This window comes from Hyperolius riggenbachi, chromosome 5 (assembly GCF_040937935.1).
Source record: "Hyperolius riggenbachi isolate aHypRig1 chromosome 5, aHypRig1.pri, whole genome shotgun sequence".
In the NCBI taxonomy this organism is placed as follows: Eukaryota; Metazoa; Chordata; class Amphibia; order Anura; family Hyperoliidae; genus Hyperolius; species Hyperolius riggenbachi.
The window spans coordinates 121,551,722-121,685,016 of NC_090650.1; the positions used below are offsets into that span (position 1 = coordinate 121,551,722).

At 45.1% G+C, this 133,295-nt stretch overlaps 1 long non-coding RNA gene across 2 annotated transcripts; it reads right to left on the minus strand.

The window, feature by feature from the left end:
- Window positions 1–45,684: 45,684 nt before the first annotated feature.
- Window positions 45,685–100,438, minus strand: LOC137518393 (uncharacterized). Of its 2 annotated transcripts, XR_011020805.1 has the most exons (4): window positions 100,379–100,438; window positions 94,296–94,342; window positions 78,285–78,380; window positions 45,685–45,842 (listed from the first exon to the last, which is right to left on the minus strand). It is a non-coding gene; the product is annotated as an uncharacterized lncRNA (long non-coding RNA). The 2 variants fall into 2 exon arrangements; XR_011020804.1 differs by lacking the exon at window positions 78,285–78,380.
- Between the last annotated feature and the right edge of the window lie 32,857 nt (window positions 100,439–133,295).

Consider the following 133,295-nt stretch of genomic DNA (forward strand, 5'->3'; position numbering starts at 1 on the left):
GGAGTAAGAAAATCTATGCATGTTCCTGATCCCAACCCGTATGAGTGTTACCTTGATACAGGGTTGTTTGAGCCTCCATTTTCCGTGGGAGATTGGGGCTTTGATTGAGGAGTTCGAGATTGATTGGAAGGCGTTTTGCGATTTTTACATCGCAAAAAGCGAAGTGATTCTTAATGCTTGTGTTAATTCTGTGTACACTTTGATTGACTCTGATGAGTGTGACGAATGTTTTGTGGATCCGGTGATTTGTGTGTGGCAGACGATTTTAGATGAATTGCACACACACCAACCAATTGACTCCAATAAAGTGACACCATTATCAGATGATTGTTCCTGCCTTTTTGGGGTAAAGCAAGTGAGTTTAGACACTGTGCGATCTGATGCCTGTTTCTCAGATGTGCCTGCAGATTGTGAACGGCGTGAGTGTGTCATTTTTGTCAAAGATATGTGGGATCCCTTGTCGTTTAAAAACAGATCTTTTTTCTCCCAGTGATTCTTTAAGATCTTCCATCTATGATCCTACTATGGGAAAAATTCCTAAACCATGCAGCCTCAAGAGTAATGTTAATATGATTAATAAAGCTCCTCATGTTGTTGTCACAACCTCTTCTGCAAATAAATCTATGTGTCGCTCTGTTCACATTTGTAAAGGCACATTGCCAGATGACAGTTGTTCCAGTGTTTCTGTCTTGAACACTTTGCAGTCTGCTCCGCATATTGCGGAGGCTTGAGCTCTGGAAGCGTCGGTTTCACAACCTAAAGCGATCTTGGATTCGCATATTTTGCATTCTGACTCCTCGGATTCGACATTGTTAGCCGAGTCTAAGGGTGAGACAGCACTTTGGTTTTGTGAATCTGATAATGAGGGATTTTTACTCTGCACCATGAATGAAACTGTGATGTCCACTCGCATTGACATTTGTGAGTCCCTTTTTTGCTCTGAGGAAAGTAATGACTTTCCACCCTGTACGCTGGATGAGTCAATTTTGCCTTGCAATAAATCCTCCTGCAGGGAGCCCAGAGGCTCCTCTAGGTATTGCAGCTAATTTCATCTGTTGTTCTGCCATTTCAGAATTGCAGTCTGGTTTGACTGCTATGAAGGATTCTGCATGCAGTGAAACTAGACCTAGGGAGTCAGGGTTGGTTTCACTAGATATTCCTGTGCATCCTGTTCTTGAAGATGAAATTCAGTCCCAGCGTATGGTAAAACCATCCCTGGGACATCTGCCCTGTTCGCAGAAGATATTTGATGTTCGGCCCTGTAACATGGATAGTTTAGAATCTTTGTCAGAAAACTTGGGAAATTATGCTCCTGAAGTTCTGGAGGTCTCTGAGTTCCTCCCAAAGGGTGCAGAACTTTTAGGAGATGCCTCCTGCCCCGCAGGGTCGTCTGAGGTATTGCACATTTCAGTGGGCATTGCTGTTATTCTGACTACTTTTGCATCTCTTGTGGAGCTTCCGTCATGCAGGGTCAATGATGAGTTCTGCTTGGATACAATTACAGTCACAGAGACTTCTAAGTCTGAGTCCAAGTCTTCTTTTAAAAGTCCAGTACTTGTGACCACTACTCGTGATGATTCTCTGCCCGGTCCTGGTTTTGGTCTTGTTGTGACGGACTCTGAGGTTGGCAGTTCCTTGACAAGTCCTGAGGTTTCTCTTGTGCTAGTGTACCCCAATGCGCTCTGTGAGCCAGAATGCCCAAGTGTGTCTAGGTTGCCAGCATGCTCAGATGCTTCCTCGATGGAGACATGTTCTGATATTGCCAGCCTGCCTGCATGCCCAGAAGTGGTCCCAGAAAGCCCTGATCTTGATGATTGTCCTGGTAATCCTGAATCCAGAATTGTCATAGGTTCCATAGGGGTTCTTGATAGTTCTCCATGCGAGCCTGGTGAGCATTCTGGCCTCTTGGGATCTCTGCAGAGCTTCAAAGTTTTCTGGGAGATTCTGGGAGAATTTTTTCTTGGTACCCTGGATGGGATCAACAGTGGCTTCTCTGTTGTAAGGGACACTTCGAACAGGTATTGTGGCAGGTTTGGTATTTTTGGACGGTCCCTGGAAGGTGGTGGTATTGCTCGGAGGGTGTCGTTGGGTTCTTCTCTGGCATTCACAATTCTGATGGGTGTTACGTTGAGACTTGTAGTACTGATGGGCATGTTTCGGTGGCTTCTGCTTCCGACGAGGTCGGTTTCGGGAGGATTGACTCTGGAATTGGGCCTTGTCGGGCTGTCCCAACCTTCATGAGTTTTCAGTCAGATTTTTTTTGGAAATGTCAGTTTTGAGGGACGTCTGGAAGCCGTCCCTGGAGGGGGGGTACTGTAATGATCCGCGCGGCTGTCTGCATAGCCAGACAGCTGTTTGACCATTGTTTAGGTCTGAGTGCTGCAGGTCTCTGGAAAAGAGACCTGTCTTCACTCTGTAAGTTTCAGAGTTGCTCTGCTGGTGAGGAATTTGCATACACTTGTCAAGCAAATTGCTTAGCTGCTTCCTTTGATGGCTTGCATTATAAATACCTTTTGCTCCCAGAATTCCCTGCTGGTCATTATTATTTTATTATTATTATTTAGTATTTATATAGCGCCAACATATTACGCAGCGCTGTACAGTGTATATATATATATATATATCTTGTCACTAACTGTCCCTCAAAGGAGCTCACAATCTAATCCCTACCATTGCCATATGTCTATATTATGTAGTGAACGTACTGTAGTCTAGGACCAATTTTAGGGGGAGCCAATTAACTTATCCGTATGTTTTTGGAATGTAGGAGGAAACCGGAGTGTCCGGAGGAAACCCACGCAGACACGGAGAGAACATACAAACTCTTTGCAGATAGTGCCCTGGCTGGATTTCGAACCAGGGACCCAGCGCTGCAAGGCGAGAGAGCTAACCACTATGCCACCGTGCTGCCCGTGGTCATGATGGTTTGTTCCTGCTACTTGCCTGGAGTCTCAGCCCTCTGCTCATTGTTGGCTATTATTGCTAGCTTAGAGTAGATACCCTTTGGGAGTGCTCCTTGCATTCCTGTTTAGTGCAGTCAGGATTGTGTATATTTGTACTGCCTATTCTGTCGTGTCTTGTTCTTGCGATTGCGCTGTCGCCAGCAGTTGGAGGTAGGGAATCGTTCTGTCTTTCCTTTGCGATTGTCTTGTCACCAGCGGCAGTTGACAGGAAATCGATCTGTCTGTTGGGATCACATTTGCCCTAGCGGTAGTGGCGGTGGTTCCTTCTGTACTCTATCTGGAAGTGTAGGCCAGAGCTGCGGTTGCTACTGGATACTCCTTCTGTTTGTCTTGTCTGGAACGAACGCTTGCTGTAGGCTCGGTGAGGTAACCGTTCGCGTTCTCTATTCATTTTCGTGTTACAGTGGTTAGTTAGGGTTGGCGCGTTATGTCTCTGTTGCGCTTTTCGTGCAGAGACCGCGCCATTAGCGTGTTTTGTCGCTGTTGCGCTTTTCGTGCGGCGACCACGCTTAGCGAGTGTGTTTGTTATTTTCCTTGGCGTCCTGATCATTGTTTTTGCTGTGTCTTTCTCGCTACACTTGTGATCTGTCTCTACTCAGTCTTGTGTCACTGTTGGCAATCGCCACTCTTGCGATTGCGTTCCCACTTGGTTTCCGCTGTTGTGTGTTCACCGTCGCCGGGTGGTGACTAGATTGGTGGACACACATACATTCTGTCTCTGTGCTCATTCTCTTTCACTGGGGGCTATATTGCCCTGTATTGCTTCCCTTCGTACAATTCCTATCTGGCATCTGTGGCAGTGCAGAGTCTTTGTTCCTCTGCACTCCACAGCTCCGTCTGCCGGTAGGAATTCCCCTCTACAGGTGCATTGCACCAAATCTGGGTTCTGTCGTTTTATACGCTTGTGGAGGATCTCCGCATTGTCAGCGCACATCTTGTGCGGCGCTGACCACGGAGATAATTCCACAATCGTTACATTATCCTAGAAAAAAACTGAATTGAACAAGGGCCACTGAATTCTTATGAAAACAATCAAATTATGGAATGTTTAACCACTTAAAGAGAATCTGTATTGTTAAAATCGCACAAAAGTAAACATACCAGTGCGTTAGGGGACATCTCCTATTACCCTCTGTCACAATTTCGCCGCTCCTCGCCGCATTAAAAGTGGTTAAAAACAGTTTTAAAAAGTTTGTTTATAAACAAACAAAATGGCCACCAAAACAGGAAGTAGGTTGATGTACAGTATGTCCACACATAGAAAATACATCCATACACAAGCAGGCTGTATACAGCCTTCCTTTTGAATCTCAAGAGATCATTTGTGTGTTTCTTTCCCCCTGTTCTCATGCACTGAAGTTTCAGGCTGCTCGTTTCTTCCTGCAAACAGCTTTGCCCTTGTGTGTAATTCTTCAGTATGTGAAAGCCCAGCCAGCTCAGAGGACGATTTATCCAGCTTGTAAAAGATAAGAGAGAAGAGAGAAGCTGCTCTAATCTAAATAACACACAGGCAGTGTGCATAGAGGGGCCTGGAAGGGGGAGTTCATAGCAGAACCACAACACTGAAGAACTTGGCAACCTTCCAGACACAGGCTGACAAGTCTGACAGGGGAAAGATACATTGATTTATTACAGAGACTGTGATAGTACAAAGTGCTGCAGTAAGCCAGAACACATTAGAATAGCTTTTGGAGCTTGTAGGATGATAAAAAACAGGATGCAATTTTTGTTACGGAGTCTCTTTAAGGACCATGGGCTTAAATCCCCCTAAAGACCAGTCCATTTTTTACAATTTGGGCCACTGCAGCTTTAAGGCCTCGATGCAGGGCTGCACCACTCAGCACACAAGTAATCCCCCCCCCTTTTCTGTCCACCAACAGAGCTTTCTGTTGGTGGGCTATGATCGCTCCCAGGATGTTTATTTTTTTTTTTTTTTTTACAAATATTTACGTTTAAAAAAAAAAAATCTTGCATTTTTTTATTTATTTTGTCTTCCCCCCTCCCTCCCCCACCAGCCAATCACTGTGGTCGGCTGTCATAGGCTTCAGCCTATGACAGCGGATCACCCCTGAGCCTGCCATGGGGACAGACATGTGACACAGCGCTGCCTTAGATTGCAGCGTTGTACAGAGTAAATAGACCGCGGTTTCGACGCCTAACAGTCTCCTAGTGGCGATTGCGCACAATCTCCTGCAAATCCCCACCCCAGGACCTTACGCCGATCGGCTTTAGGCGGTCCTGGAGCTGCCGCCGCGGCCACACCCATCGGTGTGACGCGGACGGCAACAAGTTAAAGTGCATTTTATTATGCATTATTGACTATTGTGCCCTTTTGCAATATGCAACTGATGACATAAACAATTATATTCATTCTCCTGCTCCAAAAAATGACTTTTTTAATTATCCCATCATTTTCTTTTATACTTAAATAATTATGTAAAAATGAAGTAGGTTGAATGTTTTACTGTCTCAGTGACAGCCTATTAAGTGTCCCAGACCTAAAATACAACTATTGACCTTTTTATCTCTCTCCTCTGAGCTCAGAAGTTGTATTCTGTCAGAAAAACACTTTTATGACTGTAATTTGATTATCAGTGATGTTTACTATATTGCCTACAAAATACTGACAAGACAGATACAGTCACTTCTTTGCCTTGAAATTAACTCTTTCAGGCAGCAAAATAAAATATTAATATCTTTTGTACTGTACATACATATGTTTATCTCATCATGTTACATGTCGCCTTGGGTGCACTTTAAGTCAATTGAAAATGGTCTGCAATTTGTAAGGATGCAGTTGAAAAGTGTTTTGGGGTCAATCGAATTCCATCAAGGGGCTAAACTCTGGACAATGCCTGCAAACCAATAACAATATGTCATTAATAAGATAGAGAGAATGGTAACTTTTCCTGCTTTGCAATAGGTCAATGAACATTACATGTCTGCAGCAGGTAGTGTCCCATATACACTGGACAGTGTATACATAGAAGACTCCTGTATATACAGGGGGTGCATTTCCTGTATGTACAGTGTGTGGGCTGAGGTGATATCAAAATGGTGGTGGTGGTGCCGCTCTCTGGAAGCCACTTGATAGTGGTGCAAGTATCTGTATAGGCAAGGGGTGAGAAATATGGGAAAAGAGAGAGGCGAGCGCACTCAGAAAGGTAGCAGTTGTCCCTGGCAAGCCTGCCGGGGAATGATCTCACCTTTAGGACAGGGGGACGCAGGCAGCGGTGGTCCTCTCAAGCAGCATCAGTCGCATGATGATGATGATGCGATCAATCCTGCTTGAGAGCACCACAGCTGCCTGCGTTCCCGGCATAGAGAGGGACAACGCTAGATTGCTAAAAGACCCATATGGTCAGTCAGTCCTAAATGAGATCATTCCTCGGCAGGCTTGCCAGGGACAACTGCTACCTTTCTGAGTGTGCTTTTCTCTCTCTCCTCCCATACCCATCACCCCTTGTCTATACAGATAATGAACATTACATGATGTTTACAAACACCACATGATGTAAATTGACTAATAACAGTTGTTCTGATTTATGAAAAGGAACAGTTATACTCCCTGTTGGGAAGCTCAATAACAACATGCAGTGAGGAGGACAGGTGATGCATAAAGAGGTGTTTACTGTTTAGCACTTATTTTATAAACTGGTCCCAAAGCTTTATCAATAGGTTCTAAATTTGTCAATAATAGAATGTTATGAGTTCAGTCCGTCTTTGATCAGAGAACCTGATTTCATGTTGGGTCACTGACTCAAAATATTAACCAACAGAATCAGCAGGCAAGCAAGCCAATGTGCATTTTGTAAACGGAAATATGGTAGTTGCCATATCCCTCGGCTCTTACTACAGTCACTTTAAGAAAGATGATTGAGTTGCATAGAGCAACAGTTTCCATGTTTCATTAGATTTTTCATTTATACTAGTGAAATTGCAGCTTTGTTTAGCAAAATAGATGCATTTGCTTTCTCCTATAATTGCATATATAAATATATATGTTTTACATATTTGCAGAATTTCAAGGAATCCTTAGATGTAGACAATATTGCATGGTATAAAAACCTTAGATATGACAGTCCATTTAGTAGTGCAGTGGTTTTCTAATACTGCTTTCATCACTATAGTTTCCACTGTCCGGCAAATAAGGTTGTGAAATGATTTATCCGCTGCTTATTATGACGCACAAGCCTTTCTACCAGCTTTGATAAATGACCTTTGAAGTATGTGGAGTAGGAAATGAACAGATCAACTCAGTCTCATGATTTGCCAAGAGCCCGAGAATGTCTGCAAAGTGAAGTCACCCAGACGGTATTAACAAAATTACTTTCTTATTAAAGTTTTCTTTCGGCACATACTTTCAGCAACTACAGCTGTAGATGTTGTGTTCTTTGCTTTATTTCCTGGAAAGCACAGCTTATTAATAAGTTAACATCTCTGCGTAGCTTCATTTGTGTGATATTAAACAGTATTTCAGATGGTACACATAATTTTACCACAAGACAGCAAAAAAACAGCATGATACATGAAGAAAACCTGTAGCACCGGGATTATGAAGTTGCCACCTTAAAATGCTCTTTGCCTAGCTGGCATTCTAATCTCTTGGTCTTATTAGTTTAAAATCTGCAACCGAACCAGAAGGTGGAGTCAGAACATCTGATCTACATACTTGTTTTAGGTCAATGAAAAGAAATTAATGTAGGAGAGTCTTCAAAGGAACTTTGGAGGTTTTATGGCAACAAGTGTACCCTGCTGGGAGAATGTATCTCATTTCCTGTACTAAAAGGAAATAGAAAGAATATCTCATATCTTAATTAGGCAACAGCTGAGGATCCAAACAGGTGTCGGAAGGGCAACCAGCCTGCAGGGAGTCACATATTAAAGAAAGGCTGTTTCTTTACCTCTAGCTCTGTTAGTAACACAGGCAGCATCATCTCACAGTCATAATTGTATTATTCCACACAGATAGGTCTCTTGACCATGGGGGTCAAAGTGGCCCCTTTGAAGTTTTCTGGGGGACACATAACTTGCTGTAATATCTCCGAGGCTCCTGTGAGGACAGACTTCATTTATGCATGATTTTCTTGACAGTTTGAAAAGTTAATATAAATATAACCGACAGGGGGGGGGGGGGGGGGGTCATGGCTGCCCAGTGCCCCAAAACCCCATTTGCAAAGTAGCTGCTAATGCTAAGGATGATGTGGGCTAGTATTGTTGAGAAGGTTGAGGTCTTGTTCTTGTGGGCTCTGAAATTCCTTTTGAATACCAGTCTGCAAGAAATGAATGAGTCTTGGGGGTAGCACACATTTCTTAAGAATAAAAACAAAACATTTTTTTCCCATAAATACACATGTGCCTTATGCGGTCAAACAGATCACTGACCATTGTACTGTACAGCTACAATTACTAGGCAAATGTGGGTAGGCCAACATAGAGCCATTTTGATGGTTATCAATTAATAGGCAAACATGGAATCCCATTTAAGGGGCCCATACACCTAATGATTTTCCCGCCGATATACAGCAGATTCGATCACTGTGATCAAATCTGCTGTGAAATCGTTGCACAAACGCAAACGATTGTTTTCTGTCCGAAATCAATCGTTCCCATTGATTCCCATTGATTCGTCCGTGTGAAATATTTTTCTCGATCGCCGGCGGGTCAGGAGTGCGTCGACAGTGGCGTTCGAATGCCCGACGACCGACGCAATACAGCGGCAATACATTACCTGCTCCGGCCGGCGCGTGTCACCGCTGTCACCAATGTCTTCTTCTACACTGGGTTCTGCGTTCCGGTCCAGCGAGCTTCACTTCCTGTCCGGGCAGGAAGTTTAAACAGTAGAGCGCCCTCTACTGTTTAAACTTCCCCGGACAGAAAAAAGGGAAGCCAGCCGGACCGGAATGCGGAACCCAGAGGAGAAGAAGACATCGGTGACAGCGGGGACAGGCACCGGCGGAGCAGGTAATGTATAGCCGGCGTGGGGGCGGCGGCAGCAGCAGCACCACCACAGATTGTGATCGGTTTCATGCTGAAATCGATTCACAATCTGTTTGCAGTAAAGGCAGCCATACGATCCCTCTCTGATCAGATTCGATCTGTTGGTCGAATCTGATGGCAAATCGACCAGTGTATGGCTACCTTTAGCGCACCAGGTAAGTAAAAGCACACTGTTTAATTATGACTTGGGTATCATTTAAGCCCTATATCAAACCTCGCACATTTTAAGCGCATGTGATAGTACATATGAATTAACTGGCAGTGCATACATTTTTTCAATTGCATATATATACTTTTTCAATACATATACTTAAAATACCTGGTGGCTGACTCCTGCAATTTTTTTCTTGCCAGAAGAATGCCAATTGTTAAAGAAGGCATTAGGCTTTTATAGAACTTACTATTCTTTAAAACCCTATTCTTCTACAGTCATGCACTTATAGATGGAAGAGCTAGATACAGTCCTAAATAGCTTTTGTAGATGGAATAGAGATATTTGTTTAGTTTACATTAATATGTTTGACAGGGTGCCTGGAAACATAGAACTGCCTAGTGCACACGTACCACATTCTTACAGAGTGGCTCCTACTGTTTTCAGAAACAGTCATAACATTGTATAATATATTTATTGCACTATATAATGTAATGTATTTTTGTATGTGATTGTGAATGGGTACGTGTACAATGCACATGTATCAGGTAGCACACGGAAATCCTACAGAGCATTAAAAAACTTAAACAACCCAATCAGAAAATGTTCAGCAGGGAACAGGTACAGAGGCACCAAAAAACATCAGATTAAAAACTGTTTAAAATTGTTCAGTATTCATCAAAGTAGAACAATCGTTATCTTGTGTTTTGTACTGTATTAAAGTTAAATATTTTGCTTCACAAATATCTAAAATAGCTGCATAGATTGAAAGGTGCTGAACTCAGGGCTGTGTGGTGGTGTAGTGGTTAGTCAGGGCAGTATCTGCACAGTTTGTATGCTTTCCTTGTGTCTGTGTGGGTTTCTTCTGGGCCCCCCAGTTTCCTCCCACATCCCAAAAACAGATAGGTGAATTGGCTTCCCCCTAAATTGGCCCTAGACTACTATACGTACACTACACTACTCATACATAGACATAAGACTATGGAAGAGATTAGATTGTGAGCCCCTCTGAGGGACAGTTAAGTGGAAAGCCAATATATATTCTCTATACAGTGCTGCGGAAGATGTCGGCGTTATATAAATACTAAATAATAATAATAATCCTTGTTTCAGTCCAGAACCTGGCTCCCTTAAATAAAGAAGTGGGCATGAGCCACTTGCCCTAACATTGAACAAGGTTTTTTTTCAGTGGGTACTCTTTCCAACCCATTTTCCCAATGCAGACTCATCTTCCTCAGGGAATTTGGTTATTGTGAGCTTTGAGCTTTGCTCCCTTAGCAATACCAGCTCACATCGGGGTTGATACACAAAGCTGTGGTAATATTGCTGTGCACGGCAATAAAACCATTAAAACCGCCAGCAGGTTACTGCGAGTTACACTATTAGCATGACCCACGGTACTTGAGTACTGAGAGCATTGCTATGGTAACATGAGTTAGTAGACGTTGTTACCCTAGCAATGCCTGTGTTTCTCGAATGTCAATATCATAACCTGCTGTTGGTAGTAATGGCAATGTTGCCGTGCGCTGTGTGTGCACAGCAATATTACCACAGTTTTGTGCATTAACCCAATGGTTCTTAACCTTTAGGGCGTTTCTTACTAAAGGGGACAGAAAATACTTCCTTCCACACCATTGTATACAACACCCTTTCCAAATACTATGAACAAGGGGCTCCTTCTCAACTCCATGTGGAACTCCATGTTCTTCCCCACATGTGGATGTAGGCCATGGGTGGTTAGTTTTGATTAAACCTGACAGCATACTTTAATAAAATGGCCAGAAGATACCAACCCACCTCCTCCCCAGGGGGATTGTGTATCACGGATATTAATACCTCTTGCCCATTCCGCCAAAAGGTTGCTGACAGCATAAAATATATATATTTATTTTCTAAAAAATATTTTTAGCTCATGTTTATTAACAATCCCACAGCTTGGACTTCCGGTTCCGGCGCCCTGGAAGGAAGACGCTAGGCTAGGAGCTCCAGCGCAGATCCCCTCTCCACCCGATCTATACGCCAGAGAAAGTGCCCCACGCTACATCACCTGGCCAGCAGCGAAACACTGCACCTCCCGCAGACACACAAGGTCGCCGTATGGACCGCTACCTCACTCGCGCCGAGAGAAGAACGCCACTCCCGCCCCAAAGATGGCGCCGAAGGCCAAAGACAAGGAGGCGCGCGGGCGACCCAACTCCACCAGACGCAACCAGGACTGGTCTGAGGACACAAACGAAAGAGAATGGGACTCTGACTCGGAGGGCACAGCGGATGGAGGTGAGCAACCTATTAAATATGCCAAACTAGCAAAAGCGGTGGTGGACCAGCTAAGGCCCGATTTGGAGGCCATGATCCAAGCGGCCCTCACGCAGTCTCTAAAAAAAATACATAAAGATCTGCAGGCACACGCTTCCAGATTAAATCAAGCAGAAAAGCGAATATCAACAGTTGAGGATGATAATGCGTCACATGACAAATCGATACAAACACTGCAGAAAGAGAACAAAGAGATGCATGACAAATTACAGGACCTAGAAAATAGATCCAGACGCAGCAACCTGCGCATAGTGGGATTGCCGGAGTCATATGCACCAACAACATTATCCAAAATCTGCGCTGAATCAATCCCAAACCTTTTGGGCCTTGAAGGCACACACAAAGTAGAAAGAGCTCACAGAGTGGGTCCACCACAAGCAGCCACTAACAAAAAAGGTCCAAGGGTGATTATGGCAAAATATTTAGATTACGCAGAAAAAGCTGAGACACTCCGTACATACCGATTAAAAGGTCAAGATCTGGAGTTTGAAGGCCATAGACTTAGACTTTTCAATGATTTCTCGCTGGAGATCTCAAAACTACGACAAAAATTCAACGCAGTCTGCGCTGAATGCGTCCACCGACAGTGGAAGTTCACCCTGCTATATCCCGCTATATTAAAGTGCACTGACAATGATGAAGTGACAAGAGTCTTCAAGACCCCTCTAGAGGCGGAATCCTTCTTCTTTAAAAAAAAAGGGCACGGCAGACTCCCAAACGTCACCTGATCACAACGATGATGACTCCTGAGGGAACCTCTTCAAAGCTTTTAGTGTGGCATGGGGCGCTGCATAAGCTGTTTCTTTACTTTAATCAGGTTCTAACTGACTTAATATATCTCTGAACTATTTCGCTGAGAAATTCCTAGAAAACAAATACATGTTAAGATGAAGATAGGATTTTAGTGGCTGGAGGGGGGATCGTGTTATTAGCTGGAACTGCCTACCACGCTAATCCCCCAGGGGAAGAAGTGAAGTCATCTTAGTTTTTATACTTCATCCCTTAGTTTACTTTAAGGTGCCTGTTAATTCAGGCGTAGAGGATGAAAGTCCATAGATTAACATTCTGTTTAACAGTTGTTATTTGGGGATGGGGTTGGGGTATTTTATTTAAGCGGTTAGCTAACAACAGGGAGGGGTGTCACCATCTCATAGGGAAATGCCGTAGTAGCTGCTTGTTTTCCAATATTGTCTATGCTGCATTCGGGCTCTGGCACATCTTCTTAATTGACAAATGACTATAGTTATCTGCAGTTGGAACGTCAAAGGGCTACGCTCTCCTCGCAAGCGCTCAATGGTCTTGCGACACCTAAAAAAATTGCGAGTGGAAATAGCGTTACTCCAAGAAACCCATTTATCTTCAGAGCACTTTTACTATATGAAAAAACAATGGGTGGGAAAAGTAATAGGCTCACCCTCAACTGAGAGGAAAGCCGGGGTGCTTATACTGCTACATAAAAATTTCAAGGGCAAAACAATCGACTACCAGTCAGATGAAGGGGGAAGATGGGTGAGAGTTTGCATGCAGCTGGGCAATGAAATACTAAATCTTTTGAATGTTTATGGGCCAAATGGAGATAATTCAATGTTTATGGAGAAAATCAGTAGCTTAGTTCTTCAAGACAACTCAACCAACTGGATAGTTGGCGGAGATTTTAACACGGTAATGAATCCTGTCGAGGATAGATCCACAAAAACCCCAGTACCTGCAGCCTACCAGAAAAAAGCTGATCATCTTAGGGCGTTTGCACAGGACGCACGGCTGTGTGACATTTGGAGAGTGCTGCACCCGTGGTACAGATCATATACGTTCTACTCGGCTCCACATAATTTATGGACCAGGATAGATTCTTTTCTATTATCAGACAGAGTTGTTGCACGGGTGTTGCACTCAGACATATTAGATATGGTCATTTCTGATCATTCCCCAATAGTTCTTTCAATAAAAGAATACACCCTGAGGGGCACAGATATTTTGTGGAAGTTCCCAGTACAATTATATCACGACGAACAGTTTGCGGAACTCCTTAAACAATGGTGGCATGAATATAAACAAGATAACGAACAGCATATAACAGATGCCAGGTTATTCTGGGAAGCAGCTAAACCTGTCCTTCGAGGGAGGATTATAGCCTTTTTGACAGGAAAAAGAAAAGAAGCACAAAATAACTACCTAAAAGCAATAAGGGAAGCCAGGGAAGCGTTAGCCAAATTTCAGACCCATCCCAACCCAGTAACTAAGCTAGAATGGACAAAAAAGAAATTGGAGACAGATTCCTGGATTAAAGGGACTCCGAGCAGTGCGGAAACTATGGAAAGATGCATGTCATTTTAAAGCTCTCTTTCTCCTCTTTCCAATGATATATAAACCACCGCCCTACGCCTTTTAGTTTTCACGATTTTTGCAATTGAAATTGCCGCGACCACGATTTCAATCGCGAAAATAGAGAAAACTAAAAGGCGTATGGCGACGATTTAGGGGTCGTCAGAAAGAGGAGAAAGAGAGCTTTAAAATGATATCCATCTTTCCATAGTTACATTGTATTACACAGAGCGACTTTTTCCTAAAGTCAGCAGCTCCATTCTGCTGAATGGAGCTGCTGACACTGGGGAAAGTGTCGTCCTGTGTAATACAAGTAACTATGGAAAGATGGATATCATTTTAAAGCTCTCTTTCTCCTCTTTCTGGCGACCCCTAAATCGCCGCCCTACGCCTTTTAGTTCTCTCTATTTTCGCGATTAAAATCGCGGCCGCAGCAATTTCAGTCGCGAAAATCGTGAAAACTAAAAGGCGTAGGGCGGTAGTTTATATATTATTGGAAAGAGGAGAAAGAGAGCTTTAAAATTATATGCATCTCTCCATAGTTTCCGCACTGCTCGGAGTCCCTTTAAAGCGAAAGAAAACATTTGTGGAACATACAAAGAAATTAGATTTAGGAGATATGGCAACAAAATGAGTAAAATACTCAGCAATATTTTTAAAGGCCCCTACCCCCCCTGTAATATCTCTACAATTAGGAGTAACTCGGGTCAACTTCTCTCAGATCCTAAACAAATAAATAATCAGTTCCAGCAATACTATGCCAAACTTTATAGTGAAACATCCTCAAATGACCATTCGTCCCAAATAAACGAAATGCTCCAACACATCTCATTGCCCTCACTGTCTCCTGAGGACATACTCGCGCTTAACGCAGATATCTCTCAAGAAGAGATACTACTAACAATTAAAAACCTACCCAATCATAAATCACCAGGCCCAGATGGCCTGTCCCCAGAGTTCTTTAAACTCCTTAAAACAGAGATTGCACCACCTCTCCAAACATGTTTAATACTATTCTCAAAGATGGCCAGATGCCTACTTCGGCCAAGTCTGCGCACATCAAACTGCTCCCTAAGCCAGGAAAAGACAAGTCAGACCCGGCAGCGTATCGGCCCATATCTCTAATAAATCAGGATATCAAAATCCTAACAAAGATTATGGCCGATAGGCTGGCGGGTCTTATACATAAACTCATAAGTCCTGCCCAAGCGGGGTTCATCAGAAATAGATCAGCGGTCATGAATATCAGAAAAGTCTTAACGGTCCTAGATCATACAAAAGCGTACCCAATCACGAGTAAATACTATGCGTTATTACTATTAGATGCCGAAAAGGCTTTCGACAATGTTAAATGGAGCTGGTTAAAAGCAGTCCTAAGCAAAATGAACTTCCAAGGCTCCTTTTGCAATTTATTAAAGGCACTACAAGACAATCCTAATGCTCAAATTTATACATCTGGTTTTCTTTCATCTCGTTTCAATTTAGAGAAAGGCACACGTCAAGGGTGTCCCTTATCACCTTTATTATTTAATCTAGCCCTGGAACCTCTACTTCGTATACTACATGACCAAATCTCAGGTATACCAATTGGAAGGGAAACTGTCACCCATGCTGCCTTTGCTGATGACCTTCTCCTATTCATGTCCAAACCACACACTGAGCTTCACAAAATATTAAATATTATCGAGAAAGTGGGTACCCTGAGCGGGTTTAAAATTAATCTGAGTAAAAGTGAACTCCTATGTCTGTCATGTCGATCAGAATTACACAAAATTATGAGAGATCCACCAATTCCCATCAAAAACCAGGTTAAATACCTAGGCATTAACTTCGCAAGAGATCCTGATTCACTATATAGCCTAAACTATACCCCTCTTTTCACTCATATAAAGCATAAATTAGAACACTGGCAGAACCTACCAATTAACCTGATGGGCAGGGCCACAATTCTAAAATCAATGTGCTTCGGCAAACTACTATACCCTCTCCAAACAATTCCTTTATTAATAAGACACAAGGATATCCAGCTAGTAGAGAAAGCTTTCAATAAATTTTTATGGAGAGGCCGTAAAGTTACTATAGCGTATGAGAAACTAAAACTACCTAAAGACTGGGGAGGGCTGGGCTTACCCAATATAAGGTCATATAATCTGGCTTGCTTATTTCGACATGTTAGAGACTGGAAAAGACAGTCCAGTATATATTCCAACTATGCCCTGGAGGGGGCGTTCATAGAGCCTTGGCTTCCTATGGCGGTCCTTCACACTCCATATAAAAATCTTCCCTTTCGACTCAAACACAGTAGGATGGTCAGGGATACCTGGGCTTCATGGAAAGAAATCCGGAAAATATTTTCACAGCCGGCCACAGTGTCAAAATATATGCCCATGTAGGGTCATCCAGGGTCCCCCCCCAGCATATCTCATAGTGGGTTCCTATCATGGGAAACAATGGGTATCAAGAAATTAGGGAACCTATGGTATTTCAAAAAGAATAGATGGTCCAACTTTTTAGAACTAAGAGCTCTATATGGCATACCCAAATCGAACTTTCTCTTTTTTGCTCAACTGAAATCTTTCCTGTCAGGTCTAGGAGACAATATGGCGGATAAAATGAATGTTAATTCCTTTGACAATTTTTTCAACCCACAGAGATCAAAAATGTCTTTATCTGAGATCCAAGAACGGATTACAAGGCCATTCATAGAAAAAAAAGCTCTCCACAACTTTTCCTCCTGGATTAAAGACACTCAGAATAAAAACATTAGTTCTCAAATTATAGAAGGAAATAACACAGTCCGCACTTTGATCTTAGATGAGTCTTGGAGAGAATCTCATTTCAAAATGATCCACCACGCTAAATATGCATTCAATATAAAATATAAATCACCACCTTCAAATTATCGGCCATATTGTCCCAAATGCTCACTCCCAAATGCGAATATGTTTCACTGTTTATGGTCCTGTGAAGTAGTGAGTCTATTTTGGAAAAAGATCCAAAAATATATAACAGAAATGTGTAAATGTAAGATTGATCTGACTCCCCAACTGTGTCTTTTTAACTACTATGATTCCTCAATCACCCCATCAAACGATGCCAGGTCAAGGAAAAAGGGTTTACCCCCATTGACACATGTGATTATCATTGCTGCGCGTAAAGTGCTTTATAATAAATGGATATATGCAAGTCCACCAACCACATGGGATGTTAAACAAGAACTTCTCCACATGTTCCACCTGGACAACATAGAAACACAAATGCATAAAGAAAAAATGACAACGCGTTTTTTTCGGACTTGGAAACTCTTTATTACATACTCCTTCACCACAAAGGAAATAAGAGATATTATGACTCCATTCAAGTATACAGCTTGGTATGCTAAAAGAGACTTGTCCGGAGAACTGGGCAAATTAAAAATATAGGAGAGAGGCTCCAGGTATGTTGTGTGCCTGAAGGGCACGGGAAGCTACCTTAAAGAGAAATGCTGCATAGAGTTTAAAATGAGATGGTGACAAGGGGGGGAGGTGGAGAGGGTGGGCTAGGGAGGTCTGGGAGGAAAACAGAAAAAAGAATTGTGAAATGTCGACATCTTATAGCTCCAAAAGGCAAGGATAATCAATATTATATGTGATTGTAATGTGACCATTATACCATAAGATATGTAACCTGAGTCTTGCCTCCTGCGCGAGGACAACTGTGCCTTTTTCACAATTTATAATAAAATTTGTTAAAAAAAACAACAATCCCACAGCTTATCATAGGAATAAGGATCCTCTTAGACTATTTGCACGTCTGCCTCCATCACTTATCCCCTGCTACGCTGTCCTAGCCAGCTGCCATCCTGGATTTGGGTAACTAAGCCATGGTGAAAAAGATAGCAAAATGAGTGGTTCTTTCTTTATGTAAAGGAGGGCCCTTCTGCCAACTGCGGGAGACGGAAGCATTCATGTTAATTATTATTTTGTATTTATTTATATATATATATATTGTTAAATGTTGTGCTGTGCCCTATTTTCCCAAATTTAAGATAGCAGTTTGATGTTTGTTGTCCAGTAGGTAATGGTTACAAACTCCCGCTATGTCTTAACTACTTATCCACTGACTGTTTTGATGCTAAAGCAAATCTGAAGTTAAAAAAAAAGTATGATATAATGAATTGTATGTGTAGTATGGATAACTAATAGAACATTAGTAGCAAAGAAAAGAGTTTTACATTTTTATTTTCGGTTATACAGCTTTTTTTTATAACATTGTATCACTCCTGGATATCTTCCTACCTGTCTGGAAGGTCTTTCACTGTTTCTTATTCAGATCAGGCCTCCTCTTCACATCCTCTGTCTGTAGGGGTACCTCAAGGCTCTGTCCTCGGTCCCCTCCTCTTCTCCATCTACATGCACGGTCTTGGTAACTTAATCAGCTCATTCGGTTTCCAATACCACCTATATGCAGACGATACACAACTGTACCTCCCGGCCCCAGACCTTAACTCCCTCCTCACACGGGTTCCCGACTGCCTGTCCGCTATCTCCTCTTTCATGTCCTCTCGCTTCTTAAAACTCAATATGAATAAAACTGAACTAATAGTCTTTCCACCATCCCTGTCCACCCCTTTGCCTGATATTACAATAAATGTTAACAACACGTCTATAACATCAGTTCCCAAAGCACGGTGCCTGGGGGTAATATATGATTCTTCTCTCTCATTTACTCCTCACATTAACTCCCTAACCAGCTCCTGCCATTTCCAACTGAAAAACATAGCACGTATCTGACCTTTTCTCTCCCATGACATAACCAAAATGTTAGTACATGCTCTTATTATATCTCGATTGGACTATTACAATATATTGCTTGGTGGACTTCCAACTAACCGACTAACACCGCTCAATTCTGTACTGAACTCTGCTGCTCGACTCATTCATCTCTCCTCTCGCTCTTCCTCTGCTGACCCTCTCTGTCAAGCTCTTCACTGGCTACCAATTAATGAGAGGATTCAGTTCAAACTCTTAACCATAACCTACAAAGCTCTCCACAATCTCTCTCCCCTGTACATCTCCTCACTAGTCTCCAGATACCAACCCAACCGCAATCTCAGATCTGCACACGAGCTTCTTCTATCCTCTTCTACAATTACCTCCTCACATTCACGTGTACAAGACTTCTCACGTGCCTCACCCCTCCTCTGGAATGCCCTTCCACAACACATCCGCCACTCTCCCACCTTTGAAATCTTTAAACGCTCCCTCAAAACCCACCTTTTCCGACAAGCATATTCTCTAGCTTAGGCCATGCACCCACTAAATAACCTAATTACGCACTGCCTGTACATATACTGTATACTTCCCCCACCTCTTGTTTCCACCCCATTCCTTTAGATTGTAAGCTCGCAAGGGCAGGGCTCTCACCCTTTTGTGTCATGGAATGTTATTAATTCAATTGCTTGCACACTGTTAGAAATTTATACATTTTAGTCATCCTGTTAAATCAAATTGTAATCAGCAGTGCTGTATCTTGTATCAGTGTTCATATTTTCATGTATATCATTGTCTGTATCATTATGTATCCCTTGTTTGTTTTCTTACATTGTACAGCGCCACGGAATATGTTGGCGCTTTATAAATAAATAAAAATAATAAAATCATACTGTCACCGTTGCAGTTTTAAAACCACACCCTTACTTAAGCTATAAAACAAAGCAGAAATATTGACCTTTGAACTTCCCTGCAGTAAAACCTTATATGAAGCTGTCTCTCACTGTTTCTTGGTTGCTTAAGTGTTTCAGAACACAGGACTGTATTCAACCCAGTGGACACTCTTTTGCATAGAAAACAACCGAAGTTTTTTTAACACTTTCTGTGCTGGAAAACAATAAGAGACTATTTTATTTGCTACTAATGTTCTATTTCTTAGTTGTACTACACATACAATTCATTATATCATACGTTTATTTTTGCTTCAGGTTTGCCTTAATAGAAATTCCATCTAGGTATGGACTGCATTGTTTTAACACTAACCTAGTTATGTTTACACTATGAATATAAAAATATAAATACTGTATGCATGAAGAAATAAGATATAAAAAAACTAAAATATTTCTCTTGGATTCTGTTCACAATAGACCCTGGAATGTAGAACAGTGTTTTAATCACATTCTTTCTCTCATCTCTCAGGTCCAATTACAATTAGCCATAAAGCTTGTTTTAAAGCAGTAAGCACTTCTGGTTCTGCAGCGTCAACAGTACTGGAAACTTGGCAGATATTCTGTTTAAACAACTCCGTCCCAAGTTCCCTTTTGGCACATGTTTGCATTATACTATAAGCAGGCATCTATGAACAGGACTGGTGCCAATGTACATAGCAACCAGAGATTTTTTTCCATAAAATATTTTGTACATTGTTTTGCTTGAGGTGGTTTATCCCTCCCCTAGGTTTAATAATAAAAGAGACTCTGCCACATTGATTTGAAATTGCTTTGCTCCAACTTTTGCTTAGAGGGAAAGAAAATAATAAGTATTTCATATTTATTTTAGAAAAGCTACATTCACAACGGATTTCGGGAAGTTGGGTAAAGCTGCATAGGATTCGATTTTTGTCAAAACCTCATTGGCTGGCACCTTGGTAACTTATCTTAACCCCTACCATGGATTTGATAGCAGAGTTTAGCTTGCCACTGTCATCCACCTAAGGCCCGGTTCACATTAGCGTTCGCCTACTCGGATTTTCCGGATCTGATCCGGACCGCATACTGTACAAACGGAACGTACGTTCCGCATAGCAATGTAAAGCCTATGCGGACGTTCACACGTGTCTGTTCCGTACAGTACGGAGCCGGATCGGATCCGGACTCCGGACTCTTTTCCAACATGCGCTATGTTTTGGGTCCGGATCTCCGGCCCACGCACCCGGACCGGAGCCGGACCTGAACCTGACAGCACCATCAGGAACACAGAAACCAATGGGGAACGGAAGGCACAGAACACACTGCCTACAAAAACCTGACGTTCTACCCCACTTCCTATGCGTATGCAAGCGGCCATTTCGGATGGGGACACATGGGCCAAGCATGTCTGGAGTGGAGCAGCAGTGACAGACGTGCTGGAGCTGTTTGGCAGAATGTCGGAGGTGGAGGTGAGGCCTACAGCAGAGGAACCTGATTCTACACGTGCACCAGGTGCACCTTCTGCTGACCCCAACATTTTTTTTTTAAATTTCGCTATTTTTTGCTCACGGATCCGGATGGCAGCCTGATGCATGCCTGATACAAACGGACCGGATCCGGATCGGAACCGTACGGTTCTGATCAGGATCAGGTCAGGATCCGATCAGGATCCGGTCCGTTTATTTGCCAAAACGCAAGTGTGAACGGGGCCTAAGTTCTCTAAATGTACATATTTATGAAAAATTCTAATTATAAGGAGTGCAAGGCCCTAAAATGTTGTCCTGATGATCAGTAAACACTAAGCTGGGGATAGACAGATCTCTTGTGAAAATAACTATGACCATATTGGGAGAGGCTGGTTTTTAAAACAGCTAAATATCTCTATCTCTTTTTTTCCCCAGACAACTAACTCAACAACTAATGATACCCAAAATGAGTGTAAAGACAGGAAAAAAAATGCATATACTTATCTATGGACAGAGAAGGCTCTGAATCCTATAGAGCATTCCCTGTCTTCTCTTGCTCCCCTCGTCCCAGCGTTGTCACCCTGTTATGTGAGTACGATCAATTGGTCGAATGCATGTCTGTGAACCCTCGGGAGGCTTTGCAAGCACTTGTGCCCCCAAGTACTTCCAAAGATGGGATACTCCGTACTGCACACATGCGTGAGCGTGCTTATGTGCGGACTCGCGCATGCGCAGTACAGAGCCGCCTGTCTTTGGAAGCACTCAGGGACATGAGTGCTTCCGAAGCCGCCCAAGATGGCAAATCAAAATGGGGTGACAGCGGTGGAACAAGTGGTACAAAAGAGGACAGGGAAGGCTCTTTAGGATCCAGAGCCTTCCTTGTCCATATGTATCAAACTTTTTTAGTTTTTGGTTTTACACTCACTTTTAGCTGTGAGGCTTCTTGCACACCAAGACGTTGTGTTAGGTGGCACGTTAAGGTCGCATAACGTGCACCTAACACAACGTATGGTGCTGCAAAAGCCGACGGTAGAGTGAGCCGCGTTAGGCTGCTCGATGCCCATAATATCTCCCAGAGTGGCGCTGATTGGCCAGCGGGACCACGTGATGCGGAGCGAGACACTCCGCATCACGTGGTCCCGCCGGCCAATCAGCGCCCGCCAGTGCAGTGAATATTAAGTAGCCATGTGCGCGGCTACTGTAGCTGGCTCTCCCCGCCTCCTCCGCCCCCCACTGCGCATGTGCAAACAGTCTAACGCGGCTATAGCCGCTCCAACGCCGTAGCATGCTGCACTTTGCACAGAACGTGCAGCGTTACATGTAACGCAACGTGGGCTGTGTGAACAGCCCACTTGTGTTACATTGCTGTGCGTTGGGGGAGCGTTACAGGCGCACTAACGTGCGCCTGTAACGTCTTGGTGTGCAAGCAGCCTGATACTTAAAAAAAAAAATGTTAATTACATTTTTAGCTTGTTAACCCTTACTGTATAGCCAGAGCTGCTACAGTTTTTCATAATAAGTTGTGCCTAGTTTTCTAGATTTTAATCATTTCCTTATGTCTGTTTCCTGGTTAGAATGATTTGGTGTCTGATAGGCAACAATCAGCTCATGTTCTTTTTATTTGTATCCGCGCTTTATGGCCTTTAGAAGGAACCTGAAGTAAGAGGAATAGGGAGGCTGCCATCCTTCTTGAATACACAATGTCAGTTGCCTGACTTCTGTGCTGATGCTCTACCGCTAAAGGTGGCCACACACATCATACAATGGTTTTTTTATATTTTTTTCCAACTCAAATATTACAATCAATTTTTCTGATTGATTGTAACATTTGAAAAATCTGACCGATGTAGCACGCATTTGTTCACTTTTTCCCCAATTATGAAAAAAAAGATTAAAAACTCAGAAAAAAATTGCTTGGGTCTATACATTAAGAAATTGACAATCTAAACCAGCGATAGGGAACCTATGGCTCGGGAGCCAGATGTGGCTCTTTTGATGGCTGCATCTGGCTCAGAGACAAATCAGAAGGGGTTGATTCATTAAGCTACACTGCGCAAGCAGCACAGCTTAGTGAGGCAGCGCAAGTAAAGTTTACAAAGTAGGCACGCTACTGCTGTAGCATGCACTACCAACTTTCGCTCCCCCCAAAACGAACGGCCGCTTTACTTGTCACACTCTGGACCCTGTCAGGTCCAGTGACTTTGTAGGATGAGATCCATGCACTTTAAATGGCCCAATACGCTGTCTGTCACTTGGCAGGCAACCTATTGGGCCAAAGTGCGGGGATCTTGTCCTATAAAGTGAATCAACCCGTATTTCTCCTGTCTGGCTCTCAGGGAAATTGCAGATGTTGCTGAAACCCAAGAAAAGCTGAAGACGTGTCTGACACTTCCATTGCCCAGAGGATCAACTGTGTACACATCACCATGGCAACAGGGATGTGAGCCCTCTACTGCGCATGCGCGCTGTCCCAGTTTGAAACATATTGTATGGCTCTCACGGAATTACATTTTAAAATATGTGGCGTTTATGGCTCTCTCAGCCAAAAAGGCTAGTTAATGTTTAACTAGTTAAAGACCACGCTGATTGAAATCTACATTTTGATGGCTATCTGGCTGCCAGGGCGTAGATTTCAATACACCGACGCTGCACGTTCTCGTCACTTTTGACGCTACCAACTATCTCGCCGCTGTCCCCCCGCCGCAGCTCACTAGCTCTGCCATCTCTATAACAGCAGAGTTCTGTGAGTGGGTGAGGAGCCAATTTTATTGGCTCTTGACCCTGTCTATCAACGTAAGCAGCTCCCATTGATAGGCAGGGTCAGGAGCCACTGAAAGCAATTCCTGCCTGGCTCACATTAACTTTGCCATCATAGAGACGGCAGAGTGCGTGGCTGAGGTTCCCGGCATGGGGCGTGAACGGCGATTGTGGCAGTTATGTGCGGCGATTCATCGTTATTCGTCGTTATTCTGCCATTTCTTGTACCAGCGGTCTCTGGTCCTTAAGGGGGGCAGAGACCGCTGGTACTTAAGTGGTTAACAAGGAACTTATCCTGTAACAGTTGCTTTTGCCTACTTTTGAAGATTTCATGGAAATGTGACATTGTACAGTCCCTACACTCAGATTAAGTACAACCCTGCACCGTGAAAGGGAGAAGAACCATTGGCTCAGTTGTAATGATGTGACGCGCATATACATTTTTGCTTGTATATCGAGACGTTGCTTGTATATCAAGTCAAAATTTCACAAAAATGTTTGCTTGTTTTGCAAAGCCCTCTCAAACCAAGTTACTCTCAATCCAAGGTTTTACTGTATTCCCTAATGTTGAAATCAATATGGTCTGGTTAGTAGTTGAGGGTGTTTTTTCCAGGTGTTGAGAGTACTTGAGGCACTGTCTGCACTGCTGCTCCCTACTTGGAATATAGTTGCAGGTGATGTTCCAAGTAGTTAGAGCGCTTGGGTGCTGCCTATAATGCACCCCCTTTGGAGGCCTAGGGCACCATCCAAATAACATCCCAAGTCACATAGCAAACATGTTCCCCAAATTTGGGTAATACTTGAGAGAGGTGGCCTACACGTGGTGCCCCTTCCAATACATAATTGCATTATTATATGGAACCAAAGTATTTTTGTAGGAAGAAGAGATAGTGCGGTTGATTTTAGCCCTTGCTATTTATGGTACTGCAGATGCAAAAGCATATCCTGTGCCTTTAAATTTGCTGAGAGGTTTTCCCTTTAGCCATTTAAAAGCCGAGTGCTGCTTGATAATGAGCACTAACCATCTTATTCTTTTGTAATGATGCCATAAAATACTTTACTGGGAAGACTGTGTTTGCATAATCACAAGTTTTGAACCTGTCTTGGCCCTTCCTCATCTGAGTACAATTACTGCATTACTGCTTAATTAAAGTATTCATCCTAGTTTGAGATGCACAAAAAGGGCAACCTAGGGGTAAACTGGGTCCCTACCTGGTCCTGTGTCCCATAGCAGCCACTGTGATGGCTAATGCTACTCTCCTTGTAAGTGATCAGTATTGTAAACCCTGACAGAAAACATTCATCTCTGAAGGGCTTATTTAGAAAGTAAACTAAAGCAAAATAGTTACTTTATAGCAACCAATCACAATCCTTGGTTCCTGTTCCAACTGAAACCTGGTAGTTTATTTTGAGCACCAACATTACTTTTGCTACAGCTTTCTACATACTACTCTTCAGGGCTGGATTTACAACTGAGAGGCCTGTAGGCTCAGGTATTCTGGCATCCTAAGCTTCGCCCCTGAACACAGGCCACACCCCCAAGTAAGAAATATTCCAAACTCTAATTCCTGCCTTATGTCAGTAACTCCTTAGAATCTTACACTCTAATCACTGGCTCATATTATCCTTAGTGACATGAGACAAGGATTACGGTGTAAGCTCCTGAGGGCAGTGATCTGAGTAGGGAGCCGCCTCTCCCACATAAGGCGCCTGTCGGCAAGTGCCTACAATGCCTTATAGAAAATCCAGCCCTGCTCCTCTTCATAAACTATCCGCTCTGTGACAGTGGCGTAACTACAATTTATGAGTCCGCCCACTGAAACTTTGATGGGGCCCACTCAATGTTCCCTTGACTTTCCTTGGTACCCCTAACGGCCTTGGGAGCCCATCTCACAAGGGTCATAAAACAAGTGTGGCCATCATGAGCTTCACACCTACATATATCAAGTGTAGCCACAAAAACACCTGATCTGAAGTATGGTACCCTATACCATGAAGGAAAGATTAGTAGCTGTGGCCCCCAACAGCTCTGCCCCCCCCCCCCCCCCCCTGCAATCACAGGGACTGCACCCCTCTAGTTAAGCCACTGCTCTGAGGTTTGCTTGCAGTCACTATTAATGTAAGCACCTGGTAAGAGACCACATGATATTTTGGCTAGGCAGTAGGCTTGTTAACTCATTTCAAGCCTTATATTATTGACTGCAAGTCAGCTTTGTTTAACCAGAAATAGCAATGCATCTTGTATAACGCTGATAAGTAAAGTATGAATTTCAAAGACAGATCTGCTTTAAAACTGAAATACTTTTCAAACATCTACTGCAATGGTTAAAGTGGAAATAAAGCACTGAAACTAAACAATGTGATCAGACATTCAAAAATTCCACGTTGAAACACAAAGAGCTTTGAAATAGGAAGGAATCTTTTTCACAATAGGCTTTTTTTCTGGCTTCCTTTGTAAGTTATCCTGTCAAGTCTGGGAAGTCTGCAAATTTTGGCACCCGATTCTTTTAGACTGTACAAAATAAAGCTTGCTGAATTTTAAAAAGCAGGGGTACATTGTTTGGCATGCTCACAGCTAGAAGCAGATAATGTTATCAGTTTTGCAGCATTGGAAAAAGAAAGAGATGCAGTAGCTCTGAGTATCTATACAATACAGATAAGACACCGATTCCCCAGGCATGTCTTCCTGAAACATAAGTGATCCAAGATAAAATAAAGATTTTCTCCTGTAGGTAAAAGCTGTGATTCAAAATAAAAGGGAAATACATAACTCATCATTCTAAACAGCTATTTGCAGTGCAGAGGTTTAACATTTTTTTCTCTAGTGCTTTGGTGGTGGAAGGTCAGCTGACTTCGCACTATGACATTATTATAGATGACCACAAGATTTGGCCATTAAAGCGAACCTGAACTCAGAACTTCCTCTCTGCTAGAAAAGAAACGCAACAGCATAATAACGTTTAAAGAAAAACATTCATTTGTTACAGCTGCTACAAATCCTGCAATAAATCTGCAGTGTGCCTACTTCCTGCTTTCATGTAAGCAGGCATATTGTTAAAGTGAACCTCCGGAATAAAAATCTACTCAGCCGAACTGTAAAGGTTTGGTGTTTCTTTAACAGTTTCACAGCATCAGAACTTTGTTTTTCTTACCAAAGCATCATTTTTTGCTGTATTTTTATCTAAGCTCCACCCTTCAAAGAAAAAAAGCCTGGGCTTTTTTCCCTGATGCTGTGCAGAGCATGATGGGATTTCCTATGTTGCTATTCATGTTGCTTAGCAACTGGGAGGGGTGATCAGGACACAGGACAGTTGAAACTGTGTATCATACTCCCTGTCACCTCATTACAACCAAAAAGATGGCTGCCATCATGAAATCAAACATTTGCCTGTTCTTTTAAAACAGTGTGGGCAAGAGATTATATCACCTATCTATTTTAATTAACATAAGTAATGTAACTTAATGAAAGTATGTTTGTTTAGGCTGAAGTTCCTCTTTAACCTCCTTTGTTTACAAAATTATCTGCTCTGCCATGGCACAAGAGATTCTTGAGCTGACACAGCTGAGAGATCAAATCATTGTGGTGATCACTGATCAACCACAGATGAGGGGGAATTAGACAGGCTAATCCAAGGGTCCCCAAACTTTTTCAGTCAAGAGCCGAGTCAACATACTAAGATTCCTGAGGGGCCGGAACATACATAAAATTATGTTAAAAAACATTACATTGAATCTACATATTGATTTCCCCCAATAATGCTCGGAGGAGACCTCCCAGCAACAGCCATTCAGCCATGTGGCGCCCGAAGAACGTCTTTGTGCACCAGGCAGTGAAGAATCCCCAGGTGACAACATGCCGTCCAGTTGGACACAAGAGTCACCTGATGCAGAATTGGATGTCACTACTCACTGGCTTCTACAGTATGTGGATGGGTGGTGCCAGCACTACTATTCTATATGTGGGCCGCCGATATTTAAAGGTGCAGTGGGCTGCATCTATAAGTTATAAATTTTAGTTTTTGTTTGGGGGCCAGTGAAAAAGCCTTGAGGGGCCGCATTCGGCCCATGGGCCGTAGTTTGAGGACCAATGGGAAACTCTCTAAATACATACAGGGTGCATTTCTCTACAATTTCCTTCTGTCCTGTGCAGGAGTTCAGGTGCACTTTAATGTGCCCATGCCCGGTATAATCAAATACTTTGAGTTTTCCATTTATTCAACCAAAACATTTGAATACAGAAGAAATTGAAAATCTTTTTTTCAATAGATAAAAAACAATCAATTATTCATTTTTTTAAATAAAAATGTGATTGGATGTGTTGGAAAAATCAGGTTGATTGCTTTGAAAATGCAATGGTGTATGGTAGGTTTGATAAAATAATATAATAGAACAAAATTTTATATGAAGAAAATAAAAAAATTGAATCGTGAATCATGCTAGGTACACAAGATGAGATTTTCTGGCAGATTTACTGTCAGATGAATTATTTCCAACATGCCCGATCTGATTTCCGATCGAATTTCGATCTTTTCTGATCTATTTTCCATTCACTCCTATGGAAAATCGATCAGAAGTCAATCGGAAATCAGATCAATCGGCCAGAAACTTTCATTGTGTTTACCTAGCATAAGATAGATCCCTCTCAGATCAAATCCTTATACACACTAATCATAATTTATTTAAATGATTTCAGCATAAAGTCAATAAAATAATCTATCAATCTGTAGCACTACACTGCTCAATGCAGTGCAATGCTATGGACTGTTGATCTGCCCCACTCCCGATCCATCGTCAATCGATTAATATCTCCCATGCGTTCGATTAAATTGTTGGATTTTGGTCTGAAATTGATCAGTTTATTGAGCCGGTAGGTCCGAGCATCGATTTCTAGCGGGTTCAAAAAGAGTGATCAACTCTGCTTGGAATCAATGGTAAAGTGTACGGCCACCTTTAAAAGCTAAACTTAACCTGTCAAGCATAAGTAGTTCTATGTATGTGTTATGTCTAATGATTGTTTCATATTAGATACAGATTGGTCATGTTCATTTGTGAGCATGTGCTCGATTTTATGGTTTGTTTCCAAGTACACCACTTTGATGTTTCAGAATAACATGCTGTTATGTTGTGACTTTTGCAACTTTGATCCTCGGCCTACCCGACTGCTATTTATACATTGTCTACTACAATCCATAGAGCTTTTGGATGGACATGTGATCATCGTTAAGGATTCGTCCCTTTTTTAAAATGTGTGTGTAACGATTGTGGAACTTTCTCCGTGATCAGCGCACAGCGCGTGCGCTGACACGGCGGAAATCCTCCACAAGCGTGTAATTGCAGGCACCCAGCAAAAGGTGCTACGCACCTGTAGAGGGAAATTCCTGTCGGCAGATGGCGCTGGGGAGTGCAGAGGAACCAATCCTCTGTACCTCCACAAATGCCAGACAGGAATTGTACGAAGCGCAGAACGCAATCGCAAGAGAGGCGATTGCGAATGAGACGAGCAAAGGGACAGGTTGTATGTGTGTGTGCCAACCTAGTCGCCACCCCGCAACAGTGCACACACAACAGCAGATATGAAACAGGAACGCGATCGCGAGAGGTGCGATCGCCAGACGTGACACAAGGCAGATCAGGACAGAATACGAGGTTAGCAAAGGCACAGCAAATAATACAATGAGGAGATACGGAAAATAACAAACGCTAGCTAACCGCGAACACCGCACTCATTCGCAACAGTGCACGCGGTTATGCGTGGTCTCCACGTTATAAGCACAATAGAGACAAGCACGCCTAACTAACTATTAACAGACAAACATGAAACAGAGGACGCGAGCGCTTGCTTAACGGTTACCTCACCGAGCCTCCAGCAAGCGTAGCAGACAAGACAGACACACGAAAACAGGGACAAGCAAGAGATAGGATCCACAGCACTAGCGAAAAGTGGCCAGCGCGATCCAAGGAGACAGAACAGAAGGGTCCACAGCGCTAGCGAAAAGTGGCTAGCGCGATCCAAAGAGACAGATCAGAAGAGATTGCTGGTAGCAACCGCTGCACCAGCTATACTCCAAGAACAGAGATCAGAATGATTTTCTTGTCGACCACCGCTGGGACAGGACAATCGCAACAGACAAACAAAACAGATAAACAATCCTAACTGCACTAGGGAAAACCTGCCTAGCACAGTTTCCAGGAATTACTCTAAGCTGATCTTTAAACAAAGAGCATGGCTGACACTCTCCAAAGTGTTTCACAGGAAGATTCCTTATGAACAGCAAAGCATTGTGGGACACACATAGTACTTATAGTACACACCTCCAATGAATGTGGCCAGGCAATTTGCATGACAACGTATGCAAATTCCTCAGCAAGCACAAGCTGCAAAACTGACAGAAGCTCTTCTTTCCAGAGTCCTGCAGCATGCAAACCTACACAATGGTCAAAAAGCTGCCTGCCTGCACAGGCAGCTGAGCAAATCATCACAGTACCCCCCCCCCCCCTCGAGGGTCGAATTCCAGATGACCCTCAAAGGTGCTGTTAGCAACAGACTCAAACTGAAGACTCATGAAGGTCGGGACAGCCCGACAAAGTCCAATTCCAGAGTCAGTCCACCCGAAACCGACCTCATCGGAAACAGAAGCCACCAAAACATGCCCATCAGCACTACAAGTCTCAGCGTAACACCCATCAGGACTGTGGATACCAGAGAAGAAGCCACCGAAACCCTCCAGACAATACCCACCACCTTCCAAGGAGCGTCCGAAAATACCAAATCTGCCACAAAACCTGTTCGAAGTGTCCCTTACAACACAAAAGCCACCGTTGATCTTATCCAGGGTACCAAGCAAAATTTCTCCCGGAATCTCCCAGAACCTTTTGAAGCTCCACAGAGATCCAAAGAGGGCAGAACAATCACCAGGCTCACATGGAGAACTATCAAGAACCCCTATGGAACCAATGACAATTCCAGACTCAGAATTACGAGAACACCCATCAAGATCAAGACTTTCAGGGACCACTTCTGGGCATGCAAGCAGGCAGGCTAAATCAGAACATGTCTCCACCGAGGAAGCATCTGAGTATGCTGGTAACCGAGGCACACTTGGGCTTTCTGGGTCACAGAGCACATTGGGGTACACCAGCACAGGAGAAACCTCAGGACATGTTGGGGAACTGCCAACCTCAGAGTCCGACACGAGGAAACCAAAACCAGGACCGGGCAGAAAATCATCACGAGCAATGGTCTCAAGCACTGGACTTTCAAAAGAAGACTCGGATTCAAATTCGGAAATTTCTGTGACTGCAATATCATCATTGACTACACATGACTGAAGCTCCACCAGAGCTGAAAAGGTAGCCAGCAAGGCAGCAATGCCTACGGAAGAGGGCAACACCTCAGAAGGACTTGGGGGGCAGGAGACATCTCCTACAAGTTCTGCACCCTTTGGGAGGAACTCGGAGACCTCCAGAACATCAAACAAGACCTCAGGAACATCATTTTTCAAGTTTTCTAAGAAAGATTCTGTACTATCCATGTTACAGGGCAAAACTGGAACTTTATTTTGTGAACAGGGCAGATGTCCCAGGGAAGGTTCCACCATAAACTGAGACTGAATTTCATCACCATGAGCGGAATGTACAGGAATATTCACTGAACCACACACTGACTCCCCAACTTGAATCCCGCTGCACCCAGAATTCTGCGTAGCAGTCAAACTAGCTTGCAACTCCAAAACTGCAGAAAAACAGGTGAGTATAGTGGCAATACCCAGACGAGCCTCTAGGGACACTGCATGGGATTCTAAGCAAGGCCACATTGACTCATCCAGAGTACAGGGTGCAGAATCAGCACTTCCCTCAGAGCAAGAAAGGGACTCACAAACGTCAGTGTGATTGGACATCATATTGTTATTCATGGTACAGGGCAGGCTCAGAGAAACTCTCTCTGGACCCAGCAACAATGTTTCAGAGTCAGATTCGCAAAACTGAAGTGCTGTCTCACTCTTAGATTCAGCCAACAATGTCAAATCAGAGGAGCCAGGATGCAAAACCTGCGAATCAAAAATCACTTTAGGTTGTGAAACTGACGCTTCCATAGCGCAAACCTCCGCGATCTGCGGAGCAGACTGCAAGGCATCTAGGACCGAAACGCTGGAGCAACTGTCCCCAGACAACGGGCCCTTACAGGTGAGAACAAGGTGAGACAGAGACTCATTTGCAGAAGAAATAGCGACATCAACAGGATAAACTTTATTAGGCACATTAATTTTACTTTTGACGCTGCACAGTCGAGAAACTTTCCCCATAGCAGGGTCACAGATGGAAGATCTCCAAGATCTGTTTTTAAATGACAAAGGATCCCACACATCCTTGAGGAAACAGGCAGACTCATGCCGATCACAATCTGCAGGAACATCCGAGAAACAGGCATCAGATCGCACGGATTCAAACTGCACACTGTCAGGAGAGAATCCTTCAGGATTCGCACAGGAATCAACCACAGCAGCGTACTCATTCATTTCAGATTGCACAAAGTCAAGACTCTCATGTTTTACCCCAGAAAGACAGGAACAATCATCCGACAATGATGTCTCTCCATTGGAATCAATTGGTTGGTGTGTGTGCAACTCATCCAAAATCGTTTGCCATACATAGATCACCAGATCCACATCCTCCGTGTCACATTCATCGGAATCAATCAGAAGGTACATAGAATCGAGACAAGCATTCAAGACATCTTCGCTTTTTGCGATGTAGAAATCACAAAAGGCTTTCCAATCAAAATCGAATTCCTCCAGCAAGGCCCCAACATCCCAGGAAGCAAATGGGGGTTCAAACAGGCCAGTATCCAGATAATCTCCATAGGGGTGGAGTTCAGGAACAAGAACAGATTTTTTAACTGCTTTAATGTAGTGTGCGATCCTACCTATAGCAGGATCCATATAAGCTTTGGATTGGGGCAAAAAAACTGGAAACTGATCAGCAGATGCATTATAAACATCATTATCATATTGCATGGTTTTGCCCATTTCAGACTTGACAGAAATAACCTCTTTATTTGTGGTTGCTATGGGCAACGGATCTTTCCGCTGGGAAGCCTTCCTAGATCTTTTACGTTTAGACTTAGAGGCTTTGGATGGCTGCTTTATGAATGAAAGAGTAGATGGAACAGCTGATTGAGCTGCTGACAACAACTCATTAAGGGGGTATGGTAATTGAATTAATCTCAGCCAATTGTGAGTTAAAAAGGCCAAGAATTCCAGGGGTCTTTGACTCAGGGTGGTATGATCTAACACATCATAAGCCCACATTGACATTTCGCCCCCCAACAGAATGTAGACCATTTGGGGGGCCCAGGTAGACATGCATTGGAATTCAGGGTTCGCTAATAGTTTCGTACACTCAGACAAAAATTCGTCTGCTGATTCAGGTTCAAGTTTTTTAAATCTCTTAAAGGTACAAGAGCCATATTCAACAAAATCGTACAAATCGGAAATTCCGTCTACACTGGGGTTTTGGGTTGTGCTGTTCATACTGTAACGATTGTGGAACTTTCTCCGTGATCAGCGCACAACGCGTGCGCTGACACGGCGGAAATCCTCCACAAGCGTGTAATTGCAGGCACCCAGCAAAAGGTGCTACGCACCTGTAGAGGGAAATTCCTGTCGGCAGATGGCGCTGGGGAGTGCAGAGGAACCAATCCTCTGTACCTCCACAAATGCCAGACAGGAATTGTACGAAGCGCAGAACGCAATCGCAAGAGAGGCGATTGCGAATGAGACGAGCAAAGGGACAGGTTGTATGTGTGTGCGCCAACCTAGTCGCCACCCCGCAACAGTGCACACACAACAGCAGATATGAAACAGGAACGCGATCACGAGAGGTGCGATCGCCAGACGTGACACAAGGCAGATCAGGACAGAATACGAGGTTAGCAAAGGCACAGCAAATAATACAATGAGGAGATACGGAAAATAACAAACGCTAGCTAACCGCGAACACCGCACTCATTCGCAACAGTGCACGCGGTTATGCGCGGTCTCCACGTTATAAGCACAATAGAGACAAGTACGCCTAACTAACCATTAACAGACAAACATGAAACAGAGGACGCGAGCGCTTGCTTAACGGTTACCTCACCGAGCCTCCAGCAAGCGTAGCAGACAAGACAGACACACGAAAACAGGGACAAGCAAGAGATAGGGTCCACAGCACTAGCGAAAAGTGGCCAGCGCGATCCAAGGAGACAGAACAGAAGGATCCACAGCGCTAGCGAAAAGTGGCTAGCGCGATCCAAAGAGACAGATCAGAAGAGATTGCTGGTAGCAACCGCTGCACCAGCTATACTCCAAGAACAGAGATCAGAATGATTTTATTGTCGACCACCGCTGGGACAGGACAATTGCAACAGACAAATAAAACAGATAAACAATCCTAACTGCACTAGGGAAAACCTGCCTAGCACAGTTTCCAGGAATTACTCTAAGCTGATCTTTAAACAAAGAGCATGGCTGACACTCTCCAAAGTGTTTCACAGGAAGACTCCTTATGACTCCTTATGAACAGCAAAGCATTGTGGGACACACATAGTACTTATAGTACACACCTCCAATGAATGTGGCCAGGCAATTTGCATGACAACGTATGCAAATTCCTCAGCAAGCACAAGCTGCAAAACTGACAGAAGCTCTTCTTTCTAGAGTCCGGCAGCATGCAAACCTACACAATGGTCAAAAAGCTGCCTGCCTGCACAGGCAGCTGAGCAAATCATCACAGTGTGTTTATTTCTGAGGACATTTTCTAATAAATGGATTTTTGTAAGTTCTGAAGATATTTAAAGAGTGCTAGTCCTTGTGGAAGCTAGTAAGTGTGTCCAGCCTGGTGCTCTGGTGGACTGACATTGCACCTCATTCAAGCTGTTAGGGGGTGCGGCCTGGAAACCACTTTGCAACATTGTAACACCAGGTAAGTAATATGGCAATCGCTGTCAGCAATGGTCGTCTTTCTCCCTATGATACAGTCCTACTCTCAGTTCCATTACAGTTGCACATCCTTCTAATATCTATTACAAGAAGAAGAATAGCGACTGGTTGATGTGGCCAACTGTATATGATATCAGCCACCTATTAATTTATGTTTATCAGAAATTAACTATTTTAAGCGGTTTTTTTTTCTAATTTTACAAAATCGTACAAAGTGAGGAGAGATAGAGGTGAGAATGAGATGGAAGAGTGGTAGTGGAGTGTACAGATTGATCTTGCTGCAATCCCATGGTGTACCAGCTGCCTTGTCTGCCTATAGCAGGAAATGTTCACAGAACAAAAGGCTTTTCAGTATAATATGAACAAAGTTAGATTTGAAATGAAGTGTTGATTTTTGCAGAAATACTGTATTGTGAAAAGGTTATGGATGAAGATTTTGTATTTTTTCTTCAGATCTTTAAAATAACAGATATTAGTTGCAAGTAAGCATCATCTGTTATGTGGAATATACTAACACAGTCAGCAAGAGACATCCTGATCTGTTCATAGTCTTTAGAAACTGCTGTGCCTGCACTGTCTGTCTGCAAGCATTAATAACCATTGCAGAAATTAAAACCTGCATGTTTGCAGTCCTGCTCCTAGTGATTGAGCCTAAAATACCATAAATATGAAGCATAAAATAGCTCTGCACTACTTATAATGTAAAGCATTTTTTGTTGTCCAAAATTAGACCATAAAAATATGCACGTTCATTTTATATTTCATTTTTATATTTCATTTGAAGAATGTTATAGCAAAAGAAAACACTGTAACAGAAAAGTGCAATGCTATGCCTAACATAAACATGATGTAAACATATTTCTAAAGACAATTTATTTTGAGTCAGTTTGCAGGTGCCGTTAAAATGGACATGAACTTTGTTCAACAAAATTTAAAAAAATTAAAGTCCTACCCAGTTCTTACTTTCATTTTTATTTTAAAGGGAACCTGAAGTGAGTGGGATATGAAGGTTGCCAAATGTATTTCCTTTTAGAAAGTACCAGTTGCCTGGCAGCACTGCTGATCTTCTGGCGTCAGTAGTGTTTGAATCACAACCCTGCTAACTGTTAACACGCTTGTGAAAAGCCCTCTATCATGCCTAAACTCATTTAGGTCATGATAAATTCAACTTGTGCGCAAAGTCCCGCGCACAAAACTTTGCATGCGTGCAGTGCGGTGCGCGCGAAACATCACATCGCAGTGCGACGATAACGGCGCACCTAATGCGCCTATAAGGTTGCATGGAGTACGACCTTAACGTCGCATAGTGCTGAATTTCAAAATGGTGCTAACCTTTTTAGCACCCTACTTAACACGCCCAAAGTCTTTAGGCGTGCTAACTAGGTTATGTAATGGATAGCGGAGATACGGCCGCAACAGCAAGCGGCATGGCGGCTATCTCCAGTCTCTGCCTCGCGGTTACACAGTGGTGCTTTGCCTGGTCCTTCTATTGCTCATAGACTAAGTGCTACGTGCGCGCGCGCCAGGCGACAGGACCTTTATGCAACTAGAAGGGGAGTCAGCTGATCAGGCGATCAGCTGACTCCAGCTATGCTCCGGATTGGCTGAGTGACTGGGGCGGCGCTGTGGAGCGCTTGCAGTATATATAGGACAGGTCATTCAGTTGTTCCCCGTCTGCTGTTGCAAATGCTACGTGTTAGCACTCAGACCTAGTCAGATCCCAAAGTGTGCTAGAACCAGCAGGAGCTGGGGATCCACACTTAGCCAGATTCTGTTGATAGCTTAAAGTACTAATTGAATTGTATTATTTGTTATGACCTTCTGCTAGCTTGACTACTCTTCTGTTTACTGATCCTGTACCTTTGCCTGAGATAGTTGCCGACTCTGCCTGAAACACTACTCTAATCTAGCTTTCTGTCTCTGTACTGTATCTGTCCGCTCGTTGCCAAATCTGCTTGTCTGACTCTCCTGTCCTCACCAGTGAGCCTAGTCACTGGTGAGGGATCCTCTGCTTCACAGGTGAATACTAGCTGCAATACTATCTGAATCACCTGCTCCTCAGGTGGTCAGTAGCTGCAGTACAGCCTGAATCACCTGCTCTTCAGGAGATTACTAGCTGCAGTACTATCTGAATCAGTTATAGCATCTGTATTATTGGTGATACTGCAGATCACCAATAATCAGAGATATCTGTTCTCGCTGACACCAATCGTTACAGGTTAGCACCGCTTTCTGAATAAAGCCCCTGATCTGCTACATGCTTATTCAGGGTCTATGGCTAAAGGCATTAGAGGCAGAGGATCAGGGGGATAGACAGGCAATGTGCATTGCTTAAAAGAGAATAAATATGGCAGCCTCCATATCCCTTACAGCTTGGGTTACCTTTAAAGGGATTCCGAGCTTTTTCTCAAAGTCAGCAGCTCCATTCAGCAGAGCTGCAATGTAACTATGTAATACAATGTAACTATGGAAAGATGGATATCATTTTAAAGCTAAATCGTCGCCCTAAGCCTTTTAGTTTTCTCTATTTTCGCGATCAAAATCGCAGCCGCGGCAATTTCAATCACGAAAATAGCGAAAACTAAAAGGCATAGGGCGGCGATTTATATATCATTGGAAAGAGGAGAAAGAGAGCTTTAAAATGATATGCATATTTCCATAGTTTCTGCACTGCTAGGAGTCCCTTTAAAGCCTATGTAAGTTTGCATCAGATAGCAATGCACCTCTGTTTTTGGCACTGTATGTCTGCTTTTTTGCCATAAATATATACTCTTGTTGCCACAAAAGTTCCTTCGCAGTACAAAGCAGAAAACCTTAACAAAGTCAACATCATAGTTCTCTGTGACTTCCACAGTGGATCAGAGGTGGTGGAATTAATGTCAATAGGCGACTCACAAAAAATAAAGATTGTTGGTGGCAGCGGTGCAGTGCGCATGCACGGAACAATACAAATACAACGGGAGAGATGGGAATCCCAGTGACGTACTTCCTGTCCAGCAGGGAGGATGTCACTGGGTTATTGGGCTCCTATGGTAGGTGAAGGGCCTGCGGGGGGCGTGCGAGAGGCATGGGGGGCGGCACTATGCATACGACCCTGTCAGTGCATTCTTTGATTTTTTGGCGTTGTAGTCCGGCCAGGTATAAAACCGTCCTAAAAAAAAAAAAAAAAAACTACTCAAAACATTCTTTAAGATTCCCAGTATACCATGAGCACTGCTCACACCTTGAAAATCAGGTGCAGGCAAAATTTTATAAACACACAGCCAGGGAAATGCTATTACTGAGCTTAATTATTTAAATATATGTATATCTGTACCAGGTCGATTGCCTAGCGGTGCCATCATTTGAGTTGGGCATTGGGTGGTGCCATTAGTAAAAATGTTTGTAATTAAGGCCTCATTCACATCTGCTGCGCTGAAAAACATGTTAAAGCGCGTGGTAAAAAAACGGATGCGCTCGTGCGCGCTTTAGTGCGCGTTGCGCTGCGCTTCTTTAAAGCACGTTTTGCTTACTGTAGCAGCAGCAGTTGGCAATAAAACTTTGTTTTTTGTATGTAAATATATTTTTTTCTCCAATTAGGGGTTGTACGCGCTTCTATGCGCTAAAAAAGCGCACCCATTCACTTGCATTGATGTGCACTTTACAGCTCAGCGCACAGAAATGCATGTAACACTACGTTTTTGTAACGCTGCTCAGCGCAGCGCATAGATGTGAACCAGCTACAGTTACATGGAAAAATCAATACCTTGCTTTTCGCACAGGGCAGTGCGCTGTGAAAAACGCACAGAAACGTCCCTGATGTGAACGAGGCCTTACATTACCAATATTTTACAACAGACTAACCCAGTCCCCCTTTTCACATGAACCCTCCACTCATAGTGCCAAATATTAACGCCTCTTCTAGTGCCTAACTAACCTTCCTCTTTTTTTTTTTTGCCTCACACTAATCCCAGGACCAAAACAACTGCATTGGGTGCCCAACTTACAACCTGATGATTTTGCATTGTTGTCTATCAGACCCCTGCTGATCCCCATACCCAAATGACCTGATCCACGCCTAGCTACTCAAATACTAAATACAACACTAGATTCTAGTGTGGGCTATTGGCTCTGTTCTGCTGTCTCTGTGTCAGAGCTAGTTTATTTACCTACAGGATCTTCTCAAAAAAATTAGCATATTGTGATAAAGTTCATTATTTTCTGTAATGCACTGATAAACATTAAACTTTCATATATTTTAGATTCAAATATACACAACTGAAGTAGTTCAAGCCTTTGCATGCCATTCAATGCCATGCCGCATTGAAGCAGTCATTTCTGCAAAAGGATTCCCGACCAAGTATTGAGTGCATAACTGAACATAATTATTTGAAGGTTGACTTTTTTTTATTAAAAACACTTTTCTTTTATTGGTCGGATGAAATATGCTAATTTTTTGAGATAGGAAATTTGGGTTTTCATGAGCTGTATGCCAAAATCATCAATATTAAAACAATAAAAGGCTTGAACTACTTCAGTTGTGTGTATTTGAATCTAAAATATATGAAAGTCTAATGTTTATCAGTACATTACAGAAAATAATGAACTTTATCACAATATGCTAATTTTTTGAGAAGATCCTGTATATCCTGTCCTAATGCTACAGGGGTGGTGCGTGGTCTTGAATAGTGTTGCTTGCGAATTTTCGCCAAAGGCATTTCGATATTTTTCGCAAAATTGAGTTATGATAGGAAAAAAGTATACATTTAAATGTGGTAAATGACAGATAATATAGCAAGGTAGTGTAAATTCACATATATCAAAAGAAAGACTGATGAATTTCATGACGGGGTGTCCAGGGGGTCCAAACACAGTGCATAGAGATCCCTTGGAAACCCTATTAAAATGGCAATGCTTTGGCCAGGGATTGCTATACAGCCACAAGGCTGCAGAAAGATCCCTGGCAACTATACCTATTTTTTAGACTTTTTTTGTTCAGAGTGTGGGAAATTCATTGCTCTTTTTTTTTGATATATGTAAATTTACACTACATTAGGTTGCTACGTTATCTGTCATTTACTACCTCAGCATGTTTTTTGCTCTTGTACCCACTTTTTTCCTTAACATACCATGCAAATTTGGTGATTCTAGCTGGTAAGGGGTTTGCTATTAACCGCGAATGTCGGCATATACTAGGCGAAAAAAAAGCTAAAATATTAGAGCCAATTTTCGCTTTTGAATCAAAAGTTGTACTTATTTTAGAAAAAATAAGGCAAAAAGAATATTAGCATATATATATATATGTATATATATATATATATATATATATATATATATATATATATATATTAGGGCCAAAACCAGAAATCGGACAAAGTGGTAATTGGCCGGCCATTTCTAGAACTGGTCGATTTGATGTCAGCCAAAGTCCAAAATGCTCAGGATTTCAGACATTGGCCGGCCAGTTTGCACAATGTCCAAAGTCAGTTGGCCAAAGTCCAAAATCCAAAATGCACAAATCCCAGAACATCCTGTGTCCTGTCCAGCACTATGAATGGCACTCGGAACTTCCTCTGTGCTCTGACAGATACGAAACAGCATAACAACCTTTAGAGAGGCCCCCGCCTCCCTGCACGTTGGAAGAGAGAATCAATCTCTCCTTCCAGTGTCGTGACCCAGAGGTCAGGAAAGTGAAAGTAGGTGGTCCACAGGAGCGGCGGTTTTGGCAGCTACCTGATCTGCTCGGTCCCCTGGATCAGGTAGCCTATTTTTTTTTTAAACAGCCCACCTCAGGCTCTCTTCAAAGCAAAACCTTTCTTTGTTACAAGTGATAAAAATCCTGCAATACATCAGCCGTGTGTCTACTTCCTGCTTTCATGGAAGCATACATATTGTTAACATCCTGTGCTTTCAAATGTAGCTGCTCTGCTGTTTGCGTCAGGTAACAGAGGGCAGAGATCAAATTACAGCTTGTGATTACACACCAATGAGGGGGAATTAACAGGTTAAACTCTCTAAAATACATATGGAGTGCATTCCTATATGTTTTCCTTCTGTCCTGTGCAAGAGTTCAGGTTCATTTTTAACCACTTGAGGACCACAGTCTTTTCGCCCCTTAAGGACCAGAGCCTTTTTCTCCATTCAGACCACTGCAGCTTTCACGGTTTATTGCTCGGTCATACAACCTACCACCTAAATGAATTTTACCTCCTTTTCTTGTCACTAATACAGCTTTCTTTTTCTGCTATTTGATTGCTGCTGCGAGTTTTAGTTTTTATTATATTCAGCAAAAAAGACATGAATTTTAGCAAAAAAATGACTTTTTTAACTTGCTGTGCTGACATTTTTCAAATAAAGTAAAATTTCCTATACATTTGAGCGCGAAAGTTATTCTGCTACATGTCTTTGATAAAAAAAAAACCATTCAGTGTATATTTATTGGATTGGGTAAAAGTTATAGCGTTTACAAACTATGGTGCCAAAAGTGAATTTTCCCATTTTCAAGCATCTCTGACTTTTCTGCGCACCTGTCAGGTTTCATGAGGGGCTAAAATTCCAGGATAGTACAAATACCCCCCAAATGACCCCATTTTGGAAAGAAGACATCCCAAAGTATTCAGTGAGAGGCATGGTGAGTTCATAGAAGATTTTATTTTTTGTCACAAGTTAGCGGAAAATGACACTTTCTGACAAAAAAAAGAAGAAAAAAAAGTTTCCATTTCTTCTAACTTGCGACAAAAAAAAATGAAATCTGCCACGGACTCACTATGCTCCTCTCTGAATACCTTAAAGTGTCTACTTTCCAAAATGGGGTCATTTGTGGGGTGTGTTCACTGTCCTGGCATTTTGGAGGGTGCCTAATTGTAAGCACCCCTGTAAAGCCTAAAGATGCTCATTGGACTTTTGGCCCCTTAGCGCAGTTAGGCTGCAAAAAAGTGCCACACATGTGGTATTGCCGTACTCAGGAGAAGTAGTATAATGTGTTTTGGGGTGTATTTTTACACATACCCATGCTGGGTGGGAGAAATATCTCCGTAAATGACAATTGTTTTATTTTTTTTACACACAATTGTCTATTTATAGAGATATTTCTCCCACTCAGCATGGGTATGTGGAAAAATACACCCCAAAACACATTATACTACTTCTCCTGAGTACGGCGATACCACATGTGTGGCACTTTTTTGCACCCTAACTGCGCTAAGGGGCCCAAAGTTCAATGAGTACCTTTAGGATTTCACAGGTCATTTTGAGAAATTTCGTTTCAAGACTACTCCTCACGCTATAGGGCCCCTAAAATGCCAGGACAGTATAGGAACCCCACAAATTACCCCATTTTAGAAAGAAGACACCCCAAGGTATTCCGTTAGGAGGATGGTGAGTTCATAGAAGATTTTTTTTTTTTGTCACAAGTTAGCGGAAATTGATTTTAATTGTTTTTTTCACAAAGTGTCATTTGCCGCTAACTTGTGACAAAAAATAAAATCTTCTATGAACTCACCATACTCCTAACGGAATACCTTGGGGTGTCTTCTTTCTAAAATGGGGTCATTTGTGGGGTTCCTATACTGCCCTGGCATTTTAGGGGCCCTAAACCGTGAGGAGTAGTCTTGAAACCAAATGTCGCAAAATGACCTGTGAAATCCTAAAGGTACTCATTGGACTTTGGGCCTCTTAGCGCACTTAGGGTGCAAAAAAGTGCCACACATGTGGTACCGCCGTACTCAGGAGAAGTAGTATAATGTGTTTTGGGGTGTATTTTTACACATACCCATGCTGGGTGGGAGAAATATCTCTGTAAATGACAATTGTTTGATTTTTTTTACACACAATTGTCCTTTTACAGAGATATTTCTCCCACCCAGCATGGGTATGTGTAAAAATACACCCCAAAACACAATATACTACTTCTTCTGAGTACGGCGATACCACATGTGTGACACTTTTTTGCAACCTAGGTGCGCTAAGGGGCCTAACGTCCTATTCACAGGTCATTTTGAGGCATTTGGATTCTAGACTACTGCTCACGGTTTAGGGCCCCTAAAATGCCAGGGCAGTATAGGAACCCCACAAGTGACCCCATTTTAGAAAGAAGACACCCCAAGGTGTTCTGTTAGGAGTATGGTGAGTTCATAGAAGATTTTTTTTTTGTCACAAGTTAGCAGAAAATGACACTTTGTAAAAAAAAAAACAATACATATCAATTTCCGCTAACTTGTGACAAAAAATAAAATCTTCTATGAACTCATCATACACCTAACAGAATACCTTGGGGTGTCTTCTTTCTAAAATGGGGTCACTTGTGGGGTTCCTATACTGCCCTGGCATTTTAGGGGCCCTAAACCGTTAGGAGTAGTCTTGAACCCAAATGTCTCAAAATGACCTGTGAATAGGACGTTGGGAGATGTAAACACTGCACTTGGGAGGTGATCTGATGTCGGATCTGCGGGCGATCTATTGGTGTGGGTGGGTGATCAGATTGCCCGCAAGGGGCAGGTTAGGGGCTGATTGATGGGTGGCAGTGACAGGGGGTGATTGATGGGTGGCAGTGACAGGGGGTGATTGATAGGTGATTGACAGATGATCAGTGGGTTATTACAGGGAATAACAGATGTAAATATTGCACTGGCGAATTGATAAGGGGGGGGTCTGAGGGCAATCTGAGCGTGTGGGCGGGTGATTGGGTGCCCGCAAGGGGCAGATTAGGGTCTAATCTGATGGGTAACAGTGACAGGTGGTGATAGGGGGTGATTGATGGGTAATTAGTGGGTGTTTAGAGGAGAGAATAGATGTAAACGATGGATTTGGGAGGTGATCTGATGTCGGATCTGTGGGTGATCTATTGGTGTGGGTGGGTGATCAGATTGCCCGCAAGGGGCAGGTTAGGGGCTGATTGATGGATGGCAGTGACAGGGGGTGATTGATGGGTGGCAGTGACAGGGGGTGATTGATAGGTGATTGACAGGTGATCAGTGGGTTATTACAGGGAATAACAGATGTAAATATTGCACTGGCGAATTGATAAAGGGGGGTCTGAGGGCAATCTGAGCGTGTGGGCGGGTGATTGGGTGCCCGCAAGGGGTAGATTAGGGTCTAATCTGATGGGTAACAGTGACAGGTGGTGATAGGGGGTGATTGATGGGTGATTGATGGGTAATTAGTGGGTGTTTAGAGGAGAGAAGAGATGTAAACACTGCACTTGGGAGGTGATCTGATGTCGGATCTGCGGGCGATCTATTGGTGTGGGTGGGTGATCAGATTGCCCGCAAGGGGCAGGTTAGGGGCTGATTGATGGGTAGCAGTGACAGGGGGTGATTGACGGGTGATTGACGGGTGATTGACAGGTGATTGACAGGTGATCAGGGGGGATAGATGCATACAGTACACTGGGGGGGGGGGGTCTGGGGAGAATCTGAGGGGTGGGGGGGTGATCAGGAGGGGGCAGTGGGCAGGGGGGGGGGATAAAAAAAAATAGCGTTGACAGATAGTGACAGGGAGTGATTGATGGGTGATTAGGGGGGTGACTGGGTGCAAACAGTGGTCTGGGGGGTGGGCAGGGGGGGTCTGAGGGGTGCTGTGGGCGATCAGGGGGCAGGGGGGGGGAAATCAGTGTGCTTTGGTGCAGACTAGGGTGGCTGCCTCCTGCCCTGGTGGGACCACCAGGGCAGGAGGCAGCCAGTATAATAGGCTTTGTATACATTACAAAGCCTATTATACTATGTACATGCGGCGATCCGGGTGCTAGTAACCCGCCGGCGCTTCCGAACGGCCGGCGGGTTACTACGAGCGGTGGGCGGAGCCAGTCCCCGGCGGCTGTTCGCGTCACGAATGACGCGATCGCCGCATAGCCACTCCCGCAGCCGCCCCCGCCGATGGGCGTATTGCGGTCGTTTGGGCCCAGTCTTTGCCGCCGCCCATCGGCTGGGGGCGGTCGGCAAGTGGTTAATAAGGCGCTAAAAAACAGCTGCAGCCAGCAGCATGAAAAGAAGCCCCTGGGTGAGGACTACAGGGACAGTTCTTTGCAGCAGCGAATCGAATGACGGCGGTTCTTTGCAGCAGGGTATCGAATGGTGACGGTTCTTTGAAGCAGGGAATCGATTGTGGACGGTTCTTTCAAGCAGGGAATCAAATGGTGACTGTTCTTTCAAGCGGGGAATCGAATGGCAACGGTTCTTTGCAGCGGGGAATCGAATGGTGACGGTTCTTTGAAGCAGGGAATCGATTGTGGACGGTTCTTTCAAGCAGGGAATCGAATGTTGACAGTTCTTTCAAGCAGGGAATAGAATAGTGATGGTTCTTTGACGCAGGGAATCGAATGTTGACGGTTCTTTCAAGCAGGGAATAGAATGGTGATGGTTCTTTGAAGCGGGGATTTGAATGTTGACGGTTCTTTCAAGCAGGGAATAGAATGGTGATGGTTCTTTGAAGCAGGGAATCGAATGTTGACGGTTCTTTGCGGCAGCCAGGGAATGGAATGGCAGTGGTACTTTGCGGCAGAGAGAGGAGGTAACTTGTGGCGGGGAACAGAACTTCGGGACTTGGCCGGCCACATCCGGCCATAATACGTTCTGGCCGGCCAAAGTACGCAATTCAGGATCCTTTTGCATATTGACCGCATTAGGCGGCCACTTCGCATTTTGACTGGCCGGAACCCGAAGTGGCCAGACTTTGGGTTCAGGCCGTAACATATACATATATTGGCTTTAGTATGTAGTTGTAATGTGCTGGATGCTGTTTATCCCTTGGCAGTTCATGTTACGTATACAACACTTGGCCCAAATGAATTCTATTTAATAATTAAATGTGTACCTAGTCCATGTTCCTTTTTATGTTTTATGATGAAAAAAAAATCAGTATGTAGCCATAAGAACATGCAATAATTGTGTCAACTAGTTTTTAGAAATCCTTTTACCCACCTACAGGCTCCAAGCTCTAACATTACTAATTACTTTCAACTTACTTTTACATTATCCATTAACTTATACTGCTAGTCAATAGTTTAGTTTTTCACCTTTGTGAAAATGTATACAGTACAAAGTAAAAGCAAATACTTTTGCCCATCACTGTTTATGTGCTGTAGATGGTGTGGAATACATTATGCTGTGTTCAGCTTCTTTTGACTCAGCAACATATTTCTGTAAAGGTTCATGCTGATCCAGGTCATGGTATTTCCAAAGAAATGTTTAAGCAGAAAACATTCATCCATTGGCCTCCTTGTGGAATTCCTTAGAAGGGTGTTAGGATGGTAACCTGACAAAAAAAAAGAAAAGATTCACATTAAGGTTGAATGAGGCAGTCTATATAACAAAATTGAATAACCATCCCTAAATATACTGTACAGTACTCCTATCCTGTTTGACTAGATGTTTGTTGCCTGTTGGCTGATGTACGTGCATTCCTAAAATTCCTAAAATGTATAAGAATCTCTTTCTCTCATCAAAACTGCAGATACTATTAAAGGAATACTGTAGGGGGGTCGGGGGAAAATGAGTTGAACTTACCCGGGGCTTCTGATGGTCCCCCGCAGACATCCTGTGCCCGCGCAGCCACTCACTGATGCTCCGGCCCCGCCTCCGGTTCACTTCTGGAATTTCAAACTTTAAAGTCTGAAAACCACTGCGCCTGCGTTGCTGTGTCCTCACTCCCGCTGATGTCCCCAGGAGTGTGCTGCGCAGGCCCAGTATGGTCTGTGCCTGCGCAGTGTGCTCCTGGTGACCTCAGCGGGAGCGAGGACATGGCAACGCAGGTGCAGTGGTTTTCAGACTTTAAAGTCTGAAATTCCAGAAGTGAACCGGAGGCGGGGCCGGAGCATCAGTGAGTGGCTGCGCGGGCCCAGATGTCTGCGGGGGACCATCAGAAGCCCCGGGTAAGTTCAACTTATTTTCCCCGACCCCCCTACAGTATTCCTTTTAAGTACTGATAAAACTGATGAAACATATCCTAAAACAGAGAAATGTGTCTAGTTGTGGGCCAGCCGTGCAGCTGTCAATTTTGGGCTTCCTCCTTTGTTTAATTTTCAAACAAAAGCTTATCTTCCCTCCTTGCATCAATGAGAAATGTTCACCTATCAGAGAGAGTACAATGCAGTACTTGTTGAATACAGTGCAGTACCTGTGTAATAAGACTCCAGAGAAAAGTGAAAGAAATAAATCTGATTGGCTGTTTGTGGCTCCACTCCCTTTTCTGAATTTGAATCTCAGTCACCCAATGACCGACTGTAGTAGGTTTGAGGCCTCTGCCATTAACAGTGTAAGAATCTTAGCAGTTTAAATATTCCCCTTGAAAATCAATAGGTGAATTTTGATTGACAGCTGTAGGTTCAACCAACTTTCCTGAATATTAATCCCACCAAGTGACCAACTGTGCCAAGTTTGAGAACCCTGCGATTAAAGCAGACCTGAACTCAGAATGTCCTCTCTGCTCTAAAAGATATGCATCAGCATAATAACTTTTAAACAAAAACATTTCTTTGTTACAGTTGATACAAATCCTACACTAAATCTGTACTGTATCTACTTCCTGCTTTCATGGAAGCAGACATATTGTTAAATCCTGTGCTTTCAAATGAGTTTATCTGCTTATCTGTGATGACAGTCAGGTGAGAGATCAAATTACAACTTGTGATTAGACACAGGTGAGGGAGAATTAGACAAAAGTCTCTTAATTCATACAAGGTGCAATTCTCTATGTTTTTCTTCTGTACTGTGCAAGAGTTCAGGTCCACTTTAACAGTCTAAGAATGGATGCAATTTACATTTTTCCATTTAAAATGAATGGGTGCAATTTGATTGGCTGTTAAATGTTCACCACCACTTTCCCTGAATTTTTAACCTTGGTCATCAAGTGACCAACTGTGCAACAAGTTTGGGGACTGGCTTTATCACTGTGAGAATGGCAGCCTTCTACATTTTTCCATTTACGTCAACAGGTGAAATCTGATATCTGTCTATTTGTGGGTCCGCCCAGGTGTCAGACCCCCAGAACATATCTTCCCAGGTGTTAAGGGATTTGTATACCAAGTTACGTTTACCACGGTCAAGGCGTTTTCGAGTGATGGTGGCACATACATACACACACTACAAGCAAATAGAGATGGCCCGAACAGTTCACTGGTGAATAGTTCCTCGCTGATCGCATTTAGCGAAAAAAAAATTTAAAACAAAATTTGCATTTGCATATTTTACATTGAAGTCAATAGCTGTCGACTTTAGCGGTTAATAGCAAAACCCCCTTACATGCTAGAAACACCAAATTTGCAGGGTATGTGGAATGGGACAGTTTGGTACAAGAGTAAAAAAAAATTCAAAAAGACCTTATAGTTTTTGAGAAAATCGATTTTAAAGTTTCATAGGAAAAAAGTATACATTTAAATGTGGTAAATGGCAGTTAATGTAACAAACCTAGCGGTACTGTAGTGTAAATTTACATATATCAAAAGAAAGAGCAATGAATTTAATGACGAAGAGTTGCAGCGCTTTGGCCAGAGATCGTTATACAGCCGCAAGGCCCGCAATATGGCTGTATAAAGATCCCTGGCAACTTAACCTATTTTTTGAAACTTTTTTTCAATATTCAGAGTGTGGGAAATTAAAAAAAATGACATGGGGTTCCCCCCTCCCGAGCCTCTTTACCCCTTTGTCTCCCATGCAGGCTGGGTTAGCTAGAATGCGAAGCCCTGGCTGAGTAGGGCTTTGCATCCTGAGCTATACCAGCTCGCATGGTGCATAGTATGAGGGGGCTCTGGGGGGGGGGGAGGAGCAGCCAAGCCTCCCCCTCCCCTGGAGCCCTTGTCCAATCCATGGACAAGGGGTTCTTCCCCATTTCCGGTGCCCCAGGAGAAGGTGGGGGCCGCCGATGCCCGGGGGGTTCATGGTGGCATCTGGGAGTCCCCTTTAAGAAGCGGACCCCAGATGCCCACCCCCCCTTCCAGGAGAAATGAGTATAGGGGTACAAAGTACCCCTTACCGATTTCCACAAAGGGTTAAATGAAATAAAAACACAACCACGAAAAAAATATTTTAATAATCTTAATTAACCAGAAATACTTACCTGTACCTTAAAAAATAGAGTGTAAAAAACCTGTAACTTAAAACCTGTAAAAAAATGTTCCCATCCCACACCAATATCCTCGAAAAGGTCCCACGACAATATCCTCTATCTTCTATCTTTGTTAGATTGATTGAAGATCTTCGCGCACCCAACGCCACACACCACCGCTCACTACCGCCAGCTAAGTATAGCAGAGCTGAAAGCATCTTTGAATTTGGCTCCAAGGCTTCCCATTCTTCCTCCTGCACACTGTGGCTCCGCTCTCTTCTCCGCACACTGCACCTATCATCTCCCACCTACACTGGAACCCTGGAGCACCCATAACACCTATCAGGGTGCTCCAGGGTGCCAGTGTAGGTGGGAGCGATAGGTGCAGTGTGCGGGGAGGAGAGCGGAAAGCCACGGAGGGAGACGCAGCTCTGTTATACTTAGTATAGCAGAGCTGTGCGCGGTCAGCGGCCGGCAGAGAGCTTCAATCAAGATGTAACAAAGAAGCTTGCAAGATAAAGGATATTGGCGTGGGACCTTTTCTGAGGGTTTGACATGGGAACATTTTTTTAAAGGTACAGGCAAGTATTTCTGGTTAATTAAGATTATTAAAATCCCAATGTAAACTACACCATTACTCGGCTCACCTGCTCTACTAGAGTCTGTACATTATTCATAATTTGCATCAATGTAAGACAATTCTTAGCATGAAAAAAAAGAGTTGCTCATGCACATAATAAAGTTAGGGTTAATTTTAGCTTCCAGATCTCTTTCCACTTCTCTATTCCCATCTTAGCACTGTACTATTAGAGTGTGATAATTCATCATCCTGGAAAATTTTGAACATGAAAAATAACTCTTGTGCTCATGACTGCCTTCTGTTTTTCCTAGATCTTTTATCCATAATGTTTATGATGTTCGACCTTTCAGCACGGTCAACTCAAGGAGGAATGAAAAAAGGCAAACACTTTGAGCAAGAACTTTTATAAATATAATATAATGAATAAAATTGCTTATTTTTCTGATACACTATTACGTTGTAAATTTTTAGTCAGGTTTGTCCACTGTAAAATCTATTCTCACCCTGATTTACATTCTTAGATTTCCACTAGAGATGGCTCGAGTGGATCGCTGGTGAACGGTTCCCGGCGAACTTCTGAGGGTTCGCGATCGCGGAGAACCGCAAACTTTTACAGAAGTTCGGTTCGCCCCCATAATGCACCATTGAGGTCAACTTTGACCCTCTACATCACAGTCAGCAGGCACATTGTAGCAAATCAGGCTACACTCCCTCCTGGAGCCACTCCCCCCCTTATAAAAGCCAGGCACGGCCAGCCATTTTACTCACTCGTGTGCCTGCAGTAAATAGAGAAGGGACAGCTGCTGCTGCTGCAGACTCTCATGGGGAAAGATTAATTAGGCTCTTGTAAGCTTCTTAGCTTGCTTCTTGATGATTCTTATTGCTAAAATAGCACCCCACAACAGCTCTTTTTAGAGCTAATCTTGTGATCTATTTTTTTTCTGTGTGTCCCACTGGCACTTGTGTTGCATAGACAGCCTTGATAATTCATACCGTGCCACTGTCAGGCCTAGCACATACAGTGACTACCTGTGTGTGTGACAGGTGCACATTGTAATATCCATTACTGCATATACCTACCTGTTGTTCACAGTGCATCCACCTACCTACAGGAGCTGAGCGCACGCAGTGTCACAGTGCATGCCCGCTACCTGTCTGTGTGTGACAGGTGCACATTGTAATACCCATCACTGCATATACCTACCTGTTGTGCTCAGTGCACCCACCTCATCACTGCATATACCTACCTGTTGTGTTCAGTGCACCCACCTAACTACGTGAGTGCACGCAGTGTGATATACCACTCCGTGCATACCTGTTAACTGCACCTGTGTGACTGCATATTGTATTAGTCAAGTCAGTGCATACCTTTCACTTCATCCCCCCCCAAAATGGACACAATGGACAAAACAGGTAGAGGCAGAGGTAGAGGCAGACCCAGAGGAAGGCCACCCGGCAGGTCTGTGCGAGGTTGTGTTGATGTGATTTCGTCCGGCCTTGGCCCAAAGTGCAGTGCTCAGAAGAAGGCACGTCCCATCAACTCCCAAGATTGTCAGGACGTGGTTTACTATTTAACACAGAACACCTCATCTTCCGCAGCCACCAGCGCTACTGCAAGCACCACATCCACTGCATTTGACACTTCACAGGAGTTAATTGGTGGGAAATTAACTGATTCACAGCCATTATTGTTACAACCAGATGAAGGCACTAAGCAAGTTACACCACCTCATATGTCTGAGTTAGGCGGCGACACTATGGACGTAACGTGTGAGTAGGAGGATGATGAAGTACCTGCTGTTGGTGCATTTTTGGAGGTGTCTGAGGCAAGCGAAGCTGGGCAGGATGATTATGATGATTATGATGCTTATGATGATTATGATGCTACGGATCCCACATGGGTTCCTAAGAGACCAGATGACCAAGGGGACAGTTCAGAGGGGGAGTCAGAGGGGAGTAGGAGGAGACAAGTTCCTGAAAGAAGCAGGGGGAGCTCGTCGTCAGAAACAGCTGGTGGCCGTGTCCGGCGCCATGTATCGCCACCTATGTACCGCCAGCCAACGTCAGCTGCTGATGCCTCCATAGTGCCATCACCCCAGGGGGCTCAGCGGTTTGGAATTTTTTTTATGTGTCTGTCATCTGTTCTCTCTGCCTCCAAAAATTGAGCCGTGGTAAGGCCAACACTCACGTAGGGACAAGTGCCTTAGGAAGGCACATGGAGAAAAGGCACAAACTGCAATGGGAAGAGCACCTGAGCAAAAGAAACACACAAAAGAAAAGCCACCCTCCTTCTCCTCTTCCTCCTTCAGGTGCTGCATCTTCAGCCACTTTCTCCCTTGCACCTTCACAGCAACCCTCCTCCACTCCGCCTCTGCCCTTGAGCGGTTCCTGCTCCTCTGCCCACAGCAGCCAGGTGTCCGTGAAGGAAATCTTTGAGTGGAAGAAGCCAATTTCTGCCAGTCACCCCCTTGCCCGGCGTCTGACAGCTGGTGCTGCGGAACTATTGTTATACCAGCTGGTGGACTCTGAGGCCTTCTGTAAATTTGTGGCCATTGGGACACCGCAGTGGAAGATGCCAGGCCGCAATTATTTCTCTAAAAAGGCGATACCCAAACTGTACCATGAAGTTGAGAGGCAAGTGGTGTCATCTCTGGCACACAGCATTGGGTTAAGGGTCCACCTGACTACGGATGCTTGGTCTGCCAAGCACGTTCAGGGCAGGTACATTACTTACACAGCCCATTGGGTCAACCTGGTGACCGATGGCAAGCATGGAGTACGTGGCTGTGCAGCGGACCAACTTGTGACACCTCCACGGCTTGCAGGCAGGCCTCTTGCCACCTCCTCTCCTCCTGCTACATGCTCTTCGCTGTCGTCGTCCTCCTCCTCCTTAGCTGAGTGGCAGTTCAACTCTACTGGTGCTGCGATCTCCTCTCCAGCTACACAGCCCCAGCTCCCCAGGGCCTTTGCTGCATGCCAGGTATGACGGTGTCATGCCATCTTAGACATGTCTTGCCTCAAAGTGGAGAGTCACACTGGACCAGCTCTCCTGGCTGCTCTTAACGAACAGGTGGATCACTGGCTGACCCCGTACCAGCTGGAGATCGGCAACGTGGTGTGTGACAACTGCAGCAATCTCCTTTCCGCATTGAATTTGGGAAAGCTGACACATGTACCTTGCATGGCACATGTGCTCAATCTAGTCATTCAAAGATTTGTGTCAAAGTACCCAGGCTTAGAGGACGTCTTGAAGCAGGCTAGGAAGTTGTGTGGACATTTAAGGCGGTCTTACACGGGCATGGCACGCTTTGCGGACATTCAGCTGAGAAACAACTTGCCGGTGAGACGCTTGATAGCCCGACTCGCTGGAATTTGACCCTGGTCATGTTCTCTCTCCTGCTAGAACAGGAGAAAGCCGTCACCCAGTACCTCTACAATTTTAGTAGAAGGACACAATCTGGGGAGATGGGGATGTTCTGGCCCACGAACTGGACTCTGATGGGGGCACATCCAAGATAATAAGGTCATTGCTTCATTGTGGACAGACCAAATTTGATCAGCTGGACAGTCACTGTTATTCCATCATTAAGCTACCACAGCCCGGCGACCATATGGGCTTGAAAACCGCCACGGCCTGCACTCTGGCCATGGTGCGCACCAGTCCAGCACGGCCGTCACAACACAAACAGCTGTTTGTGGTGCGTTACACAGTGAGTTTGGTGTGTCAGTGTGATGCAGTACTCTAATTACACTCCCTTATTCATGTATACACATGCAAGATGTTTTAAAGCACTTTAGGCCTGCAATTTAGCATTCAATGTGATTTCTGCCCTTAAAACGCAGCTTTGCGTCCAATCCAGATTTTTTTCCCGGGACTTTTGGCGTGTATCTCCCTCCGCCATGCCCCCCTCCAGGAGTTAGACCCCTTGAAACATCTTTTCTATTAATTTTGTGGCCAGCATACATTTTTCTAGTTTTCAAAGTTCATCTCCCCATTGAAGTCTATCGCGAACCGAAAGTCGGAGGTTCGGGCCATCTCTAATTTCCACAGGTTGCAGCATCTGCTGGCAAGGTGAATCACTACAAAATGTTTATATTTGTTGTGAGTTCAAAAAATATATAGATATAGAAAGTGTTTCTGATGCTAAAACCCCCAGATAATTAACATACAAGTATATTTTTCCTTTAAGATCATAATAGGTGAGTGTCTTCCAGCAATTCTTATACAGACATAGGGATGAGCAAATCTGTCCAAATAAGCTCTACAATTTTTTCCAGAATTTTGCATTAAAGTTTATGGTGCTGAGTTAATTACAAAGTCACCATACTTGCTATTGTCACCAAATTTGGTCTGCACGTCAGGACCAATAGTGGGAGCATGTCAAAAAAATGTTTGAAAAGACCTTGTAGTCCATTTTAAATTTTGCATTTTATATACCATCAAGGAAGAGTCTTTATGCTTGATGGGTACGTACCGCCCTTCCCTTTGGATTTCCTGTTGCCAACCTGTACTGTCTGACTGTCCCTCTTGCGTGTACTTTGCACACTTAATGAGAACTAAGCACTATTTTTTCCCTGCAGTTTCCCCTGGTTTATAATAACTATAGGAGCTGCCATGTTTGCCCGTCTCCATTTCTAGCTGCCCTTATTTATCCAGAGGGAATGTGTGATGATAACATATGTGACTTCTCTAAACACTTTGTCCGATCTCCCTACACTCACACTGATGAAAGCTTTTATTTGCTCTCTGCTACTGTGTGCAATAAAATAATTACAACACTCCTTATCTGCCTGAAATTTATGCAGTCGGGCAGGCCCTGCCCTCCACAGAAGTAAGGCAATAAAAGCCTTTGCTAAACTTTTAAATGTAAAAAGAAGAGGTTAAATGGAAGTTGTTTTTTTAATAACCAGCCACATTGTTACCATGCATGTTAATGTCCTATTGAGATACCCTAGGTAATAAAAAATGTGCTCATTTCACTTGGGTGTAACTGTGTGCTGGGATGATGCATAACGTCTCCTGAGGCAGAGCAGGGATGTGCCACATAGGGTGAAGAATGAACTGGAGATTGGGGCATAGAAACTGAAAAGAAGGCTGGAGATCTGCTAGGCTTTACACCCAGCACCTGCAGGTAGACCTTAGTGTCTTCTAGTAGACCAGCGTGGTATCTGGAGTCTCCCAACAGTCACAGGTAGCCCATTTGTATCCCAACCGCCGGTATCCCACAGGTATCACATACCATTTGTATCCCAACAGTCACAGGCACTCCTGCAACCACTTTCAATAGTCTCACGCCAGTTTTTGTTATGTTAATAGCAGGGTATAAAAATATAAGGCAGAAAGCTCTAAAATGCTACACACTTTTTATAGTTCCCTTTCTCTGAGTTACTTGTTTGTGCTTGCGCTAATTATCCCAGTCCTCCACTGGCTGTGTAGTAGTAAGGGTTGAATGAGCTGTGTTACAACATCATGTACTTTAATACAGATAGCGCTCTTCCTAAATTCAAAACCTTCCACCAGGAAATCACCCTTTAGGATTTCCTGTTGGAGGTATTTGAACTTAGAAAGAGTGCTATCTCTATTAAAGTACATTATTTATGAAAAACAGCTCAATGACAGAAGCACCTCCAGATGTGTTTTGGATTTTAAATATATCATTGTTTTTGGACTGCAGAAGTGTGTGGAATTAACATTGTAGCCTGGTGTTACAGCTTTACTGAATAGGCTGTATCAGGGGCGTAGCTAGAAACCCTGGGGCCCCATAGCAAAGTTTTGGTTGCCCCCCCTCCCTTAAATTATAAGGTACCTTAGTGTGCATATTACACTACAAGTACCTACTACTACACTCACAGTGGCGGCGGGGCAGAGAGAAGAGGCGCACACAAGACTAAAGCCTCATCTACACGAGGCAATGTGACTTATCAATCGAGCCGCAGATGCGGCTCGATTGATAAGATCCGTCAGGTCGGATTTCGCCACCGCCTTTTCCCTGCTTGTTCCCCACGAGGGGACAATGGCAGGGAATCGTGCGGAAGATAAGCAGCGCCGGCGGGTACGCACGGGGATGCGGAAGAGGCGATCCGGCGGCTAATCGAGCCACCGGATCGCTTCGTGTAGATGGGGCTTAAGACCCCATTTACACTTAATCAGTTTTTCTTTTCCATAGCAGTGCATTATGAAAAATCTTTCAATTAAAGAGACTCAAAGCTAAGTCAAATGCTGTTTTTTTACTTACCTGGGGCTTCCTCCAGCCCCATAAGCATGGCTGTGTCCCTCGCCGTCCTCCATTCAGCCCTCCGTTCTGCCGCAGTCAACTCCCGGTACACGGCTCAGTCGGACTCAGTCTGACTGAGTGACATCAGCCGGGGAGTTCTGCGCTTTCCACCGCTGACATCACTGAGCCGCTTACCGGGGAAGATTGTGGCTGAAAGGAGGAGCTGAGGACGGCGAGGGACACATCCATTCTTATGGGGCTGGAGGAAGCCCCGGGTAAGTAAAAAAACAGCAGGAAGACTCAGCTCTGAGTCTCTTTAAAGGCAACCTAAACTGAGAAGGATGTGGATTTTTCCTTTTAAAATAATACTAGTTGCCTGACTCTCTTGCTGATCCTGTGTCTCCAATACTTTCAGTCACAGCCCCTGAACAAGCATGCAGATCAGGTGCTCTGACTGAATTTAGACTGGATTAGCTGCATGCCTGTTTCAGGTGTGTGATTCAGCCACTACTGCAGCCAAAGCTATCAGCAGGACTGACAAGCAACTGGTATTGTTTAAAAGGAAATATCCATATGCCTCTCAGTTTAGGTTCCCTTTAAAAGGCATATGGCGTGAACTGAGCCATTGGGAAACATGGGCATTACTTTGAAAATCAGGAGACTGCAGGAAGGGGGACACTGGACACTGCAGTGAGGGGGACACTGGACACTGCAGGGAGGGGGGGGGGTGGAAAGACAGGACACCACTGGGCGAGGGACACAGGACACCGCTGGGAGGGGGACACAGGACACTGCTGGGAGGGGGACACAGGACACTGCAGGGAGGGGGACACAGGACACTGCAGGGAGGGGGACACAGAATACTGCAGGGAGGAGGACACAGGACACCGCTGGGAGGGGGACACAGGACACCGCTGGGAGGGGGACACAGGACACCGCAGGGAGGGGGACACAGGACACCGCAGGGAGGGGGACACAGGACACCGCTGGGAGGGGGACACAGGACACCGCTGGGAGGGGGACACAGGACACCGCTGGGAAGGGGACACAGGACACCGTTGGGAGGGAGACACAGGACACCGCTGGGAGAGGGACACAGGACACCGCAGGGAGGGGGACACAGGACACCGCAGGGAGGGGGGGACACAGGACACTGCAGAAAGAGGGGGACACAGGACACCGCAGGTAGAGGGGGGGACACAGGACACTGCAGGGAGAGGTGGACACGGGACACTGCAGGGACAGGGGGGACATGGGACACCGCAGGGAGGGGGACACGGGACACCACTGGGAGGGGGACATGGGACGCGCAGGGAGGGGGACACGGGACACCGTTGGGAGAGGGACATGGGACACCGCAGGGAGAGGGGGACACGGGACACCGCAGGGAGAGGGGGACACGGGACAGTGCATGGAGAGGGGGACAGAGGACACCGCTGGGAGGGGGACACAGGACACCACACAGGACACCGCTGGGAGGGGGTGACAGGACAGAGTGTGCACAGAGGGGAGGGGGAAAGAGTAGTGTGTGCAGAACAAGCTGACAGAAGGAAAAGGGACTGAGAGAAATGAGGGAGCCAGAGGGAAAGAGATATATCAGATTACCTGCAGGCAGTGGCAGTCTATGGAGGAGGTGGACTTGCTGTAGCAGAAACATACCTCTGCTGGCTGATTTAAACCACGCGGGCTGATGCAGCTCTCTCCTGGGCAACTTCCTCCTATCCTATTATGGTAGAGAACAGAGGCGCCAAAAGGATAAAAACAATATTTAAAAGTTTTAAAATTATTGCTTAGGAGGCAGTGGTGGACTCACCTCCCACAAGCAGACACAACAACTGTGTATTCACAAAAGGGACATTTATTGGTATACTCCAAATAAGGTCGCAACGCGTTTCGCAGGTCAAACCCGCTTCATCAGGCAATTATAGGAAGGAGCACACAACAGCAGTATGTCCAGATAGCACTGAGGCGCCAGGTGCTATCTGGACATACTGCTGTTGTGTGCTCCTTCCTATAATTGCCTGATGAAGCGGGTTTGACCTGCGAAACGCGTTGCGACCTTATTTGGAGTATACCAATAAATGTCCCTTTTGTGAATACACAGTTGTTGTGTCTGCTTGTGGGAGGTGAGTCCACCACTGCCTCCTAAGCAATAATTTTAAAACTTTTAAATATTGTTTTTATCCTTTTGGCGCCTCTGTTCTCTACCATAATACTGATTGTATCCACCTTTGGTGGAGGGGGATACCCCTTCTTGTTTTTCAAGCCTACAGAGAGCGACTTCTTATTCCTGAGTGAGGACAGGCTAATCTCCTCACCTGCCTATACAGTGGTTGCCTGGAGGTAACCCTGGTTTGTGAGTATACAATTCATACACTTTCTAATTATCCAATTACCTTGACATACTACACCATATCGGGCTCTCGGTTCTTCTCTTCTTCATCCTCCTATCCTATGCACGTGGGGGGGGGGGGGGGCTTCTTCTAGTAAACAATCTCCCCCACTTTGCATTCCCCTCTGCACCTCGTCCAGACTCTTCTGTGGAGAGGAGGGGGAGGGGGCGGAGCCACATCCTGTGCAGTGCTATTCTGTTCCCAGCCAGAACTATAAACTAATTGCCGGCTGGGAGCAGGGATCTCAAAGAGGCGGAAGGTGAAATAGTCCCTTCCCTGCCTGCCTCTATCTTTGCGGTTTTTGACATTTGGAAATTGCAGCCTAGTGGAAGCCCAAAATGACAGCTGCACGGCTGGCCCACAACTAGACACATTTCTCTGTTTTAGGATATGTTTCATCAGTTTTATCAGTACTTAAAGGAATACTGTAGGGGGGTCAGGGGAAAATGAGTTGAACTTACCCGGGGCTTCTAACGGTCCCCCGCAGACATCCTGTGTTGGCGCAGCCACTCACCGATGCTCCGGCCCCGCCTACGGGTTCACTTCTGGAATTTCAGACTTTAAAGTCTGAAAACCACTGCGCCTGCGTTGCCGTGTCCTCGATCCCGCTGATGTCATCAAGAGTGCACAGCGCAGGCCCAGTATGGTCTGTGTCTGCGCAGTACACTCCTGGTGACATCAGCGGGAGCGAGGACACGGGCGTGCAGGCGCAGTGGTTTTCTGACTTTAAAGTCAGAAATTCCAGAAGTGAACTGGAGGCGGGGCCGGAGCATCGGTGAGTGGCTGCGCCAACACCGGATGTCTGCGGGGGACCGTTAGAAGCCCCGGGTAAGTTCAGCTCATTTTCCCCTGGCCCCCCTACAGTATCCCTTTAAGAAAACAAAAATACACAGGCAGCTAGAAATGACGGGCCCCCTCAAGGCTTCGGGCCCTATAGCAATCGCTATGCCAGCTATGGCAATCCCTACGCCCCTGGGGTGTATATTGTATATAGGTGTACCCAAGGGAATAGCACTGTTTTATCATCTATGAATATATGTTACTAAATCATTAGAAAGTATTTTGACTTCCAGAGTATGTTAGTGAAATTAAACTAAAGGAACCAATAGAGTTTTTTCTGAGTTAAGGAAAGCAATATCTTGCTAAACGTTCACGCCATCCCATTCTTTAGTTAAAAAGGAGCACTCAAAAACATTGAGGCCTCGTTCACTTTGCACTCTGATCGTGTTAGCATTCGCGTTGGATATTTTTTGAAGCATTTTTTTTCCTCTTTCCCTTGCTCCTTAAACGTTTTTTGTTAGCGTTTTTGTAGGCGTTTTTGCAGAGTGATTCCATTTTTTCTCTTCCTGACGTCAGTCAGGAAGTCAACTCTTCGATCCGGAAAATAATAAATACAATGTATTTATTCTTAAAAATGTGATTGCAATTGCTGCACAAAGCGATTTTGTGAGCATTTTGCGTTTTTTCCTATACCTTCCATTGTAGCAAAATCGTCACGAAAATGGCCTATGCAGCGTTTCTCTGAGCGGAAAGTGGATGGATAATCTGAACTAGCGCATAGGATAGCATGGTGTTAGCGCTTTCAGGGCAATTGTGAAAAATTGCAGAATCTTAAAAAAAATCTAAAAACACCACCAGTGTGAACGAGCCCTGAGATCTCGTTTAAAGAGAATGTGCAGAACCAAGCAAACTGTTAGTTCATTCTTTGGGTGGTTTAGCACTAAAAATTGATAAAAAATATAAATATACAATAATTACTGCAAATATCAAAATCACACCATCATTTTCCCGGTGCTCCATTCATCATTGCACAGAAGTTCAAGTAAAAATGTTGTTTCAACTTTAGATCAAACAATCCGAAACAGTCTGTATGCATGTTGGATTATTATGGCTCTGTACATATTAACAAGCTGACACATCATTGCATTCCAGCGGTTCTGGAGGTGTGTTTAGCTTCTAAGGGTACAATGGTTAATTTGCATATATTCAGCAGTGGTGCCTGGGAGACATCTCGAGCTCACTCCAACCTGAATTATCGCAAATTCTTTCTGTTTTAGGAAAGCAAACTTTTGTTTTTCTTAACATCTTAGTAAGGGGGCTTTTAGGACCATTGTAGTCCCTTACACACCCCAATGAGTTCTGGGTCACCATGAGCTTGCTGGTTAGTCTGTGCCTCTCGGATTTACAAGCCCTACTCCATAGAGCCAAATTAATCCATGCCATGCACTGATGAGGATCAAACAATCCGAAACAGTCTGTATGCATGTTGGATTATTATGGCTCTGTACATATTAACAAGCTGACACATCATTGCATTCCAGCGGTTCTGGAGGTGTGTTTAGCTTCTAAGGGTACAATGGTTAATTTGCATATATTCAGCAGTGGTGCCTGGGAGACATCTCGAGCTCACTCCAACCTGAATTATCGCAAATTCTTTCTGTTTTAGGAAAGCAAACTTTTGTTCAACTTTAGATCAAACACTGAAGTGTGTTCTAGACTATGAAGGCATCTCAGAAATGTGCAATGGGTATATAACGAGCTACTGCAGAAGAAGAATGTAAACAGCATATATGATCCAAGACATTTTTGACCACTCCCCAACTAAGCCATCTATGGAATTCTTTTTATCTAGTTCGTGAGTGGTCCATTTTTTTTCTCCGTTTATAGATCAGTGAAAACATTTAAAGGAGATCTTTAACATTATTTGGCACTTGTTATGCTTTCCAACATAATATCTTATTAATAATGAATAAATATGGTCATTTTCATTACACTATGAGTTTTGCAAGGACTCGGAGTCAGAGTCTTGTACAATTGAGGATATTAGCGAAAATATATAAAATTCATTTGAGTCTATGGGCATGAACAAACTCATTTTCAGACCAATAAGTATATGTATGAAAATCTATGGCCATACAGTACATGTGAAAACACATTTTCACCAAATGCACATTTTTTTTTCCAAATAAATTGAAATCTATGGGCAAGAGAAAACACATTTTCAAGTTCTTATTTTCACAAGAATATATATATCTTGCAGAAAGTCTGGTGAAAATTATGCAAAAATAAAACTTTGGTCTTAATAACCACTTGAGGACCATAGGCTTACACCCCCCTAGTGGCCAGGTTACTTTTTTACAATTCAGAGCATTGCAGCTTTAAGGGCTCACTACAGGACTGTACAGCTCAGCACACACGTGATCCCCCCCCCCCTTTCTGCCCACAATGTTAATTTATTTATTGTATATATTTGTTTGTGTTTTTTTTCTCAATAAATCTGTATATTTTCTTTATCTTTTATTTTTAACACCCTCCCTCCCCCCCATCCCTCTCCCCGCCAGCAAATTACAGCGATCGGCTGTCATAGGCATCAGCCTATGAGAGCCAATCGCTCTTTAGCCTCTCTAGGTCACAGCCGAGTGTCACGGCTGTCCCCAGTACAGTGCTGCCATAGATCGCAGCGCTGTACAATGTAAATCAGAATCAGAATCTGTTTATTTCGCCAAGCATGATTTGATTCATGCCCGGAATTGGTTTTAGCAGAACAGAATACCTTAGAACTTTGTTTACGCAGACACATTGACAGTAGAAGAGAGCAGTAATACAGCAAGGAAAAAAAAAATAATTATAAAAAAAAAAACAAGACAGTAAAGCAACTCATCAGCAGATACAGAGGCATTTCAAGAGGAGCAGCACAGAGAGAAGTAGAACACTAATGTTAGCATTGGGTGTGTCAGACTACGTAGGTGCCTCCCTGAGTGGCGGGGGACCCCGATGGGCTCGTACAGAGTTCAAGAGTCTCACTGCTGTGGGGAAAAAAGTTTTCCTGCGCCTTGATGTCTTGGTGGAGATGGCCCGGAATCTACGCCCCAACGGGAGCCGTTTGAAGAAGCGATGGCCTGGGTGCGACGGATCGTTGGCAATCCTTGTTGCTCTGGAGCACATCCTGGCCTCATGAATGAGCTCCAGAGGGGGAAGGGGCTTCCCGATTATTTTCTCTGCAGTTCTGATAACCCTCTGGATTTTGTATCTGTCGCTGGCTGTAGCCCCAGCGTACCAGACGAGGATGGAGGAGCAGAGGACAGATTCGATCGTGGCGGAGTAGAAGGACTTTAGGAGTTCGTGGACCATACCAAACTTTTTTAGTTGCCGCAGGAAGAAGAGTCTCTGCTGGGCCTTCTTTTGGGTTGAGATGGTGTTGGCTTTCCAGCTCAGATCGTCCGTGATGGTCGTGGCCAGGAGATGGACACTGGAGACCCTACTGACTTCGGAACCATTAATATGGATCAGGCGGGGGGTGGTGGTGCTCCGCCTTCTGAAGTCAATGACCATTTCCACAGTTTTGGTACTATTGAGCACTAGCTTGTTTTCCTTGCACCAGTGGATGATTCTTTCCACCTCCTGGAGGTAGGCCCATTCATCGTTCTTCCTAACAAGGCCAACAATTGTGGTATCATCTGCGAATTTGATGACTTTGACGGAGTTCTCATTGGATGTGGGGCTCCCGTGTTGGTTGTTCTTGGGCTGGATGATATGTTTCCGAGCTTCACAGTTTGGGACCTGTTCATAAGGAAATCCGTGATCCAGCAGCGGAGGGTGGGGTGGACACCAAGCTCCACTAGGTTATCGTGCAGTATCCGTGGGCATATGGTGTTGAATGCCGAGCTGAAGTCCAAGAGGAGCACTCTGGCATACGAGTCCGGCCTGTCCAGGTGGTCTGTAACGAACTCCAAGCATATGTTGATAGCGTCATCCATGGATCTATTTGCTCTATACGCAAATTGGAATGGATCCAGGCGGTGCAGAGTGGAGTGCTTCAGAAGGGCTAGGACCGCTTTCTCAAAAGTTTTCATGACAACAGAAGTGAGGGCCACTGGTCTGAAGTTGTTTAGGTCTCGAGCTCCCTGTTTTTTTGGAACAGGGATAATGGTGAACTTTTTAAAACATGACGGGACCTTGCCTTCCCTTACGGACTTGGAGTATATAGAAGTGAGGATGGGGGTCAGCTGCTGTGCGCAGGCTTTCAGACAGGCTGAAACACACCATCTGGGCCCGAGGCTTTTCTGGTGTTTAGCATGTACAGGTGGTGCAACACCTCATCCTCACTCACCGCTGGAGGGGGAAGGCTTGTGCTTACAGGGAGGGGGATAGAGGGTGCCGGGGGCCCCTGCGAGTCAGTTGGGTTTTCGAACCTGCAGTAAAAGCTGCTGAGTGTCCAGAAACGCGGAAGAGCCACCGCCATGAGTCAGCGGCAGGCGGCTCTTTCCGCACATAGCGTTGCCGAGCACGGAGAGGCAGCCGCCTCCACTCAGTCTGAGGTGGCTGTCCCCGTGCAGGGCATGGCGGAGCACGGAAAAACCGCCGCGTTGGACGCAGCGGTTAGCGCGCATGGCCCCATTGTGGAGGCACCGCTGAGCGGTGCTGGTATGGCTGGGACACATAGTCCCTCTAGGTTTAGAGTGACGCGCGCACGCGCGCACACTCAGGCAGGGATTATATGACAGCCAGAAGTAGTCAGCTGACCAGGCTGGTCAGCTGACACTGGCTTCATCTTTCATTGGTCCAGCACTATGGGAGGTGCTGGGCAGTCCTTATGTGCATACATACTGCTGGCTGTTCAGTTGCTGGTTGTCTGGCGTTGCAAACACATATGTGGGAGCACTCAGACCTGTAGTCAGATCCTTAAGTGTGCCGGGACCAGCTGGAGCTGTAATCCTACACTTAGCTAGATTCTGTTGATAGCTTAAAGTACTAGTTTGATTGTGATTATCTGTTATGACCCTTTGCCTGCCTGACTATCCTCCTGTACTCTGATCTTGTACCTTGCCTTTCTGATACTCTGTTGCCGAACCCCGGCTCGTCCTTAGACTCTGCTTCTGCCTCCTGATTTTGTACCTCGTTATATCTGATACCCTGTAGCCGAACTCTGCCTGTACCTTAGACTCCGCCTCTGCCTTCTGAATCTGTACTTTATCTGTCCGTGTGGTTACGACCTGGCTTGTCCGACCTCGAGAACCGACCTTACTATTGAAGGCGGTTCCTCGTCCTGTTAGTGACACTTCCTCCAGAGTGTCACTTTCAGACAATCCTTCCTACTCTCAGCCTGACTCCTCCCGTCTTGGAGAGTTCAGGTCTTCGGAAGGAATCCGTGCAGTACTCCTTACTGCACTGAGGCCTAGTCCTCTAAGTGTTACTGTTGCACCTAACTCTACACTCTATTCAGGTGAACAGAGGTTAGCTGGTATATCCGATTATCGGTGATACTGCAGATCACTCATAATTTGGTATATATCTGTATTCCCAGTGATACTGCAGATCACCGGTAATCAGATCCTCTCTGTGCTTCACCGATCGTTACAGAACGCCAGACCAAAAGACCGATGGACGCACGCGCTGACCCTCTGGGTGTGCTTGCCACTTCGGTGGATAACATCCATCAAGCACTGGGCCATCACAAAGCTTTAATTGATGCCCTATCAGGGTCTGTACAAACCCTCCAGACATCAGTTGATGAGGTGCGATTCCCTCTCAGTGGTGATATCCGTATGCCCGTACCTGAAAAATTTTCTGGCCACAAATCTGACTTCCGGAATTTTAAGAGTAGAGTGTTATCTTATTTCGAGTTGAGACCCCGATCCTCGGGGACTGAGACCCAACAGGTCATCTTTATTAAAACTTTGTTAACTGGTGACTCCCAGACCTGGGCGTACAATTTGCCCGCCGGTGACTTAGCCCTTACCTCGGTAGAGGAATTCTTTAAAGCCATGGCAGTAATCTACGACGACCCAGACCTTGCTGCGACCTCTGAGCGGAAGCTTAAGCTCTTACGGCAAGGCAAGGGTCCAGTTGAAGATTATGCTGCCGAATTTCGTAGGTGGTCAGTTATGGCCAGGTTTGACACTTATGCCCTGTTGGATTACTTCCTGTCTGGGTTGTCGAATGAGGTCTCCGACCTAATGTTAAGTCAACCCGAGCCCAAGACAGTCGATGAGGCCATCTCATCGGCCATTCGAATCGACCGTAGGCTACGCCATCAGAGACAGACTAGGGGCAGTCATCGTGTCAGGTTGACTTCATACGCAGCGCCTCCCGCTGAACCCCTAATAACTCCATCTCCTTCTGTCTCATCATCACCGGTCTTGCCTCCACCTGAGCCGATGCAGATCGGTCGGTCTAAACTGACACAAGTGGAGAGAAGACGGAGAATGTCGGAACAGTTATGTTTGTACTGTGGTGGAGGGGGGCATAGGGTACGAGACTGTCCCATTAAGCCGAATAAGAATAAGCCGGGAAACGCTACCGCTTAGGAGTTGTAAGGGGTGACACCCTAGGCGCCCAACTCACACCCCTAAAAGAAAAACGTTTGCTCCTTCCTTGTACGATTACGTGGGGGGACACATCTTAAGCCACGGAGGCCTTTGTTGATTCAGGCTCCGCGGCTAATTTTATGAGTTCAGAGTTTGCAGAGAAGTTGGGCATTCCACTCACCTCAGTAAAACCACCTATCCAGGTTACTGCCGTGGACAACTCCCCGCTACAAAGGGACCGTCCGCTGTCTCAGACACCATAGGTGGAAGTCATTATTGGGGTACTGCATAAAGAAGGTTTAAGTTTCTTTGTTTTACACATGACTACCTCCACAATTGTCCTAGGTAGCCTTGGCTGCAGCTCCATTCGCCACTGATTGATTGGGCTGCAGGACAATTAACCAGTTGGTCAGACTTCTGTTCCCAACAGTGTCTAGGGAAAGTGACATTAGGTCAGACCAAGATTCATGTGGAGGGTGTTCCCGAGCAATATTCTGAATTCTCGGATGTATTCTGTCCCAAGGCTGCTGATAAGTTACCTCCTCATCGCCCTTTCGATTGCCCCATCGATCTGCGTGCCGGTTGTATGCCCCCGAGGGGTCACCTGTATAATTTGTCTGGTCCAGAAAAAGTGGCTATGCAGGAGTACATCCGTGACAATCTTGCCAAAGGGTTCATTCGCCCCTCCCGGTCGCCTGCGGGGGCCGGTTTCTTTTTTGTTAAGAAAAAAGACGGAGGTCTCCGACCTTGCATCGATTACCGTGGCCTGAATAAAATCACGGTAAAGAATCGTTATCCGTTACCATTGATAGACGATTTATTCACGCAGGTCACAGACGCTAAGATCTTCTCAAAATTAGATCTAAGGGGTGCATACAACCTGATCCGCATTAGAAAGGGCGATGAATGGAAGACGGCCTTCAACAAACCCGATGGGCATTACGAGTACTTAGTTATGCCCTTCGGGTTGTGTAATGCACCAGCCGTCTTCTAGGAGTTAATCAACGAGGTATTCAGAGAGGTGTTGGGTAGATTTGTGCTGGTATACCTTGACGATATACTAATCTACTCCAACAACCTCTCCGAACACAGGGTCCACGTTTGTATTGGAAAAATTGAGACGAAATATGCTTTATGCCAAGGTGGAGAAGTGTATTTTTGAGGTGACCACTGTCGCGTTCCTAGGGTATGTAATTTCCACCTCGGGCCTGTCAATGGATCCTGCCAAGGTCACAGCTGTCTTAGAATGGCCATAGCCAGTGGGGTTGAAAGCCCTGCAGAGATTTTTGGGTTTTGCGAACTACTATAGGAGGTTCATAAAGGGGTACTCCACGATAATTGCCCCCCTTACCAGTCTTACAAAAAAGGGGGCAGATACCAACCACTGGTCCCCTTAGGCTGTGGCAGCCTTTTCGCACCTGAAAAAATTGTTTTGCTCAGCGCCTATTTTGAGGCATGTAGACACGTCCTTTCCCTTTATTGTGGAGGTCGATGCCTCGGAGGTTGGGGTGGGGGCGGTGCTGTCTCAACGGTCAGGGTTGCAGGGCAGACTACATCCATGCGCCTATTTTTCCCGTAGGTTTTCACCGGCAGAAAGAAACTACGACATAGGCAACCGGGAACTTCTGGCCATTAAATTGGCATTTGAAGAATGGCGCCATTGGTTAGAAGGGGCAGAACATACGATCACGGTTTACACTGATCATAAGAATTTGGAATACATCAAGGGGGTTAAGAGACTAAGCCCCCGTCAGGCTCGTTGGTCTTTATTTTTTACGAGGTTCAGATTTATAATCACGTACACTCCAGGCAGCAAAAACATCAAGGCAAATGCCCTGTCCAGATGTTTTGAACAAGAGACAGCGCAGCCCTCCGCTCCTGAGTCCATCATCCCGCAGAGGTTAGTGTTAGCGGCCACAGAGACCTGGGAAGATTGGGCAAAGGTTCTGGGTCCCTTTCAGCAGGATGTTCCTGAGGGAAAACCTGAGGGGGTTTTGTTTATCCCACTGCCATTTCGCCTACAGGTTCTACAAATGTTCCACGCCCATAAGAATGCTGGTCACCCTGGGGCTTCCAGAACGCAGGATCTGATTGCCAGGTGTGCTTGGTGGCCTTCTATGGCAACAGACTGCAAGGAATATATCAGGAAATGTGCGGTATGTGCTAAGAGTAAACCCTCCCGGCTGGCACCTGTGGGAAGGTTACAGCCTTTGCCCACCCCGAGTGAGCCATGGACCCACCTGTCCATGGATTTTGTGGGAGAATTGCCCAGGTCTGAAGGCATGTCGGTCATTTGGGTGGTAGTCGACCGCTTTAGCAAAATGGCCCATTTTGTGCCCCTGAAAGGACTCCCCTCGGCTTAGGAACTGGCCGAATTGTTCATCGTTCACGTCTTCCGGTTGCATGGCATTCCGGAAAACATTGTGTCAGACAGGGGAGTCCAATTTGTGTCTGGATTTTGGAGGGCATTTTGTCATCAAATGGGCATGAAGCTGTCATTTTCATCGGGCTACCACCCACAGACCAATGGGCAAATGGAGAGGGTCAATCAGGCTTTGGAACAATTCTTGAGGTGTTATGTTGCTGAGGCACAGAACGATTGGGTCAAGTTCTTGCCTTTTGCGGAGTTTGTACACAATAACTTAAAAAGTTCCTCCTCGGGGTTCCCTCCGTTTCAGATAGTAAACGGGAGGTTGCCTAAATTCTCCCCATTACCAGTGGCCTCCACTCCGTTTCCAGCATTGGAGGATTGGCAGAGGTCACTCAAGGACAATTGGGGAATGGTTAGAGAGAATTTGCAGAAAGCATTTAAGTCAAAAGGGTCAAGCGGACAAGAAACGTTCCTTGGAATGGAAGTTTCAGCCAGGGGATTTAGTCTGGGTGTCCACTCGGCACTTGACCCTGAAGCAGCCATCTGCCAAACTGGGCCCCAGGTTTGTGGGTCCATTTTCTGTGACTAAGAGAATCAACAACGTAACTTATGCCATCGATCTCCCCGCCAGCATGCGTGGGGTAAGATCATTTCACGTGTCCCTGCTCAAGCCGGCAGTTCATGTGGGCCCTACTCCTCCTCCTCCTGTGATGATAGATGACCAACCTGAGTACGAGGTAGAAAAGATATTAGATTCACGCATTGTACAAAATTCAGTACAATATTTGGTGCATTGGAAAGGGTATGGCATTGAGGAGAGACAATGGGTACTGGGGAGTCGCATGCATGCGGACGCATTGAGGAAGGAGTTTCATGCCTTACATCCGGAAAAGCCTGGAAGGAGCTGTCCGGAGTCCACTCCTCGGGGGGGGGGTACTGTCAAGAAACGCGGAAGAGCCGTCGCCATGAGTCAGCGGCAGGCAGCTCTTTCCGCACATAGCGTTGCCGAGCACGGAGAGGCAGCCGCCTCCGCTCAGTCTGAGGCGGCTGTCCCCGTGCAGGGCATGGCGGAGCGTGGAAAAACCGCCGCGTTGGACGCGGCGGTTAGCGCGCATGGCCCTATTGTGGAGGCACCGCTGAGCGGTGCTGGTATGGCTGGGACACATAGTCCCTCTAGGTTTAGAGTACTAGTTTGATTGTGATTATCTGTTATGACCCTTTGCCTGCCTGACTATCCTCCTGTACTCTGATCTTGTACCTTGCCTTTCTGATACTCTGTTGCCGAACCCCGGCTTGTCCTTAGACTCTGCTTCTGCCTCCTGATTTTGTACCTCGTTATATCTGATACCCTGTAGCCGAACTCTGCCTGTACCTTAGACTCCGCCTCTGCCTTCTGAATCTGTACTTTATCTGTCCGTGTGGTTACGACCTGGCTTGTCCGACCTCGAGAACCGACCTTACTATTGAAGGCGGTTCCTCGTCCTGTTAGTGACACTTCCTCCAGAGTGTCACTTTCAGACAATCCTTCCTACTCTCAGCCTGACTCCTCCCGTCTTGGAGAGTTCAGGTCTTCGGAAGGAATCCGTGCAGTACTCCTTACTGCGCTGAGGCCTAGTCCTCTAAGTGTTACTGTTGCACCTAACTCTACACTCTACTCAGGTGAACAGAGGTTAGCTGGTATATCGGATTATCGGTGATACTGCAGATCACTTATAATTTGGTATATATCTGTATTCCCAGTGATACTGCAGATCACCGGTAATCAGATCCTCTCTGTGCTTCACCGATCGTTACACTGAGTTCCTCAGCTAGCTCTGAGTTTGGCGTTACATTGTGAGGTGCAGGCCTGTAATTTGTGACCGTCTTGAGCCCCTTCCAAACAGCCCGCGGGTCCCTTGAGCTGAGGTTCTCCCTTATCTTTCCTGCGTACTCCCTTTTTGCAGCTCTCAGCTCCTTGTTGAGGGAGTTCCTTGCTATCCTGAAGTCCTCTAGGGAGCCTGTCTTGTGCGCAGCTTCTTTGCGCTTTCGTAGTTGTCGTAGCTTGCTGTAAAACCAGGGTTTGCTGTTTGGGTAGATTTTGAAGGACTTTGAGGGAATGCAGGATTCCTCACAAAAACTTATGTAGGATGTGACAGTGTCCACCCACTCATCCAGGTTAGGTGTTTCCAGAGCCTCCCAGTCCGTGCAGTCGAAACAGGCCTGGAGTTGGTTTTTTGCCTCATAGACAGCGGTTTCACCGTCTAACAGTCTCCTAGCATCTAACAGTCTCCTGATGATAGAGTGGAGCTCCGTCATTCAAGTGTGGATGCACACACATCGATGCACGCGATCCCCTGCAATCTCCACCCCAAGACTTTACACCAATTGGCATTAGGCGGTCCAGGGGGAGCCGCCACGTTCACGCAAATAGGCGTGAGGTGGTCGGCAAGTAGTTACAGCAAACATGTGGGATCCTTATGTCAAAAATGTAGATACTTATCTCGAGAGAGGGAAGCCTTTGGATCTTCCACCATTCCCCTCCATCCCTCCGTTCCAATGTTGGAACCCCTGAAGTTCATGGGCGTGCTCCCGCTACAAGAACGAGCACTGCCTCAATGTGCATTTACAGAATGGATCATACCTGCATAATATATCTCACTACCGAAGGGTTTGTACTGGTAATTAATCAATAATTCACTATGCTCAAAGGCTTGACCATTAGCATACAAAAAAGTATAGGGTAATCATAAAAACCTCTCCCTATTGTCAGGATAAAAAGGAAGTCTGAATACCTGACCTCTAGGGGATTACTCGTAAATTTTACTGAGCAGATTCAGTAATCTGTTAGAGACAATTATATCACCAGATTGAGAGGATAATTAAAAACCGTGAGGGTCCTTGCTAATCCCCCCACACCCTTGTCGTTTTTGGGTTGAGTGTAGCTATCTCACATATATAATGTAAAATCTAAACCCCTGATTGGGTGGAGTGTCTCTACCCCAGTTGCAATTATTATACAGTAATCACATATATTTAATATATATAATATTGTAAACAAATATTAATACAATGTATATAACAAGACCTGGCTACATCACATCAAAGTGTATGTATTGAGTAACCAGTTGCTAGTAGGCGATAATGATTAACCCTATAGGGGTCATAAGGTGTTTAAATGCCTTCACGGAAGGTAGCTGGGTCATCAAAGAAATATATCCTGAGGGGTGCAATGTGTATCACATAAGTGAATAAGATATAAGGTTCCACTCAACAATCGTTTCGCCCCTCAAGTGGGGCGTTGTCAGGAGTATATATAGTGCACAACAAGTTATTTACATTACAACAAAATCCCCCCCCCCCAACTGATAGAGATTCCCCCAGCAGATAGCCCAAGTCAGCGCTGAGTCAATGGCCAACTGGCCAGTTTAAATAGCACAGGATGTCTCCTCCCCATTCTCCCAGCAACCCCTTGTTGTTCTCACCATGCTCATTCCTGGTATGTATTGTCAATTAGTGTGGCGCCGCGCACAGTATATCCCAAAGACTCTCGTATAGAGCGTCCAGCGCTACAAGGGTGTCCCTCGGGCCGTCACATCACTTCCTGTGACGTCATTTCCGCATCTCGTGCTTGGCAACATTATACGAGGCAGCACTATTCGTCGTATGTTGTGGGGCCGCCTATGGTTACTATGGCAACCAGCTAAGTTTGTCAACAAAGCACCGTACATTCCTCGGCACTGGCTGATGTTTAAAGGGAATGCCTATTATATATGCCGGTGTCACATCAGGCGGGCACGCTCATTTGATATGTATACATGTTGCTACAGACGGAGTACCGAGTCTATGTGATGCAAAGATGTGACGATTTCATTGCATATGGTTTGCAGCATCATACATAAACTTTTTATACACCTGCATCGCGAGTCAATAGCTTATATTAGTAAACAGTGTCTATTACTTTACATTCATATATAACTGTATGTATACTAAAATGCATAATTAAACCATTGTCATATGTTAATTTCTGTGTGGACACCATCACTGTCAAAAAAAAAAAAAAAAAAAAAAAAAAAGAGGTGCACTGCTTGCAATAACTGAATTGCTGTTGTTCATCCCCTGCTTATTGCCTGGGCAGGTGGGCTGTGCCCGCGAGGCGCGTTGCATCTTTGGGGTATTTTCAATGAATGTGTATATCTATATATTTACAGTCCTTGGTGTCTGCTTTAACGGAGGCGAGTTCACCACTTCCTCCCAGCAATTTTTTAAAAATTTTATGTACTTTTATCCTTCTGGTGCCTCTGTTCACCTACCACCATCACTGTTAACAAAAGAATTACAGTTTACCCAAATCATAGACCATGGATTACAAAAGAACTCAAGGAACTTCTAAAGAATAGAAACAAAGCTTTTAAAATACAGGACAAAGAAGCATATTCTTCAGCCAGAGCAAGTCTGAAAAAAGGCATACGAAATGCAAAACTTAAATACAAACAAAAGATTGAGGAGAACTTTGAAAATGACTCAAACCCAAACAGGATGTGGCAAAGCATTCAACTATTCACAGATTACAAAAAGAATAGCACTCAATATACACTGGACAATAACATCCCCAGCATAGCAGAGGTACTTAACAACTTCTTTGCTAGATTTGAAAAAGACAACAATCGGCCTCCAGTCAACTTTGGGCCCACTACAGACTCACAGCCTTTAATCCTTCACATACATGAAGTGCAGCAAGCACTCAAAAATATCAACACCAGGAAAGCTGCAGGTCCTGATGGTGTGCAAGGACGTGTGCTCCAGGCCTGTGCTGGTCAACTAGCGAAAGTTTTTACACAAATATTCAACCTCTCTCTGTTCTTGGGTGTAGTCCCATCATGCCTTAAATATTCAACCATTGTGCCAGTCCCAAAAAATCCTTGGATAACCTGTCTTAATGATTATTGACCAGTTGCTCTAACCCCTGTCATCGCCAAGTGCTTTGAACGACTGGTAGCCACACACATCAAGGCCTCCATCCCAGCAAATCTAGATCAACACCAGTTTGCTTACCGAACAAATAGATCGACTGAGGATGCCATCTGTGTAGCTCTCCATGCTGCCCTCTCACACCTGGAAAAGCCCAACTCCTATGTTAGGATGCTCTTTGTTGACTACAGCTCAGCATTTAACACCATTGTACCTAGCCAGCTGACCAACAAACTCCATGCACTAGGTCTTGCTCCCTCCATATGTACTTGTTTTACTTCCTTACTAATCGCCCTCAAACTGTCAGACTAGGAAAACAGACATCCTCCACCCTTACCCTGAGCACTGGCATGCCACAGGGCTGTGTATTAAGCCCTCTCCTCTATGCACTTTTCACCCATGACTGCCAGCCTATCCATACCTCAAACATAATTGTTAAGTTTTCAGATGATACGACTGTCATTGGGCTTATATCAGACAATGAGGAAGCTGCATACAGAGAAGAAGTTTGGAACCTGACTGCATGGTGCGACATTAACAACCTGTTATTAAATACAAAGAAGACCAAAGAAATTATTCTGGACTTTAGGACCACCAAAAAGACCACTCACCTACCGCTAATGATTAATGCAGAGGCTGTGGAGAGAGTTTCCAGCTTCAAATTTTTGGGAGTCACCATCGCAGAGAACCTGTCCTGGGCTGACAATGCTTTAGCTCTAACTGGCAAAGCACAACAACGCCTCTACTTTCTGAGAAAACTAAGGAGTGCTAACCTCCCACAGAAGCTGCTAGTTAATTTCTACAGATGCACTATAGAAAGCGTTCTGACCAATTGCATGACGGCCTGGTACAACAGCTGCACGAAGGCTACAAGAGAAGCCCTGCAGCGAGTTGTTAAAACAGCAGAAGCCATTATTGGCACTGAACTACCATCACTGGAACTTTTGTATAATACTCGCAGCGTGAGAAGGGCCAAAAACATTATCAAGGACAACACTCACCCTGGAAATGCCTTGTTTGAGCTCCTTCCATCAGGTAAACATTTTAGATCAATCTGCACACACACAAACAGACTGAAAGACAGCTTTTTCTCATCTGCCATAAACTTGATGAACTCTGAATCCTCTCTGAAATAATTAACACTGTGTACAAATTGTTTAAATATCTGTAATACCTGGCATATGTGTATAATTTCTTCTCTTCCTTGTTACTATCACTATGTTCCCTATATGCACCATGGGGTTGTCATGAAAAGTAATTTCGTTGTGTTACACAATGACAATAAAGTAAATTGAATAAAGGAGAAGAGACAGCCCATCAGCTCGCTCTTTTGTTTGACCATTTCATATGACCTATAGTTGTTATATTTCATATGGCCCATTATATGTGCACTTTGTTTGGCCCATTTGGCTTCTATCAATAGTGCACCTTAGTTTCCATATATAGGAAGGGATATATTAGTGATCACAAGGAAGAGGGTAAAGGGGAGGGGGATGAAGAAGGCAAAGGAGACGTATAGGAACAGTGGACAGTGGTTGGCAGAGAAACCAACCAGACGTTATTGTAACCATTATATGTATACACCCCCATATATAATTTGTTCGGGTGTATCAAACGTAGGATTGGAGGGCATCGGTCAATGATATGGGACCTTACAGGAAACATTTGACAGAGAATTCTTCAGTTAGGCCCTTCAAGGACATGGTATCCATCCGGAAGATCCAGGCCAACTCTAACTCTAATAATTTCTTGTCCAGGTTACCCCCCTAGAACCAGGTCTCCATTGTTGGAGACCCCAAAAGGAAATTGCTAGGGGGTTTTGGTTATGTTTGGCATTCATGTTTTGCTATAGGACTGTACCTCTTATGTTTTATGTCTCCTACATGTTCCAGTACTTTGTCTTTGAGGGCACATGTAGTCTTGCCCACATATAGAAGGTCACACTCACAGCTGGCTACATAAACAAGCCCACGAGTATTGCAGTTGATAAAACTCTTAATGTCAAAATTGTGGTTTACAGCCTTAGCTCTAAAGCTTTTTACTTTGGGAATATAAGGACATGCTTTACAGTGCCCACACTTAAACGACCCTATTGGTTTAGGTGGTAGTCAATTGAGGTGTTTGCTTTCCTCTTTTCTTCTGGTGTGACTGGTTTGAGAATGAGCCTATTAGTATCAATGTCTGTTGGTTCGTTTGTTTCTGTTTTCGTCCCAAAGTGTCTTCATGTTTGCTATTTTTAGCTCTCCTATATGCTTTTTCAACTGTATCATCTGGAAAGCCCCTTTGTTTAAATCTTTCCTCGTCAAAACTCTCCTCGTTGGAGCAGTTCCTCCTCGCCCTGAGGAACTGCCCCACCGGGATACCCGCCTTTAAAGACTTTGAATGTGCACTCTGCCAGTGCAAGAGGGAGTTTGTGGCCGTCTATTTTCTAAATATTTTTGTGTTCAGACAGCCATCCCTCCCCTTCATTATCTCAAGGTCCAGAAAAGTGATCTTATTGGGGTCGATTTAAAACGTGAAATGCATTCTGATATCATTGTCATTGAAGATCTCCATAAACTTTTCAAATAGGTCCCTTGGACCCTCCCACAATAGCAAGATAACCTCAATGAATCTCCCCCAAAAGGAGATGTTGGACGTGAAAAACGCTAGATCTTCATTAAACGCACGAGTGTCCTCCCACCAGCCCAGGAAAAGATTAGCATATGAGGGGGAGCACGCCGTCCCCATAGCACATCCCCTAAGCTGGTGGTACCACCAGTCGCCAAACATAAAGGTATTGTGAGGATGAACTCCAGGGCTCTCACAAGGAATCTAGAGTGGTTTGTCAAGTGAGTTCCCCTCGACTGGAGGAAGTACTGGACCGCCTGGATGCCGAGGTCATGTTGGATGTTACTATACTACAATGCCTCGACATCCAGGCTAGCCAAAAACACGTCGCCAGACATTTGGAGGCCTTGCAATCTGCAAAGAACGTCCTTTGTGTCACATAGGATGGTAGGGCCTCTACAAATGGCCTCAGGAAGGAGTCTACATGCTGACTCAATGTGTCTGTTAGATTGCCTCTTCCCGAGACAATTGGTCTCCCTGGGGGATCCATTTTGTGCTTATGTATCTTTGGCAATGCATAAAAAACAGATGCAATTGGATGCAAAATTGATTGTTTCAAAAAGTCATAATCATTCTTGTCTAAGGCTCCAGTACTTAAACCCTCTTTCAGTAGATCTTTCAATAACCCTTTATGTTCATTTATAGGATTAGATTTCAACACTTTGTATTGGTCTTTCTGATTCAAAATTTTCTTGCACCTTTGTACATATTTGTTCTCATCCATTATGACCACATTTACCCCCTTGTCGGCAGGTTTTATTACAATGTATTTACTTTTAGATAAGGACTTAAGAGCCAACACTTCCCTCCATGTAAGGTTACCCTGTTTTTCGCATCTTTGATGTACTCTTTTCTCAAGTTTACGTAAGTCTCTGACAACCATGTTTACAAAAGTCTGAATGTGGGTATGTTGTGAAAATGTAGGACAATACAGACTCTTCTGATTAAGGGTACTTGAAGGGGTCATCTCCCTAGTTCCCTCATTTTCTGCTAACAAATCATTCAATGCTTCCAAAGCTACTCTTTCCAATCGCTCGCAATTTTTGTCTTTTGTAGTTTGAGACTCATGTAGTTTTATAAGTGACAACTATCTTGCAAACAAATGTATGTCCTTTGTCCACTCGAAAGCTGAAAATTCTTTCGATGGTACAAAAGTCAAACCCTTTTTGAGGACAACCATCTGTTCAGCAGTCAAAACAATCTGGATAGATTGATAACTTTCAGGGATGATTGTGTCTCCCCGCTCCCATCTGTTACCACTGATGTGTCATACCTGCGTAATAGCAAGGAGTTACCGCACGGGCTCCACCGAAAAAGCCAATCTTATTTGGCTCCATGCTACTGTGCAGGCATGAGCTACTTGTACCTGCGCAGTGCAGCCAAGCTCCATCAACAAGGCTTTGTCGTCGGGTTTTGGGAGGTCCCAGTGCTGGATTGGTGAGGAGGAGGGTGATGGGGGATTCAGAGGCCTACTATCCTGAAGTAAGTACCCACATTGAGCAATTTTTCCCTTCAGGTACATTTTAAACTTCAGAAATACCTGAATCTATTATCAGTTTCCCCTTTCAATAAACACACACCCTAAACCATCCAACATGTTTTGTGCACATAAGAGAGCTTCATCAGGATATATAAACATATACAAAGTGCAGTAAGTGATGTGCAGGTATAATGTGCAGCAGTAGCTAGCTCAGGATTGAGCATTTGATTTGTTGGCAGCCAGTATTAGGTTTCATAGGGAATAAATAAATGTGATGTTGTATTAGGGTAGAAAGGTTACATAATAATTAGTGCTTCTTGAACTCTAAATAGATCCACCTTAAAGTTGACCTTTTAAGCAGGATAAAAAAAAAGTTGGATACTTACCTCCGTAGGAGGAACCCTGTGAATGGTCCAGAGGCTTCCCAGTCTTAATAGACCCCTTCATTTCCTCTCTCTTCACAGTACTCAACTTGAATGATGAATATTGCATGTGGCTGGCTGTGCTCCACTCAGTGCCCGAGCATGGCTGCACTGCGCAGGTGCATGGAGCTGCTCGTGTGCTGCAGTGTGACTACGTTTGTACATCTAAGAGCACATGGCTGAAAAAGGTCCCAGCTAGCAGTGGAGAGGCAAATCAAACTAAAACACAGGCCAGCTTTTTACACTTCAAGAATCATTTTAGCATAAACTCAGTATCGGCCTCAATGGAGTAAAACTTGAAGACCATCTGAACCCTGTCTACCTGGGTGTTAGTTTGGACAGTTCACTAACATACAATACATCTATTATGAACCTTTGAAACAAATCCAGCACACACACACGTTACAACATACTGTTAATTAATAGCTACTTTTAACATACAGTGGCCAGCAGTAAAGAGAGGACGAGACAAAAAAATCCACATTATGTCCACAGTTTATTTTTAAAAAATGCTTAAAATCAATGTGGAGTTACATAGGCAATGTCAAGCTCTAAAATGAACCTTTAAATGACCATGAAGATGGTAGAATTTTTTTTACCACCAGAAAAGATTGAGATTGGCCAACTTGGTCCTAAACAGACTTCAAACAGGAATCAGCAGTTGATGATATAATAAGACATTAAATAAGCACTTATCAAGGGATTCTAATGCAAGCGGAGCACCAGCTATTAACATGCTTTACCAGGATAACATGTGTATTGCTATGGTAGTGTGTGTTAGAGCGCTATGGGTTAATGGCCGATGCTCCTCCTGCACTAGTAATGATAAAATTGCTAGCCAGATAAATGTCTATGATTCTTGTTGCTAAGGTGACCATCTTCTATTTCATTGACTTTTTAATGTTTTGTAATAAATGCATGCAATTTCAAATATTATTGGTTCATTAAGACTTTTTGAGTACACCCCCTTTGCATTTTTTTCCTCCAAATATAGGTTCTAACAGCTCTGAGCCAATTCTTTTTTTGAAAGGTATTGGCTGAATATTCTCTCTTTAAATGTTCGTTCCTAACTTTTTCAGCTTACACTTTGAGCCAGGACAAATGTCCATCACCAGACCATCAGTCTGAGGAGGACACACAGAGGTCCACCCAAGTATTATGTTAAACAAGTTCAGAGCTTTTTGGTCATTTGGGACATACAATGGATTCCCAGGTCAGTACAAATTTCTTCGTCTCCCCCTGAGTGCCCTTAAGTATGTATCTTTTGATGTAAAATAGACCAAATAACTCTTTCCATATATGGAATCATGTAATTTAATTTAAAGCATACCTGAGATCAGGGCCGGCTCGAGGCAGAGGTGAGAGAGGCTCCAGCCTCAAGGCGCAGTGTAGGAGGGTGCGCACAACTCACTCAGCTATCATTCCCCTATTGTGTTTGGAGCAGAGAGAAATAAGAAAAGAGGATACATTGCAGTGACTGCAAGGCAGATAACTAGAGATTAAAGTGTGGGGGGTTGGGGGGCCCCACAGGAGCCTTCTATTCATCCAATAGCAATCAGTGTGTGATGGCTGGGGGAGGCACACTTTTGTGTCTCAGCCTAGGGTACTAAAGGACCATGTCCCGGCTCTGCCTGAGACCACCTAATAGAAAAAAAAGATATACCTGGGGCTTCCTCCAGCCCCCTTCAGGCTGATTGGTCTATTGCCGTCTTCCCAGGCCAACTGGATCCTCCGTTAGGCAGCCCGGTTATTCTGACAGTTTGCACCATCCACGGGAGCGTTTGGCGCAGAACTCCCCCAGCGATGGGAACATGATGGGACGTGCACGACTCCCAGAATTATCAGGTCGCCTAGCCGAAGAGCCAGGTGGCCTGAAGGGGGCTGGAGGAAGCCCCAGGTAAGTATACATTTTTCTTTTAAGTGGTCTCTGGTTTCCTTTAATCCCAGAAAAATGAATCACTTAGCCAATGTGGTTTAAAACACCAGGGATGTCATAGGATGCCAACATGTTTCCATATGAATAGGGACGACTACAGCCACTTTATTCAGTAAATTCATAGGGACCACCACATCCATCACCAATTGACAAGACAGTGCAAGTTCAGCAATGCCTCCATTCTCCTTCCATGCACAATTTTGCAACAACTGAGGTAGTTAATGCAATTGCTGCAACCAGTCACACTGAATAGCTTTATTTACCAGTATAAACTATTTTCAGCAATATGACTCAACTTATGATGCTTATGATGACAGTGATGACATTTAGCAGTTGTATTTAGCATCCTCAAAGTTATATATGTTTCTGCTCCTGCCCTCCAGTCTCCAGGCCTGGTGCACAGAGCCACTCCTTTATGCTCATCTCCCACCCTCTATACTTGTTTCCCCAGATAAAGACTTCAGGAATGTACACACACTAGATAACAGTTTTTCACAACATTCAATTACAACAACTTTGACCAATGATCTATCTCTATCTATCTCTTAATGATCCAGCTCCTGCTGCCAAGCATCCCCAATCACTATATTATTTTTACGTTCCCAGTGCCCGCTCCACACCATGTGTTGATCATCGTCCCTCTGCCCCCCTCATAGCTACATAATACATCCTAAAGCCTAGCAAAGCATCTGTACTGTCCCCAATTTGTTCCACCAGCAGCACTACTTGTATGTGTGTACTTAGTTTTACCAGCTTGTAATACTCCACTTTTGTATATGGAGTCAATTGGCCCACAGGGAATGTTATCAAGTCCTCAGCACAAAAAGTTCCACCAGCCAGTCAAGTGGCCTGAATTCCTATTATTATATATAAATTTTTTGCAGTGTGTGTGTGTGAAAGAGAAAGGCATTGTCAAGTGACTGCATACCGTTATTTTATTTTACCTGCAACATCACTTTACAGTCTTTACTTTCTTTTATCAAAACATGTTTTTTCCCTAATGGGCAGGTTCCCTAACTGCCCTGTACTTTTGTATTGCCTATTTGTACATACAGATGGACCTTTATTTCTATCCATCATCTCCATTCTGCAAAAGATATCCATTAGCGAAAATCAATTCCCTTTGAGACAAAGTTTAAACAGATACTCATAAAAATTGGCTGAAGGGTGGCAGTCACTTGTCTGTGAATTAAACATTAAACATTTCGGGTTCATTTTCTTCACTAGGGAAAATGCACCTTTAAGCAATTCTAGCAAATTGAACATTTATAGCAGAATAGGAGATCTAGCATGAAGAGCAAATAGAGTGTCACATATTATTCATCATTCCAATATAAAATGAGAATAATGCAGTGGTTCCTTCTGAGAAAAAGGAAGAACGTGAATTTATCAAGTCTGAAAAATGAATGGCAGAGCACATTTCTTGCAGACATATACTTTATAACTTAGGAAAATTCAGAAAATGACTACCTGTAAAATATATACACTCTATAATATTAAAGAAACCTGATACCATTCCTATTTGCCTACAGTTTTTGAAGCACTACATATAATGCTGCTATCAATATTGACAATAAAAAGATGGAGGTTAGAATACTGCTATCATCATCACCTAAGTATACAAACCCTAAGTGTAATTTTTTTTCTAAGGGGTTAGCAGCGTGAACTTAAAGGATTCCATACCCAAGTCAAAGCTACCTAAAGTAAGCACAGCGGTATGTTCATGCTGGATTCACATACCTCTGTGTGTTGTCCGTCCCTCTCCTCATTCCTCGCACCTCCATAATCACTCCTTAAAAAAATTTGACTTTTGGCTAAAGTCAAATTTTCAGACAGGAAGAGGAAGGCTTGCTGTGATATTCCCTTTTCCTTTCTCTTCTCCACCTCACTCACTCCCCTTAAAGAGGAACTCCAGTGAAAATAATGTAATGCCGACCCAGAAAGAGAATTCTGCCATAGCTGCCTGCACCTGCACAGTTCGCATTGCTGGTCACGTGCTTGCGCAAGTCAGAAGCTCTCTGCTGCTGTATCCTCACTCCTGGGCGGCCTCCAGGATGTCTTGCATGTGTGAGCTCCTGACCTGCGCAGCAATGGAAACTAGGAAGGCGTAGGTGCCTATGGTGGAATTCTCTTTGCGGGTCGAGGATGCTGACCCAGGGGAGTGTCGGGGCCCGGTCCAGGCACTTTGCAAAGCATTTGGATGCAATGTGGGAAAAACTAAGGATGCAGACTGCATCCTAGAAGGATTATGCAGCTTTACAGGTATTTACTTTTCATCTTGTATATCCTTAAAGAGGATAGAATGGGAGCGTGACATCACAGCTAGCCTGTCTCTTCTTGTTTGAAAATGTGACTTTAACCAAAAGGCAGATTTTTCAATGAGTTATTATTAGGACTGGGGAGAATGAGAAAGGAAAGGACAACACAAAAAGCTATGTGGATACAACATGAACAGATCCCTATGCTTACCTTAGATACTGTGTCTCAGATCAGGCATCCTTTAAACTCTTTTCCTGTATTCCATGAACCTGACAAGAAATAGTTATGAATATTATTGACTTGGCCACTAAGAAGCAGGGCATGTACTAGTTACAGAAAACCAGCAGCACATTATAATTAATTGTAATTTTTTTAAGGGGATCTTAACCTTCCTTAATGCACTTTCATAATCTTACCTTAAAGAGGAGCTGTTAGGTATAAGGTCTCAGAGAAAATAAACACATATATCAGTAGCTAAAGATTGGCTGTACTTACATTACATATGCATTTCACTGTCCACGTTTGGATTTCACAGAATTTGTATATAGTATATGCAGAGATAGATGCTCCTGACAGCTCATGGCAGGCTCCATGTTTTTCTGTCAAATGTGTCGTCATGTCCTGCCTGATTCCTGATCACAGATAAGCTTGTACTTGAACAACACAGTGTGCAGTGAATATTAATGAGCCATGTGGCTAGGAACAATAGCTGACTCCTGCAGTGTACTCTGCCCGAGATTTATCAGTGCTACACGATTACAAGCTGCTGTAACGTCTCATTAGCAGCCGAGGGGAGAGCCCCAGAATGCTTTGCAGTATGGTATGCGGCTTGCGTCTTCTTAAGAATAACAGACTTGCTGATAAGCACACATCAAAGGTAACTGAGATTTTTATCTTCACTAATTGCTTTTGGGCTTCCTTCTAAACTGTTTAACACAGGAGAATAGAGGTTTAAATTAGCTTCTGCAGCCTGACAGTTACTCTTTAACATCACATTGTGTCCTTTTCCTAACCTTAGGGTCTTGACTCAAGCAACAAGATATGGCATAAAGTTGTATATAAAGAATTGTATTCAAGAATTTCCGTCAACATTTTGGAACCACCTCAGAGTCACTATTTCAGGGCAAATAAGCATCAATATTCACTTACCACAGGGATGGACAAAGATTTATGTGATTGGGCCGCATTATTTTTCTATTCCTCCCTCCCTCTGGTGAAGGAACATACAGGGAAGGATTAAGTGTAACTCACCCAATCACTCGTTCCAGCAGCAATCTCCATGGCAACAGCAGCATCATGTGACAGCACGGGCAGCATGGTGGTGTAGTGGTTAGCTCTCTTGCCTTGCAGAGCTGGGTCCCTGGTTCGAATCCCAGCCAGGGCACTATCTGCAAAGAGTTTGTATGTTCTCTCTGTGTCTACGTGGGTGTCCTCTGGGCACTCCGGTTTCCTCCCACATTCCAAAAACATACGGATAAGTTAATTGGCTCCCCCTAAATTGGCCCTAGACTACAGTACTTACACTACATAATATAGACATATGGCAATGGTAGGGATTAGATTGTGAGCTCCTTTGAGGGACAGTTAGTGACAAGATATATATATACACTGTACAGCGCTGCGTAATATGTCTACGCTATATAAATACTAAATAATAATAATAAAAATAATAATAATGAAGCCACCATTGTAATGAAGATCGCCACTGGAACCAGTGATTGCATGAGTTCCTTGTGTTGTTGCATTCTGCATGCAACTTTAAAAGGACGGTGGGAGAAAGAGAATGGGAGGGGAGGGATCCGGACCTCTAGCAACAGGTTGCTTGAATAGTGGGCTGTAGTTTGCCCGTGGCTGACTTACCCCCTTAAAGTTTATCTGACTCCAAGTAAAACTACCTAAGCTAAGCACAGGTTGGGAGTGAATGGGGCGGGGATGTGATGAAAATGGGAGGGTGATAGGAGGGAACAAGCCTGCCTCTTCCTGTTGGAAAATGTAACTTTAACCGAAAATCAAATTCTTCAAGAAGTGATTACGGAGCGTAAAGGGAACAAGGAGGAGAATAGACAATGCACAACGGTAAATGGGTCCAGCATGAACATACCTTGAACATACCTTTGAGCTTACCCATAGGTAGCTCTACCTTGAGTCAGGTATACTTAAAGTAATGTGACGGTACACAAGTAGTAGCACTTGCCAGGGCCGGGCCGAGGCAGAGGCAAGAGAGGCTCCAGCCTCAGGGCTCAGTGTAGGAGGGGGCGCACAACTCACTCAGCTATCATTCCCCTATTGTGTTTGAAAAGGTAAATAAGAAAAGGGGATACATGGCAGTGACTGCAAGCCAGATAACTAGAGAATAAGGTGTTGGGGGCCCTGGGGTGCCTCTTAGTCTAATAGCAATCAGTGTGTGATGGCTGGGGTGACAGGGATGGAGTGATGAGGGGCGCACATGGGTGTCTCAGCCTTGGGTGCGGGAGGACCTTGTCCCAGCTCTGGCACTTGCAGTAGTGATATGCCCCTTTCCAGGAGCTGCAGCAAATCCATTTTTTTTTTTGCTTAAAGGATACATTAGCAGGGAGAAAAATGCTTATTTACTTACCTGGAGCTTCCTCCAGTCTCTGCAAGCTCCTGTGTCCCTCACTGAACTTCCACCATCTGCCACTTCACTGGGGTCCCCTCTGTAGTGGCTTCTGCAAATGTGGCTGGTTCAGCAGCCGCTATGGAGACTTGGAGAGGACCCCAGAAGAGTGGCACATGGCAGAACTGCGACGAGGGACACAGAGGCTTCTAGGAGCTGGAGGAAGCTCCAGGTAAGTAAATCAGCATTTTTTTCCCCTCACATTTATCCTTTAAGCCTCTAATACTTGCTTCCCCCCCCCCCCCACACACACACACAATTGTAATCCCTGTGAAACATGAACAACAAAACCTTCCAGCCCTCAAACAACAATACAGAGAGCAAACAGTTACTTGACACATTAACATTCTCTGTAACAAGCATCTGTGGCACAGGTTTGTTTAAAAGTGGCGGTAACACTTTTTATGTTGGCAGTTCTGGTAACTGCTATGCACATGAATGACTCCCAGGGAAATTAATGGACTGCGCTATGCACAGGTGAAAAACAAGAGAGCGTGAAAAGGCACTTTTACCACAAAACTTGATATCACATGAGATGTTGACTGATCCATATCCTGCACAACTGGATATTTAAAGCAAACAAACCTTGACTTCTCCGGTCTTGTAAATCACCATTAAAAAATTAACTCCAGAGCCACAATGTATGATGGTTGCAGTCTTTATATCTCAGGTCACTTCTATACAGTGCATCATTTCTCCCTGTAAAGTATCTGATTTATCCAATCACTTTGTAAGACATGATATCCATTCTACACAGCTGGTGATTGTAAATGCAAACATTAGGATTGTGTAATGTGCTAATGAGCTTCTGTATGTTTCCTTTCTCAGATGACTGTACAAGGGTTCAGCTGTGCCCTATTATCATATATCAAAATTCCCATCTGCTCTCATACTTGCTTTCACTTCTCCCTTTCATTTCCCTCCGGAATGTCTGCTGCATTCAGGCGTTTGTCATTTCTTGTGAGATGAAGGAAAGCGCACTTAACTTTGTAATAGATTGAACAATGGATAGAGTTATTGGTGATGAGTAATGTCAAATGAGTCACAATTCAGCAAACTCAACTCAAGACAAAAAATTGTATGAATGATGTACCGAAAGGCAGTTAACACTCCGATTTCACAACTGATATAATGGTGCTCATTTATCTGCTTTGTTTGTTGGTTTTGTTGTTGATTTATTTGGCATTTGCAAATAATATAGTTAATTAAAAAAAAAAACTGACAGTCCCCTACTTACAAACTAATTACAATTTTTCATACATACAAACAAAATTGTCTCCATCTACAAAGTACACGTTACTGTTTTTTATTATTAATTTTTGTTGTTTTATGTTACAGTATTATAGAAACGGTTGAAAGTAGTTTAAAACAAATCAATAGAACATTGAAAATAACCAAAAAACATTGTTTATACCATGACCTCAATTCACTAAGCATTACCATTAATCGATCACCCTGCCAAATGCCAATTCACTAAACCTATTACTGCTCTGAAAAGCAAAATTACCGACTAGTGAGGTAAATTACGGACTTGAGCAGTAAAACCTGAAGAAATGTCAAGCAATTGCAATTCACAAAGATTAAAACATTTGGGAAATCAAGTAAAAGTGTTTGGTATTTATCTCCAGCTCTTACCAGTCGGTAAATCACACAATCTCCATGCGGTAATATTGACACATGTAACAGACAACCAATATGTATACCGGGAAGAGCCACACTGCCCTGCTTCTCATCCCATTTGATCTGATAGTTTAGAGGGCGGGACTTCAGAAGAAGGAGAAGGAGACATTTAAAAAGGCTTTTCTGTATAATTATTATTATAATTGATTTATAAAGCGCCAACATATTCCATACCCTTTAGATTTGCATATCTATATACTGGCATACAGAAGAGCTCCCTCTAGTGGCTGCATGTACAACTAAAGTAATGCCGAGGATGCACTAGACACAAAATCCCGACTGATGCACCCTACTTGTGGAAAGACTGAACTGAAGCTTTTTTGGTACCGGACTTCTACCCCATGCGTGAAACCTTAGTGAATTTGGGGAAAAAAAGTGTAAAATATTGAATGCAGTATTTTACCAACCTAAATTATTTTACTGAACTGCCACTAGTGAATTGAGGCCCTTATGTTCAAGTCCATTTATCCACATTTCACTATGTATAACACAGGACTCAACTTACAAACAAATTCAACTTAAAAACAAACTCCTGAAACATAACCTGTTTGTAAGTAGAAGACTGCCTGTAATTTGAATCATTGAAAGTAAACCCCTTAGGACAAGAATTCGGGAAATGCCATAGTAAAATGCTTTAAAATGTTTTAGATGTAATTCCATGTTATTAAAAACCTAATAAAATATCAATCAGTATTGCACTAGTCATTTCGTAAATGAATGTTATTCAAGTTCATTGTTCAGCTGCAAACATTTTCTAATACTACGGTAGTTAAAATGTAATATAAGCTTGCTTAAAACCACGGTAATTGTATATGGATTGAAGCTCCGTTATTAACAGGGTTCTCATTACATTGTGCCATTGATTCACAGTTTTCAAGAAGAGTACACAAAGCTGGAAGAAAAATTAAAAATACATTTTAATTCACACAGTGAAAAAGTTACAAGGTTAGGGGATCATGACCCTGTGGGCCACCTCAGGTATAATTGTTTTCAGGCTTTTTATCCTATATCACATGTGGTCAATCATAGATATACTTATTGTATGTGTAGGATGCAGATGCATTCACCAGTAACATAGGGACCACTTTAGGAGATTGGCCATGACACCAGCAGAGGGTCTTAAGCCACTGGCCTGATGGATATCTGGCACCAACAATCTTATTTATTTTGGGATGTTGCATTAGCCACTGGCTTTCTGTAAGTTTTGAGTCCAGGTCCAGGTTTGTTCTGTGTGCTTTCCCAGCCTTGTGAGCTTCTCATATAATGGTTATCAGCTTGATTATTATTATTATTATTAATTTATAAAGCGCCAACATATTCTGTGGCGCTGTACAAAGTAGGAAACAAACGTGGTACAAAATAATACACTGCAATAAGTAGACAGGAGGAGCACCACTCAGGAGAACAGCAGTGTGCCATGATCCCTGCCCCTGTGTCCCAAGGGGCATACACAGATCACAGAAAACAAATGGGTCAGCACCACTTCAGCTTCAGTAATTATGCTCTTTTATTCCATGTGAAAGAAAGCAGCAATAACAGACGCTGTTACGGGCAGCATGCCCTTTCTCAAATTGCATCAGCCATAAACACGTGAAATACACCCTTATATACCCCACCCCCAGATAAAAACACCAATCAGTGTACTACTGGGTGGGACTAAACAAGAAGACCTGATGGAGAACACGTTACTGGAGGTACCTATGGCTGCCTAACTTATGTTGGGGGCACTTATGGCTGCCTAACCTATACTGGGATCACTTATGGCTGCGTAATCTATACTGGGGGCACCTATGGCTGCCTAACCTATACAGGGGGCACCTATGGCTGGCTAACCTATACTGGAGGTACCTATGGCTGCCTAACCTATATATGCTTTATATAACATTTCCGAGTGGGGGGTGCAATTTTAACACCCTCGCCCTGGGAGCAATTTAGCCTAGAAACTGCCTGGCTGAGACTGAGCATTGACTGGCAAGCACGTTATGCTAGACTGAAGATCCACTTTGAAGCATAGTGATAGGTAACCTTTATACATACCTCCTACCTGCATACCCTTAAAGGGAATGTCCGAGGAAATCTACTTACCAGGGGCTTCCTCCAGCCCCTGTCAGCCATCCTGTGCCTTTGCCACACCTCTGCTTCCTACTGATGGCCCTGGGTCCCCTCCGGTACAAGATGCCAACCTCAGCAGGTCAGCATCTACTGTGCCAGCATGAGAGCTGCTTGCGATAGCGCTGACGTCATCTTGAGTGTACTGTAATGGTCTATTATTTTCTATGGAGCTACCTTGTCTTCAGTACAATGCAAAACAACAAGACTTAAGTTACCTATAGCATTTCTATTACTGTCAACTGAAGCAACCATCCTTTAATAGGGACCTCCAAATATACATCCCACCCAGATAATTGGCATAGTGGGTACATTAGTACCTTTTTCTCTTTCCCTCAAAAGGTTAAATGTACAGCAAAATAAACAATCCTTAAAGGGACTCCGAGCACCTCTCATGGGTATGCCTTTAAGCATATCCACGAACAATTGAGTGTCAGCACACTTGCCAGCCACTTGTTTTATCCAAACTCCCACTGATATTGCCGCTATAAAATGCATGGGGCAAGACGACTTCCAACAAAGTCGTGCTATGACCCTTCTGGAGGAGCCTCTTGCAATGGCCAGGCGCGTCACTTCCTCTTCCTGCTTCATTCAGTGATGCACTTCTCTAACAGAGAAGACAGGGGTGACCGGAAGTTATAACATAGCCAAGAAGGCGATTTAGGCATCAAATGAAAAAGGAGAGCACAAGCTACAGAAATGTATGCATCTTTAAGTACTTTGCAGTACTGGTCAGAGTCTCTTTAATGGAAAGAACGTAAACCATGAAAGAAATAAAAGCGTTCCTTTATGTCCCATACCATTATCTTGGTAAAAACAAGTATCTTTATTGTTGTAATCCTTTGAATCCTCTTCAAAGGGCTAACTAAAAAGTCCCTAGCTAACATCCACACTGTCATTCATCTCCCACCAAGCTTTTACTAAGCCCCAATTGCTAAAACGTAGGGAAATCACTGTATAATATTTGGTCAAAGACATCATATATGCATAGTCTAGTTCTAGAATTTAGCTAAATAGAGGGTTGCTGGTGAGGATGAGATGGGTAAATGTGAGTGGGGGAACCTGGCATGATGGACCCTACACTCACATTAAAACACACCAGTTTAGCTAAAGTTGTAAAAGTGAAGTAGGTCTAGCTGCCAGACTTATGGTTACAAACCAGTATGGTTACGCTCCCACCTCTGAGAAATGTTGCACCTGTGCAGTTACAATCCTTCACTAGCTGCACAGGCGCAGAACACTCCCAGCCACAGGAGCACGGCCTAGGAGGTGACAAATAAGAAAACATAAGTAGGCCTGTCCTGCAATTTCAACTAGTGCATATACTGTATATCCTGAGACATTATTACTTTTATATCTTGAAATGCAGTCAACTTATCAAGCTCATTGTTGACATAACTACGTGAAAAAATGCTTGTTTGTCTGAAGTGCACCTGTCTCCATTTAGACAGTATTTCTGTCTTATGTAAACTCAGGGTCTCAGAGCTGAGAAAGCATTACGAGTTTAACCTCTGAATGTTTTACATATTATGCTGTTAGTTCTGTAACAGAAGGCACATAAAACTGAAAACATGCCTAATAAATAAATTTTCCTCTAAGCATATGCTAGATATTTTCCAGTGTGCGTATAAGTAAGATAAATGTTACATCATGTATATATTTAGAATGCAGCCTCTCATACTCTCCAGTGCAGCCTTACATATTAATTATGCCAATTACCTGCTTCATAATATATAATATGCTCTTCACTGTTGTGAAAACTACAATGCTTTTTTTTCCCTTTTTCTTTTAGCTTTGTATTTGATGGCGGCTATAACAAACTAATGAATATCCACATTAAATGTTTTATAGGTATTTTATGAATTGAGTAATGCCCTCCTATTAAATCTGCAGCCCTAACTGATTCCAAAATAAATTGTAACACAATATACCAGGCAAAGTGTAATTGCGAGCAACACATTTACTTATTATGGGGTTATCATTTATTGTGCCGTTATTTAAATAGTAACTGAAGTTCAGTGACAGAGGAAAATAATCTAATCCTAATATAAAACTGTTTTACTCTCAATACTTAAATGTTCTCCTCAAATAAAATATAAATAAAAATCAAATATAAATTGTTAAGCACTCATTAAGAAAAAAAGAGTTTTGTAACAATGTGGCAATGGGGAGTATACCCAAAATAAGTAGGGCCTTTGAATGAAAGTGAAGTTTCACCCTCAACTGATGATCTTTCTATTATTTATCCAAAGAGTACTGTATAGTCTCTCAGAATTTAGCATGTAGACTGCATTCATCCCACCAAAGACCCATGGCAATCCTGATCAGTGTATCTGAAATTAGGATGTTTTTGGTACATATTTTTTTTTATATTATTGTGGAGAATATCTCTTTAAATATTGCTAGTGTATATAGTGGCACTATCCCTAGTATATCCAATTTTAAAATAAATGTGGGAAAAAAATCTTAAACCTTTATTTCAATGAGCAAATAACCTCTGATTTTGCAATTGCATTTTGTGTGGACAGACAAGCTAAAAATATTGGCATCAAATTCTGTAAAGTGCAGGTTTAAGGCCTTGTTTCCATCTGTGTGCTTCTATCCGCTTCTGTCCGCTTTTTATCAGCACATCAATGTTATGTTGCTGAGAAGCAGACAGAAGTTCACAGATGGAAACAAGGCCTAATGATTTTATTTTCTTTTTTTCTCCAGGAGGTTACGTTGGATCTTATTAATGGTGTTGATTATAATGAGTAATTTTGGCTTTGTGTAATTTCATGTAATTTTCACAATTATGATTCTGATTTTGTGGGTTATTGTTTGTGTAATTTCAAGTCACTTTTACATCAATGCTTTGAAGTCTATGGCCCATATGCAATTACCAGTAACTTTTTCACCAGTTTTTTCTCCAAGGAGATTATTTTTCATCTTCAATTTAGAATTACTTTTAAACATTTTGCAATTAAAAAAGTACCAAAAAGTAGTTGAAAAAGTACCATTAAAATTATTCTTAGTTTTTTTCTTGCTTGCTGGTGGTTTAAAAAGGTATTTTATTCAAAAGTGTGAAAAATATCACCTAAGAGAAAAAGTGAATTGCATATGGGCCGATGAGGCATAAGAAAACCAATTTTCGAAATGAGCAAACACATTTTTGCATAAATGCATTGAAGTCTATGGAGCATAAGAAACAAATATTTTTGAAAAATGACACGTCATTGCAAAATTATAGATCAGATTTATGAACACATGCAAAATTAATTGTGCAATAGTCTTAAATATCACATTATGATTTCACATCATAATTCCAAATTCTTCTGCAAAATTACTACTATGAAAAATTCAAGTTCATCTCTAATCTTAATCCTAATCTCCTACAATGTATAACTTGGGTTTTTGAGTAATAACATCAAGATGAATATTTTGGCCATCATTAATTTTTTGTAGAATAAGCCCTGTAGTGCTCTATCTTCATAAACCACAAATATAGTGAAAACACTTTAAACTCCTCTGCTGCATGCTGTCGAGTATCTTCCTCTCCCTTGCCTTTACTTCCAGCCTCACAGGTTCTCACATGTAGGAAGACATAAACAAATGAGGGACACCCTTAGTGCCAAGCAAGCTTCTGCTTTATTTCTCACAATTTAAAAGCATCCAGAAGTGAATTCGGCAAAGTCACTTATATCTGTGGGTCTTAACACCAATTAGGACTCTGAAGAAGTATTCACTTCCCACTCCTGTAGTACTCATACAGTAATTCAACAACAGAATGATCTCTATATCTCAAGGTTAAGCGCACATCCATACATATAAAAAGTCATTCATATTCAGCTTCTTATAGGTTCTTTTCTCTTGTCACCAAAACATATATGATGATATCCTCCACCACAAGCACCCTTCTGTGAATAGCCTCATCAAATATCTCTGACCACTGTTAGACTGGTCAGATATGCACAATATCCAGGGAGCCTTGGAGCCTCAGGTTCCTGGTGCCTCTATTGCTGTAGCTATCCCATATCATGCACATTATTAAGCATTTCATATCTTGCTTTGCAGGTACCTTAAACAAATATCTCTCATAGCGTATTACCGTTTAAAATCAATAAAACTTTATTCTACAATCCACCCACATGTTGTTGGCATTTTGTATCCACACAGAGTTTGTTATACGGGCTCTCCTCCGTTGCCTATGCTGGGCTAGATGGCTCTGGACCTGTCTGCTGCCTCCCTCCACGCCAGATCCACCCACATAGAGCACTCCATTCAACGCAGTTTGTTTCCCAACACATCCAGTCTCTGTCCAATCGATTACATCACTATCTGGTGACTCATCAGGGACACGGGGATAGTGTTGGGCGAACACCTGGATGTTCGGGTTCGGGCCGAACAGGCCGAACATGGGCCAGATGTTCGGCATGTTCGGCCCGAACGCCGAACTCAATGGAAGTCAATGGGACCCCCGAACATGGGGGCCCTATGGGGTCGCAGGCATAAGGGGGGAGCATGCCCCGGTCGCGGGGGGGGTCAGAAATTCCCCCCACCCCCTCCGCTAGCGCTCTCCCCTCTGCCCGCTTCCCCATAAAAAAAGTTATAGTACCTGGTGCCTGGTGGCTGGCAGTGGAGTGAGGAGGAGGAGGAGGAGTCCGAGTAGCAGAGTGGCGTTGAGGCCGGGCAGCGGGCGGTTCAGCGCTAGTACCCTTGTGGTACTTCCGCCCTTTCTCTGACCTCACGTCCTCTGCATACGAGGGTACGCATCACGCGTACCCTCGTATGCGTCATCACGCAGAGGACGTGAGGTCAGAGAAAGGGCGGAAGTACCACAAGGTACTAGCGCTGAACCGCCCGAACCGCCCGCTGCCCGGCCTCAACGCCACTCTGCTACTCGGACTCCTCCTCCTCCTCCTCACTCCACTGCCAGCCACCAGGCACCAGGTACTATAACTTTTTTTATGGGGAAGCGGGCAGAGGGGGGAGCGCTAGCGGAGGGGGTGGGGGGAATTTCCGACCCCCCCCGCGACCGGGGCATGCTCCCCCCTTATGCCTGCGACCCCATAGGGGGGCAGTATTCGGCCAAACAGGGCCCTGTTCGGCCGAACAGGGGCCCTGTTCGGCCATGTTCGGCCATGCATTCAACAGTTCGGGCGAACCCCGAACAGTTTGGCCGAACACCACCAGGTGTTCGGCCGAACTCGAACATCACCCGAACAGGGTGATGTTCTGCAGAACCCGAACAGTGGCGAACACTGTTCGCCCAACACTACACGGGGACTGGACGCTGTGCTGGGATTCTTAATCTTCCATTGTCGACAGCCATTGGATATGGGATATCTACAGCAATAGAGGCACCAGGAACCTGAGGCTCCAAGGCTCCCTGGATATTGTACATATCTGACCAGTCTAAAGTTGCGTACACTCGCACTACCGCCGGCAAAGATGGGTCCGCCGGACCCTCCCGCTGGGCGGACGTTCAGCCGACAGTAGCACGTGTGTGCGTGCTGTCAGTGGACTGATAAGGCTGTTTCTGAGCTGAGCAGATCGTTCAGAAACAGCCTTATCAGTCTGTCTGACAGACTGTACACACGCACTACTGTCGCTGGAATGCCCACCCAGCTGGAGGGTCCGGCGGACCCGGCGTTGCTGGCAGTAATGCGTGTGTACCCACCTTTACAGTGGTTAGAGATATCTGGTGAGTCTATTCACAGAAGGGTGCTTGTGGTGGGGGATATCATCATATATGTATTGGTGACAAGAGAAAAGAAGCTATAAGAAGCTGAATAGGAATGTCTTTTTATCTATATGGATGTGCGCTTAACATTGAGATATAGAGATTTGTGATAAGGCCCGCCAAGCCTGGGTGTAGCACACTCTGATGGGTTTTATAAGTATAAATTGTCAGCTATAGCGCTTTGATATATGTATGACAACAACAGAATGGTCCCTGCTCTCATCCCAACCGGTTTCGGCTCTTGTTGTCATCAAGGTGAGCCCCCCTGACGATGGCAAGAGCCAAAAACAGTTGGCTGAGAGCGAGTACCATTTTATTGTCCAATTATTCTAAGCATACAGGAGTGGGAAGCAAGTGACGCAGGGTACTAATTGGTGTTAGGACCAGAAAATGACTTTGCCAAATTCACTTATGGATGCTTTTAAACTGTGACAAATAAAGTAGAAGCTTGCTTGGAACTGAGTGTGTCCCTCCTCCATTTTTGTCTTTCCACATATAAGAGCCTGTGAGGCTGGAGGTGAAGGCAAGGGAGAGGGAGATACCTGACAGCAAGTAGCAGAGGAGCTTGAAGTGTTTTCACTATATGTGCCGTTTTAGAAGATACAATTCTACAGGGATTATTCTACATTGTGGTGACTGTGTTTGGGACGTTGTCTTCCTGTGGGTGGGTGGTCTGTATACGCATCAACTGAAAGCAGGCTTAACGAGTGGGCGCCAATACTCGCATTTTTCTCTGACATCATTAAAAGTTTTGTTCAGATCATCCTTATAAAAATCGTCTTGACCTTTCATATGAAAGTAAACTAATCATTTAAAAACTGTGTGGGAAATAACACCTTCTAGAATCTAGAGTTAATTACACCTAATAGAGTTTTTGACCAAACTTAACATGCAGGTTAAACTAGACATGAAACTAAATCACTATACTAACCGCCTTAGAAGAATTACATAGTGGGCTTCAAATTAAATTACCAAATAAACAAGGATGGTGGAATCTTACATAGTTTGTTCTCTCCTTGATGAGAATATTTGGCTGCCCACTTATTCCTGAAAAAAAGCAGATGAAGTGTTACACATATGATGTTGGCTTACACAAAAAATGGGCAGTCTGGAGGCAATTCTCATTTACTTCTATGGCGATTTCCCCCTGGCAGGAATAAATGCGACTCTTCAATTCATGCTTGTTCAAGCAAGCTGCAGTTTCGGGACATATTTTTGGAAGGAGAACTCGTTTATTTTAAGTGACTGAGGTGCAAGTTTAATACTTTTTGCCACTGGAAAACAATTGAATTGAATCTTTAACCACTTGCCGACCGCGCACTAATACCGCGCGTCGGCAAAGTGGCAGCTGCAGGACCAGCGACGCAGATCTGCGTCGCCGGCTGCAGGCTAATTAATCAGGAAGCAGCCGCTCACGCGAGCGGCTGCTTCCTGTCAATTCACAGCGGGGGGCTCCGTGAATAGCCTGCGGGCCGCCGATCGCGGCTCGCAGGCTAAATGTAAACACAAGCGGAAATAATCCGCTTTGTTTACATTTGTACAACGCTGCTAACAGTAGCAGCATTGTACTGGATCAGCAATCCCTGGCAAATTAGCGGCCGGGGATCGCTGTCACATGACAGGCAGGAGCCTGTTAGAGGCTGCACAGGACAGATCCGCGGGAAGGGAGGGAGGAGAGGGAGAGGGGGAATCCGGCAGTGGAGTGGGCTTTGAGGTGCCGCCCCGCCAGCCACACGCAGGCAGGAGCGATCAGACCCCCCCCAGCACATCATCCCCCAGTGGGGAAAAAGGGGGGCGATCTGGTCGCTCTGCCTTGTGTTTGATCTGTGCTGGGGGCTGTAGAGCCCACCCAGCACAGATCAGCAAATACAGCGCTGGTCCTTAAGGAGGGGGGGGGGTAAAGGCTGGGTCATCAAGTGGTTAAAATAAAATTAGGTGAAAAGTAATAACATCCCAGAATTTACAAATACAGTTTATTTTGTTGACTCATTCCCACATAATTCTGGTTAAGCTGCACCACAAGTCTTTTTTGGAATCTTAACCGCTTCAGGACAACAGGCTTCCCCCCAGTGACCAGGCTATTTTTTTACAAATAAGGCCACTGCAGCTTTAACAGCTTGCTGCAGAGCCATACAACTTAGCACACAAATGGTCCCCCCCCCTTTTCTTGCCACCAACAGAGATTTCTGTTGGTGGCATCTGATTGCTGCTGCAATTTTTTTATTATTATTAGTTTATACATTTTAGAATTTAATTTTAAATTTTTAATTAATAAGCTGTGTTATTTTATTTTTATATTTTTATCTTCCCCCTCTCCTCCCCCCCCTGAAATCCAATCAGCGTGATCCCTCTTATAGGCATCAGCCTACGAGAGGGATCACTTTGCGTGGCTCCCCTGGGGACAGCTCAGTACAAACTTTTTTTTCAACCTGCCAATGTGGCTAGCAGGTTGTTTATGGAGCCCCGCTCTGTAACTGAGTGGGGATGCGTGCGCGCTCCGCGCTTATCTCCGCCCACCATTCTTGAGATCGATCAGCATTAGGCAGTCCTGGGGCTGCCACCTTCCCGACGCCTGTCTGCGTTAGGTGGTCGGGAAGGGGTTAAGTAAATATTTTAGGGACAGTGATAGAATCAAGACTCAGCTCCATCTGACCTAAAAGGAGGTGTTTTGGAAAAGCGGTTTAACCACTTGCCGACCGCCCACACCCTCAGAACGCCCTCAGACCCCAGCCCTGATCACCTCGCCAGTGCATTGCTTGCATCTATTCCCCCCTCTAATCACACCTTGAGACACCCATCAATCATGTCCTGTCACCCCCTAGCACACCTACCCATCAGATCAGGCCCTAATTTACGCCGTGTGGGCTCCTGATCACTTGGCCAAACCCTCAGATCCCCCTCAGACCCCCTTCCGATCACCTCCCCAGTGCATTAATTGCATCTATTTTCCCCTCTAACCACCCCCTGAGACACCCATCAATCACCTCCTGTCACCCCCCTAGCACTCCTATCCATCAGATCATGCCCAATACAACCTGTCATCTAAGAGGCCTCCCTGCTTATGACTGGTTCCACAAAATTCGCCCCCTCATAGACCACCTGTCATCAAAATTTGCAGATGCTTATACCCCTGAACAGTCATTTTTAGACATTTGGTTTCCAGACTACTCACGGTTTTGGGCCCGTAAAATGCCAGGGCAGTATAGGAACGCTACAAGTGACCCCATTTTAGAAAAAAGACACCCCAAGGTATTCTGTTAGGTGTATGACAAGTTTATAGAAGATTTTATTTTTTGTCAAAAGTTAGCGGAAATTGATTTTTATTGTTTTTTTCACAAAGTGTCATTTTTCAAAAATAAAATCTTCTATGAACTCACCATACACCTAACGGAATACCTTTGGGTGTCTTCTTTCAAAAATGGGGTCACTTGTGGGGTTCCTATACTGCCCTAGCATTTTAGGGGCCCTAAACCGTGAGGAGTAGTCTAGAAAACAAATGCCTCAAAATGACCTGTGAATAGGACGTTGGGCCCCTTAGCGCACCTAGGGCTCGATTTACAAAATGGTGCTAACCTTAGCACTGGCCTTTAGCACGTCTAAATTCAGTTGAAATGTGAGAAGAAGTGATGGTGCGCAAAGTACCGCGTGCAAAGTTTTGCGTGCGCACTGCACAGAGAGCAGGGTGCTCCGCGCGAAGTGCCCACTAAAGCCTATGGGACTTAGCGCGCGCATAGGACTTTGCACGCGCAAAGCTTTGCGTGCGGTACTTAGCGCATGATCTGATTGAGAAAACCAGTGCTAACCTACTTAGCACCCTGGTTGGCACGACTAAAGAATTTAGATGTGCTAAGTAGGTTAGCACCGCTTAGTAAATCAATCCCCTAGGCTGCAAAAAAGTGTCACACATGTGGTATCGCCGTACTCAGGAGAAGTAGTATAATGTGTTTTGGGGTGTATTTTTACACATACCCATGCTGGGTGGGAGAAATCTCTCTGTAAATGGACAATTGTGTGTAAAAAAAAATCAAAAATGTGTCATTTACAGAGATATTTCTCCCACCCAGCATGGGTATATGTAAAAATACACCACAAAACACATTATACTACTTCTTCTGAGTACGGCAGTACCACATGTGTGGCACTTTTTTGCACCCTAACTGCGCTAAGGGGCCCAAAGTCCAATGAGTACCTTTAGGATTTCACAGGTCATTTTGAGACATTTGGGTTCAAGACTACTCCTCACGGTTTAGGGCCCCTAAAATGCCAGGGCAGTATAGGAACCCCACAAGTGACCCCATTTTAGAATGAAGACACCCCAAGGTATTCCGTTAGGTGTATGACGAGTTCGTAGAAGATTTAATTTTTTGTCACAAGTTAGCGGAAATTGATTTTTATTGTTTTTTTTTCACAAAGTGTCAATTTCCGCTAATTTGTGACAAAAAAAATCCTCTATGAACTCACCATACTCCTAACAGAATACCTTAGGGTATCTTCTTTCTAAAATGGGGTCACTTGTGGGGTTCCTATACTGCCCTGGCATTTTAGAGGCCTTAAACCGTGAGGAGTAGTCTAGAAACCAAATGCCTCAAAATGACCTGTGAATAGGACGTTAGGCCCCTTAGTGCACCTAGGCTGCAAAAAAGTGTCACACATGTGGTATCGCCATACTCAGGAGAAGTAGTATCATGTGTTTTGGGGTGTATTTTTACACATACCCATGCTGGGTAGGAGAAATCTCTCTGTAAATGGACAATTGTGTGTAAAGAAAATCTAAAAATTGTCATTTACAGAGATATCTCTCCCACCCAGCATGGGTATATGTAAATATACACCCCAAAACACATTATACTACTTCTCCTGAGTATGGCGGTACCACATGTGTGGCACTTTTTTGCACCCTAAGTGCGCTAAGGGGCCCAAAGTCCAATGAGTACCTTTAGGATTTCACAGGTCATTTTGTGACATTTGATTTCAAGACTACTCCTCACGGTTTAGGGCCCCTAAAATGCCAAAGCAGTATAGGAACCCCACAAATGACCCTATTTTAGAAAGAAGACACCCAAAGGTATTCTGTTAGGAGTATGGTGAGTTCATAGAAGATTTAATTTTTTGTCACAAGTTAGCGGAAAATGATTTTTATTGTTTTTTTTCACAAAGTGTCATTTTCCGCTAATTTGTGACAAAAAATAAAATCTTCTATGAACTCACCATACTCCATACCTCTGGGTGTCTTCTTTCTAAAATGGGGTCATTTGTGGGGTTCCTATACTGCCCTGGCATTATAGGGGCCCTAAACCGTGAGGAGTATTCTTGAAACTAAATGTCTCAAAATGACCTGTGAAATCCTAAAGGTACTCATTGGACTTTGGGCCCCTTAGCGCAGTTAGGGTGCAAAAAAGTGCCACACATGTGGTATCACCGTACTCAGGAGAAGAAGTATAATGTGTTTTGCAGTCTATTTTTACACATACCCATGCTGAGTGGGAGAAATATCTCTGTAAATGGACAATCGTGTGCAAAAAAAAAATCAAAAAATTGTCATTTACAGAGATATTTCTTCCACCCAGCATGGGTATGTGTAAAAATACACCGCAAAACACATTATACTACTTCTCCTGAGTGCGGCAATACCACATGTGTGGCACTTTTTTGCAGCCTAACTGCGCTAAGGGGCCCAAAGTCCAATGAGCACCTTTAGGCTTTACAGGGGTGCTTACAATTAGGCACCCCCCAAAATGCAAGGACAGTAAACACACCCCACAAATGACCCCATTTTGGAAAGTAGACACTTCAAGGTATTCAGAGAGGAGCATAGTGAGTCCGTGGCAGATTTCATTTTTTTTTTTGTCGCAAGTTAGCAGAAATGGAAACTTTTTTTTTGTCACAAAGTGTCATTTTCTGCTAACGTGTGACAAAAAATAAAATTGTCTATGAACTCATCATGCATCTAAGTGAATACTTTGGCATGTCTTCTTTCCAAAATGGAGTCATTTGAGGGGTATTTGTACTATCCTGGAATTTTAGTACCTCATGAAACATGACAGGTGCTCAGAAAAGTCAGAGATGCTTCAAGATGGGAAAATTCACTTTTGGCACCATAGTTTGTAAACGCTATAACTTTTACCCAAACCAATAAATATACACTGAATGTTTTTTTATTTATCAAAGACATGTAGCACAATAAATTTGGACAAAAATGTATATAGAAATTTTACTTTATTTGAAAAATGTCAGCACAGAAAGTAAAAAAAAATCATTTTTTTGACAAAATTTGTCTTTTTTGATAAATATAATAAAAACTAAAACTGACAGCAGCAATCAAATAGCACCAAAAGAAAGCTTTATTAGTGACAAGAAAAGGAGGTAAAATTCATTTAGATAGTAGGTTGTATGACCGAGCAATAAACCGTGAAAGCTGCAGTGGTCTGAATGGAGAAAAAGGCTCTGGTCCTTAAGGGGCGAAAAGACTGTGGTCCTCAAGTGGTTAATAATGTCAATATTCTTGGGACAAGTGCCCTAGCAAATGAAAAAAATGTATATATACCCTGGGCAATCAGAAAGCAACAGGCATTTTTAGTTAATACATTTATTTTATAAACACTGGCCTATTTGCAATTAATTAAGTTTTCTACCAGGAGATATGTTTTCATCTTCTCTACAAAGTAAGTTTTCAGCACTATGCTTTTGAAAAAGTAACAAAAAGTAGGTAAAAAAGTAAAATCAATCATATGGTACTTCCTATTAATGCTGATTGCTGAACAAACAGATGCCAGCATTCTGCAGTCACGTGACAAGCAGAACAGGGAGAGAACAGATAAAAACAAATGGCTGGTGCTTGCTGAGCAAACCCAAATTGACTTCATACGAAAAGCTCCTTACTTCCCTACTCTCAGAGTGATGAATATAATGCAAAGGTTTTTGTTTGTTTTTTTTACCAGAGAGGTTCAAGTTATAAATTCATAAATTCTGTTCTCAGTGGGGCGACTGGTTTGGCAAAAGTTTGTTGTTTATAAATAAAAGCACTGTAAAGACAAACACTTAGAACAGCTGCATCACATTTGTGTGCATTTAGATGCAACATACCTCTTGCTTGACATACTGCATATGTTTTCTCCTTTCTCTTTCGTCAGTTTCTCAATGTCTGCTTTTTAGAAAAGACATTTGCTTACATCAGGCAAAATATGTTGCAGCTGAGCTTGCGAGTGACATTTGGGAACATGTGACATTATAAAACAGTCTCACTTGTAAACAATTGTTGATAAATGTGCATTTGTTTACACTGGCATGAAGCATTATTAATTTCTCTTTAACCACTTGAGGAGCGCAGTGGTAAACCCCTCTAAAGACCAGGCTATGTTTTGTGAGATAGGCCACTGCAGCTTTAAGGCCAAGCTGCAGGGCCGCACAACACAGCACACAAGTGATCCCCCCCCCCCTTTTCTCTCCACCAACAGAGCTTCCTGTTGGTGGGGTCTGATCCCCCCCCCCCCACAGTGTTTATTTATTTTTTTTATAAATATTTAATTTATTTATTTTTAAATACATTTCTTTCTTTTTTTTTCTTTACTAAACCCTCCCTACCTCCCCCCACTAGCCAATCACTGTGATTGGCTGTCATAGGTTTCAGCCAATGACAGCGGATCACCGCCGACACTCTGGAGGGGACAGTCGTGTCCCCAGTACAGCTCTTCTGCAGATCGCAGCACTGTACAAAGTAATTAGACGGCAGTTTCACCACCTAATAGTCTCTCGAGTGGCGATCGCTGCTCGGAGACTGAAGGCGGGGCGGAGCTCCGCCCCTCAAGCAGGAGATGCGCCCGCAGCCTGTACGCGATCTCCTGCAGTAGCCGGCTCCAGGACCTGAAGCCAATTGGCGTTAGGCGGTCTTGGGGCTGCCGCCACATTCACGCCCATTGGCGTGACGCGGTCCTTAGGTAGTTTTTCCATCTTCTAAAAAAAAAAAAAAAGTGAAAAAAGAATTCGTTTTTCACTCCTGCTTGGCAACAAACACAAAGTCATTAACTAAAAACAGAAACAGAAAAAATATACAGTTTATTTTAAAGCCCTAGTTGACCTTTTGGTTTTTTGCTTCTATAATTTTTTTTTAATTTAAATCAGCCGTTTAAAGGACTTACGATGCGAAGATGGTAAAAAAAAAGTTAAATACCTATTCAGTGCGCCATCCTCATCCCCCCTTCCATTCTGCCGCGTTTGTAAAGCATTTCCCAGGCTCGTGGGGGTCCCGATCCCACGGGTCGTCCTCAGCTGCCCCACTAAAAATGGCCACCAGGTCTGGCCGCGGCTGCGCAGTTCTCACAGCTGCAAGTGCGGCTGCGCAGCTCTAAGTCCTCCTCCAGCTCCTACCTCATTACGGCAGTCTCGCATGCTTTATGTACACAAGACTGCCAGTATGGAGGTCGGAGCTGGCAAGGACTTAGAGCTGCGCAGCCGCACTTGCGACTGTGAGAACTGCGCAGCCGCGGCCAGACCTGGTGGCCATCTTCAGTGGGGCAGCTGAGGACGACCCGTGGGATCGAGTCGGGACCCCCACGAGCTGGGTATTGCTTTACAAGCACGGCAGAATGGAAGGGGGGATGCGGGTGGTGTCCCCTAAGGGTCATAAAACTGAATAGGTATTTAACTTTTTTTTACCATCTTGGCCTTGTAAGTCCTTTAAAAGCAATCCCATTGGAAATGTCAGTCATGTGACCTAGAGAGTCATCCAGATAGCAAGGCAATGCAATGGATTAAGAGTTTGTAGCACCTTCAATGGCTGATTGGATGTACATATGTATAAGAAACTAGAGTGGCGCTGCACTCGACAGTAAATAGAATCAATGTCACTGACTGCTGACCTTAAAAAAGTGGGTGAACCCTCTTCCCCACTTGTGTATATGATAAATTATCAAAGAAAAAGATGAGGAGCATTGGGTATATGATTCAAAATTATTGTATTAATTTCTCATTAAAAGAAGTGCTTGTCTTTTTGAAGCAAATCTACGGATTGCAATCTATAGCATATTCCAAATCACACACATTGGCCCACATTTACATTGTACAACAGACCTGGTGTTCCTTTTTCCCTTTCAAAAAATATAAAAATATATAAAAAATGTAAGAAAAATATAGATGTAAATATATAAAGGTATTTTAGTATTGACACTGCCAGTGTTGTGTTGTCCTGCAAGTAAGAAGATTCCAATATGTATTGCATTATTATGTTCTTTTATTGAGAAATAAATAAAATAATATCCAGCGCCCCTCATACCTTTCTTGGATGCACATATGTGTCTGTTGCCTCTATTTTAAGGTTAAAAACCTGAGTTGCTCCTTGTCCAAATATCAAGTTGTAAGCATGAATTATCCTAACAATGACAATAACAATTACAATTTTAGTGGGTTGGCTTAAATTTGATAATTCTGCAGAATGTTTGGAGAACTAAGATCTTCTATCTAATTTAATTTGGCCACATCACTTGCCTCTTTTCCACTATTTATGATCTGAGTAGGATGAGCATAGCTATTTTGTATGTTTGAATGTCCAGTCAATCCAGTCTCCAGTCTGCAGTGGTGCTCATCATGAGCACGTGATCACTGCTATCCTGTGATCATAAGCCGTTTTTCCCGATCACGGGCTCAAAATCGGCATCTGTGATTGCTCTCGATCACGGATGCCGGTTTTGCAATCGAAATCCGGCTCGTGATCATGGCTAGCTGTGATCACGAGTCCGGAATCACGGTAACCAGGGAAATTATGTTTGACAACGTTGGGTCAATTAGAGGGCCCACAGTCAAGGCCCTCCCCTACTCTATATAAGGGGTCATCCACCTTGAAAATCTCATCCTTGCTTGACTCTGGTAGTGCTGAAAGCTTCTCTGTGCTATCTGGCTGTGTTAAAAATTGTATTGTGCAATGTCTGGGAGAAGCAGAGGCAGCGCCATCGTGGCGGCCACCGCCGCTAGCCATGGGGCGCTCAACTCTGGGGGAGGGAGCAGAGAGGGAGCAGAAAGGCGCAGTGTATTGCACCTATCTTTAGCCAGGGTCAATGGGCCATTCAGGAGAAGCAGGCAGAGTTTGTTGTGGAGCTGATGGTGGAGCCGCAGGCCACCGGATCCACACAGACCTCAACTGTCACCAGCACTCCTGTGAAGAGCAGCAGCAGCTTCCCGCTGGAGGTCACGTTGACCCCAGTGGCCAAACAGCCCTTACTGGACAAAAGTTCACTCCACTTCAGTCCAGCGCTGGAGAGCACATGAGGGCTGTTGTGCAGCAGATGGAGCAGATTGTGGGGCCTGTCAGCCAGGAGGATCTGGAAGAGGAGGAGCCAGAGCTAAGGGATGTTTAGGCTGAAGAGGTGGTTGAGGGGTCAGAGGAGATGTTTGGGGAGGAGGATGATGAGGTGCTGGACCATCCCTACGTGCCAGCACAGTTCTCACCAAGGCATCTCGGAGAAGGAGGAGGCTGTGGCAGAGAGGTGCAGCATGGCAGCCAGGGGCAGGGCCAGCAGTGGACGTGGAAGAGCGGAGCCACAGCCTGCTGCTTCAGCCACCACCACCACCACCACCAGGCAACCCTAAACCAGAGGCAGGCACCCCCTTCCAGCCATAGGGAGGTGTTCACATCCCCAATATGGGTATTTTTCCATATCTCCACACTGGATGCAAGCTTTGCTGTTTGCAATATCTGAAAAGCTCCCTTGAGCAGAGGACAGAATGCGTCCAAGATGGGTACCTCAGGCCTCCAAACCCACTTGCGGATCCATCACTGTGCACAGTTTGGGGAGTTTCAGAGGATGAAGAATGCTGCCAGTGGTCAGAGCAGGAGACCCACTGCACAGCCTTCAGCAGCTGCAGCAGCATTCCGCCTTCCTGCTCATCCAGCAGCAGTAGCAGGGGTGGGAAAACTCACTTCTAGTGTGCCCTCTAGAATTCCCACCACCATTGAGACTGGTGAGGGCATCCAGATCTCAGTGGCCTCCTCTGCTACCTCCACAGCTCCCTCCTCAGCTTCCCGTGCAATTAAGCGGCAGACCCTGCTCAGCGACACCTTTCCGTGTGTGACCAAGGCTTTGCCTCCTGGCCACTGGCGCATCCGGATGCTGAACGGGTTGCTTGCCCAGGCAAAGTGCTCCCAGCTCCTGCCATATTCCCTTGTGCAGGAGGGGAGTGACATGCATGTGCTCCTGCAGTATGGGATCCCAGAGAAGCGTATCCCCAGCCACCATTCGATTCCAGCACTGCACAACTTTGTGGTGGCAAACGTGGCCCATTCGATTGATCACGCCGTGGGCGAGCGGGTCCATGTCACCATGGACTTATGGAGCACCCAGTCTGGGACAGACCGCTACCTGTCCTTCACTGCGCACTGGGTCAGCTTGGTGGAAGAGGGTGAGGCAAAAAGTGGCACAGCAGCAGCATCCCAGTTGGTGGTGCCACCCTGCGGGGTAAGGGGAGATGTAGCAGGCTCCTCTGATCCCATTCCCACCTCTGGCACACCCACCTAACGGCCCCGCCTCAGCAGCAGTGTGAAGCCCCAACACTGCCAAGTGAGATGACCAGCCTGGGGAAGAAGAAGCTGACGGTCGCCAACATCCTGGTCGCCCTCAGGGAGTGGGATCAGAGGTGGTTGACCCCCAGAGTCCTCAGAGTCGGTTTGGTGGTGTCTGACAATGGGGCAAACCTGTTGGCCGCCCTCTGCAGAGGAGACTTCACCCTCATGCCCTGTTTGGCCCACGTCCTGAACCTAGTGGCGCAGAGGTTCCGGCGCACCTACCCAGGGATGGAGGATCTGCTGAAAATGGCTCGGAAAATTGTTTGCCATTCCCGCCACTCCACCACTGCTTCAGCGATCCTGGCTGACCTGCAGCAGCGCGAGGGCCTGCCACAACAGTGTCTCATGTACCAACTCTCTGGGACTCCACCCTGGCGATGTTGGAGTGCCTGTGCCAGCACAGGAGGGCTGTCACCTGCTACATCATTGAGGAGAATGACTCTGGCACCACACACCTCCAGGTCATTCCAAATGCAGATTGGGGCAGATGCGGCAGGTGTGCCTGGTGTTGGCTCCCCTCCTGCAGGGAACCAACATGGTGAACTGGGAGCAGGCACCTGTCTGCGAGTGAGTGTCCCTAGTTTGCCGACTGGGCAGGGCCGTGTTTGATCTGCTGGAAGAGGGAAAGGCAGCCCTGACCCAACTGGATCAGCAGTAAGCTGCACAGTCCACCTCTCAGGAGGAAAAAGAGGAGGGCTTGCAGTTAGTGGAGGAGGAGTTGGAGGTCTCTGACATGGCTGTTGAGGGGGAAGTGCAAAGCGCAGCTGCAGTGGTGCGAGGGTGGAGAAGGCATGATGAGGCTCAGCAGGCAGAAGATAAAGACAGGCTTGTCGTCTCGGAGGGGGGAAGGGGGGGGATTTCAACAATGATGTGTCTGTTGTGGCGCACCTCTTCCCCATGGCTGCGCACATGATGCGCTGTCTGCGCAAGGATCCCAATGTGATACAGATGCGGGAGAGGGAGGACATCTGGATCACCATGATCCTGGACCCATGGCTCAATTCATGCAGCGTGGAGACTCAGAGAGTCAAACAAGGGAGTTGCAGGCAGCCCTTATTCGCAGGCTGGAGGATGTTTTCCCCCAGCCTTCTATCCCACCTGCCCATGTCCAGCCAACACAGCAGCCAGTGCCTGCGGCCAGCAGCAGCAGATCTGCTGAGTCTCTACACGGTAGAGCTGCCTAGAGAGTAGGTGCCATAAACAGCAGCAGCATCCCCCTTTAGTCAGCACCTGCATCTGACCCGCATGGTGGCAGACTACATGGGGTCTTTCAGTGGGCTTGACACCGAGGCCCCCATTTAGTACTAGCTCAAGAGGCTGGAGATCTGGAGGGAGCTTGTGCAGTACAACCTGGAAGTCCTGTCCTGCCCCCCTTCCAGCATGCTGTCAGAGATGTTTCAGTGCGGCCAGTGGCATGGTCACAGAGAAGCACTCTCATGTATCTCACCTTCCTGAAGATGAACCAGGCTTGGGTTGAAGGTGATTTCCTGGCCCCTGCTGTCAGTGAGAGGGAGACATGAGGTGGCCGGGAATAGTGCTATGGCAGACCAACCGTCAACACCACAACCTCCTGTTAATTAGGCCAGGTTCCTCTTATTTTTGCTGTGGTGCCACTGCTAGGTGCCATGGCCTATTGCTGTAATACTACTGCTGCTGCCACACGTTACTCCTTCTGCTGCTGCTGCATTGCCCTGCTTCCACTATCTGTGCTCCCACCGCCAGGGTGCCACACGACGCCACTGCTGTTGATAGGTATTACATCAACAAAATAGCTATGCTGTTGTAAAAAAAAAAAAAAAATTCTTGAGGTATCTGGGATACAAACTGTGCTGTCCGAGTTGTGGGGAGGCCCCAACTGCGGCTCTACGACAACTTCCTGGAACCTCATGGTGTACTTGGTTTAATTGCACTGTGGTGCCACCACTAAAGATGGCCCGAACCTCAGATTTTCGGTTCGTGAACCGGGTTCGCAAACTTCCGCAAAAGTCCGTTTCGCGCAAACTTTCGCAAACCGCAATAGACTTCAATGGTAAGGTGAACTTTGAAAACTAGAAACTCTTATGCTGGCCACAAAAGTGATGGAAAAGATGTTTCAAGGGGTCTAACATCTGAGTTTTTGCATGGATGAGTGGGATAGATGCCAAAAGACCCGGGGAAAAATCTGGATTTGACGTAAAGCAGAGAGTTTTAAGGGCAGAAATCATATTGAATGCTAAATTGCAGGCCTAAAGTGCTTTAAAACTTCTTGCATGTGTATACATCAATCAGGGAGTGTAATTAGAGTACTGCTTCACAATGACACACCAAACTCACTGTGTTAACGCACCGCAAACAGCTGTTTGTGTAGTGACGGCCGTGCTGGACTGGTGCGCACATGACGAGAGCTGATCGAATTTGGTCTGTCCACAATGAAGCAATGACCTTATTATCTTGGGCGTGCCCTCCCCCCGAGACACTCATATAGCCGTCGGTCATTGCTTCATTGTGATAAGCAAGCCCCTTCACCGCGGCAAGGTAATGATCACGAAGGGGAATTGGCACATGTACATGCTTTTTGTTTTGTTGTTACAGCTGCAGTGCAGCCAGAAAAATTAGGCAGGCATGTACACGCACCAGAAAAAGTAGTATAGTGTTAAAAATTCAGGAATTCACCTGGAGTCCTGGACCCTTTTGGTGGTGACGGAGAAGGCAGTCAAGTGGCCTGCGGGCAAAGGTGCTGTGTGGGGAGCGACTTAGTCTTGGGGCAGGCAGTCACACTGTGTGCAGGCAGAGATGCTATGTGTGGGGACGGACTTAGTCTGGGCGGGCAGTAGCCCTCTGGGATTCATGCCTCATTCATTTTGATAAAGGTGAGGTACTGAACACTTTTGTGACTTAGGCGACTTCTCTTCTCAGTAACAATTCCTCCAGCTGCGCTGAAGGTCCTTTCTGAAAGGACGCTTGAGGCAGGGCAAGACAGAAGTTGGATGGCAAATTGTGACAGCTCTGGCCACAGGCCAAGCCTGCGCACCCAGTAGTCCAAGGGTTCATTGCTGCTCACAGTGTTTACATCCACACTTAAGGCCAGGTAGTCGGCTACCTGCCAGTCCATGCGTTTGTTGAGGGTGGATCCGAATGGACTAAAGAATGTCCACATGTCCTACATCACCAAGAGATCGCTGGAGCATCCTGTCCTTGCCTGCAAGCACATGGGAGAAGGACGTAGGTAGGTGGATGCACTGAACTACAGGTAGGTATATGCAGTGATGGGTATTACAATGTGCACTTGTCACACACAGACAGGTACCAGACAGGCACAGTGACACTGCGTGCCCTCACATAGGTAGGTGGGTGCACTGAAATGAACAACAGGTAGGTATATGCAGTGATGGGTATTACAATGTGCACCTGTCACACACAGATAGGTACCAGACAGGCACAGTGACACTGCGTGTGCTCACATAGGTAGGTGGGTGCACTGAAGTGAACAACAGGTAGGTATATGCAGTGATGGGTATTACAATGTGCACCTGGCACAGTAGTAATAATTATACCATCAAGGGGCCAAAGACCAGCTGCGACTGACTATCAAAGCTGTATATAATGCAAGTGGGCCACACACAAAAAAAAAATGGATCACAAGAACAAGATTAGCTCTCAAAAGAGCTGTTGAGGGGTGCTTTTTTAGCAATAAGAATCAGCAAGGAGCAAGCTAAGAACTAGCCTACAAGAGCCTAACTAAGCTTTCCCTATAGGTCTCTGCGCAGCAGCTCTCCCTTCTCTAATTACTGCAGGCACACGAGTGAGTCCAATTCCTGACGCTGCCTGCCTTTAATAAGGGGGGGTGGGGCTCAAGGAGGGAGTGTAGCCTGATTGGTTACAATGTGCCTGCAAAGTTGACCCTGATGCACTATGGGGGTGAACCAAACTTTCGGAAAAGTTTGCGGTTCTCCGTGAACGCAAACCACCGAAGTTCGCCGGGAACCATTCGCCGGCGAACCGTTCGGGCCGTCTCTAACCACCACTAGGTGCCATGGCCTTCTGCTGTAATACTGGTGCTGCCACATGTTACTCCTCCTGCTGCTGCTGCATTGCCCTTCTCCCGCTGTCTTTGCTCCCACCGCCAGGGTGCCACACAATGCCACTGCTCTTGATAGCTATTACGTTAACAAAATAGCTATGTTGTTGTAAAAAAAAAAAAAAAAAAAGTTTAATTTTCTTAAGGTGTCTGGGATGTAAACTGTACTGTTCGAGGTGCGGGGAGGCACCAACTGTGGCTGTACGACCTCTTCCTGGAATCTCACGGTATATTTGGTTAAATGGTGCTGTGGTGCCACCGCTAGGTGCCATGGCCTTCTGCTGTAATACTGCTGCTGCCACACGTTACTCCTCCTGCTGCTGCTGCATTGCCCTACTCCCACTGCCTGTGCTTCCACCGCCATGGTGCCACACAATGCCACTGCTGTTGATAGCTATTAAGTCAACAAAATAGCTATGCTGTTATAAAAAAAAATTGTTTAATTTTCTTATTTGGTGTATTTGGTTTAATTACGCTATGATGCCACCGCTAGGTGCTATGGCCTTCTGCTGTAATATTGCTGCCACACGTTACTCCTCCTGCTGCTATGCTGTTGTAAAAAAAATTGTTTAATTTTCTTGAGGTGTCTGGGATGCAAACTGTGCTGTCCGAGTTGTGGGAGGGCCACAACTGGGGCTGTATGACCACTTCTTCGAACCTCATGGTTGTTTTCTTTTGTTTGTGCTGTGGTACCACTGCTAGGTGCCATGGCCTACTATACTGCTGCCTGCCAAACGTTATTCCTCCTGCTGCTGCCTTTACCACCAGCTCTCTGTGCACCCACCGCCAGGGTGCCATGCGCCACTGCTGTTGCTAGCTATTACGCCCCAAAAATAGCTATGTTGTTGAAAAAAAAATTCTGAGGCGTCTGGGTTAAAAACTGTGCTGTCCCAGTTGTGAATTTGGACACAATGTGGGCTTCCCGACCAATGTCTGGAACCTCTTATGTATTCTCGGTGTATATTTACAGCCGTGGTACCACCGCTAGGTGCCATGGCCTATTATGCTGCCTGCTGCCACACGTTACTTCTCCTCCTGCTGCTGCTGCTGCTGCTTGTACCTCCTGCTGTGTTCACACGCCCAGGATCCACAGAATAAGGTGCTGCTGCCACATGCTACCAGCTATTATGCCAAAAATAGCTATATGTATATTGTTGATTAAAAAATACATAATTCTTTAGGTGTCTGGGTTGAAAACTGTGCTGTTCCAGTTGTGTATTGGACACAATGTAAGCTTCACAACCACTGCCTCATTCCTCCTGCTGCTGTTCTTGAATTTTTTTAATTCCTCCTCCTGCTGTTATAATAATTTCTTGGAATTACTGACTGCTGCGGTACCACCGCCAGGTTCCGTGGCTTTCTCTGATACCAGCTAATCCGACTGCTACTCACGCCAATGTAACATGTATGATGGCACAAAAAAAATAAAAAATAAATAAGAACCGCAAGATTGAGTACTAGAAGAAGAAGACGGTGAATAGGAAGAAGATGGTGAATAAGAAGAAGATGGTGGTGGTGAAGAAGAAGATGGTGTAGAATAAAATGGTGATGAAGAAGAAGAAGAACAAGATGGTAAAGAAGAAATAGAAGATGGTGAAGAAGAAAATGGTAAAGAAGGAGGTGACGAAGAAGAAGGTGAAGAGGAAGATGAAGAAGTTGATAAAGAAGATGATAAAGATGAGGAAGATGAAGAAGAATAAGAAGGAGTTGATGAGGAAGAACTACAGCTTTGATGAATTAGATCAAATATATATATATATATTATATATCCAAATGTTTTTTTTAATAATTAGACCGTCACACATATATAATTAATATTTTTTTCAAAAAACATGATGCATAATGCAACATTTCATGTAACAAAATAGTTTAGAAGCCATGTAAAGAGCATTCATGATTCCCACTTGTGACTCCGAATCCAATACGTTATTTTGATTCGAATCCGAATTCTATTCGGAGTTCCGAAACTTTTCAAGATCATGATCACGGCCAATCCGGAAGTGGGTGAAGCCGTGATCAGATTCAATCAAATCCGTTATAAGGGGTTATCCGAGCACCCCTACCAGTCTGTCCTTTAACCACTTGAGGACCTAGGGCTTTCTTCCCCTTAAGGACCGGCCACTTTTTTTCCATTCAGACCACTGCAGCTTTCACGGTTTATTGCTCGCTCATACAACCTACCACCTAAATGAATTTTGGCTCCTTTTCTTGTCACTAATAAAGCTTTCTTTTGGTGCTATTTGATTGCTCCTGCGATTTTTACTTTTTATTATATTCAGCAAAAAAGACATGAATTTTGGCAAAAAAATGATTTTTTTAACTTTCTGTGCTGACATTTTTCAAATAAAGTAAAATTTCTGTATACATGCAGCGCGAAAAATGTGGACAAACATGTTTTGGATAAAAAAAACCCCATTCAGTGTATATTTATTGGTTTGGGTAAAAGTTATAGCGTTTACAAACTATGGTGCAAAAAGTGAATTTTCCCATTTTCAAGCATCTATGACTTTTCTGACCCCCTGTCATGTTTCATGAGGGGCTAGAATTCCAGGATAGTATAAATACCCCCCAAATGACCCCATTTTGGAAAGAAGACATCCCAAAGTATTCACTGAGAGGCATAGTGAGTTCATAGAAGATATTATTTTTTGTTACAAGTAAGCGGAAAATGACACTTTGTGACAAAAAAAAAAAAGTTTCCATTTCTTCTAACTTGCGACAAAAAAAAAATTAAATCTGCAACGGACTCACCATGCCCCTCTCTGAATACCTTAAAGGGTCTACTTTCCAAAATGGGGTCATTTGTGGGGTGTGTTTACTGTCCTGACATTTTGGGGGGTGCTAAATTGTAAGCACCCCTGTAAAGCCTAAAGGTGCTCATTGGACTTTGGACCCCTTAGTGCAGTCAGGCTGCAAAAAAGTGCCACACATGTGGTATTGCCCTACTCAGGAGAAGTAGTATAATGTGTTTTGGGGTGTGTTTTTACACATACCCATGCTGGGTGGGAGAAATATCTCTGTAAATGACAATTTTTTAATTTTTTTTACACACAATTGTCCATTTACAGAGTTATTTCTCCCACCCAGCATGGGTATGTGTAAAAATACACCCCAAAACACATTATACTACTTCTCCCGAGTACGGCGATACCACATGTGTGGCACTTTTTTGCACCCTAACTGTGCTAAGGGGCCCAAAGTCCAATGAGTACCTTTAGGATTTCACAGGTCATTTTGCGGAATTTGATTTCCAGACTACTCCTCACGGTTTAGGGCCCCTAAAATGCCAGGGCAGTATAGGAACCCCACAAATGACATCATTTTAGAAAGAAGACACCCCAAGGTATTCCATTAGGAGTATGGTGAGTTCATAGAAGATTTTATTTTTTGTCAAAAGTTAGCGGAAAATTGATTTTTATTGTTTTTTTCACAAAGTGTCATTTTCCACTAACTTGTGACAAGAAATAAAATCTTCTATGAACTCACCATACTCCTAACAGAATACCTTGGGGTGTCTTCTTTCTAAAATGGGCTCTTTTTTGGGGTTTCTATACTGTCCTGGCATTTTAGGGGCCCTAAACCGTGAGGAGTAGTCTGGAAATCAAATTCCGCAAAATGACCTGTGAAATCCTAAAGGTACTCATTGGACTTTGGGCCCTTTAGCGCAGTTAGGGTGCAAAAAAGTGCCACACATGTGGTATTGCCGTACTCGGGAGAAGTAGTATAATGTGTTTTGGGGTGTATTTTTACACATACCCATGCTGGGTGGGAGAAATAACTCTGTAAATGGACAATTGTGTGTAAAAAAAATCAAAAGATTGTCATTTACAGAGGTATTTCTCCCACCCAGCATGGGTATGTGTAAAAATACACCCCAAAACACATTATACTACTTCTCCCGAGTACGACGGTACCACATGTGTGGCACTTTTTTGCACCCTAACTGCGCTAAGGGGCCCAGAGTCCAATGAGTACCTTTAGGCTTTACAGGGGTGCTCACAATTTAGCACCCCGCCCACTTGCCAGGACAGTTAACAAACCCCACAAATGACCCCATTTTGGAAAGAATACACAACAAGGTATTCCATGAGGGTAATGGTGAGGTCATTGAAAATTTTATTTTTTGTCACAAGTAAACGAAAAATGACACTTTGTTAAAAAAAAAAATAAAAAAAAAATTCTGCTAACTTGTGACAAAAACTAAAATCTTTTATGAACTCACCGTGCACCTCACATAATACTTTAGGGTGTCCTCTTTCCAAAATGGGGTCATTTGTGGAGTCTGTCCTGGCATTTTAGGGTCTCTGCAATCATTACATGTATGGCCAGTATTAGGAGTTTCTGCTATACTCCTTATATTGGGTATACAAGTAATGCACTCTGGGCTGAAACGAAAAATGAACGGCAAACATACCTTGCTCCACATCAATGGCAGATCTTCCTCCACATCAATGGCAGTGATAACCTCAGGAGAGAGACACCCCGTGCCACCCTGCACTCAGGGTGAGCCACCAACTTATGTGACTGGGCCTCAGAACTTTAGTATACAGCATTATGCCTGTAGGATACAGCAATATGCCTGCCAATAGAGATGACTCTGTGTGGCATTAAAGCATCATCATAGGCCCAAATCACATATAAACCGGGGGTGTCCACACTCAAGGGAAATTCAAACATGCCGTCTTATATCGCCAACCCAGGACAGATCAGCAATATCAAGCATGGAAACCGATCCTTCTTCCGACTTTTATGCTTACCCGTTTGGTTTTCAAGCTTACCTCTCCTCTCCCTGCGACAATGTGCAAAAGACCACTGAGTGTGTGCCTACTCCTGTGTCTGGAGTTCCCTAGGTTCTAATAGTGTACCTGCTCGTGGTACCTCTCAAAACACGGCCCTACGCATAGGCCAGGCTGGTCAGGACAGCGGGGACAATAAAAATTGGTGTCATTCCTTCTTCCAGTCCTGCTGCAGACACGACAACGTTTTCTTCGGATGCGTTGACCTGGGGCACACGGAATCTGATAGGCGTAATGCCTACCATGCAGTCGGCTAGTTGCATCTGGGGGGGGGGGGGGGGGCTGGCACCTCCTGGATACAGGATGTCCAGAATGATCTGTTCCTGAAATTGGAGGAAAGATCCAGTTCTCCCAGCCTTACTGTAGAGAACAAAGCTGTTGTAAACTGCCAATTGAATCAGATAAAAAGACACTTTCTTATACCAGCGTCTTGTTTTCCGGGTAATTAAATAGGGCGCTAACCTCTGGTCATTGAAGTCCACCCCTCCCATGTTGACATTATATTCGTGGACGACAAGGGGCTTTACAATGACCTTAGTTGCCCGTTGAATTTGGACTGTCGTGTCTGTGTGAATGGTGGACAGAAAGTAAACGTCCCTCTTGTCCCTCCATTTCACTGCGAGCAGGTCTTCAGTACGCAAGGCGGCCCTCTGCCCCCGTTCAAGTCTGGTGGTAATGAGCCGTCTAGGCCGCGCAGTGCCACAGCATCGGATTCCTTCTAACTTTAAGTGCTGAAAGAGGGCCACACTTGTGTAATAATTGTCCACAAAAAGATGGTACCCCTTCTGGAACAAGGGTGACACCAAGTCCCACACAACCTTTCCACTGCTCCCCAGGTAGTCAGGGCATCCGACCGGCTCCAATTTTGAGTCTTTTCCCTCATAGACCCTAAAACGACATGTATAGCCTGTGGCCCTTTCACAGAGCTTATACAGTTTCACCCCATACCGGGCACGCTTGCTTGGGATGTACTGTTTGATGCCAAGGCGCCCGGTAAAGCGTAAGAGGGACTCGTCTACGCAGATGTTCTGTTCAGGGATATAAGCATCTGCAAATGTTGAGGACAGGTGGTCTATGAGGGGCCGAATTTTGTGGAGCCGGTCATAAGCAGGGTCTCCCCTTTCATGACAGGTTTCGTCGTCGTTGAAGTGCAGGAAGCGCAGGATGGACTCAAATCGTGTCCTGGACATGGCAGCAGGGTACAAGGGAACATGATGTACTGGGTTCGTAGACCAATACGGCCGCAATACATTCTGTTTCATTAGTCCCAAGTGAAGGATAAGGGCCAAAAAGATTTTAATGTCGGAAACTTTCCACCCGAAAGGCTGGGCATACATGCTCTCCGGGTGCTCGGTGATGAATTGTGTGGCTTTACGGTTGGTCTCAACCACAATTAAGTCCAAGAGAACCTGGGTGATGAACAGCTGCAAAAAGTCTAGGGCCGTTCCTAGATGAGCTGTCGCCACCTGGACTCCAGACTGGGCAGTGAAAGGGGGCACTACGGGTGCGGCGGAATCAGGGGATTGCCAATCTGGTTGTGTCAGCACCTCTGGGAGTCTATGGGTACTACGGGCCCGTCTTCTTCTTGGTGGCTGCGACGGGGGTACTACTGCACTTGCCACCGTACCAGTTTCAACTTCCAAATGCTGACGCTCACCACTTCGCCAGGGTCTACAGAAGTACTGGTACCAAGTCCAGGAGATGCTGCGCTGCTGGTGCCTGCCTCACCAAGAAAACTATCAACAGCGCTAGCACCACCCTGCTGCCCTTGAGGCGGATCCTGCGCCACCTGCGGTCTAACGACTTGGGGTCTGGTACGCCTGGCTCTAGCTGGGACCATAGCCTCGTCATCACTTTCGGTCAGGGAACCACTGCTTTCTACAGGTTGAAATTCGGACCCGGAAGATTCGACGGATGATTCTTCCCAAAAGAACTCATCCGACTGGTCCATGTACCTGTATACCTCGTCATCGGAAAGCCCCCTTCTTGCCATTGTGGATTGCTAAATTTATGGGGTTTTCCTCCGAGACTACCCAGAAAAAGAGAGCACCTACCTAGCAAAAAGGGAGTATTTGAGAGGTATTGGGGTTGGTGGGAAGTGGGGTCTCAGAGGCAATCAAACAATCACGGGACAATCAAATACAATTACAGCACAATCGACTCCAATCACAGCACAAGCAAATCTGATGCACTCGGAAGGTGGTGGTTGGGTGTGGTGGGGGGGGGAGGGTAGGGTTGGTGTGGTGGGGGGGGGAGGGTTGGGTGTGGTGGGGGGGAGAGTAGGGTTGGGTGTGGTGGGGGGGAGGGGAGGGTTGGGTGTGGTGGGGGGGGGGTGGGGTTGGGTGTGGTGGGGGGGAGGGGGGGGGGGGTTGGGTGTGGCGGGAAGTGGGGTCTCAGAGGCAATCAAACAATCATGGGACAATCGAAGCCGATCACGGGACAATCAAATACAATCGCAGCACAATCGAATACAAGCGCAGCACAATCAAATCTGATGCACTCGGAAGGTGATGGGGGGTGGGGGTGGTGGTGGGGTGGGGGTTGGTGGGAAGTGGGGTCTCAGAGGCAATCAAACAATCACGGGACAATCGAAGCCGATCACGGGGCAATCAAATACAATCGCAGCACAATTGAATACAAGCGCAGCACAATCAAATCTGATGCACTCGGAAGGTGATGGGGGGTGGGGGTGGTGGTGGGGTGGGGGTTGGTGGGAAGTGGGGTCTCAGAGGCAATCAAACAATCACGGGACAATCGAAGCAGATCACGGGACAATCAAATACAATCGCAGCACAATCGAATACAAGCGCAGCACAATCGAATACAAGCGCAGCACAGTCAAATACAATGCACTTGGACGGTGATTAGGGGGGGGTCTGAGGGCGATTTGAGGGGGTGGGGGGTTGATCAGTAGCCCGCACGGGGCAGACTGTGTCCTGATCTGATGAGAGGCAGACACAGGGGGTTACTGATCGCAGATCAGTTAGTGATCGCTGGGGAGGACAGATGTAAACAAAGAGCAGGGGATGTAATCAGGAGGGGGGTATGAGGGCAATCGAGGGCCTGGGCAGGTGATCGGTTACCCCCGCGGGGCAGTTAGGGTCTGCTCTGATGGGTGGGGGTGCTGAGGGGTGATGGACAGGTGATAGACAGGTGATCAGAGGGGGATCAGGGGGTAAGGTAGCTGTATACAGATGTATACAGTATACAGGGGGGTAGTCTGGGATGGGGTCTGGGGGTGATCTAAAGGTAGGGGGGGGGGATCAGGGGTGACTAGGAGGCAGTTAGGGATCTAAACTAAGGGGCAGCGTCGCTAGTTAGTGGCAGGTGGGGGGGGGGGGTTTGCAGGGGTGCAAGGGTGCTAGGCAGGGGTCTGCTGGGGTGATCAGGGGGGGTATGAGGCCTGGGGTGGGTGATCAGGGAGGCTGAGGGCAAAAACAACAGTGTGCTGAGTTACCTAACAAAGTGCCTTATACATCCTGATTGGTTGCTTTTACGGATTCCTCCGCTCGCCGGCTCTGCTAAGTGGCCGGCGAGCAGAGGCAAAATGCCGGGCTTCCGACTCCCGGCGGAGGATCGCGTCACTGATGACGCAATCGCTCCGCCCATGCCCCTACAAGGACCGCCGCCATTTGTCAATACGGCGGTCCTTGCGGGGTCCACTTCCCGGCCGCCAATTGTATATACGGCGGTCGGGAAGTGGTTAAGTACCTTCCTGCCAGTCCTACCCAACAAGTCTGTTCTGCCAGTCCTGCCAGTACTCCCTTCCAGTCCATTCTGCCAGTACTACCTTCAAACCCATCCAGTCACTAGTCTGTCAGTCAGTCCAGTCGTCAGTCTGTCCTATCAGTAATTCTAGTTGTGAGTCTGTCCTGTAACTCAGTCCAGTCGTCAGTCTGTCCTGACAGTCATTCCAGTTCCCAGTCTGTCCTGTCAGTCTGCCCAATTGCCATTCTGCCCTATCAATCAGTACCGTCCTGCCAGTCCAACCTTTCTAATTCATCCTGCCAGTCCTCCCTTCCAGTGAGTTCTGCCAGTCCTGCCTTCAAATCCATCCTGCCAGTCCCACCTTCCAGCACACCCCACTAGTCCTACTTGGCATTCCTACCATTCAGTCTGTCCAGCCAGTCCTACCTTCCAATCTGTCCTGCCTTTCCTACTTTCCAGTGCTCCCCATCAGCCCCTACCTTCCAGTCAGTTTTCCCAGCCCTACCTGTTAATTACTCCTGTTAGTTTTCCCTGCCTCTCCTTCCCACTTTGCGGGGGGTCATCCTCCTGTTCTTCTTGTCACTGGCGGGATAATCCTGGGAATCGTCACCTGGTGGCCAATAGGCAGCAAAACAGTGTGTCACCCACTAGGGGTAATTGCCAATGAGCCCCTCGTATGTGTGCTGGTGAATACCCATGGTCCCTTAGATTCTATACCATGGGAGCACCCACGCAAACCACCAGTGCCAAAATTAAAAGGCCCTGACACCATATCAGCAATATTTCTTGCTTCAAGATTACCAAAAAAAAACCAGCACTTACAATTGATTGGTTCTTACACTTTGCAGTAAAGTTTTTTTCTTCTTTACACAACGCGCTTTTCATGATACATACCGTGTATATAATGCTGCATGACTAATTAGAAAAAATAAAGTACTTACAAAAAGTTTGACAAACTTCCCCACAATCTGCAGCTGTGTTGCCAGAGCGACACAGTCCACTTGGGCACTTCTCTCAATGCAGACTTGAGAGTAGAAAAGAGTACTTAGAGTCAATCAGTTTAATAGACTTCCTTGCAAGCAGTAACTGTCAGTATCATTTTTTTTCACTGACTTTCCATCATATCACTCCCAGTGCTGAGCTCCTTTAGTGCAGGTCTGTACTGCGGTGTCTTCCCACCTCACATCTATTGCAGCCTTTTTGAATTGATCACTGCTGTCTTCACCAGGTTTTGCAATAGAGTCTTGAAATATCACTCTGTCAGCATCTGGGAATAACCACTTGCAATAAAGTAATACTGTTCAGAACTGTTCAGAACCCAGTTAAATCACTTTCTATTGAAGTTACAAGATAAAACATCATATGCAGCACATTTCATTTTACCTACTCCCCCAGTTCTGACAATTAAGGCCTGCCACACGACTTACTTATGTTTAAATGTCTGCATAAATTTAAATTTATGATAGACAGGATAAATATAGATGTATAGACTGAAAGTATGTACATTTTCTAAGCAAACCTGTGCCAAACTATCTTCCACTTGATCCCATCTTGGCCATGTTCTAACTTCTACATACATAAATGACAATTTTACTGACACACAATGTCATCTTACCTTTCTGGCCAGAGCTGCAGAATCTGCTTTCTCTGTTTTATGAGGTTGTCATCTTGGTATTTTGGAATTTGGAAACTATGGTGTCAATTCATCAAAGCTGCTCGATAAACAAAACACAAGTCATGAAAATACCGCACTCGGCATTTTAGACTTTTGTGTGCGAATTCATCAATATTTTCACAGGTGCGGTAGAAGTTAAGTTAAATAATTTTCCGAAGCCCAGTTGTCAGTAACAGCAGAAGAGTGTAAGTTGTCTGTGTTGTTACTGTTCTCCGTGCAGAGACAGCATTAGCATAGTAAGAGGTATCCCTACATCCCTTTAGATGTAAATGTTTTGTTATACTGCCTCTGCTTGCTCTGAAGCTCTCTATTAGTCTCCATTAGTCTTTCTTAACATTTTATTTCTTTGCCACAGCTTAGATGAACTTCCAAGAAACTTTATACATGCCCTGCTTAGCGGAGTTCCCCACTAGCTACTCTGTATCTTCAAACAGGAACAGAAGAGATTAAACTGCCAAAGGGAGGCAGGGAAAGCGTCTTTTGTTCTATCTCTATCTGCTCACTGCCAGGGGGTAGGGAAGCTGGACCCGATAGAGAAGGCTTTGGGTCCAATCAAAATCACTTGCAGGAGACAGGGGCTGTACTTATTGGCTTCTGCTCCTGTCAGTCATAGGGAATCGTCTCTACTTCTGCGAGTTTTGGTCCCACCCTGATACCAACAGAAGAAAACTCCTGGTAATCATCCAGGGCTTTACCGTATGCTGTAACCTTGATGAATTGACATTTACTGACATTTGTTGAGGTGTTTACCACACAAGTCAAAAGATTACCTCACTGCTTGGTAATTTCAGCTTTTCATTCGGTAACAGCCTTGATGAATTGACACTTTCCTAAGTGATAGGTAAAATCAGCTGTTTTGTAGCATTACCAAATGCAGTAATGCTTAGTGAATTGACACCTACAGTATGTGCAGAGCTAGTATCAAGAGGTAGGTATGAAAGCTGGTGAAGGCTCTATAGGGTTGTCTCCACCTCCAAACTTTAGTAACAGACATGTGTTTAAAGTGAACCTGAGGTGAAAATATATTGATGAGATAAACAATAGTATTTATCCTCCTACTCTTAAAATTGACTTTTTAAGATATACCATGGTTTTGTTTTATATTTAAACGTTTACAAAGTAGATTGAATGTTTTGTTTCAATATTTTTATAAAATTTTTGTATACACAAAAACAATTCAAACAATTGTACATGATTGAACTAAATAATACAGCATCCCACGCAGGGGAGCACTCAGGTAAGATAAACCATGGTCGGAAGACAATCTGGCAATGCATGGCATCATGTACCAGAGTCCAGACCAGGATAATGGCCATGTACATTCCAGAACATTAAACAAAAAACACACTCCTTGTAGGTCTCTCAACGACCAGAGCAGGAAGGGCTAAATGAGAGGGAAGGGGATAACATCCCACACCCTCTTGGTGTGCCCCACCCCTCACCTAGAAGTGGAGGGGAAGATGTAGGAGAGGAGCAAGCAAAGGAGAAGAGAGAAGAAGAGAATGAGAAAGTAAGAGAGAAGAGAAAGAGAGAAGAAGGGGGAGAGTGCTGAGGAGCCAAGAGGGAGCCTAGTAAGTAGTGAGCAATTCAACGTTCAAACGCGGAAGTTCAAGATCAATCCAAGGCTGCCATATATGAAGAAATGTATTATGTGTGTTGCGCAGGATGCTAGTTAATTTCTCGTTGACCATAAATTCTGTGATACGAGCTTTGACTTCTGAGAAATTAGATGGCGTAGTCTTCCAGGTCTTTGCTATTGTCATTTTAGTAGCTAAAAAGAGAAAGGAGGCTAGCTTATTTTGGCTCTTTGTTAGGTCATTTATCTTGCCATGGAAAAGGGCTATCCATGTATCTTTTCGTATAGTGATATGAAAGAGTGACTGTAGGAGCCCAAATGTTCTGTTCCAAAAATGAGTAAGGCGTGGACATTACCACCAAATATGATGCATTGTGCCCTCTTTTTTACAGCCCCAAAAGCATTTAGAGTCAAGAGTAGGAGACAGTTTATTTAGTCTAGCTGGGACCAGATACCATCGAATCAGCACTTTGTAGGCCGATTCCATAGCATAAACATTTGTTGAGCACTTGGCAATGCGAAGCCAGCAGTCAGCCCAGTCTTCTGGGTCTTTATGTTGTCCCAATTCTTTTTCTTGTAGATTGAATGTTTTGATGTCTCTGCTCAGTGGCAGTCTATTAAGTGTCCCAGAGTTAAAATACATGAACTATTAAGCTTTTTTCTATTTTCCCCTGCTCTCAGAAGTTGTACTCTGCTAGGAAAACTTTTATGACTGTAATTTGCTTACCAGAGATGTTTACAATATTTCTGACAAGGTACTGACAAGACAGAAACAATCAATTCCATGCCCAAAAATTAACTCTTTCAGGCAGCAAAATAAAACAAGTAAATCAGCCTGTTATCAATATGTTTTGCACTGTACATACATTTTTGCACACATACATATATGTTTATCTCATCATGTCACTTGTCACTTTGGGTTACCGGTACACTTTAAAGTAGAGAGTAACAGCTGGGTCAAGCAATCAGAGAGTCTTCCAGGCCCTTCACACACTTAAGGCTCATACACACATTAGACTATAGTCTTTTGAAAATGAAAGATCACATACCAATCTTACCACCCTTCATGTAGTATGAGAGCCATACTCTACACAGTCTTTTCTATGGAGTTGAACTCCACATCAGAAAAAAATCTTTGCAAGATGCTGCACACACAGATGCTGTACAGACACAAAAGATCAGTATCTGCAAAAGATCTGTTCCTGCCAAAAATCCATTCCTGCAAATTGCAATGATAGTCTATGAGATCTGTAGATCATCATACACACATGATTTAACTGACATTCATCTGCAGATCAAGCAATCATCTGCAGATCTGAAAATCCATCCTGGTGGATCTGATCTGCAAATGAATGTCAGTTAAATCATGTGTGTATGATGATCTGCAGATCTCATAGACTATCATTGCAATTTGCAGGAATGGATTTTTGGCAGGAACAGATCTTTTGCAGATACTGATCTTTTGTGTCTGTACAGCATCTGTGTGTGCAGCATCTTGCAAAGATTTTTTTCTGATGTGGAGTTCAGCTCCATAGAAAAGACTGTGTAGAGTATGGCTCTCATACTACATGAAGGGTGGTAAGATTGGTCTGTGATCTTTCATTTTCAAAAGACTATGGTCTGATGTGTGTATGTGGCCTTACACAGAGACACTTGATAGTGACAGAGATCAATAACTCAAGAAAAAAAACTTCAGCTATGAAAAAATATTCTTTGTGTGGCATTGCCTTTGTGAAGGAAACTCAGCCATAGTTTTTTTCCCCTGGAAACACAGGAAGAAGAGTAGGGGTTAGCATAGATTAAGTGTTCCCTGGAGGAGGTGGTATGTTATAGGAAGTAGCATAAGGTGATGGAAACAAGCAGCAAATAGGCTGTTAATTGGCCTTAATGGGCCTTGCGTGGGAGGATTATGGGTTCGCCTACTGTAAACCCTAATTGGTGAGAATAGGGGGAAGCCTGAAGTGACGGAGATCTGAGGGAGGAAGCACAGTGTGAGTAAACATTTGGGCAGGGATGGATAGTATGAGTGAGGTTCTGGGAAAGAGTTTAGGGGGAGGTAGACTATAGGATGTGTTTTGTGAGCGGAGCATGGATGGATTGGTATCAGTAGGAGAATCATCTATAATTGTATAATATCAGCAAAAAGTCAGGAAAGGAGGAGGAAGGAGAAAGGTATGCACAGTATGAGTGCGGCCTGGAGCTAGTATGGTAATGGCTAAAGGTAGCATATGGTTTATTCTGGTGTAGAACGTTCACTTTCACTTCTACAAACAAAAAACAATGACACATTTCCAAATTGAAGTCCCGGTACTTATTTTGAACATACAGTGGCTTGCAAAAGTATTCGGCCCCCTTGAAGTTTTCCACATTTTGGCACATTACTGCCACAAACATGAATCAATTTTATTGGAATTCCATATGAAAGACCAACACAAAGTGGTGTACACATGAGAAGTGGAACGGAAATCATACATGATTCCAAACATTTTTTTTTACAAATAAATAACTGCACAGTGGGGTGTGCATAATTATTCAGCCCCCCTGAGTCAATACTTTGTAGAACCACCTTTTGCTGCAATTACAGATGCCAGTCTTTTAGGGTATGTCTCTACCATCTTTGTACATCTAGAGACTGAAATCCTTGGCCATTCTTCTTTGCAAAACAGCTCCAGCTCAGTCAGATTAGATAGACAGCGTTTGTGAACAGCAGTTTTCAGATCTTGCCACAGATTCTCGATTGGATTTAGATCTGGAGTTTGGCTGGGCCATTCTAACACATGGATATGTTTTGTTTTAAACCATTCCATTGTTGCCCTGGCTTTATGTTTAGGGTCATTGTCCTGCTGGAAGGTGAACCTCCACCACAGTTTCAAGTCTTTTGTAGACTCCAAGAGGTTTTCTTCCAAGATTGCCCTGTATTTGGCTCCATCCATCTTCCCATCACCTCTGACCAGCTTCCCTGTCCCTGCTGAAGAGAAGCACCCCCAGAGCATGATGCTTCCACCACCATATTTGAAAGTGGGGATGGTGTGTTCAGAGTGATGTGCAGTGTTAGTTTTCCGCCACACATAGCATTTTGCATTTTGGATAAAACGTTCCAGTTTTGTCTCATCTGACCACAGCGCCTTCTTCCACGTGTTTGCTGTGTCCCCCACATGGCTTGTGGCAAATTGCAAATGGGACTTCACCATGGGCCTCTTGACTGCACTTCTGATAAGCGCTCTCCTTGTTCAGCCTGTGAGTTTAGGTGGACGGCCTTGTCTTGGTAGGTTTACAGTTGTGCCATACTCCTTTTATTTCTAAATGATTGCTTGAACAGTGCTCCGTGGGATGTTCAAGGCTTTGGAAATCTTTTTGTAGCCTAAGCCTGCTTTAAATTTCTCAATAACTGTATCCCTAACCTGTCTGGTGTGTTCCTTGGACGTCATGGTGTTGTTGCTCCCAATATTCTCTTAGACAACCTCTGAGGCCGTCACAGAACAGCTGTATTTGTACTGACATTAGATTACACACAGGTGCACTCCATTTAGTCATTAGCACTCATCAGGCAATGTCTATGGGCAACTGACTGCACTCAGACCAAAGGGGGCTGAATAATTATGCACACCCCACTTTGCAGTTATTTATTTGTAAAAAATGTTTGGAATCATGTATAATTTCCGTTCCACTTCTCACGTGTACTCCACTTTGTATTGGTCTTTCATGTGGAATTCCAATAAAATTGATTCATGTTTGTGGCAGTAATGTGACAAAATGTGGAAACCGTCAAGGGGGCTGAATACTTTTGCAAGCCACTGTGAAGCTCTTTATGTATTTTAAACAGTTTTTAAATATCCTAGAACTCACCCCTCCCAATTTCCCCTACTTTTAGGGGCATCCGTTTGGTATTAGTGGGAGTGTGTTTTTTTTTCTGGAGGCCCGACAACAACTTAAAGAAGAATCATAGGTTAACTCGTGTGAAGATAGAATTCTACACATGCTTTCTATTGGGGTTTCCATCTATTAACCCACCTTTGTAAGTAGCACTCTCTTCATCCATCTATCCAAGTACTTTAACCTCCCCGGCGTTCTATTGAGATCGCCAGGGCGGCTGCGGGAGGGTTTTTTTTTTTTATAAAAAAAAATCTATTTCATGCAGCCCTCCGGCAAGCATAAGTAACAAGGAAGGCTGCAATGAGCAGCCTTTGTGGTTTGGCTTTCCTCGTCGCCATGGCGACGAGCGGAGTGACGTCATGGACGTCAGCTGACGTCAGCCGCCTCCGATCCAGCCCTTAGCGCTGGCCAGAACTGATTGGTCCGGCTGCGCAGGGCTCGGGCGGCTGGGGGGACCCTCTTTCGCCGCTGCTCGCGGCGGATCGCCGCAGAGCGGCGGCAATCAGGCAGCACACGCGGCTGGCAAAGTGCCGGCTGCGTGTGCTGCTTTTTATTTGATAAAAATTGGCCCAGCAGGGCCTGAGCGGCAGCCTCCGGCGGTGATGGACGAGCTGAGCTCGTCCATACCGCTCAGGAGGTTAAGGCTGCTTTCACAGTGAGACATTACAGGCGCACGTTAGTGCAGCCTGTAACGCTCCCCAGCGCACAGCAATGTAACTGCAATGGGCTGTTCACAGTGCCCACGTTGCGTTACATTGTAACGCTGCACGTCAATCTAAAGTGCAGCATGCTACGGCGTTAGAGCGGCTTTGCCGAGTTAGCCTGCTTGCACAGGCGCAGTGATTAGCCACATGGCTAATTAATATTCACTGCATTGTGCTGACGTCACTAGCGGGACCACGTGATGCGAAGTGTTCCGCTCACGTGGTCTCCACCAGCGCATGCGTACTATAGTACGCATCACGGACACATCAAAGAGCCGCTTAACGCGGCTCTTTGCTAACGTCCTCTGCCACCACCACCATGCGTTGTGTTAGGTGCACGTTATGCGACCTTAACGTAGCACCTAACGCAACGTCTTAGTGTGAAAAAAGCCTAAATACACAAGTAACTCTTGTTTTTCTGTTTGTTTGGTTTTTTTTCCTCTGGGCCATTCCTTGAACTTTATTCACCAGAAACACTTATTGGGCTTGATTTACAAAAGTGTGGTCAAGCATAATGTGGGCGTGGCCATGGGTGGGGCCAAATATACATGACCTTAGCAGTGATGTAAAAGGTCTGCCGGGGAAGTTTGAGCTCTGGCGTAGTGTATCCTCCAAAAATAGATGTAATCTGACAGGATTTCACTAAAAAGACACGTAATCTGGTAGAAGTTCCTCCAAAATACAGATACTATGGCAGTAGTTCCCCCAAAATATACAATGTGGCGGCAACAGTTCCCCAACATACACATAATCTGGAAGCAGTTCCCCAAAATATGCGAAACCTGGCAGCGGATCACCCAAAATACACGTAACACCCAAAATACATGTAATCTGGCAGCAGTTGTCCCCCAAACATACACAATCTGGCAGCAGTTCCCCAAAATACACTTAGTCTGTTAACTGCGGTTCCACAAAAATGCAGATAATCTGACATCAGTTCCCCAAAATAGGTACCCCCAGCATAGGTAGCCTGGTCTATAGGTGTCCCCAGTATAAGTAGCCAGAGGTATATGTCCCCAGTATATGTAGCCAGGGGTATATGTGCCCAGTATATGTAGTCAGGGGTATAGTAGTCCCCAGTATATGTAGCCAGAAGTATATGTAGTCAGGGGTATATGTCCCCAGAATAGGTAGCCAGGTGTTCAGCAGGAGGGGAGCAGCGCAGTAAAGGGGAGCTGTGGGCACAGCGGTGGGGAAGGGCGGACGTCTCTCCCCCTTCCCTCACCTTGGGGCTCACCTTCCTCACTCTCCCCTCCAGAACTAAAATGTGCGGGCAGCTGGCAACGGGCGGGACTTACCTCTTCCTTGTTCCGGCGCGAGAGGGAGCACTCCACTGCCGCTAGTCTCGTCTAGACCAGAGCAGCAGCACGCAGATCCTGCCCAGCGCTTGGATTGAAGAAGAGGTAAGTCCCGCCCGCTGCCAGCCAGTTCTGGAGGGGAGAGCAAGGGAGGGAGAGCCCCCCTTCCCCACCGCTGTACCCACTACTCCCCCTCCACTGCGCTCTCTCCCTCCACACATGCCAGCGTGGACGACGTCCACTCTCTGAAAAAAAGCAGGTGCACGTCGTCCACCCGCGTTCACGCCCGACTCGACCCCTGCCTTGTACAGTAAACATGTTATCATGTAATTGTGTTTACAGATATACAGTAGGTGTATCTGGATTCTAATTGTCGCTTCACAGCCCATGTGCACCCAAACCTAATTTAATTCCAGGAGTGCCTGCGCCCCTAGTTTAGATAGACAAAGCAGTGGTGCTCACCGCCAGGTCGTGATCACGCTTATGCGTGGATTCACGACCATTTTGACGCATTCCGCCTCGGACACGCTAAGCCGTGAATAGCTTTTCAACCACAAAAATCTACTTCGGCTTCGCGTGAATGCGGACAGAAATCCGCATTCACGCTCGTAAAACCCGGTACTGAAGTCGTGGTTTGCGGAAATGCGTCAAACTATGCGGAAGTGACACATTGCAGGCCAATCAGAGTGCCCCAGCCAGGCCCTAGCAACCAATCACAGGAGGGGAGCTATGCCCTCCCCTCCTGAATATAAAGCGGCGGCCATGATGGAAAAGCTCTGTCCTTGCTAGACTGTGGTGCTGAGAGGATTATCTCCAGGCCATTGTTGTTTGAGCAAGTGCATTTATTGTGTTAAAAACAAAGCGTTTTTTTTGCTAACACTGCTCTTATACTGTACACAGTTAGCTAGTCAGTGAGTGATTGCTGTAGTAAGTTGTAGTCAGTGTAGTGTAGTGGGAGTGTGGGAGTCTAGTGATTATTTAACTGTGTGTAGTGCAGGCAGGTTCAGTGCTGCAGTGTAGTCAGTGTAGTGGGAGTGGGGATTATCTGTGTGTAGTGCAGGCAGGCAGGTTAGTGCAGCTGCAGTGTTCACTTGCATATTCCAGTGACAGTTATACACTTGTACTATTTGCAGGCAGCCAGTCACACCGCCGGCGCCGCCACTCTCTGCCAGCGCTGTTCATTCATTCTGTCAGTGACCTTGTGCCGTGCCCAGTGCCCACTGCTCGCTCGCTGGCATATGAGCATCTCATTACACAGTGTGACATCCTTGTGAGCCCACTGCATCCTTCAGTGACCTAGTTGTATATCCAGTACCCACTGCTGTGCCCACTGCATCCTTCAGTGACCTTGTACTGTGCCCACTGCATCCTTCAGTGACCTAGTTGTATATCCAGTGCCCACTGCTGTGCCCACTGCATCCTTCAGTGACCTTGTACTGTGCCCACTGCATCCTTCAGTGACCTAGTTGTATATCCAGTGCCCACTGCTGTGCCCACTGCATCCTTCAGTGACCTTGTACTGTGCCGACTGCATCCTTCAGTGACCTAGTTGTATATCCAGTGCCCACTGCTGTGCCCACTGCATCCTTCAGTGACCTTGTACTGTGCCCACTGCATCCTTCAGTGACCTAGTTGTATATCCAGTGCCCACTGCTGTGCCCACTGCATCCTTCAGTGACCTTGTACTGTGACCACTGCATCCTTTAGTGACCTTGTACTGTGCCCACTGCATCCTTCAGTGACCTAGTTGTATATCCAGTGCCCACTGCTGTGCCCACTGCATCCTTCAGTGACCTTGTACTGTGCCCACTGCATCCTTCAGTGACCTAGTTGTATATCCAGTGCCCACTGCTGTGCCCACTGCATCCTTCAGTGACCTTGTACTGTGCCCACTGCATCCTTCAGTGACCTAGTTGTATATCCAGTGCCCACTGCTGTGCCCACTGCATCCTTCAGTGACCTTGTACTGTGCCCACTGCATCCTTCAGTGACCTAGTTGTATATCCAGTGCCCACTGCTGTGCCCACTGCATCCTTCAGTGACCTTGTACTGTGCCTGGTGCATCCTTCAGTGACCTTGTACTGTGCCCACTGCATCCAGTGATTCATTACTAGCAACATGTCTGGCAGGGTTTCGCGGGGTGAGAGGAAAGGGAGTGCAATTGCCTCAGCCACTTCTGGGACTGCTCCACGTTCAGGGAGAGGACGCCCAGCTGTACGTGGTCGTGATGCAGCAGAAAGGGGGGCAGCAAAGCCTGGGCCGAGTCAGCGGACGCCATTGTCCAAATATTTTAAAGTTTCTGGTCCCCGTGTGGTGGTTGAGCAAATGGAACCTAACGTACTCATGGACATCATGACTTCCTCCCAGACCTCTACTGTGAGCACCACTCCAAGCAGCAGCAGCCAACGTCCCACGCTTGTTGTGACATCCACCCCAGCACACACTGGTCAGCAGCCCTCCCAGGATGACAGCGTTCTGTCCCTCAGTCCGGCTTCTGGGAACCTGCTGATGCAAGAAGCTCAGGACTTACTGGGGACTGATGTGGCAGAGATTGAGATCGGGCCACAATCACAAGCGTTGTTGAGTTCTGGTGATGAAGAAGAGGGGTCTGTGTCTGGGGATGTAGGGACAGAAGAGGAGGCGGGGAGTCAGAGGAAGAGCTGGATTATGATGATGCTGCTGATGATGACGACGTTGTGGACCCTAACTATGTGCAGCCTGCTGAGTCCGTGGAAGAATGGTCAGAGGCAGAGCAGGATGACGAGTCACCTCGGCCTAGGCAAGGATATCGCCATATGTCAGGCAGGGGCATCGGCAGCAGTGGGCGTGGAGGAAGTAGACAGGACACTGCTTCAGCCGGCACCACCACCATGCAACCCCCGGCAACTACTACCACACATTGTTCCGCTGCACCCTCTGCTAGTGGGGGCCGCAGTAAATTAAAGTCACCAGTGTGGGATTGCTTTGAGGAATGTACTGATGACAAAAGGTATGCGGTGTGCAGGTTATGCAGCAAAAGATTGAGCCGTGGGAAAAGTCTGAGCAAGATGGGTACCTCATCCCTCCAGGGCCACCTGAGAAGCCGCCACTGCCGCGAGTATGCGGACTTTAAGAGGAAGCAGGCACTGCTGGCAGGGGTTCCCGAGAGCAGAAGGCCCACCAGCGCAGCAGCATCATCCCTCCCTCAGGGTCGTGAATCCCCCACAGCAGCAGCAGTAGTAGCACGCAAGCGCTCTTCCACCTCGGCTACTCAGGACACAGACATTGAGGCTGGCAGCCAGTGTTCGTCTCTCTCCTCTGTCTCCCCTGCATCCCAGCGTCGTCAGACCCTGCTGAGCGACACCTTTCAGGGTCTGACCAAGCCTCTGCCTCCAAGCCACAGGCGGATCCGCAAACTAAATGGCTTGCTGGCCCGGGCCATGGCATCACAGCTGCTTCCCTACTCCCTGGTGCAGGAGGGGAGCGCCATGCGGACGCTGCTCCAATTTGGCATCCCCGAGTGGCAAGTCCCCAGTCGCCACTATTTCAGCAGGAGCGCGATCCCAGCACTCCACAAGTTTGCGGTGGAAAACGTGGCCCGTTCCCTGGACTACTCTGTGGGCAAGCGGGTCCACGTGACCATGGACTTGTGGAGTAGCAGATTTGGGACAGGTCGCTACCTGTCCTTTACGGCCCACTGGGTGACAATGATGGAAGGGAGGGAGGACAAGAGCGCATCAGCCCAGCTAGTGGTGCCACCACGCGGGATCAGGGGGGATGCAGAAGGGTCCTGTCACGACACTCCCTCTGCACCCGGAAAGCAAGCCCGCCTCGGCAGCAGCAGCTCCAAGCCTCGGCACTGCCAAGCCCTTTTAAAATTGGTGACCCTGGGGAAGGAGAGGCTTACGGCCACCAACGTCCTGGCCGCCCTCAGGAAGCAGGAGCGGAGGTGGCTGACCCCCAGAGGCCTGGAAGTGGGGTATGTGGCAGCCGATAATGGGGCCAACCTGGTGGCAGCAGTGCAGCAGGGAAACCTCCAGCACATCCCTTGCTTGGCCCACGTGCTCAATCTTGTGGTGCAGCGCTTCTTGCGCACCTACCAGGGGATGAGCGAGCTGCTGCAGGATGCCCGGGCGGTGGTACGCTTTTTCCGCCTGTCAGCCACTGCCTCTGCACTCTTGTCCACCTTACAGCAGCAGTATGGAAGACCACAACACCGGATGATCATCGACATGCCAGTTCGCTGGAATTCGACTCTGGCCATGTTGGAGCGGCTGTGTCAGCACAGGCTGGCTCTTAGGGCCTACATGCTAGACCCAAGTGTCCCCAGCAACCAGCAAGTCCCCATGATTACTGCCACTCAGTGGACACTGATGCAGCAAGTATGCCTGGTGCTGAGTCCCTTCCTGGAGGCAACCAAGATGGTCAGTGAGGAGCGGGCCTCTGTGTGCCAGTGGGTGCCCTTGGTTTGTCTACTGGAGCAGGCAATGGACAATTTAATTGAGCGTGGGGATGAAGCCCTGAGGCAGTTGGAAGAACAGGAGCAGATGGCAGCACAGTCCAGCTCAGAGGAGGGCTCACAGCAGGTAGTGGAAGAGTTGGAGGTCCCTAACCTGAATGAGGAGGAGGAGCAGAGTGCAGCAGGCGTTGTACGTGGATGGCGGTTTGAGGAGGACAACGACATGGCACAGGAAGAGGACAGGCATGCGTTATGGGACAATGGCGAGGACGAGGAAGATCTTGCTGGCAGGGCCCACTTGTTTCCCATGGCTGTGCACATGTTGCGCTGCCTTCGCAGGGATCCCCGGGTGATCCAGATGCGTTCAAGGGAGGACATCTGGATTACCTTGATGCTTGATGCCCGTCTGAAGGGGAAGCTGGGAGACTTAATGACGCCATCCACCACCGAGCAACGCACAAGGGAGTTGAAGGAGGCCCTTGTGCGCAGACTACTGGAAGCATTCCCCCAGCCTTCCACCCCCACTGTAACTGCTCTGCCAAGCCAGCAAGAGGTGCCTGCCATTGCCACTAGCAGCACAACAACAACCACCAGCAGCAGCAGCAGCAACTGGCGCCCCGGAGACCTGAAGAGCCTAAGCAAGAGCCTGTATGCAGTGCAGCAGCCTAGAACAGAGGTGCCCGCCACAGCATCCACCACCAACCAGCACAAGCAACGACTGACCACCATGGTGTCTGACTATATGGGGTCATCCAGCGGGCTCAATGACACCGACAGCCCGGTGGACCCCTTGGAGTACTGGGTCAAGAGACTGGACATCTGGAGCGAGCTTTCCCAGTACGCCCTGGAACTCCTATCCTGCCCTCCTTCCAGCGTCCTCTTAGAGAGATGCTTTAGTGCGGCCGGTGGCGTGGTCACAGAGAAGCGCTCTCGGCTCTCTGACGCCTCTGTGGACAAACTCACCTTCCTGAAAATCAACCAGGCTTGGGTGGAAGGTGAGTTCCTGGCCCCTATTGTCGGACACAGGGGGACATGAAGTGGCTGCTGCATGTGCTGTTGTTAACTATGCCTGCCTTTATAAAGACAGTTACTACCTGCCTAGTGCCTACCTTGGTTAATTTTTTGGTACTACTACCAGTAAGTTGCCATGGTCCTCCTTCTGAGCTGCTGAACTGACCGCCCGCTTTGTCCTCCTGACTCAGTCGCTACTACACTCTGCGTTCACACTGCCCGGGTCACCGGGTGCATTTAATTTTTTGGCCAGCACTATGACGCTGTGCTGCTACTACTACAACCAGTATGTTGCCATGGTCCTGCTGTGCTGCTGCTGCTGAACTGAACGCCCGCTTTGTCCTACTCCTGACTCAGTCGCTACCACGGTACCACCAATGTACTCTGTCTGCGTTATCACTGCCCGGGTCACCGGGTGCATTTAATTTTTTGGCCAGCACTATGACGCTGTGCTGCTACTACTACCACCAGTATGTTGCCATGGTCCTTCCTTCTGTGCTGCTGCTGCTGAGCTGAACGCCCGCTTTGTCCTCCTCTTGACTCAGTCGCTACCACGGTACCACCAATGCACTCTGTCTGCGTTATCACTGCCCGGGTCACCAGGTGCATTTAATTTTTTGGCCAGCACTATGACGCTGTGCTGCTACTACTACCAGCAGTATGTTGCCATGGTCCTTCTGTGCTGCTGCTGCTGCTGAAATGAACGCCCGCTTTGTCCTCCTCCTCCTCCTGACTCAGTCGCTACCACGGTACCACCAATGCACTCTGTCTGCGTTATCACGGCCCGGGTCACCGGGTGCATTTAATTTTTTGGCCAGCACTATGACACTGTGCTACTACTACTACCACCAGTATGTTGCCATGGTCCTTCTGTGCTGCTGCTGCTGCTGAACTGAACGCCCGCTTTGTCCTCCTCCTCCTCCTGACTCAGTCGCTACCACGGTACCACCAATGCACTCTGTCTGCGTTATCACAGCCCGGGTCACCGGGTGCATTTAATTTTTGGGCCAGCACTATGACATTGTGCTACTACTACTACCACCAGTATGTTGCCATGGTCCTTCTGTGCTGCTGCTGCTGAACTGACCGCCCGCATTGTCCTCCTCCTCCTGACTCAGTCGCTTCCACCAATGTACTCTGTCTGCGTTCACACTGCCAGGGTCACCGGGTGCATTTAATTTTTTGGCCAGCACTATGACGCTGTGCTGCTACTACTACCACCAGTATGTTGCCATGGTCCTTCTGTGCTGCTGAATTGACCGCCGGCATTGTCCTCCTCCTCCTGACTCACTCGCTTCCACCAATGTACTCTG